Below are 144179 nucleotides of genomic sequence, written 5' to 3'. Positions count from 1 at the left end.
TTTCTTGGGCTTTCAAATCATGTAAAAAGAATTATTTTTAGTCAAAAATGAATTTAGTCTCCTCCACACCAAGTTGGCCTCAAGACAAGTAATTTGACCTCCCTGGAAGGCTATAAATACAAGCTAGTTCGAATTCATTTGGAGCATCTCATTTTCTCTCACATAGTTCAATTTGGGAAGCTAGAAGCTGGAAAAAGTGTGAAGTTGAGAAAGGGATAGAAGAAGGACTAGAAAGGAATGTGAGCTTTTGTAAGGAGATAGTAGACCTCAAGATCAAAATTTTGGGACAACTCTCACTCAGTTCTCAGGTGTATCAAGAGATATCGAAGTCTTCCAAGTTTAGTCGAAGTTGTTGCTACTACTGCTACTGGGTCGAAGCTGTTACTAGATTGAAGCTACTGCAGATACTACTAGGTCGAATTTTCTTTGGAAGGGTTATCATATGAAAGAAGGATTGAGGGAAGACTTGGTGTGGAGGAAGTCTTTGTCTAGGTCTAGAGTCTTGGATTATCTTGAGAAACTATTGAAGGAAGAATTGTGGACTAGGTTTCCCCTAGATAGGGATTTTTCCCTGGCTGTCCACCTAAATCTGTTGTCCTTGTGTTATTATTTTGGTAATTGCTTGATGAACTAAAATATAAAATAAGAACATAAAGATAAAATAATCACAAGTAATTATCTATATAAGAAAATATTTTTGCCTTTCTGATTTTCTAACATGGTTTCAGAGCTAAGGTGATGAAGGAAAAAGGAAGTCTACTAGAAGGAATCTAAATGATTGATCTAGGGATCATATAAGGAGCTCTTATAAGAGAATAATCTCACTATCTTCAAGGACAATGTATAACACATTAAAGAGTGAGAACAAATTGGAAGGAGCATCAAACTACAGATCTTGGAAGAAGGGAATTGACCTCATTCTTGAAAAGAACAAGGTCTTGGATGTGGTCAGAGGAAAGGTGAAGAAACCTATCGAAGAATCTAGTGATGTAGACAAGGTAAAGTATAGAGAATTGGAGATATTGGCTATGACTCTGATGGTAGAAATCATAAAGGACAATCTTGTCCCATGCATTTCCAATATAGACCATGCTCAAGAAATATATGAAGCATTGACAAATTATTCACCATCAAGAACATTGATCAAGTAGCAAGCTTGAAGAATGAGTTAAGGACTACAAATATGACAAAGGATGATATTATGGCTTCCTTATTTTTAAGGATATCAAGGATTAGAGATGAACTTCAAGTCATAAATGAAATAGTACCAGAGAAGAAGATAGTAATCCTCAAGCTTAGAGGAAGCCCTCATCAACCTCCAAATAGAAATATCCTATTACCATTTTCATTTTTAGTTTTCCTTAATTATCGAGTTTTTCTTGCATTAAATACTAATTACATTTCTACTCTTATTTTCCTACGTTTAGGAAAACTTGTTGAAGACTTAAGGAAGAAGGCATCACAAAACAAAGCATTAGAATTACAAGGTTTGTTAAGAAACAAGAGGCATGTTTTTCAATTACAAGTTTTTGCTTTCTTCATATTCATTCTTGATAAGCCATTACTAACATATTTTTGTCTATCTTTCTTGAATCTTAAAGATTCTTGATTGGTTGATTCATCATTAGATAAACCTACCCTCCTCATATCTTTGATTACTCTTGTGGAACCCTAGAAAGATTCATTGTGAAAAACCTAACTTAAGGGTATGTCGATGATTATGTGTGAAACCCTAACCTACTTAGGGTTATTGTTGAAAGAAAATGTTTGATGTTTTGATGAAGTCATGTTTGGGGTTTTGGTATGGTTATGGAAACCCTAACTTGTTAGGGTTGAATGGTGATGTCTGAAATCCCGAACCTTTGAAGTATTGATAATTTAGGGTTTGCTATGTTTTGTATTTAAACCCTAGATCATTAGGGTTTGGTAGGATGTGTAAGAAATACCATTATAATTTCCTAGAATGAAATCCTTGAGATGTTTGTGTTTGTCTCATCAAACCCTAGTCTGATAAAGTTTGTTATATATCTAAACTCGTATTGATATTTGTGTATTTGGGTTTGACGAACACATGTTATGAAATGCCTGTGCATGATGATGGGATCCTAGATGTATGAGTTGACCTAATGGATGACGGTCATGAGTCCTAGGTTTTGGAACTAAGCCCTAGTCGAAGTTTGATTCCTTAGGATGATAGTATTTGTGAATTCTAGGGTTTTGTAATTAAAACTTAGTTGAAGTCCAAATCTTTGATATATGCGACAATTTGAGATTTGTGTAAGATTATTGAAATATTGATTCGGGTCCAGGTGTGACAAAGGACCCTTCCAAGACCTTTTACTTTCATGATGTGTTAAATTGCATTTTTAAAAGAACATAAATGAATGCATCTGCATGTTGTAAAGAAGAGGAACATGACAATCATCAACACATGAAAACATAAGTCATTGATAATGGAGTTCGTCCAGGAGGGACTACATCTCTGGGCCCTGGTATCAAGATGGTATAGGCCGCTGCATTAAGTGTTGTCAATGTTGATGATGTACATAAGAGGTTACATCGTTATCATAAAAGGAAATTGCCCTCACGTAGGAGTGGCTCCAAGAGATGTTCCACCACAGGAACTCTCAGTCAAAAAAGGACTCCTATCAGTATGACACAAACTCATGCATGATGATAATGAACATCCCACCAACATGGCATAAAAGGTATTTCAATACAAACATGCATGGCGACAACATGAGTATCCCATCAACATGACGACAAAGGGATCTCGAACAAAACATGATGAATCATGACAACAAGTACATCACACAAATGATTCCGCATCACATCAAGCAGGAATCATGAAAACGAGTAAGAAACAGGATCCCAAATCAAACATCAAATAGGGATCTGTGCAGCACAATACATAGCGAAAATAAGTACATGAACATATTGCGTATACCTCACATCCAGGGGCCATCTAAAGAAGAGGATGTCAAACTGCTGAAACTGTTTGTGCCATCAATCTCGTGGCATCGAATCTCATGGAAATGGCTACTCGCACATGAACGCTGACACCTGCACTCCACTTAGAAAAGTGGCCAAAAAATAAAATGAGCAAATGGAAAATCTGAATACACCATCAGATTTATGGCATCGAATAGTGCAAAATCGACTGTCAAAATTCTGAATTCTGAGAAAGTGGAATTCTGGGGCTCAAGGAATCTTTTAGATTTCCCTAGATTCCTTTAAGATTCCCTCCTCCGAGTCCTTTGAAAATATGTTACTCAGATCGGGAAACTGACTGTGCCATCAGGTTCGTGTCACCGAGAGGTGTAAGATTGATATAAAGTTTGTCCAATTTAGACACTACAAAAATTTCACCCTCCTGGAAATTTTGCTCCTTCATGGTTCCACCTGCATTAAAAATTAATTAAAAAGATATCTCGTCTCGATTTCCATGCCCGCTCCTAGTTCCTCCATGTTTCCTGGGCACACTAGTGAAATGAAGGTTTATATAAGTTTGGAGGGCAGATAAACCAAAGAAGCAGTTTGGCACATTGGTTAAGATTTTTGAATTTTGTGGAGGAGGTCAGGGGGTCAAACCCTGCCTCCTCCATGTTTAACCTTTTTTTTTTTAACAAAACTGCAACATTATTTTTGGAGGGGGAGTCAAGTCCGCATTGGGTGGCCCGCCCCATAACTCCCGTACTTTGTTTGAATGCATTTGGGGTTGTATTAACTTTGGAATGGTGCGGTTATTAATGCAGAACCGTATATGGAGTTTGTGTTGGTGGCATTGTATGTGGGGCCGCCACGTGGGTGGGGCTAGCTAACTCGTCGGTCATGGGTTCAACTCCCACTGGCCTCTTTTAATTATGTTGTATGGTTCATATATATAGAGAGGTGTGGGGTGGTGGGGTATAAATATATATATATAATTTTTAATAATCATAAGGCATTTTTGAAAATTTCAAAATTTGACCGAAGGAGTCAAATTAAACAAACCAAAAATTTGCCCAGAATCTGGCCGGAGTTGGCCGGATTTCGTCCATCGGAAAACTTCCAAATTGTGTCTCCATTAAGCCTGCCTAGTCAGCAAAAGTCAACCAAAAATTTGACTGGCTCGTTCTCCCTCATACGAGCTCGGATTGACGAACCGTTCACACCGCTGCGATCAGGACGATGAGATCTACGCTCTGGTCCTAGTTTGAAAGCATTATGATCACTTTGATTTTTGAGCTTCCATAAGCCCTCTTTGTCCTGTGTGTGTCCCTAGAGCCACCTGGATCAATCCTCCCCACTGAGGAGCTTTTGGTCCTCCAAAAGCATAAAAAATAATCTGCAACTTCTTTGTACCTTGCCTGCATCACAAGTGTCTTGAAAGGTCTCGCCTCCATCTCCTTCACCTTTGTTCTTAGAAACCTTAAGCAATGAGCAGACACCTGCAACCTATAGTACATTGTTTTTGCAAATTACATGCTTGACTCTCATGACCAACTAATGACCCAAGCATCCCATACTTGCCACGAGTTTATAACACATACTATGTTTTCAAGTTTACATCAAGATGGACACAATACCCCTGCTACTAAAACAAGGCCAAAATATCATTGTTGCTTCGACAAGTGATGGAAAACACATCATCACTGCAACACATGATTTACGAAGATAATGCCAAACACTATTTGTTTTGACAAGTGATGGAATCACAACATCACTTTCAGAGTGTAAAATGCAACTCAAAATAATATTAGGCATCATTGTTGCTGAAAAAGTGATGGAAAACACATCATCACTTTTACATTTTAAAATGCAACAAATGATTTACAAAAGCACGACCATGAAACACTGTTGGAGAGGTAAATCCCCTCCACGGATAGAGGCGATCCCTACTAGCCCAGAATGGGTCTAGCAACAATCAGTCAATGCTACTATGCAAGTTCCTAATTGCAATCAAAAGGTAGGAAAAGAACACCTACTTGGATTCCAACGCTATTGTTTGACGGAGAGATGCCGCTCTCGCTCCTTCGCTCTGGCCGGCCACAATCCCCCGCGATCTCCGCGAATAGATACCTGCACACACGAAGAGAAAGACAAACACAAGCCTGAAATCTAATAAAAGCAATTATACATCAGTCAGAAAGGATGTAATTCACATTAACCATTACAGAGACAAATGAGAATGGAACCATAATAGTAGTCATCTATTATTAATCAGTAACAGAGAAGAGTACAACCAAATGTTCTGACGTCGATATCCTTCTCAAGAGGGTCTAGTCAGCAAGTCTCTTAAGCATTCACCTTTGGAAATGGATCTCCCAAGACAAGAAACTCTCTCTCTCACACAAGCAATACAACACAACCTTCCCTGAGCTATTAAGCACTTCCACACTTATCACACCAACTACCTATAGTAGCAGCAATCTGAGCACTATAAACTCCACACAATCCAAACTAGCTGCTCATGGCAATGGTAGAGGTTTATAAAGGAGAGGGGGTCTCCTTGAATGGTGGAAGGATGAGCTTATCTTCAAGGGAGTGGTTTCAAAGGGTCGAACAAACATGCCATAGAAGGGAGGCGATATTCACAAGGCCAACAACCAAGCCTGTAGTTATCAGGAAGGCTGGCTGTTGGAACAAATTCGCCCAAACTGGATCAGCGCGAGTGCAAAATTGGTCTGGCGCGCTGACATCGCAAGGCAATAATGGACAGAGCCACGTCAGCGCGACTGGAAAAGTCGTGTGCTTCCGCGCTGGCAGCGCATGCGGTCTGTTATGAATCGCCAGTCAGCGCGGTTATTTTAAAAACAGACGCGCTGATGAGGAAAACTTTGGAAAAAGTGGGTTTTTGGCCAGTTCAGAAGGCATGAACTTGATTATTGTGAACTCCTGACACAGTAGGGTGACTGACAGGGAGACAGTGACAAATTACTGTGTAACAGATGCCCCCTTAAGCATGAAGACCGAGAGAGTGGGAGGGGTGAAATGCTTTACAAAACTCGCCAAACTGGAACACCACCAGGAAGGACCGAATATCTCTGATAATCAAGTACATGCAGTCTAGGCATGGACGCAGCCATCCAAAAGACATGCGAAGGAGGTCTATGGAATGGACGCAGCCACCCAGCTAAAGAGACCATAGTAATGATAAGGTATGGTTGCAGCCATCCGTGAAGACTCAGGTATGGGCGCAGCCATCCATCAATGAGTCATGTAATGATCATCCACAAAATCGCAGCCTGGACCATAACATACAGGGATCCAGGGTCTTGCGCTCCATCCCGACCCGAACAAAGTACAAGTTCAAGCATGTGAATACAAGAGCTGAAGTCGAACATGCATGAACATCGTCTGATTACCAGTCAATGATGAAAACTGTTAACAGACGCGAGAGGTACCACCAATAATGACAATGGTCCTCAAGGTACTATAGGTACAATCCACGGTGTGTGAATCAATGAGCTGGTGTCGAACACCCGCAGAATCGTTCGATCGGAGGCCAATGATGAAAACCTCGCGTCGAACACGAAGAACCTGCCATTGAGGCATGCAGGCTCCAAGGCACCTGAAGGGAGTCTCTAAGTCGCCTTCCTGGATAATGAGTTGAAGTCGACAGGAAGTGACCTTGATCGAAGGTGGGCCATGATGTTTCCCACATCATCGACACGAGACAGAGGTAAAATGATTTGTGTGAGATAGCAGATGAGGTTGCACTGTTGCAGAGGTCAACTTCTCTTGAACATATCGGCGGCACGACAGTGGATTTGGCAGTATTTGACATCAAATGGGCAGAGGGTATGATGACGAGGCAATGAGCAAATGAGAGGTCAAATAGGATTACCTGCACCCATGGAGGCCAGTGTGAACCAAGCTGAGAAATCCCCACCCAACACGAATGCAGACCAGTGCCATGTTCAAGAGCGACATACTGCCGACACGACAATTATTACAGTTCCATTTTCCCCACCATTTCTGGCAGGTACCCCGGTTATTTTTGGATGACAAGCTTGACGGGGATAGCATATGCTTGGAAAGTGTCATTTCGACAACGCCCCATGTCATCAAGTTTTAACAAGCCTAACAAAGGAAAAACTCGGCGTCTTTTCTTGTTTAGAGAGTCTGAAAAGACAGCGGAATAGAAAACTCCAGGGGGGTCCTTTTTCGTAAGGTTGTGTCTCTCGAGCCCGAAAAAGTATAAAATAATGCTCGAAAGAACCGCCCGACCATTACGATCGAGGAGTACTTTTCGTAAATAGTGCCTTCGACCTGAAAAAGTAAAAAAGCGGTCGGAAGCACGTCGTTTTAGAGCCAATAACGAGTGTGAAACGACAAACACCCGGCAATCTTTTTAAGTTAAACGGTCGGAAAAAGAGCTTGAAATGACCACCTCTCATTCCTTTTAACGAGCCGAAAGGAAGCTCAGCCATCTTTTCTTGATTCATGTCGGGAAAGAGCTTAAAGACGACATTTTTTGGGACCAAGTGTACGAAGAATCGTTATGACCACGCCGGTTACTAGAACCTGCACAAGAACACCACCCGCATAAACCTGTTCGATATGTCTAAAAACATAGTAAAACATGCATGAAGGCATACTATAGTGACATAAGTGCTAAATCCATGGTAAAAAGACGACAAAACCCACATTGATAAGAAATTATAGTTAATTATGAATTTTTTACCATAAATAGGGGGGTAAAAGTCATTTTTTACCATTGTTACCATTTTGAGTTGTGAAGAACGTTGAGGAGCTGCAAGGTTGACGGAGCGATTTCCAGCCCGTGCGGACACCATTCATCTGGCAGCTTGTTCCAGGTAGGTTCTCCTCCCCCTACGCTTTAATTTAAGTCTTTTTGAGAGCAATTCCATGGTGGGAAGTGGCCCTTTGGGCAAATTTTTTGAGCGTTGGTGCACTCTCGGTCAGCGCGGATTTCCCGCTCGGGTCCGCGCTGATCGATTTACATTTACACGTACCACCACATGGGTCAGCGCGGAAAACACATGTGCTTCCGCGCTGACCCAAGGAAAAAACAACGGTGCGCCATAATCAGCGCGACTGTTTTAAAAACAGTCGCGCTGGCGCTGTAAAGATTTGTTTTTAAGAAAATGAACGTACAAAACTCAACGGTTAGCATCCTAATGTTTTTTCATGGTCTTGCAGGGAAAAATGTCTTTTGTTTGGCAAGAGAGAGCTCACGATGATGAGGATATAGCCGCTTATGCACTTGTCGAATGCCGAAATGCAATGCGGGCATGCGGGTTCTCGAAATTCTTCCTTACTCCGCGTCCGAGGGCGCAACCTGACTTGCTTGAGCTCTTAATCAGAGCTTGGAACCCAGTGGATGGAAAATTCACGATCCGTGGCCAGGACATTGAGTTTGATTCCACGGATATCTATTTTTTGACTGGATTATCACGCCGGGGCCAGATGCCCATCCTGGAGGGGCAACGACCCAGCGGTGAGACTCTTGACCAGCTGATGGCTCGAGTATGCCCAGGAGCCGTTAAAACACGGAGCGGGAAGGTTGGTATCCCGACAGTGAGAGACATGCCTCTTCGCACTATACTCTTTCTGGTGACACGGGCAGCGGGCTCTTTGGCCAATCATGAGGCCTCAAAGACCCAACTACTACTAGCTCTGGAGTGCTTACAGCCCACCATTTTCAACTGGGCGACAGCTGTGACGACCAGCATGAAGAGGCAACTGAGCAACTGCCGTCGCGGAGAGACGAAGCAGTTTGCGTATGGGTCGCTTCTACTTCCGCTCATGCTGGAGCGGGTGCCGGCCCTACAGCTACAGACCATGGTCGTGGATCCACCTAGAGGTCCTCGGGAGACGAGGGCCAGCCGATGGGCCCGCGTCATGCCACGTGGAGGTGGCGGCCGCCCAGTGGCTTGGGGAGTGTATTTCCGAGAGTGGCTGGATCGGCAAGTTGTTATCGTAGAGGACTGGCCATATGCCGGTATGGACTTCCGCAACGATCCTGACATGCCACTGCCCGCAGGAGAGCATTGGGACGATGGAGGTATGACACTTGATCTCATTTTAATATTTTTTGATGTTTTTGATTTTTCATGTACATGTCTTGATAAATGTCACGGTGTGCAGATGTGGGACCCGTGAGACCCATAGGCCTAGCCCCAACGACACGGAGAGAGGGGCAAGGAGCTGGAGCCCTGGCCCTAGTTCCTCCAGGAGTTGACACGACGGAGACTGTAGCTCGCAACCTTGAGGGTTTGCTGGAGGGGGTGCCAGATTACCAGGGGGTCGAGGAGGTCCCTATAGTTCATCAGATCCACACAGTGGGGGTCGAGCCCAGGATGCACCGCCTTTTGAGGCGAGTGGCATGAGCAGCTGTATGCTACAGAGAGCATAACCCAGCACAGTAGTCGCCTAGGTTTTACTTCCACTGCTGTTTTTGAGAGACATATGTCTCGGATGTACTGAGGACACCGACTTTATTTTTTGGACATATACACTTATTTTTGAGCGCCTTAGTGCGCCACACGATATATATATATATATATACATACCGATTTTTTGGATGGATCTTGTTACATGTGATGATGTTTTTTATATGCTATGCAAATGTTCAGTACAAATGTAATCTCATGTATGAATTGCATAACACATGACCCATGTATTTTAATTTTTTAAATGCAAGCTTAAAAGCACACACGACACGCATGCAAACTATGCTTGGAAAAATATTTTATTTACATATGCTTTACTCTATGGTCTTATTATGCTTTCTACGTCTTCTTGTATGATGTTTATCTATTCCGCAAATGCCTATCTAACACACGATTTGCCAATGCATCAGTCAACGTGTTTAATCGTCTCGGAATATGTTGATATGTGATATAATCAAAATTCCTTTCTAACAATCTGACACGTAGATACAACCTTAGAATGCGTTGGTCTCTGACGGAATATCGCCCGTTGAGTTGATGGACGACGAGCTGAGAGTCCAGGTTTACCATCATTGCACGAATGCCGAGATCAACTGCTTCGGCTAGTAACTCAATTACGGCACTGTATTCGGCAACATTATTAGTGGTATGACCGAGGCAGACTCCTTGAAGGTCTAGCAACTCTCCGTGAGGATCATAGATTGCCCACGCCGCAGAAGACAAATTGCAAGTACTACGGTAGGCGCCATCAGCAAAACCAACATAAGGTGCACTAGACATCTGCACAAGAAGCAGAAGACACAATAAGAGGCAAACACGCCTTCACACCAAAGCAAAACGTGAAATCATGCACACGTAAAACACACTAAAACACACGTATGTAAAAGCTGAGTGCACGAAATCATGCATAATATTTCTTCAAATAAAGCCCGTTGCGGGGCTTGTCAAGAGGGTTTCCTTCGTAATCAATCAACTCATATGCGCCCTTCTGCAAAACTCTCTTCACGATATAGGGACCTAGCCACATGGATTCGAGTTTTCCTACCCCCAGCTTATCTTTAGCTTGATCATAGAGCAGTACTAGATCTCCCTCAACGAAGGAACGAGGTTGAATATTATGGTCGAAGTGAGCCTTGACTCTCTTCTTTTGCGCTTTGATAGCCAGAGAAGCTAAACGACGGGTCTCGTCTAACCGCTCTAGGTAAAGAAGTCGTTCCTCCACCGGAGTGGTGTTGGGAAGCAACTCGACAACTAATTTCAACGAAGGAATCTCACACTCAACAGGAAGGGTGGCCTCCAGTCCATAAACCAACTGAAACGGAGTGAAACCGGTGGCGTCCTTCACAGAAGTCTGGTAGGCCCACAAGGCAGGGAACAACATCAGATGCCAATTAGACTTGTGCGTATTGACGGTGCGTTGAAGCATAGTGATCAAAACTTTGTTCACAGCCTCGACTTGACCGTTGGATTGTGGATAGTACGGTGTCGAACTATCTTGACGCAAGCCTAGTTGGGTCGTTAGTTCCGTCATCATGTGATTACGGAAATGTTTTCCGTGATCCGTGACGATAGCCTGAGGGACTCCGAAATGAGTAATGACATGATTAAACAAAAACTGCGCCGCTGTGTAACCGTCTTCGTTCAATGTAGGCATCGCTTCAGCCCACTTGGTGAAATAATCCACGGCAACGATGATATACCCATGCCCCCCGGCCGAACGAGGGTTACAGGACGTATAATCGATGCCCCATTTGGCAAATGGACCTACGGTAACAACAGGGTGCAGTGGTGCAGGAGGTGCACGCATTTTCCGGTGGTACACCTGGCATTCATGGCATGCACGGACGGCAAGAATACAATCTTTGAAAATAGAAGGCCAGAAGTAACCAGCACAGAGAATTTTCTGGGCGGTAGCATATCCGGACATGTGGCCGCCACAAGCACCGGAGTGGCAGTCATTCAACACCCGCTCAGCCTCCTCGAGAGTCAAACATCGGCGAAGAACAGAATCAACGCCGAGGCGGTACAGGGTATCGCCCAAAATGCGATAGGGTTGAGATTGGTGACGAATTCGCCGTTGAGCATCTTTCGACACATTGGGACGGAAGGAAGACGTCTGCAAATATACTATAATGTCCCTGTACTACGGGTCGAGGGTGTTGATGAGAAACAACGTTTCATCCGGGATATGCTCCTTCGAACGAGATGGTGCAGAATGAGATGGCAAGGAACAGAGCAGTTCAGCAAAGACCAGAGACTTCTTAGACTTGGCCGAGGTAAATTCCAAGTCGAACTCTTGGAGGATTACAATCCACTTCGAGTATTTGCCCCCCAGCAGTTGACGCGACAAGATGTAGGTCATCGGGTTGCAGTCAGAAATCACGGTTGTTGTGCGCAACAGGATATAGTGCTGGAATCGTTGGATGGCGCAGACAGCTGCCAATGCCAACTTCTCGACATATGCGTAGCGAGTTTCCGTATCCAGAAGGTTGCGGCTAAGGTAATAGATAACGTGCTCGGTGCCGGCATCATCATCCTGCACTAGAACCATGCCGATGGTGGTGTCAGCAGCAGCTAGATAGAGAGTGTAATCACGGTGGTAGTTCGGAGGTCTTAAGAGCGGAGCTGAGACAAGAAGGTCTTTAAGTCGCTCGAAAGATTCCTGGGCGATAGCATCCCAACGAAAGGGTGTGTCTCGCTTTAATAACCGTGTGAAACCCTTAGCCACCTCGGCATAATTCGGAATGAATCGTCTAAGAAAATTAGCTTTGCCCTGCAAGCTCTGCAATTGCTGCAAAGAGGCAGGGGGAGGAAGATTCAAGATGGCCTCGACTTTGAGGGGATCCAAGCGGATGCCTTCTCGGGAGACGATGAACCCGAGCAGTCGGCCAGATTCTACGCAGAAGACACACTTATGCGGATTGAGTCGAATACGGTAGTGTCGACAGCGGAGAAAAATTTCGCGTAGATGAGATGGATGGTCCTGACGCTTAGCTGAATGAGCTGGGAGGTCATCCATGTAAGGTTGTACGATGTGTCGAATATCATGAAAAGCATACGACATCGCACGCTGGAAAGTGGCACCGGCATTTTTGAGACCGAAAGGGAGCTTCTTATAGGCGAAGGTGCCCCAAGGACAAATGAAAGTTGTCTTATGCTGGTATGAAGGAGCTATGTTGATCTGGTTATAGCCAGAGAAGCCGTCCATAAACGAATAAATTTCGCTTCCTGCGCAGTCATCAATAAGCTGATCAATGAAAGGCGTAGGGAAGTTATCTTTCGGACAGGCACGATTGATATCGCGGTAGTCAACACAGACCCGGATAGTGCCCTGCTTTTTATTCACAGGGACTATATTAGATACCCATTCCGTAAGGGGAATGGCGTAGATGAAACCAGCTCTAAGAAGCTTTTCGACTTCGGCCTTGATGGCTGCAGCCTTTCGAGGGTGCACTGGGCGTAAGCGCTGATGAACAGGCTTAGCATCTGGATAAGTAGGTATTTCGTGCACCACGATACTAGGGTCGATGCCGGGCATTTCCTCGTAGGACCATGCGAAGACATCACGGAATTCGCGAAATAGGGCAGTATAGAGTTGAACTTCCTCAGGAGTGCACGTGACTCCAATGAAAATATTCTCGACAATCCCTGGTTTGACAGAGATGTCGATAGGCTGGGTTTGCGTGATGTTGCCCATATTGCCCTCTGAAGACACTTGATATAGCTGAACAGGTGTTTGGAGGGGCGGGGATGGGACACATGAAGCAAACCGCTCGAGACATGCGACCATTTCCGAATGCGGAGGGAGAAACGAAGAGCGATGGTGGTGATCTAACCAAGGGAGCTCTTCGAGAGACATAGTCTCTGTGATGGCCTCATCGGAGGGAAATATTTCCTTCAGCGGATCCGAAGTGGCCTCATTACCCAACCAAGGAAAATGATCATATGAATCGGGAACACTGCTTAGAAAAGCAGGTTCAGGAGGGGGAGCCGATGCAGCGACAATCTCGACGTAGTTGAGCTCGGCAGGACTCAACGGCATCATATCACCCCAAGAGTCTTCCTGATTCAGGGGAGGAAGAACCCATGGATCAGAACGTACTGAAATCATGTTGACAGGGGCGAGATTCGGAGGTGGGAGGGGAAAGACTCCCATTAAGGCGGGATCTTTGAACAGTCCGGCACCCACACTCACTAATGACTTGGAGGTATGCTCCACGAATGGCACATTACCTTCAGAAGAAGAAGCAAAAAAGGAGAGCTGGTCCACCGTGACAATCTTCCCCTGATGAGGGAAGCGAACGACACGGAATAAGGAGGAAGCCACGGCTTGCATGGCGTATGTCCAGCTCCGTCCAAGGAGGAGGTTGTAAGTGAGATTAGCGTCAACAACTTCGACCTCCACCTCTACGGTCTTCCCTTCTAAAGAGATAGGCAATCGTTGGAGGATACCATATGGACGAGATTCTCTTCCATCGAAGGCTTCCAGGGTCGTAGGAGACTGGCTCAAAGTAGGAGAACCAATGGCCTTCCAGCAAGCAACAGACATGATGCAGGTTGAGGCACCCTCATCAATAACTGTACGATGAATCGTTTTGCCATTGATGATGACCTGTATAAGGAAAGCCACTTGGTGAGGCAGTCTCTGTGTGAAACCCTCGAGATCAAAAGAAATTAAATCCGAATCTGCCGGGTCGATGCCACCAATAGCTGATAGCAAGGACTTCCTCTGGGAGGGGCAGCTCTGGAGGACTTCTAACGCGGACATAACAGACGGAGCCTGGGCTAAGTCCTCGACAATGCTATAATGTTGGGCAGCACGAGCATTGGGGTTATAAGATGACTTCCTGAGTACACCTTTCGGAGGGGGTCGGGGGATCGTCTCAGTGCTGGGCCGTTCGATGTGAAGGGGGCCAGAACTGGACGGAGGAGCGCTGGAGGGGACCTCCGGCTCTTTCCCGGCTTGAGATGGATAATCTTTCGCTCGAGTTGAAACATGGATGGGAATCGTTCCAGCCATGAACACTTGAGAACCAAACGAGGAAGAGGATTGAGACGGATCTGCCACCATTTGAGTCTGTTGGGAAGGGAAAGGCTCTTTAAGCACAGCAGGAGGCCCAGGAGCACCTTTCAAAAGTCGACTAACTTCGGATCGCCTCAGGCAGTCCTTAGTGTAGTGATCCTCATCGCAGATGAGACAAGGATATTTAGGTTTTCGCTTGGCTCCTTCCTCGGAGGTAAATCCCCTCCACGGATAGAGGCGATCCCTACTAGCCCAGAATGGGTCTAGCAACAATCAGTCAATGCTACTATGCAAGTTCCTAATTGCAATCAAAAGGTAGGCAAAGAACACCTACTTGGATTCCAACGCTATTGTTTGACGGAGAGATGCCGCTCTCGCTCCTTCGCTCTGGCCGGCCACGATCCCCCGCGATCTCCGCGAATAGATACCTGCACACACGAAGAGAAAGACAAACACAAGCGTGAAATCTAATAAAAGCAATTATACATCAGTCAGAAAGGATGTAATTCACATTAACCATTACAGAGACAAATAAGAATGGAACCATAATAGTAGTCATCTATTATTAATCAGTAACAGAGAAGAGTACAACCAAATGTTCTGACGTCGATATCCTTCTCAAGAGGGTCCAGTCAGCAAGTCTCTTAAGCATTCACCTTTGGAAATGGATCTCCCAAGACAAGAAACTCTCTCTCTCACACAAGCAACACAACACAACCTTCCCTAAGCTATTAAGCACTTCCACACTTATCACACCAACTACCTATAGTAGCAGCAATCTGAGCACTATAAACTCCACACAATCCAAACTAGCTGCTCATGGCAATGGTAGAGGTTTATAAAGGAGAGGGGGTCTCCTTGAATGGTGGAAGGATGAGCTTATCTTCAAGGGAGTGGTTTCAAAGGGTCGAACAAACATGCCATAGAAGGGAGGCGATATTCACAAGGCCAACAACCAAGCCTGTAGTTATCTGGAAGGCTGGCTGTTGGAACAAATTCGCCCAAACTGGATCAGCGCGGGTGCAAAACTGGTCTGGCGCGCTGACATCGCAAGGCAATAACGGACAGGGCCACGTCAGCGCGACTCAATATGAACAGAGGCTGCGCTGGTCATGAAATTCGACCAGCGCGGAAAAGTCGTGTGCTTCCGCGCTGGCAGCGCATGCGGTCTGTTATGAAGCGCCAGTCAGCGCGGTTATTTTAAAAACAGACGCGCTGATGAGGAAAACTTTGGAAAAAGTGGGTTTTTGGCCAGTTCAGAAGGCATGAACTTGATTATTGTGAACTCCTGACACAGTAGGGTGACTGACAGGGAGACAGTGACAAATTACTGTGTAACAAACACTAACATATCTAGAAACCATTATTCACTTATCAAAGTGAATGGGTCGCCTCCTTGTGGCGGTTTTGCTTGTCGAACAACTGCTTCACCCGGTTCCTGCACCGACACTTTGTCTTTAAGGCACAGCCCTAGATGGAGCCTCCAACAAGTGGCTTTTTGATGGCCACTTCTGTTGCAATGACTGCAATACATCTTCTTTCTCTAGATTTGTTTAACATGTTTCTTTACCTACTGTTGAGAGGGTCTTTCACGCCTCATCCTTTTGTGTGCTGCCATTCTTTTCCAACACTTAGAAAATGTATGGTTATGTAATCCACAAAAGGTACATGTCTTTCGATTCCATGATTTATGTGCATCTCTAACAACATTATTATAATCGAAATGAACATTCGAATGTCAAGAGTGGTTATACCTTTCCTTTTTGTCTCTGGTGTAAGTATGGCGATGAGAGCTTGCCTCAGCTCTTTCCCTACAATGGATACTGCCATGGGATGATGGGGATGTGTTCCCATCATTCTCTTTCCTCGACGATTTTGACAATGTCTCGGAAGCATATGACACCTTCGAGCATTCTCCTTTGGTGTATCTCAAGCCTACAAATTGAGGTCTCTGCACAACCTCCAATGGTTGAGTTATGCCTTGGTTATTAACACCAAGTTTTTCTTCCTCCTCATGCCTCATCCTGGTAAGGAGCCTCATGTTTGTCCCTGTAATTGGGATCTCCACATCTCCAATAGAAATCATACTATGTGAAGACGAAACTGAAAGGAAATCAACATCTTTTACCTCCTCTGTCGATTTGGAAAGAACTGATGAGGGCTTCTCATCATCTATTGTTGGTGGTTCGCTAGCTGTCTCGACACATTCCCCAACTTCCTTTCTGACATACCCAAGTCCTGCCTGACAGGGTAATTCTTCTACTTTGATGGGGTTGACAATGCCTTGGCCATTAATGCCCAAGCATTTTCCTTCATACCCCATTTTCTTCAACAGTTTGGAGCCAATTCCTGTGGTATGATTTTCAAAAACAGCGAAATCATCATCAGGAAACATACATGAAGATGGAGAACTACTTTTTACCTCACATGGGTCACATGCATTTTTTCCAAGGCCTCGTCCTTTGCTTGCAGTTGTCGTAGCAAACTTTGTTTTTCCTCTTTCTCTTCATGTAGAAGCATCTTCAATTCAGCGTTCTCTGTTTGAAGATTCTGGTTGTTGTGCTTCAGTTCTTCCAGGGCCTCTTCCATGGCTTGCAACTGAAGTTGCAATCGCTCCTTTTCCTCTATCTCTTTCTGTAGAGTTTCATACATTATTTCCACCCTTTTGGAAATTTTGAGCATGGTCTCGTACATCGCTTTTTCATCCTCTGTCGTTGCATGTTCCATTGTTCACGCTTGCAATTCACATCCACGCAAAGACCGCTCTAATACCACTTGATCCGGGTCCGGGTGTGACAAAGGACCCTTCCAAGACCTTTTACTTTCGTGATGTGTTAAATTTCATTTTTAAAAGAACATAAATGAATACATCTGCATGTTGTAAAGAAGAGGAACATGACAATCATCAACACATGAAAACATAAGCCGTTGATAACGGAGTTCGTCCAGGAGGGACTACGTCTCCAGGCCCCGGTGTCAAGATGGTGTAGGCCGCTGCATTAAGTGTTGTCAATAGTGATGATGCACATAAGAGGTGACATCGCTATCATACCAGGAAATTGCCCTCACGCGGGAGTGGCTCCAAGAGATGTTCTGCTACAAGAACTCACAGTCAAAAAAGGACTCCTATTAGTATGACAAAAACTCATGCATGATGATAATGAACATCCCACCAACATGGCATAAAAGGGATTTCAATGCAAACATGCATGGCGACAAATGAGTATCCCGTCAACATGATGACAAAGGGATCTCGAACAAAACATGACGAATCATGACAACAAGTACATCACACAAATGATTCCGCATCACATCAAGCAGGAATCATGAAAACGAGTAAGAAATAGGATCCCACATCAAACATCAAATTGGGATCTGTGCAGCACAATGCATAGCGAAAAGAATTACATGAACATACTGTGTATACCTCACATCCAGGGGCCATCTGAGGAAGAGGATGTCAAACTACTGACGCTGTTCGTGCCATCAATCTCGCGGCGTCGAATCTCATGGAAATGGCTGCTCACACATGAACGTTGACACCAACACTTCACTTAGAAAAGTGGCTGAAAAATAGAATGAGAAAATGGAAAATCTGAATACACCATCAGATTTGTGGCATCGAATAGTGCAAAATCAACTGTCAAATTTCTGAATTCTAAGAAAGTGGAATTATGGGGCTCAAGGAATCTCTTAGATTCCCCCTAGATTCCTTAAAGATTCCCTCCTCCAGGTCCTCTGCAAATATGTTGCTCAGATCAGGAAACTGACTGCACCATCGGGTTCGTGTTGCCGAGAGGTGTAAGATTGACATAAAGTTTGTCCAATTTGGACACTGCAAATATTTCACCCTCCTAGAAATTTTGCTCCTTCATGGTTCCATCTGCATTAAAAATTAATTAAAAAAATATCTCGTCTCTATTTCCGTGCCCGCTCCTGTTTCCTCCATGCTGCTTGGGCGCACTGGTGAAATGAAGGTTTATATAATTTTGGAGGGCAAATAAACCAAAGAAGTTGTTTGGCACATTTGTTAAGATTTCTGAATTTGGTGGAGGAGGTCAGGCGGTCAAACCCCACCTCCTCCATGTTTAACTTTTTTTTTTTCTCCGTTTTAACAAAACCGCAACATTATTTTTGGAGGGGGGGTCGGGTCCTGTTAAGATTAGGTATGTTCTATGCTAGATCAATTTATTTAAATTTTCATAGTTAGCAATCACATCAACATTAAGATAAACTGCAGATAGAACATAAATATAAATCGCAGAAGACAAGCCAAGGCAAGAGGACACAAGATATGGCGCGAGCCAGGGACAAACCCCACAATGTGTGGGGAAACCCTTTGATCAAATCTTCTTTTATCTTCAAAGTTCAGCAGAGAAAGAGAGAGAGAGTACATTTACAACAGAAGTCAACACTCTGACTTATCTAGATCTGAGCATAGATCATCTCCTATAATGATGAGATCAGTTGAAGACATTCTACTTCAACTGATACCTATCATCGTGTTGCATCTCATCCATTTGTTGCACCTTACCGTTAGCACTATCATGCTACTTATGATCTCATAGATCACGCTGCCCATACATCATGTTGTCCATGATCTACATCATACTGCCCATACATCATGTTGTTCCTTACTTAACTTGCCCATCATGCTACATCTTTACTTCATCATTCCTTCCACTAAGATCATCATGATACACATTCACATTAGAGCCATCAAGATCATAGGTGCATGTGACGAAGATCATTCCTTATATACTTATTGAAGATATATATATAGTGATCTTCTATGCTATAATAGTTATGCAGAGAACATAGTCCTTCTAGATCAAACCCTAACCACTACTGCCTATTATGAGGATATTGCTTCAAGAATACCTCCTGGATTTGCTTCATCAATGGTGTGCCAAGACATTAAGACTGGGAGGAGGCAAGAAGACCAAAACTCCATGAGCGTGTAACTGTCTTCATTAACTGTGTATATGAGTCTTTATAACAGCGTTTAGTCATGCCTTGACACGATACCTCTGTGGCTTCATACCTTGGCTGCGGCTAACTACGTCTACATACGTGACTGCGTTTCCATATATATAACTGCAGGTTCTATGACTGCGTTCCAAACTGTGGGGGACATATATGACTGCGTTCCATATCTAGAATGTGGCGTTTAGTTTCCATTGCAGCGTATCAAGTTGTCCTGATGATGGATCCCGGTTGGGATTCGAAACGTTGGCAAAAAATGGTTCTTACTGTGGATTCTCCGGTGACTAATTCAAATATAAGGTCTTCTCTACATATGACCTGCGAATGAGTCTTAATAACAGCGTGTTTACTGCGTTGGATCCATCTTCATGACTGCGTTGGTTCATGATTGCGATTCAGTGTTTCCAAGGCCGCATATTCCATGGCTGCGTATAGACTGTGTCACTAGGAACGTATAGAGTCTTCATGCTGTGTTTAGATGACTTTATTACAGGACTGCGTTCTTCATTACAGGACTGTATCTCCATGCTATGCGTATATCATCACTGACTTCCCTTACAGCGGTACCACAGCATGTATACTACTGTGTATATATATATTTCCATTTGCTGCATATATGTACCTCGGTTATGTGCCATTTGCTGCGTATATATTGCCTGCGTATACAGTCATTGCCAGCGTATATATGAATACATACACAACGTATTGAACAGCGTATTCATGTCCCATTGACCTGCGTATGTTTTATTGAACAATGGAATAGGTATCTGCGTATATGTCTCCAGTCTACATATACCTGCGTATATGTTTCCATTTATAGCGGAATGTCCTCATGATGAACAGCGTGAATTTTTTTTTTCATGAACTGTGCATAGATTAGGGCTTGCGTGCCTCGTATGTTGCTCATCCTCATATGCCTGTGGCTTCCTGCGGTTAGGGTCTGTTGCTCATCCTCATATGTGTGCGGCTTCCTGCGGTTAGGGCACAACCCTTGGGCCAGCGTATCTTTAGTTCTCTCCTTCTCCAAAAACCCAGACGTGGAGAGGAGATCACCTCAAGAATACTTGTTTAAATGACATAAAATCCTCATCTATTTATACTAAAAATGTAGAGGTTGAATAGACACGTCGGTTGGGCTTCTAGAGCCTTCATATGTGCTGGTCGGCTTGATAATAATTACATAAACAAAATAAATTCATATCTCCATAAATACTTATCAGAATCAGATGATCTTTGGATCAATCCTACACCTCTCAACGAGAGGGATCCAATAAAAATATCAGCTGCCATAAATAAGCTAACCCACATGGAGTTTGGCCCTAGTTGCCAACTTAACAGGTCCGCATTGGGCGGCCCGCCCCATAACTCCCATACTCTGTTTGAATGCGTTGGGGGTTGTATTAACTTTGGAGTGGTGCGGTTATTAATGCAAAACCGTATATGGAGTTTGTGTTGGCAACATTGTATGTGGGGTCGCCACGTGGGTGGGGTTGGCTGACCCGCTGGCCATATGTTCAACTCCCACTGGCCTCTTTTAATTATGTTGTATAGTTCATAGATATAGAGAGGTGTGGGGTGGTGGGGGTGGTGGCCCACCACCTCCTTTTTATATATATATTTTAATTTTTAATAATCATAAGGCCTTTTCAAAAATTTCAAAATTTGACCGAAGGAGTAAAATTAAACACGCCATAAATTCGCCCGGAATTGGCCGGATCCCATCCGCCATAAAACTTCCAAATTGTGTATCCATTAAGCTTGCCCAATCAACAAAAGTCAACCAAAACTTTGACTGGCTCGTTCTCCCTCATACAAGCTCAGATTGACGAACCGTTCACATTGCTGCGATCAAGACGACGAGATCTACACTCTGATCCTAGTTTGAAATCATTCTAATCGCTTTGATTTTTGAGCTTCCATAAGCCCTCTTTGTCCTATGTGTGTCCTTGGAGCCACCTAGATCAAATATGAATTTGAGTTATGATTTTTGGGAATAAGTGAAATATAGGGTTTACAACAAATCCTAGTGGAATCTATTCATGTCGTTGATTGAGATGTGATTGGTTTTGATTGTTGAATCTCATGTATAAAATCTAGGGTTTGTATGAAATCCTAATAGGAAGTCTAACAAATGAACTATGAAAGTTGTTAGATACATTGTAGATCTATATTAGTTTGAATTGTTTCTAGGGTTTGCAATATCATGTATTAGGGTGTGTCATACCTCTGGAAGAAACATTGAAACCCTAGATGTAATGAAAGTTGTTATGAAATACTCAAAGTCTTGATGAAGTAGTCTAGAGTTTATGACAAAAACCTTAGCAAGAAGTTGAAGTGTATGTGTCTCTTGTGTGTAACTAATTATTTTGATGTTTAAAGTTGAACGCTTCCATGATTTTGATATGGTTAACTTCATGCTTCTATAATTTTTTGTTTTACTTACTATCTAAGTTGTGCAGGTACATAATCTTCAAGATGGTGAAGATGTTCGTAAAGTAAGTTGATATGATAAGCATGATGTGAATGATGATGGTAATGATAACTTTGATAAAAAGGATGGAAGCCATGAAATATTCTTTGATGTCATAGAAAAGAAGTAGAACTCCCTAAGTTAAGAGGGAGCCTAAATGAAAGAAATCTCCCTAAGTTAAGATGGAACTTGGATGAGATGAATCTCCCTAGTTGAGAGGGAGGTCATATCATAGTCATGATGGACACCTCAATAGAAGAAATTGGAAGATATATTTTGAATGGTTGCTGAGATAAGAAGAAGTTGGATCTATTTGTAGAATATGTTGCCTCAGAAGTAGGAAAGGAATTTGTATGCTTTAAGAATATTTTGTCAAGATTCATTGGGAAAAGCTCTAAGTCCCACTATGAAAAGTTGAGAAGCAACATAGAGTTGTTTGGAAGACCCCAGAGGTTTGTATTCATTTATGTACATTTGAAAGCCTGTTACTAATTGGGGTTGTGTTTGTACAGGTAAATCTCTCGGAAGTTTGACAACATGTTTTACATTCTTAGAGGTGTCAATCAGTTTGATTGGGAGAGATTTGTTGTTACCGATCTATTTGATCAGGGAGGACTTGTCACCAATTGGAATAATCAGAAAGTTGAGGCTTTGTGAGACATTTCCTGGGAGGACATCTAGTCATCACTATGTGTTGATGTCTAGTTCCAAAAGTAGGGAGGGTGGCATTGGTCATGGAGCTCTGACCTCGAATACACACCTAGATTCTTAGGTTCATGGTTAGTAAGTAAGGCTAATGGTACCTAGAGAGGTTGAAAGCTTTAGCTAATCTTAGTCCCACCTTGATAGATTTCCCTGGTCAAGAATCTATTCCATGGCATTGTGGAGCCTAAACTATCGGAGGAACTTGGATAGATTGCCCTGGTCAGGAATCTAGTCCATGGCATTGCGGTGCCTAAAAAATTCTTCATGGTTCATGTGTTCTAAGATCTTATTTGTACTTATGAATACCTCCCTAGTTAAGAGGGAGTGTTGAAATTTGTAACTAGGTTCAGTCTTCATTAATGTATTTGAGATGTACTTATCAAAAGAATGAAGAAAATATTTTTATTATTATTTCTATGACTTATTAAAGCATGGGTTTCATGCTTGGTTCATTGTGTTTTAGGTCAAAGTCCCCATTGAGGAATTCTAGGATTTATTTTGAGTCATTAGAGTCATTGTACATTAAAAGAGACCTTTCTTGGGCTTTCGAATCATGTAAAAAGAATTATTTTTTAGTCAAAAATGAATTTAGTCTCCTCCACACCAAGTCGGCCTCAAGAAAATCAAGTTGACCTCAAGAAGATCAAGTCAGCCTCAAGACAAGTATTTCAACCTCACTACAAGACTATAAATACAAGGCAATTTGAATTCATTTGGAGCATCTCATTCTCCCTCACATAGTTCGATTTCCGAAGCTCGAAGCTAGAAAAAGTGCAGAGTTGAGAAAGGGCTAGAAGAAGGACTAGAAAGGAGTGTGAGTTTTAGGAAGGGGATAGTAAACCTCAAGATCTAACTTTTGGGACAACTCTCACTCAATTCTGAGGTGTATCGAAGTCTTCCAAGTTTGGTCGAAGTTGTTGCTGCTACTACTACTAGGTCGAAGCTGATATTGGATTGAAGTTCTTGTTGATGTTGTTAGGTCGAATTTTCTCTGGAAGGATTATCATATGCAAGAAGTATTGAGGGCTGACTTTGTGTGGAGGAAGTCTTTGTCTGGGTCTAGAGTCTTGAATTATCTCGAGAAACTATTCAAGGAAGAATTGTTGACTGGGTTTTCCCCTAGATAGGGGTTTTGCACAGACTGTCTGCCTACATATGTTGTCCTTGTGTTATTATTTTAGTAATTGCTTGATGAACTAAAGGATAAAAGAAGAACATAAAGATAAAATAATTACAAGTAATTATATATATAAGAAAATATTTCTGCCTTTTTTATTTTCTAACAAAAACAAGTTGATAAAAATGGCAATCACAAGAGGTAAAGTGGGAATAGTTTCATTTTTACACAAGATTGAAACATGGGAAACTATTCTTGAAATTTCTTGAATATGGTTTCATCTTTATACAAGCTTGAAACATGAGAACAAAATATGCTTGTGAGTGGTTTCATTTTTACACAATCTTGAAATAGAGAAAACTATGCTTGGAATAAGTTTTCATGCCCCCTAAATAATGACTCAATTTGAGGTACATGCCCCCCCAAGATTCATTTCAATCACCCAAGTAGACTACCGGTTACTAACAGGTGGATGAAATGAAGGTTCATTTACAATATCAAGTGAAATACTTGACTAGGAATTTACGAGATATAATCAAAGACTTGAATTGGAAGGGGAATATATTTCATTTTTTAATGAGCTTGACACATGAAAATAACTATGCTCATGGCACCTTGTTTAATTTTTTAATGAGCTTGAGACAAGAAAAGGAACTCTACTCCAGACCTTGTTTCATTTTTTAAAGAGCTTGACACAAGACAAGGAACTCTGCTCCAAGACCTTGTTTCATTTTTTAACGAGCTTGACACAAGAAAAGGAACTGTGCTCTGACACCTTGTTTCATTTTTTAACAAGCTTGACACAAGAAAAGGAACTTTGCTCCAGAATGAGATCATGACCTCCAAGAGACTATGGCTTCCAAGAGGTTCTCATCAGATGGAAGAACAATGCTTTGGAAGGTATCAAAGGATCTAATGGAAAGATCAGACTCCAATGTCCCCAGTAAATGATGCACTACATCACCTACTAGATCTGTACCTCGAATTGAGTCATTATTTTTGGTGCACGAAAACTTATTCCAAGCATAGTTTTTCTCTATTTCAAGCTTGTGTAAAAATGAAACCACTCTCAAACATATTTTTTTCTCATGTTTCAAGCTTGTATAAAAATGAAACCATCTTCAAGAAATTTCAACATAGTTTCCCATGTTTCAAGCTTGTGTAAAAATGAAACCATTCCCACTTTACCTCTTGTGATTGCCATTTTTATCAGCCTCTATCATCACCATCTACTTGGCCAATCATACACTTTCACTTGGTTGTTTTACCCTTTCCCAAGGAACCACTGCAATGAGTGGTCTTATTAGCCAACCTCTTGGTCTCTATGTGTTTTGAAAAGTTCCATCATGATCGTAACTAGTTTCTACCTTGTATACCACTCGTTTCTCCAAGTGGATTTCTCTTTCAGCTCTTTTTAGACTCCCAAAATATGAAAATATTGTTGAGCACTTGTCTTTTCGAACTCATTAAAGTAAATTAAAAGGTGTTTACTTAGTATAAGTTTAACCCTTTTCCGGACTGAGATAGACTATTTACGAAAAAGGAATACCTTAGTCGAACATGGCTAAGAGGTTCTCTTTGGTATTATTTTCTACCTTTTCGGACATAAGGGACTATTTACGAAAAGTAACATCTAGAGTTTTCTTTTCCGCCTCTTTTTCAAACTCTCTAAACATGAAAAAGATGTCGAATTTTACCTTCGTTGGACTTGTTAAAACATCAAACAGTTAAGGACTTGTCGTTCATGACAAGATCAAACCACTCATTCTCTCAGTTCGTTAAATATTCTCAGAGGGATTCATCCAAAGGATGAACTTATAGATCAAGCATATATTATCCTCCTTAAGCTTGTTAAAAAATAAAGAGGTACTCACCAGTATGGTTGGGAAAATTGGGAAAGCATGGTACTCCATTTTTCTAATGGCAGTGAGTCTCTCTTGAACATGACACTCTTCCACTTCATCTCCATGGATATTGGGTTGGGGAGTCTACTTGTATTTTGGTTTATCAAACCATTTCAAAGCCTCCGCTTTTGGTTTTGGGTCAATGTTGCCAACTCCATTCAGTATCGTTGTTGTGTTCAAGAGAAGTCATTCAATGAATATCTGCTACAATGCTCTTAAGCCTTCATTCCATGTCTTCCTTTCCTGATCCAATTCCATATCAGCATCATTCTAATCATTCTGTCTCAAATCATCATACTCGTTTTGTGTCGTTGATGGGGGATGCATCAAGGCCCTCCTCCGACGGGTTGCTTCCTGTTAACATCAACTCATTATCTAGAAAGTTGACTTGAAAACACCCCCTTGGTAACTTGGTGCTTGCATACATTAATGGAAAACTTCCTTGCTCTCGATGACAGGTTTACATAATTGGCCTTCGACTGAAAGATTCTATGTGGTGTTCGACATCAACTCATTTATTCACACCATACAAATTGTACTAGATTACATTGAGAGAAATTAACATCCTCGGTGGTTTCTCTCACATCTGTTAACGACTTACATCATTGGTCGATAATCATATGGTGTCTACCATGTTCGACTCCAGCTCATTGATTCACATGGTTAGACTCATACATTGGTTGGTCATGTGAACGAGATAGAAGACCCTAGATCTAGTTTCATCCATCTGAGTTGTGATTTCAAGAGTAATACAAGATCACAATGTATGATGGGTATGATCATACAGGCATTCATCTAGTCATGGGTCCACCATAGGTCATCTATGAACATGTCTTTTGATCATTGTACATGTAATGCTAGCTTATCTGTTGAGTATGGGTATGCCTCGCTCAGCAAAGGTATCATGATGTAAATTTAAAGACATCATGATGATCTCGCTAGTTGTTCTTGATCCCTACTTGTCACAAGTTAAATCACTTCAATCATCATCTATCATTCCTGACTTTTCACTTTAGGGGGGAACCTGTTATAGGCCATTTTGCCACATCTGTTTAATAGGCCTTCAACTGGATCAATCAACATCCTTTGAACTCCTTATCATCATTCTCGCTCAAATCCCTAAGCATGACTCATTCTAATCCTAAAGTTTTTTTCCAAGAACACCTTGTTTCATTCATTTTAAGGACCAACACTCCTTGGCCTCCCAGTGGACAACGTTGACCACCAGGTTCCTCCAATATGTCTTACATTGATCATTTATAGTTTTCTCCACTATTGACCTGCGTTGGTTCTAGAAATTCGGGAAAAAAGAAGAAGAGAGAGATAATCCCGAAGACTATGGACTTGCATGGGTTCTAGAAATTTCAGAAAAAGAGAGAGAATCCTGAAGCCTCTTCTTCCAAAAGCTTCTAAGATTTGTTGCAACCATTTACCTCAGATAAAAGTCTTGAATCCTATCCTATCCTACCTTAGATTTTTCGTCCCTTATCCCTTGATCTCATCCTCCCATTAAGAGTGGATCTCAAGCCCCAATTAGTAAAAGGATAAGAATTCATGAACTACATCCTTCACCTATATATTTACTGCCATCTAAAGGCAAGGGGTTGGATTTTGGATAGTGATTCTACCTTATGTTGTTGTTATGAGAGATATATTTTCATGCATTAGGGTGATTAGAGATTCACTTTGTGACAAGGAAAGGACAAGTCAACTTGGAGAAGCTCTTTTACAAGATCAACACCTATTTTTGGTTGTAACTCACTCCATTTATATTAACGCGAAGAGATATTTGTTTTCCCATATATGATGTTATGGTTTCATATATTTCAATACCATGTTATCTATTGAATAAAGTAACTAGATGATGTTTCATAGATTTCATAGTTCCTTGGCTTGTGTTATCTGACTGTACGGGTTCTAATAATAACGATCAAAGATAGGATTGGAGCATTCAATCCAAAGAAGGAGTGAAGTATATGTTAGATTCCATATAGGCTTCATCCCGTTATCTATTTGCTTTAAGGAAAACATTAGTGCCTTTGTCTTTCTATTGTTCTAGGTCAGACCACCAAGCCTAGGGAAGATACTTCTGTCCGCAGTCATAGATTCTACATAACAAGGTGAATTACATCAATATTCTATTCCAAAGTCTTTCATGGCTTGCCATGAGAATATATGTCCTTGCCCTGGGCCATTCACCCCTTACCAAATCAACATGGCTACTCAAGTAAATGTATCCAACTCCTCTGGTCAAATCAGCATGACCCAACCAAATTAGCATGGCTTCTTAGGAGATGGTTTTCCTAATCCTGCAAAAACATCGACACTCTCTTTCGACAAGGGAGACATTCTGCATCACTCCAAGCTTGACTTTGAAGTAGAAAAACTTTACTCTAGATAGAGGCTTGGTGAGAATGTCCTCAATTTGTTCATTTATATTGGAGCTTCATTACTCCCCTCTACGCCATGTCTCATATGGAGTGATATTTGATCTCAATGTGCTTCAACCTACCTAAATAATCATGCAAGAAGATTTTGGAGCCACACTGCTTCATAACACAACACTGGTTGCAATATACTTCGCTATGTGATAAAAGTTTGCTTCTTGCTAAACCAATATATCATAGTTGATCCCATGTTGAAGTAACACCCTTGAGGTTCTCTTTCTGTCCTCTGCACTCCCTGCATAATCTGAATCCATATAACCTTGTAGCTTCACTTCATCACCTAAGACATATCTTAGACCATATCCAATTATACCACACAAGTACCTCAACACATGATTTCTTGCAGCCCAATGTACCTACCTTAGCTCAATCATATATTGGTCTAGGGTGTTTACTGCAAAGAAAACATCAAGGATCTAATCAATTTCCTATACATCATGGGATCCACCAAATCTGAATCTAAAGTGGAATCACTTAACTTCTTCAGATTAGAAATCATAGGTGTATCCATGGACTTGCAATCCACCATACCAAATTTCCTCAAAATTTGGACTATATATTTTCCTGTCAGATGAAGATCTCACCAGGTCTCTAAGCCTCTAATTCAAAGAAATAATGCATTAGGCCAAGATCCTTCATCTCCAACTTTCGAGGCCAACTCCCTTTGAAACTAAAGAAAATCCATCTATGGTAATTTAGGATACTCCCTTTGTCATGTAGGCAATTATTTCTACCACTACTACTCTCTCTATCACAAAAGCATACTCTTATGTCTAACGTGGTCCCCTCATAGAAGGCATGCAAATCCTAGAGATCTCCCATCTCTGAGCATTCAAGAATCTCAACTCATGTCATCCTCTTGGAAGGCTCCTCTTTTCATTCTTCCTTACTATTTTCTCCCTTGGAGCTAGAAGCTCTTCCAATCATCTAGCATGGTTTTGGATGTTATAACAATATGTATAATTTCCTTCTCAAACATTAACCATCTGGCGACTGGAGCAAAAAATCTCCTTGTAGTCCATTCCCACTTCTAGGAGAACCATTTTGTCACAACCTTACCTTGTACTTCTCGATACTTCCATCTAATACATGAATCATAGCATTGGTAGTGTCCACCATGTACTTATTCATCCTTTCTGCAAATTCCATTCAAGAGGCCATCGAAGAAAAATCATATCCAAGGCAACATACAAAGACAAGAGGTTGACCAAAAAAATAAAAATAATAATATTAATCAATGGAAAAAAAAATATGAAGTACTTATGTCTTGATTAAGGAAGAAACTATTGAGGATTTTTCAACTCCCTTTCTAACAAATATGTGACTTCTTCTAAGGTGGATGCTTATCGTCATCATCATCAACATTTATTTCTAATGCATGTTTCTTTCTCTTCCCTTTTTTCTCAGGAAATTGGGAGCCGTAATTTCCAAAATCATGATAAATGAAGCAATTGACCTTTGACATATCCTTCTTCTTATTCTCCTTGGGCACCAATACTTGGTCTGGTTGTCCTAATAATTTGTATAGTCCTTCCTCTCAAATACTAATCACTCATGTTGCGTCTACGCTCAAGCCCTTTGGCCACAAAAGACCCTGACCATATACAAATGCAACTTTGTAGCCTTTATTATCCAACCTCAAAATAAATAATAGGTTCTTATTCAGACATGGTGCAAACAATGCATCACTTATATGTATAAAATATTTAGAATCCAATTGAACTAAAGTTGTTTTGACTCCTTTCCCAACATACTTGGCGTTGTCGCCAAGTTCCAATTCCTATGTTGAATTCCTCTCAACAAGATAGGTGAGAGAATCTTGAAAACATTTCATGTGCCTAGAAGCACCATTGTCCACTAAATAAATATCATTGTTATTGGTATTAGTGTTAGAAAGAGCAGAATTAAAGACTTTCTCCTAAGATCCCTTCGGCTCTGGAACAACTCTATCTAAATATTGGTAACATTCTTTAAATTGTCTTCTACTCTAAGACTTGACATCATTTGGTAAGAGGTCAAAAACTCCTGTCAAGATGTTGAACACTTGTCTCTTAGGTTGACTTCAATGGTTTCTCTTTCAACAATGCTTTGTTACCATGTTGAATTTTCTACAAGATGTGCGGTAGAAAGAAATTTTATGATCTGATAATTACTATCTAATGATATTCAAATAATTTATCTCATGCCTCTAATATCATTGAGCAATTATACACATAAAATATCAACAATAAATTAAGCAAAAATAGTAAAGATCATAGAAAGACAACCATGCATAATAGAGACAACAAAGTTTACCTTGGGAAACCCAACAACTTTTCTTTAAGAGAAATTATTCTTCAACAAGATTTACAAAATCAACAATTTTGTCTAGAAATATGTGCCAATAATCCAAGTCAAAATACCAATTAAACCTGGTCAATTTTCAACAATTCAACATTGGTCGAACCAAGCAAAATATTGAAAATTCAACACTGGTTAGCTTAGTCACCCTTTCTGCGGTCAAATTTGGGCCCTGCAATCAACTGCAGTATCGATTTTGGTCAAACTGCAGTGAAATAAACTCAGTCAAACAATTAAACTCGGTCAACTAATGCGGTCAAATTCATCCTTTTGTTCACACACATGACTATCTAGGAATGCTAGTCAAACTCGTCCAAGAACTCAGTCAAAGACTCCTTCACACGTGTGGCGAAGAGAGAGATAGAAATATTATCTCCAAAACATGTTTTTTATGCTCATACTTGCTCTTCATTGGTGGAAAAAATTAAAGGTCACATCATTTATTTATACTAGTCAAATGGGGTGAAATAACCCAAGGAACACATCCCTTCACCCTCTTGGGCCATCTTTACTTTTTAGGTTGACTTGTCATTCAAAAAATGAAATTTTATTCTAATTCTTCATAATTTTTTTAGGCTGACTTAAGCATGCAGGAATACATCCCGGTGCTACACAAAACAATCAACACTTCACTTGTGGTATTACACCAAAGGGTCAATTTTTGGTATAAAGAATGAAGGTCGGTCTCCTTTATTAGCTGGGAAAAAAGGATGTCACTTATGAAGCAATAAGTCTAGGCTAAATGCACAACAAAGTACGATCATTAAGGGCTTGGTGTAACAACCCTAGTAAAAAATCCATTAAGGAAAAATAATAACCATGGTCATGGGACACGTATTCTAAGTTGAATGTTGGGCAAAAACATAGTGATGGGAATCACTTGTGATTAATTAATGGCTATAGAAATTGGCAAAGGCTTTGGAAATACAAAGTGGCATTAATTGGCATTTTATTTATGAAAATAATGGAAAATATGAGAAAAGGAAGGTGAAAGGTCATAGGTTGCATGTGAGGAGGAATGAAAGAAAATAATGGAAAATGAAGAAAATAGAGGCCTTATTAATAAAAAGGCTTCTGAGAATCAGTTGAAAGACTTTTGTCAGTTTTAGCTTGGAGCTCTCTATTCTACTCTCTCTCTCATACTCTTGAACACTTAGAATTTTCTTGGAGCACTCTTGGAGGACTGTGGCATACTTGGGATTTGGAGAAAGAAGGCAAAAGAAAGTGCAAGAGGACATCGGGATTAATAGCTACAATGGGTTTTTCCTACATGTACCAAGTTGTATGTATGTTTTTGTTATTTTTGGCATGCATGGCATATGCATGTGGATTCTTGGTCATGATATGTCATCAACATGGAGGATTTCCTGGGTTTACGGTGGATTTGCCTGGCCTTCCCATTTCCTCGATAACCATGGTGTTGTGGGTTTTCCATTTTGTTTTCTGATTGGTTCTCATGTTCCTTATGGTTGTGGGTTGAGTTATTAGTTCCTGGAAGCCTTGGTTGGACAAATGCTCTAGAAGCCCTGTAACAGCCAGGGTTGAGTTACTAGTCCTGGAAGCCTTGGTTGGACAAACAATCTGGAAGCCCTCGGTGGGTTGAGTTTGAAAATAATGGAAGCCCTAGTCGGAAAATATGCTTTGGAAGCCCGAAAATAGTTGTAGGTTGAGTTACTAGTCCTGGAATTCCTGGTTGGAACATATGCTCTGGAGCCCTAGACAGCTTGGGTAGAGAGCAATCTGGTGATGGTTAGTGATGTCCGATCGTGAGGTGGAATCACTGGTTGAGGGTTGAGGTGGCTTGGCCCCTAAAAGCCCTGGTTTGGTTTAGTTAGATTTGTTTCATGAGATCCCACATTCATGCTTGGAATATCGCACAGGGGTGATTGGTTGAAAGAGAGATTTGGTTCAACCCAATATCTGATTGGGTGGTATGTGGAAGTCCTTGACTTGGTTGGATTTTCATATGTTAATAAGAGCTCCTTTTCCTCCATACTTTCACGAGTAAATGTGCTTGATATTATGTGGCTTTAATGGTTGTTTCCCCATTGATATATCTCTGGTTATTTGTTGGTTATAAGTATGTTTTATGGCAGTTATGATGAATGACTCTTATCATGTTTGGTTAGTATATGAAATGTTAGTGAATGAATGACCCAATAGATAACAATGAAACTATTATGAGGAGACATCAGTCCTCTTTGACAATTCTCAAATAAGTATAAGTCCTCTATGCTCATATATGTTCTTGTGACCTGTAGATTACATGTTTATGATCTATTCAATGAAATGTCTGTCCTAGCTAGTAGAGGTCAGATCAAGTCCTTGTTCAAGTGTTTGCATTAGTACCCTTATTTCTATGTTATTTATCATTTCTGGACGTTTCATGAAGTTTTAGGTAGTGGCCTGAGTCCTGAACCTGAAAAAGTGGCACAAAATCTAGGGTTGTTGGCATAGAACTGCTTGAAAAAGGCCACAATCACATGGATGCCTTGATGTGAGAGCAACTAGAGGATCCCAGTTGCATGCATGCCTTGTCATGGGAGTGAATAAGGCTCTACAGCAGTGAAAAAGCAATTTGCCTCAGGGGTTGGTCACCTGGGAGGGTTGGTTGGCTCCTGAAGGTTCTGTAGCATGTGTGGAAGGTCAGATTGGTATTGTCATGTCAGTTCCAGTTCCTTAATTGTACTTTGGGATTTGAATCATATCATAGTAACTCTTCATTACATTTTCACTTGAGTGGACCGCTTAGCTTGGATAAATGTGGGAGGAGGGGGTTATAGAGTGGTATCAAGGTATGGTTCAACCCTTGGACTCGATAGGCGGTGTGCGTTTTTTTTTTCCAAGGAAAAAGGCGTAATTTTATTAATGAAAATAAAATTACATGTTGCATTTGCAGATAACCAAGCATCACCAGGCCATTGGCCGATGATAAGCATAAACAATCAAAAGAAAAAAAACAAACTAATATACAATGGGCGAAAAACTAAGTTTTCCTCCCTTTTTTCTTCTCAACCTTGCGCCAACCCCCTTGAGACGACGAAGTAGTGACAAGTGCAAGCTGAGTGTCATCAGGTCTAGTATTGTCTTTGTCTGAATTTGAATTGTCTGATGAATGAGTACGCTTGTACCCACTAGGTTCCATTGTTTCTGGCATCTCTGTTGTTTGTACCTGGTTATTCTGAGGTTCCATGGGTTCTTTTGTATGTTCCCCCTGGGTTTTTGTTGCCTGTGTTGTCTGGGTGTTCCCAAAAGCAATGGGTTCCTCGTTTGCCTCATCCTCCTCTTCTTCCTGCTTTGGTGGAGGGAAATTCCAGCCTTTAGGCTGTTTACCAGTTCTCTTCTTTCTATTGAAGTCTTTCTTAGTAGCTGGACACATGTTCCTAAGGTGTCCTATTTTCCTGCAAATTGTGCACCTAAAAGTTGTGTTCTCATAGTCTAGACTCTGCATCCGGTGTGGAATTTCTCACTGTAGATCAACAGATTATGCAATATACTAAAGCAAAATACGAGATCTACTTCTACAACAAACTTTGCGAAAGCTTAATCAAATATGAGCAAGATCAATAGAACACATATAACTAAGAATGAGAAAGCATGCACATGAAACACAAAAGAATAATCCTGGGGAAAGCTTCAGCCTAAAACCCCAATCTCTGTTTTATCATACAAGTGGAAAATAGTCTAGATTACACAAAGCCTTAGCTCGGAAGCTATCCATATCTCAGTACAATCCCTCTGCTGCTCATAGACAGTCAAAGGCTTCTCACAAACCTTCTCCTTTACCCTCCAAGCCTCCTATTTCCTTGCGTAGTCTCTCCTGGGGTCTAATGTTGCCACCTGTGTGAATTAACCTCTCACACAACACATCAAACTCGAAAGTAATTACGCAATCCTGAAGGAGATAATTCCTTCTGCATGGATGAGTTTCCTATATACGAAAATCCCTCCAACTAATAGTACATTGTCCCTTCCTCTGATCTCAACTGGGTCTTTGACTGAACTGACATGCATGAGTTATTTATGAGAGAATATTCAGTTATCTGGAGAGCAGCAGTTACATGCATGCAAGCATTAACTAACTGAATTCACAATTAATTCTACAAACTATTAGAATTAATCTAACTGGACTTAAATCAGATAAATGAGCTAACTAATTACAACTCAAAGTACAAGTCATCCTCATCTCCTTAACTAAGGGATAAATTCCTCAATCAATGGAGAAATTGTTGCATGTCTTCACATAGAATTCATGTTTGATTTTCTCCAACTAATTAACTCAAGATGAATTAATTAATTATTAATCAAACAGAGGCTAAGAACACATTCGAATTTTACTTCTCAATTTTAGTTAAGGGACTAACTAAAATTTGAATCCATCCTGAAATGCTATTTATAGCAATGCTATTTTTAGCACTTCCATTTTTCATTCCTTGTTGCTATGTCCAACACTGGTACCTGAACTGCTATTTATAACAATGTTATTTTTAGCATTTCTTGTTGCCATTTTCAACACTCCCTCTCAACAAGAAAGGCATTCAACTCGAACCCGATTCTAAACCTTTGGAATGTTCTGCATGCAACACTTCTCCCAAGTGTTATTGCTCCAACAACTCTAGAAACAAAAAAAAACTCCCAACTGACCTCTCTGTTGGGCTAGAAACATTCTCTGATGTTGAAGCTCCATCTGTTGTTGACAAGTGCTCCCTCTTTGACCTTTGAGTTGTTGCAACACTCCATGCATCTCACACTGTTGCACACCTCTCTGTGCCATGCTGCACTGGTGCAACACTCCTGTGCCTCTCGCATTGCTGCAGCTTGCTAGCTCTATACAGTCTTGGGATTCCTACACTGTAACTCTCTCTGCTGCTCCATCCACATCTATCTTTACCCACTCAACCAGTCCTGCTACTCGTCGAGGCTCCCGTAGCAAGGTCTAATCAAAGAGGTTGGGTACCTCAATGATCCTGCCCCTATTCCAGCCTTCTTGGGACTGTCACTCCACATCGCCCCACCTCCTACTTGGAGGTATGGATCCATGTGATCCCTCTGCCCACTTCGCTCGAAATTTCCCCTACTGCAGGTCTCTGCATGAGTAGATGACTCCACTCGATCTCCTCTCGGCTTCTCTAGTTGTGGCTACTCCACAACCTCTTGAAGCTGCTTCACCAATCGTGGCTCCTCCACAATTGTCTGAGACTTCGTCTGGCGCTACATGTTGAGAGGTAGTGTACTCTCCCTCTCAACCACCAAGTCTCCAACAATTTCCTTGCTCCTCAAGGCTTTGCATGCATATTGAACCTCAAGAGCATACAGGTTCTTGACTCGTGAACTGATCTGCTTCACCTATCTCGTGGTGACGTGTCTAAGGAAAACCTTTCCCTTACTGAAGACTACATCATAACCTTTGTCTTCCAGCATTGCGATCGATACCAAGTTTTTCCTCAGTCTTGGCACATACTTGACATCCATTAAGGTAATGCGAGCTCCATGCTCCCTCTGAAAAACAACCATGCCTACACATGAGACACTATACTTTTCATCATTACCGATCGCTATGAGTATCTGGAGATCTTTCTCCTCCAAGGTACTGAACAAACTCTTGTCGTCGGTCATGTGGAATGAAGCTCCACTGTTAAGAAACCAACTGCATCCGACCATGGATGAAACCATCCATGCGAAGAGGGTGAAATCCAACTCGAATTGTGAGGCCAATGCCTCACCTTCAGATCCTTCCTTGGATCCCATCTTGGATTTCTTCAGTGGACAATTTGTAGCAAAATGACCCACCTCATGACAATGAAAGCATCACACTTTCGATTTGTCAAACTTCTTCCCACCATAGGAAGAGCTTGATTTGGGATGAGAATCCTTCTCCTTCCCTTTCTTTGCCTTACTCGCTAAGGCGCAATTTTCTTCATCCTCCTTGGATGAAGAACCATCTTTGGTGCTTCTTCTTATCTCCTCCTGCATCAGATCCGACCAAAGTCATTCCTAATCTGGCAGTTTCTCTCTTCCATTTACCAAGTCTTGGTAGCTATGCCAGCTCTTAGGAAGACCGAGGAGAGCTAGACTCACCATGTCATCATCGACTGTCATGATCCCTACACTTCCAAGCTCATCCCTGCAGGTGGTGAGCTTGTTCAGATATGTAGAGATCGTGTCGCCCTTTTCACACTTGATTTTCCAAAGCTTGTCTTTCAGTGCCAACTTCCTTTGATCGTTGTTGTTCTGATATAGATATTTCAATGTTTTCCACATCGAAAATGGTGTCTCCTTCCCATGGAGACTCGAGACTATGTGGTCTTGAACTCCCTCCAGAAGGATTCTCCTTGCTCTAGCCACACATTTCTTCCATTCCGCCAATTCTGTAGCATTAGCCACTGTCGGCTTGGGGACTTCTTGATCAATGAAGTCCTTTAGACCGTTATCCTCTAATACTGCTTCCATGCGATCCTTCTAGGCTATATAATTCGAGTTGCCATCAAGGGCATACTCGAGTCTTAAACCGTTGAACACCATTGGTGAAATTGAGATGTGATAAGAACTCGATTTCTATATTCAGGAACCTCAAACTTCGAACTTCTCCCTTCTTGTATATTGTTCTTCACTTTGATCACCTTTGCTCCGATACCATGTAGAATTTCTCACTGTAGATCAGCAGATTATGCAATATACTAAAGCAAAATACAAGATCCGCTTCTACAACAAACTTTGCGGAAGCTTAATCAAATATGAGCAAGATCAATAAAACACATATAACTGAGAAGAATGATCCTGGGGAAAGCCTCAGCTTAAAACCCCAATCTCTGTATTATCATACAAGTGGAAAATAGTCTGGATTACACAAAGCCTTATCTCAGAAGCTATCGAGCTCTCAGTACAATCCCTCTGTTGCTCATAGACAGTCAAAGGCTTCTCACAAACCTTCTCCTTTGCCCTCCAAGCCTCCTATTTCCTTGCACAGTTTCTCCTAGGGTCCAATGTTGCCACCTGTGTGAATTAACCTCTCACACAACACATCAAACTCAAAAGTAACTGCGCAGTCCTGAAGGAGATCATTCCTTCTGCATGGATGAGTTTCCTATATAGGAAAATTCCTCCAACTGATAATACATTGTCCTGTCCTCTAATCTCAACTGGGTCTCTGACTGAACTGATATGCATGAGTTATTTATGAGAGAATATTCAGTTATCTGGAGAGCAGCAATTACATGCATGCAAGCATTAACTAACTGAACTCACAATTAATTCTACAAACTATTAGAACTAATCTAACTGGACTTAACTCAGATAACTGAGCTAACTAATTACAACTCAAAGTACAACTCATCCTCATCTCCTTAACTAAGGGATAAATTCCTCAATCAATGGAGAAACTGTTGCATGTCTTCACATAGACTTCATGTTTGATTTTCTCCAACTAATTAACTCAAGATGAATTAATTAATTATTAATCAAACAGTTGCTAAGAACAAATTCGAATTTTACTTCTCAATTTTAGTTCAGGGACTAACTAAAATTGGAATCCATCCCGAAATGTTATTTATAGCAATGCTATTTTTAGCACTTCCATTTTTTATTCCTTGTTGCTATGTCCAACACTGGTACCCGAACTGCTATTTATAACAATGCTATTTTTAGCATTTCTTGTTGCCATTTTCAACATTCAGTTCCTTTGATTATGGATAAGTTGGATAGGGTCTGGTAGTCCTTTACTGAGATCTACTTCCACACATATCCACGCATATGTGTAGATCCTCTCCTCCATTCTCTGTGTGTCTGTCTTAATATATGACCCAATAATGTTCCCAATGCCAGTAAGAACACGTTCATCCCAGAAATGAAGAGGAAGATTGTGCAGGCGGACCCAAACAGGCATTCTTGAGACAACCATGGTGTTTGCATCAAAATCTGGGAACCAAGGAGTGATGAACATGCCTGTCGATCCCCAGAACCATGGACCCTCCTGTATAATGTTGTCCCTAATCTCTGATGAAGGGAATTTTACTATGAAGAACCCTTTTGAGCATAGATGGATTTCACAGTCCATAGATCAGTTGGTCAAGATCCAGTGAAAAAGCTCAACTGGTTTTGGCCAAAAGCAGTTGAAACGACAAATGATGGCTTGTGATTCAAACGCTAAACAGTTTACATCTGTTCCAGTATTATCAATTTCAAGTTCAGGAATGGTACTCAACTGCTCCACTATGTATGGGTTGGGGGTAGAACCTCCCAATTTTGTTTGTTCTGTTTCTGCTCTTTCCCCTGTAGAATGTTTTTGAAAGATTCTGCCCCCTGCTTTTGTTTCTGTTTGTCCTCTGTGTTTTTCGATTTTCTGCTCCCATATCCACCGCCCTGGAAATTTGATTTACTGGCTGATGCATCCCCACCATGCAGTCTTAGATTGAGAATGATGGTAGAAGCTACAAGGATGTGGTACTCCTTTAAGGACTCGTCCTACAATGCTCTGCCTTCAAATATCAAATTTTGCATTTGGGCCGGGTACCCAAATAGGTCCTTGATGTTTTGTTTCAGATGATTGACTCGATCTATGCTTTTTACCCAGATTATCATTAATGACCCAGCAGGGGTTTTAAGAAAAACTTGGAAGCGTAGAGGACTAACCTTGTGCTAGGAGCTGAAGACCCCTTCATTTTTGCTAGTCCACAACACAAAGGGGAGTCCAAATAGACCGGAGGGCCGCGCTGATCATCGCAGGACCAAAGAAAAGAATAGGGCCTCCGCAGACAAACCCAGGTGCAGATGCCAAAAACATCAGGGCAATGACAGTCCAAAGCGCAGAAAACGACATTCAAGAGGGGGGAAAGGCACAAGGGATAAACATACAACTGTCAAGAGCATTACACTGAGAGCAGTTATTTACCCACCCCTCGACGCACCAAAGCACAGAGTTTGGCTATCCCACTTCGTTGTCCCTGCCACAACAATGGGAAAACCATGACCCAGCTAAAGGAAAGGGCACACCAATATGTCCAACACCATTGAACAGCGAACAACGGGAAAAAGGCAGCTGCAAGAAACCCAGTCTTGAAACCAGAAGAGGACAAAGGCTACGCCCACAGCGCGAAATCCCGACAGATCCCTTTGAAAGACCTTCCCCATGCCCCATGGAAGCCAGACCATTCGGGATGCACAGACAGCAGAAAGCCATGTTTGAAACAAAGCACCAAGCAGGCCAAGTAATGACGGTCTTACTGCCTTGTATGCAGAGACCTCCTTTGACCTGTTTCCTCCAGCGTTCACCAAAACCAGGGAGCCTGCAAACCAGTGAACAATATGCTCCCACCAAAAGGGATCTTCAGAACGCCTAATACTCCAAACCAGGGTTTGACATCCCCCCGATGCCTCAAATTCCTTAATGCACTGCTCGCAAGCCATGACGGTCGCCTCCAATCCTCCATTCTTGGACCTGGATGACCTAGCGCTTTTTTTTTTCCATCTCTCTCCTCCTCGATCCTCTTTCTCCATAGGTGGTGTGTGTTGGTCGTGTATACATGTCAATTACATAGGTGTTCCTTATGCTTGTGGTCTATGTGCTTGTTGCATATGCATGGTGTGGTCATAGTTGCAGTGGTGTTGCCATGTGAAAAGTTGATGGTGTTATTATTGGATGCGGTCGTCATGAATGCATCTAGGTTGTGCATTGGTCATGCATGTCAATGCTTATATGTTGTTATGAATACATTGACATGGCGATAGTTGTCGTGCATGAGGTCATGGTATGTGGTCTGTATGGTCATGCATTGATGACTAATAATGGTTGAAATGATGATTAAAAGTTGATATGGTTATGTTTATATATATGTATTACGTCAATCTGGTTGGCCTTGCAGATGAGATATCATCCCCTGAGCTAAACTGAGGTATGTTGGCTTGTTTATGATTTGGTTTAGTTGACATGTTATACCTTGCAAGAAGATAAGATCAAAGATTACTAGCAAGATGGTAGATTACATCTCACGAGATTCTCCCTATAGATCATATGAGAAACATGGTGAGGGATATTCTCCTGACATAGAAGACACTCTGAGAAGTTTGAAGGCATAAATAAGGAGTTGCAAAGAAGATAATGACTGAATCATTCAATCACAAGAGAGACTTGATAGGGCACATGAGAAACAAGCAGAGGTCAATGCGGTGATTATTTAGAGCTTGTCAAACTTGTAGAGACATGGACCACTTAGAATTAGTCATGGACAAGAGGATAATACTAATGGAGCATATGGTAGTAGGTCACATGGTCGACACAGGTTGGATAGAGATGACATGATCAGAGATAGTGGGTTCTTGGATACACCTAATAGATGAGGCGGTGGACATGTGATTTACTCTAGTTCTAGTTCAGATAGGTATCATGATCATAATTGTTATCATCCTTACAGGACGAGTGACAACGGATATTTATTGGATGATTTCAAGAAAGAAAAGCCACCTACATTTGATGGAGAAATGAAGAAGTCACAAGATGCAGAAGCATGGTTTCTTGGGATGAATAAGTTCTTCAAGTTGCATGATTACTCAATGAACATGAAGGCTAGGATAGCGACATTCAGCCTTAAAGGTACATCAAATATCTAATGGGAAGATGTAAATAATGTTAGAAGTATTCATGAAGAGGAGTTGACTTGGAGTGAGTTCAAGAGACTATTAAGGAAGAAGTATCTGTCGGAGAGGTACTATGATGACAAGGAAAATGAATTCTATGAGCTAAAGATGGGACATATGACTAATGAGGAGTACACTAGCAGATTCTTGGAGTTATTAAGGCATGTTCCTTACCTCAAGTGGGAGAAGGCCAACATCCAACGATTTGTCTGTGGGTTTCCAGTATCATTCAAGGTTGGGATTGATTTTGATGAGCCTAGAGGATTGGGGGAGGCCATCCGGAAGCTAAAGCATTGTTTTGAGCAATGAAAATGAATATCTGAGACTAAGATGGACTGGAAAGGTAATGAAAAAATAAAGGAAAATGGGACAAGAAGCGAACAAGATCTCAAAATACAAGTAACAAAGAGAATGCAACACCGCATAAGAAGTTCAATGCATCTAATAAAGGACATGGATTTTAGTCTGAGGAGTAGAACAAATGTGCAGGTTGGAAGCCTTTGTAATGTTGGACTTGTGGAGGAGAGCATCACATTAGAGATTGTCCACAACATCAGGTTGGTAGACCACATATCTATAGTGCTCAGGAGGCACATGCAGTGGGGGATGTTGGACAAATTATTCAACGAATCTATGCAGTGTTTGAAAACAAGCAAGCAGATCACCAGGCGTCTATTATTGATATGGACGGTAAGATTTGTGATCAAGTTTTTTCTATTTTTATTGATCTTGAATCTAATTATAGTTATGTTAATCCTGACCTAGTGGATAAGTTTGGTTTGAATAAAGAAGTGCATGCAGAAACTTGGTTAATACAATTGGCTACAAGAACAAAGAAGAGAGTTCACCATTGGATAAGAGCTTGTGCATTTGAGTTGAATGGTATGTCTATCTCAGCACATTTGAATGTGCCTCCATTAGGATCATACAGTGTGTTGTTGGGTATGGACTGGTTGTACCTTCATAGAACCAAGGTGGATTGTTATGACAAGGCTATTGAGTGCTTGGATGACAATGAGGAACAATGAATCTTGCAGGGTAAGAAGAAGGAAACATCAATTAGAATGGTGACCTCTATGCAGGTGAAGCATACTCGCGGGAAAGGGTGTGTGTTATTTGCAGTGACAAAGGTAAGGAAGTTGAGGATGAAGATGCCTTGAGCAGTACTCGGTTTTACAACAATTTTAGGATGTGTTTCTGGCGGAGATTTCAGAGTTACCGCCTCACAGGGAAGTGGACTTTTCTATTGAGTTGGTACTAGGGGCATCACCAACACCAAAGGCACCTTACAGGATGAGCACAATAGAGTTATTGGAATTAAAGTTTCAGTTGAAAGAGATGCTTGACAAGGGATACATTAGGCCAATTGTGTCACCTTGGGGTGCACCAGTGTTGTTTGTGAAGAAGAAGTTTAGATCACGTGCCAAGTTGGCACCTCAGTTTTGTGGACCTTTCAAGATTCTCTAGAGGATTAGACCCGTAGACTATTGAATTACGTTGCCCCCGACGATGAAAGTCCATGATGTATTCCATGTGTCATTGCTTAAGAATTATGTTAAAGATGTTGATCATCTGAGTGACTGGTCCGTATTGCAGGTGGAACCAGAAGGAGAATTCCAGTCGGAACCTCAGTGCATTTTGCACAGAAAGATGCTCACGCTCCAGAACTGAACAATCGAGCAGGTTAAAGTGTAGTGGAAGCACTTGGGCCCCGATGAAGCTACATGGGAGATGGTTGATCAGATGTGGGTTATGTATCCTTCTCTATTCACTAGTTGAGTGAATGTTTTTGGCATATGTTTTGGTGTGTTGTTTCAGTAATGTATATATGTATATGGATGTAAATACCACCATGGGTTGTGTTATAAAGCTCCAGTAAGTGATATGGGTGTCACGTTGTTATGGTTGTCATGTTGTTATGTTTCTCATGTTGGTTTACTTCTCAGTAGGATGATCATTGTAAATACTGCAACGAGCTAAGCTATAAAGCTCCATGGGCAGTATGTTTTCTTTTCAGCAGTATTGTTGGTTGTAGGTGTCATTGAACACTGAGGATGGTGTTCCCCCAAAGGGAGGGTTTTTTAAAAGCCCTAGTCAAAAATCCATGTAATAAAGTTAACAAAGACAAAATAATAACCATGGTCATGGGACACGTATTCCAAGCTTAATGTTGGGCAAAAACATAGTGATGGGGATCGCTTGTGATTAATTAATGGCTATGGAAATTGACAAAGGCAATGGCAAAGACTTTGGAAAGGCAAAGTGGCATTAATTGACGTTTTATTTATGAAAATAAAGGAAAATAGGAGAAAGGAAGGTGAAAGGTCACAAGTTGCATGTGAGGAGGAAAATGAAGGAAAATAATGGAAAATGAAGCAAATAGAGGCCTCATTAATAAAAAGGCTTATGAGGGTCAGTTGACAGGCTTTTTCCAGTTTTAGCTTAGAGCTCTCTATTCTACTCTCTCTCTCTCGTACTCTTGAATGATTAGATTTTTCTTGGAGCACTCTTGGAGGAGTGTGGCATACTTGGTATTTGGAGAAAGAAGGCAAAAGAAGAGCAAGAAAGCGCAAGAGGACATCGGGATCATCAGCTATAACGGGTTTTTCTTGCAGGTACTGAGTTGTATGTGTGATTTCCTTGCTAGTTTTGGCATGCATGTGACTTCTTGGTCATGATCTATTATTGACATGGAGGATTGCTTGGATCGACGGTGGATTTTCCTAACCTTACCATTTCATGGATAGCCATGGTGTTGTTGGTTTCCCCTTTTGTTTTATAATTGGTTCTCATGTTCCTTATGGTTGTGGGTTGAGTTCTTAGTTCCTTGAAGCCTTGGTTGGACAAGCACTCTAGAATCCCTGTAATAACTTGGGTTGAGTTACCAGTCCTAGAAGCCTTGGTTTGACAAGTACTATGTATGCCTTTGGTGGGTTGAGTTACTAGTCTTGGAAGCCCTGGTTGGAAAAACACTCTAGAAGTCTAACAACAACTGTGGGTTGAGTTACTAGTCCTAGAAGCCTTGGTTGGAAAAAACACTCTAGATCCCTAGACAACTTGGGTAGAGACCAATATGGTGATGGTTAGTGATGTATGATTATGAGGTGGAATCATTGGTTGAGGGTTGAGGTGGTTTGGCCCCTGGAAGCCTTGGTTTGGTTTTGTTAGATTTGTTTCATGAGATCCCGCATTCATGCTTGGAATATGGTGCGTGGGTGATTAGCTGAAAGAGAGATTTGGTTCAACCCAATCTATGGTCGGGTGGTACGTGGAAGTCCCAAACTTGGTTGGATTTGCATATGTTAATAAGAGCTCCTTTTCCTTGGTACTTTCATGAGTAAATGTGCTTGATATTATGTGGCTTTAATGGTTGTTTCCTCATTGATATATCTCTGGTTATTTGTTGGTTATAAGTATGTTTTATGGCAGTTGTGATGTATGGCTCTTATCATATTTTGGTTAGTATATGAAATGTTAGTGAATGAATGACCTAATAGATAACAATGCAACTATTGTGAGGAGATATTAGTCCTCTTTGACGATTCTCAGATAAGTATGAGACCCCTATGCTTAGATTTGTTGTTGTGACATGTAGATTACATGTTTGTGATATGTTTGACGAAATGCCTGTCATGGCTAGTAGGGGTAAGGTCAAGTCCTTGTTTAAGTGTTTGCATTAGTACCGTTGTTTATATGCTATTTATCATTTATGGAAGTTTCATGAAGTTTTGGGCAATGGCTTGAGTCTTGGCCCTGAAAAAGTGGCACAGAATCCAGGGTCGCTGGCACAGAACTACCTGAAAAAGGCCACAGTCGCATGGATGCCTTGCTATGGGAGCGATTGGAGGGTCCCAGTTGTATGCATGCCTTGTCATGGGAGCGATTGAGGTTATAGGGCAGTGAAAAAGCAAGTTGCCTTAGGGGTTGGTCACCTGGGAGGGTTGGTTGGCTCCTGAAGCTTTTGTAGCATGTGTGGAAGGTCAGATTGGTCTTGTCATGTTGGTTCTACTTCCTTGACTGTACTTGGGGAGTTGGATCATATCATAGTAACTCTTCGTCACATGTTTACCCAAGTGGACTGGTTAGCTTGGGTAAATGTGGGAGGAGGGGGTTACATTTTCACAACACAAAGGGAGACTCTTTCACCACTTCCCATGGTTCCCTTGGTGATCCTCCCTCTTTCCAGTGCTTCATGTGTACAAATATAATTAAATAGTCAAAATCTTCTCAATTTATGCAACTTAATCAAAGGGATCACTCACTAGTTTCCTTAGCTATCACAATTCAAGCCTGGACTCTGTGGTTCAGTTCTAGACACATGTTTACAAGGTTACAGGCTCATAATGATTATGGGTTTACACACAATTCAAGTCTCTTTTTCTATCTTGGTCTCAATTCACTGATGTCCTCCAACTCTCTTCAAAATGAATAACTTAAAAAATAATTGACATATTTTCTCTCCAAGAACATTGGTTCACGCAAGAGAGGTTTGGGGTTCCTTTCTTGGGTTGCAATGTCAACCGAGACTCTATCAACAGGTACAAATCCCATACTTAGCTGGCTCCAGTACTTCCTCCCCCATCCTCTCATAACTGCTTGGGCAATTGGTAGCTCAACAAGTAACATAAAGGGCCAGAACATTAAATTCAAGGAAGATAGGGAATCTCCCAATCTCCATTATAGGTTTCCCAAGCAAGCTATCCTTCTAGACATCGAGATCAGTATAGGCATGTCCTTCTTCTTCAAGTTTTATAGTTTATAATTAAATAAAAATATTTACATAAGATAGTTTTGGTATTATATCCATGCTAGCTCTCCAACATTATCATCCTTTAATTACATTACAAAACTTGGGAATTAAAAAAAGGGATGTTATAGTCTTCCCAAATGCTTAAGGTGGTTTCTTAGTTGTCTACACAACAAGCACTCAGAGGGAAACTTTCTCTCTATCTCCTTGTCTATCTATTTGGATCTTTGTTTTGCTCCCGCACCCCCACGAGTGCCTCCTTGTTTTCTTCGCTTGTCTCTTCTTCTCACATCCCCATGAGAATGTGTCGGTCTCCCTTCTCTTTGCCTATTTTTACCTTCCTTCACAAGTTTCTTCCTTAATGGGTTTTCATGTCAAATCTGTCCATTGTGGTTAAAGTAAAATATTTTGGTTAGACTCTAGAATTCTTTGAGTAGTACTTTTCCCATACCTTGGATAAAACATACTACCACATCCTTCCCATAAAATATTTTGTCGGGACAAAGTCGACAATCTTAGATCTTATGAATATTTGGCTTAACCAAACATTTTTTTGGAAATAATTAATGCCCTAAATCCCTTTTGCTGACTTCCCTCCTTCTCACAGCTTCTCAAAGCCAAAACCACAACCCTTAGCAAATGCATAGATGCATGCAAATAGATTTATATCACATATATTGTACGTTGAAAAACACACATAGAGTTGTCATAATGGTAGGGGTAAATTCCTTTTAGTGTAAAATGCCCTCATCACTCCCATGCTTATTATCATTCCTTCATTCTACTTTGTTTTTGCCACTTAATGGAGAACTCCTTCTCCAATTTCTTGCAAACACAATGCAGGCAAATAAATGATCGAACACAAGCAATCACTACAAATAAGAATACATAAGAAAACAAAGTGAATTACTTTTGTCTAACAATGTTATTGGTTGTGAAAGAGCATATAAGGCAACACATTCACTGCATGGCCCCATAATTTGCATGGCTTCCTCATGGCAATGACTCCAAATGAAGAACCATCTTCCACTAAACTAGATGATAACCCAATACATTGAATGGTGGAGATGGATGGGTTGTCCCTACCATCTATGACTAGGCAAAAGGAAAGCATAACAAATTCTGAGTAAATGCAATAATTATACATGGATTGCCATGGATGGAGGAGAAAGAGAAGGGGAAACTCAATGAGAAATGGACAAATGAACATAGACAAATTTACAAGGATAACTAGGTTGGTGTGCAAAATTAAGATCATAATCCAAGAGATGGATATACAATGGAAATTTATTACAACAACTATAACTACCCATGGCAAAGAGGGTATCAAAATCCATAAAAAATCAGTGAAAATGAAGAGACATGAGAAAATGAGTTGTAATGCCACAAAACTTATGTCATTAAATGCAAATTAAATATCCCAACTATTTTCATTCATGTAAACTTCTAAGCCTACATTTTTTAAAGCATTTTAGACAAAAAGAAATTACACTCTACAACAAAGTAATAAACACTCTTCTAAATTAAAAATATAATTATTTTATATTTGATAATGTATATCACATCATATACACATTTATTACTCTATTGCAAAGTTCATACAAGAGTTTCATTCAACAATTGCAAACATGGAAACGAGAGAAAACAAACTAAAGAAACAAATAGAAGAAGCTAAATCTTGGGCTCAAGTGATAAAGGAACCGTTGGTTGAGAAAAAAGAAACCATTGAGGGACAAATCAAGAGGCAAATAAGAGAAGAAAAAGATAGGCGAGACAAGGCCACAAATGTCATCATCAAATGCGTGAAAGATTATGGAGAAAGAAAGAACATATATTTTAGCAAGAGATTTTCTCGAGGACAAGTTGAATTAGATGGGTTGTATTCAACAAGCAAATAGGATTGGTAGGAAAGTAGAAAAGACATGTCAGAGTTTCATTAAGGAGTATAGAAGGCAAGATGGATATCCTAACAAATAGGGGGCTACTTGGAGGTACTCATATTTACCTAGATGATGACTTGACACTTGAACAACAAGACGAGCAAGGGAATGGGAGAAAGTGAAATTAGCGAGAGAAACAAGAAAATGAGCTTCGTTAAAAAATGGGAAAGCCCAAGTCAGCGAGCGCTTAACAAATCAAAAATAGGGATGCAGGGCTCCCGAGGAGTATCTAAACATGGTAAGTTGGAATTGTAGAGGTTACCCATGGAGGAGAGGACTGGGATTGGGGCCCATAGTAGAAGGGAAAGACATCATTATCCTTATGGAAATCCATGAGAATGAGGGTTGTAGGGTTCCAGAATTCGAAGGATACACTAAATTTTCAGTGTGGAACGAAGAGACTAGCACAGGGAAAGGACATGGAGGTATTGTTAGGATATTCCGACACATAGGAAATAATTAAGTATAACTTGGTCTAGTGTATAGTTAAGTAAAGTGTGTTTCTTTAGTATGTACCTTTTGTAACTTACAATCTGACAATCACGATATGTTCTAGACATGAAGTGATCCGACGGTTCATTCTCTCCTCGGTATTACCGACACTTGATCTGTGGCTTAACACCCGATTGGTCCATGATATCTATTTAAAGAGCATGGAGGGTCATTTGTTAAGTAACTGTTCATGAGAGAAACTTAGGTAATTTTTCTTTCTTACAATAATAAATTGCTTGAAGTGGTCGCGTTGGCTCAGGTCGTGGACTGTTTCCCTCTTTGAGGGTTTTAACCACATCAAGAATACTGGTGTATTGATCTGTGATCTGTTTGTGAACGATGTCCTTTGGTGTTCTATCTAAGGAACTTACCTTGTAAATTCCTATAGGGATCACTGTTCTAATAAGAGAAATGTGGAATGGAATAATGAAAGTGGAAAAAGAAGATCCAAATAAGCAATTTATATGACTAAATATAACATACAACAAAGTAACATTCAAGCTGGCATCGTGTTACTTTGCCAAAAGAAACTCAAAGTTCTATAAGAAGACAAATTTAGATAAAGAAGACCCTTATGCTGCTTTAAAAAAAACATTTATGCTTTGAGGAGTTTAGGAGATATAGTTCTAATTGGCGACTTTAATGCCAGGACAACAAACAATTAGTGTATTCAGTTGGAAAGTGATGGGAATTTGGACAACAATCCTATTTGGTTAGAGGAGAACAGAGAGCACATGTGGAAAAAGACTTCTAAAGATGGGAATGGGAGTGTGTCACACTTTGGCACTGAGTTGTTAGGCTTAAGTAGCCTCTATGAAATGGTAATTTGCAACGACACAAAAGCTTGACCGACATCTAGGGACATCACGTGTAAAACCTACAACGGTTAAAGTGTGGTGGACTATGTAATATGCTCTTAGAGCTATGTTTTCAATTTGTTAAAGTTCAATATTGAGGTATGTCTTATTTAGATGAATTCTGACCATATGCCTCTATATATTAAGTTGGGCATACGCACAAGTGGGATACAGGAAGGGCAGGCCCAACAAGGTCATAAGAAAGTGCATGCAAATGGAAAAATACTCATAAATCAAGAAAACCAAGAGCTATTTTTTGCTGCTCTAAAACAACACTTTCAGTGGGAAAAAAACAACATAGAAAACAAGGAAGACAATGCATAAATAGAATGCATTAGCAGCAATATGTTGATCCCTCTTATCCACAAATCCTTAAAGGTGTGCAAAATATCTTGGCCTAAGAAGAGGGTCTCAAACACTTGTCCAACTAATCCTTGGTATGATGAAGAGTGCAAGGCTATTAACAGGTCTTTTAAGGAGAAGGAGACAAATAATGAAAGTAGGAAAATGTATAAAAATCTGATAAATACATTTTTTTTTTATGTAACTTCAAGAAGGAATGAATTAATATCGTTGGGAAAGCACAACCCTAAAGGATTCTGGTGTGAACTAAACAAAAGAGAAAGCAACTAGACAATAATATCTCAAATACACATTGGTTGGAAAAGCAAAGCTCCTATATGAGAGAAAAGTAGCCCCCCCCATAATCAACACTGCAGCGAAGTCATTTTCAGTGGAGAATGTCAAGCGTCGTATACAAAATTTAGCAAATGGTAAAGCCCAAGACATTGATGGGCTACATGCATAATTTTTAAAATGGGGTGTTGAGATATTGGCTCCAATCATTCATCAACAACATCACACAAGGCAATTTTCCAGTTGAATGAACAATAAGTGTTGCTATCCCTCTTTACAAAAGTGGAGACATCAATAATCCCTCTAATTATCACACTATTATGGTTAACCCTCTTCTTGGAAAATTGTTTGGGAGCATGATGGAGGCTAGAATTAGCAGGTGGGCAGGAAAAGAGGGTAAAAGAGAAAAATGTCAGGCTGTTTTTAGGCCAAGCCACTCTACAATTGATCATTGCATCACTCTAAGGCACTTCATCGAAAAAGTAAGGGAAATTTAGGTGGGGAAGCCTTTTGTTGCTTTGTTGATTTCAAAAAAGATTTTGACACTATCCCTAGGGATAAAATTTGGAGAAGAATGGAAGAGCTTGGAATGTCAAGTGAATAGTCCATAAACTGTATGAGAAGGTTAGTGCTAAAATTAGAACTAAAGAGGGATTTTCAGAATGCTTTGGTAGTGACACTGGGGCCAAGTAGGGGTGCCCCCTTTCCTCCACTCTATTTCGTTTATATATTGATAAGCCAGAAGAATGGCTAAACAACACCAGTGGAGAGGGTATTCAACTAGCGGGTTATGTGGTGAAACTACTTATGCTGACGATCTTATCCTAATTGCAAAATCTGCTCATGGTTCGAGAGATCACTTGAAGGCCTTAGATATTTTTTGTCAAGAGGTTGGGATGTAAGTAAACACTAGCAAAACCAAAGTCACGATCTTCTCTTTGAAGCGAAAAAAACAACAGGTTCACTTTATATTTGAGGAAAAATCCTTGGAGATAGTGGAAGAATACAAGTACCTAGGAATTGTTTTTCACAACGGGGTCAGTTGGGAGACATGCATAACTAAAAGGATCCAAGGGGGATGGAGAGTTTCTTACCTTCTTCAGAATAGATGCATGAAAACATAACTATGGGACTAGAAAACCAAGAAAACTCTTTTTGAAGTGTTGGTTACCCTGATTATCCTCTATGGATATGAAGTTTGGGGGAGCAACATGTCAAATCACAAGTGGAGACAACTAGAAAGAATTCAAAAGCACTTAATCATTAGTAACCACAAAGTCAAGTCAATGGTCCCATATGAGATCTTGCTCGTTGAGGCTGGAATGTTCCCGATGGAGGCTTCAACAATCATTCATTTGTTAAGTTATTTAAAAAAAGTGGAAAGCACAGATGAACACTGTTGGTCCAAGATGATTGTTGTAGAGGAGCTAAAGCGTAGGAAGAAAACTTGGAGGAAACAAAATGACAAGTGGATGAGCAAATGGGGAATAAATTGGTAAGATTGCCCTAACTCTAAAGAGGAGATAAAAAATTGGGTACTTGAAAAATTTAGGATTGCCATGTGGGAAAACAGATGGGCAGAAAAAGAGCGTTATATGCCAAAAATTTCAACCCATCAAAGTCATATGATGAAAAGGCTTATTTGAGTGCTGCAATCAAGGGAAAGGCTAAAACTTTAATAACACAACTGAGGATTGGATCTCATTATCTTATGTGTGAAACGAGTAGATAGATAACACCCAAGGAAGAGTGAGAAGTAAGAACTTGTATCTTTTGTAAGAAAGGAATAGTTGAAACTAAATGACACTTCATCATGGAATGTCGAGCTTATAAAGACATTTGCAACTAGTTTAAAAATAATATAAATATAGATAATTTGAAGAAACTAAATGACACTTCATCATGGAATGTCCAGCTTATGAAGACATCTGTAAATAGTTTAAAAATAATATAAGTGTAGACAACTTGAGGAAACTGCAAATTTCAGGGCGAAAAGGCTCTTTTAGAAAAAAGCTTGAGATTATAATGTAAATAGTTTAAAAATAATATAAGTGTAGAGAACTTGAGGAAACTGCAAATTTCAGGGCGAAAAGGCTCTTTTAGAAAAAAGCTTGAGATTATAATGTTTGTTTTGGTTTGAAGTATAGATCCCTTAAACCGCTGGTTCTCGTGGACTTCATAAAAATTCATTCAATTAATACAATTTATTTCATATTTTCAAATATGTCGGTGTAATCATAAGTATTTATTTCCAAGTGTTGACCACTAGTGGGTTGCATGATGCATCCCTCATTTAGATCTGTATTTATTTGGATTTAATCTTATTTCGGTTCCGATGGCGTGGCGGGGGGCACCGGCCAATTTTTTTGGGGTACTTAGAAGCCATTTCTGACGATGTCAAGAAATGCAATGCTCTCAACAATGGCAGAACAACAGCCCACCCATAAGCAGGATCCCATAATGCCACAATCCAGTACTACGGAGGGAGTGAGAGAATGGCTAGAAAAGATGGCCAACAATTTGCCCCCTTCAATTGATGAGCTGCCTTCAGGTTTCTACGATGCTCTACTTCTGCAGGGTACCCAAGTCGATCACGCAGAGCCTGGACGAATCGTTTGTAGTCTCAGAGTCCCTGCACGCCTTGTGGTAAGACAGACACCTTAATCTCCATTGACCCATAATAATAAGATTAACTGATATCACTTGCATCAATTGTTTTCGAATCCTCAAATATAAACCCATTTTGTTTTTAATAGGATTTGTCTGGGTTAAAAACTTGTTTTTATTTGTTGTGGATGAAATTTTCTGTTGTAATTCAATGAATTGAATGACTTTTTAGGTCTATTTCAAACTATTTTTTTCTTATAAATTAGATTTTCCTAGAATTGGAATTAAACTACAATATTGTGCAATTGGGTGTTAAAAATTGCAGCAGCCACATACGCCCCCAAAATAAAGACAAACTCCAGAAAAAATGAATGGATTAAGAATACCCACAATGGCTGGATGAATAATATCCACCATGGCTATTTCACGTAATGTTTCGAGAAAATATAATCTATATAACATTCGTTACCTGTTGGACTTCTACGTTACACAACTGAGCTCTGTGCTGAATCATGACGTTCAGATGTAGATGGGTTTTATTGTTCATTCTCCCCTTGTTCAAGCAGCATTGTTGGATCCTTTTTGCAAGGATGATTCGGAGAGGCCTTAGGTATTTGGGACCGCTGCTATGGGCATAAATGGAGTGACGGTGATGATGGAAAATTTGTAAATAGAGAACGCGGACCTCCCAAGTCACGGTGAGCTTCTTTTGACATTGACTTGGTCGAAATCTCTGCAATCATCTTTTCAGTTGGCATGTACTATCAATTTGTCTTTCATGAACTCTGATGAAATATACTGTGTGTTTGGTCTTCGTATAAAAGGCTGCATTTCTCCACAGAAGATACAACTTTAATTTTCACATTTTAAAGTTATTGGGTCATTATGAATTTCATCATTTTCCTCCAACATTCTCTGTAGCCAAATAAGACCACGGTCTGCTAATGATGCTCCATACTCTGCGTCAATTGAAGGCCTGGCAGCAAGTGGCAACAGGTGTTTGCTTCTGATTAGCCTGAGACACTTATGCCTCCACCCAACAAGTAACACCATCCGCCCGATAAATGACTTGTGTCCCTGCATCCTCTGCAATATGCATTTGTGAATATCGGCAGGTTTGCCGTTGGTGACTTTGGTATGTGTTGTGTCATGGTGGAAAGAGCTCTCAGAAATTGGAATGTCATCCACCACATTCTGGAAGTCGAGACAATATATGGAAGAAGGATGGTCAGTGGGCATGGATCCAAAATTTGGAGTGCAAATAATAATAACGTCAGCTTATTAGGGTCCACTAGAGTTAGCTCCCCTAACATCTGAGGCTGAATGGAGAAAACTTAGGATATAAGATGTCTAGAAGAGGACATGGAAGAGGCTCTGGACTGCATATTGCATTGTTGCTTGCAAGAGGTTGGCCACTGCTAGTGCATTGGTCCTCTCGTCTGACTGTTGGTATGGGATTTGGATTGACAGTGCTGCTTGGGATTTTCCCCATTCTTCTTATTCAACGCTCAGAGTCCCTTTTTTAAAGTGTTACTTGTTTGTTTGGGAATCAAGCCTATAGATGCATCTTGTCATCTCAATAAACTATAGGATTGGCTTCACTGGAAGGATAAAATGATGATCCATCATGGTGGGTTTGATATATCTCTAGTATGAATGAGTGGCTTTGGGCTCATGCAAAAATAAATTCTCGTTTTTATGTTTGGTCGGGTAGTCAAAGTTATTTTTTCCCCTTTTCCCTTTGTTGCCGTTAAATTTTAGTTTGTTATTTTGTCTTTTATTTTCCCTTATTTCTAGTGTCAGCTAGGCTCCAATTAGTTTCCTTTGGTTTTTGAGCTAAAGAAGTTGTTTTACATATGCATGAGTAGTCACAAGGCATAGATTGTCCTTGTTTTATTCCCTTTTTAGCAATTTTTAGTGTTTGGTCAAAATTCCAAATCTAATATTACTATGCACCCAATGAATCTTTGAGATTGTGGTTGTAATGTCCTCTACGAATTGAGGATGAATGAAGGACGAAATAGCCTATCGATCCCTATAGGCTATAGTCCTCAATAAAGGGGAAAACCCCAAAATATCCAATTTTGGGTGAGTTTTGGGGCAGTTGGGCAAAGAAACCCAAAATTGGGGTTTGGAGTAAAATTTACTCAATCAATTAAGAAGAGGGGACCCCTCTAGGAAATCTATAAATATAGGAGGGTTGAATTCATTTTGGATCATCATGGTGGATTATCTCATTTGCCTCTTGAGCATTAACTTTGAGGGTTTTAAGACCCCTTTCTCCCTGTCAATTTCAGTGTTGAAAGATTCCACCCTAGTTGACACATTTTCTATTTTTCCTCATTCTGTTTTGGCATAGGAAAGACATCTGAAGGGCAACAAAATTTTTGGTTGTTTCTTGTTCTAAGGCATCATAATTCTTGATTGGTTCTTGTCCTGAAAGTGAGGTAAAGCAGTGGAATTGTGGCACAACACTAGTTTGAAGGTTCCAAAGTTCATGTAGAGTCTGAACCCTAATTTCTTGAAGCATAACCTATTCTGGATAATCAGCGAGGAGGGTTTCAAGGCAACAATAGCTTGATATTTGCCTTTGACTGGGAATGCTGTTAAAATTGGCAACTAGGGCCAAACTCCATGTGGGTCACCTTATTTATGGCAGTTGATATTTTTGCTAGAGTCCTCTCGTCGAGAGGTGTAGGATTGATCTAAAGATCATCCGATTCTGACAAGTAATTATGGAGAAATGGATTTATTTGTATTTACTTGACAAATTGTCAAGGTCATCCAACAACTAAATGTGTGGCACACATGCCCAACAAATCATATAAATACAAGTGATGTTGAGTCATTATGAACTCATCTCATCACTCATCTTCTCTCTCTCCTATGCATTAGATGAGCCTCTCTCTCTCACACGTGTGGCTGAAGAAGGAAGACGCTGATTTCTGGTTAGGGCAACGTTGACTTGGGTTGACCTAGCTGCAGGTGGACTGATTGGATAACGTTGACCAGCGTGGAGGCCTTCTTGACTGCGGATTGGGTTGGGCAACCTCTCCTAGGCTAGCTGTAGTTCTGTTCAACACTTTTGACCAGGTTTGACCACTCCTTTGACTAGCGTTGACTGTCAAGGCGCTGCCGCAGGTTTGACCAGACTTTGACTAGATGTTGACTACTGTTTGACTGAGGTTTGTGGACTATTTTGGGCTGCTGAAGATAGCTGTTGAAGACCAAGTTCTTCAAGTTGACTAGAAGTCAATCCGGGGCTGTTTTGACCAAGTTTGACTTTGCTGATTTAGGGTTTGCTGTTGCTGTTATAAAATTACAGAATTCTGAATTGTACTATTTCTCTCTGCTGAACTATTGAAGATTAAAGAAGAATTGATCAAAGGGTTTCCTCGCATTGGGGTTTGTCCCTAGCTAGCCGCCACATCTTGTGTCTCTTGTCTTGGCTTGTTTTCTGTCGATCGTTTAATGTTCTATCTGCACTTTACTTTATGTTTATGTGATTGCTAAACAGTGGCTAATAATTTTTTTTGAAGTAAACTGCTCTAAGCATAGAACATACCATAGTCTAACATGGTATCAGCGCTGAGGTGAAGACAAAGCCCAAGCAAGAGTAAGAGCTAGAGCAATCACCGAAGGCTGTTGAAGCAATCTTAAAAGAAGTCATGGGGTCTTCAGCACACTTCCCCACTGAAGACAAACTCCGCGAGAAGTCTGACTATCACGGATAGAAGATGTCTCTCTATTTGACATTAGAAGAGTAGGAAGTGTTGGACCATGTGAGAGGCAGAATTGTTGAGCCTCCATCAAATGCATCTGCAGCTACAGGGAACAATTGGACCAGGGGAGAAGTCAAAGCAAAGAAGATCATCTCAGACTCTATCGACAAGCGCCTGGTGGCCTATGTTTTCGAGCTGACCACCTCCAAGGAAATATACGATAAACTGGTGAGTTTATTTAAAGTTAATGATGCAAATAAAGTTTTGTTCCTTAGAAATAAGCTGAAGGAAATTAAGAAGGGCAAAGATGAGAGTATGCAAGCATATTTCTTAAGGATCACCGAGATCAAGAATGATCTCCTATCTATTGGGGAAGTAGTTCCTGACAGGGAAATGACTATCACAACTCTCGGAGGGCTGCCACCTGAATGGTATATATTCAGGACTACTCTTCTCAACAATAATGTAATTCTTGGATTTGAGGAATTGATGGCAAGATGCATTCAAGAAGAAACAAGGATGGAAGAGCAAGAAATGCTGCACTTAAAGGCAATCCCTTTGCCTTTTATTCTCATGCTAAAAGAAGAAACTATTCCGGGGCTAAATCCAAAGGAAAGGCCGGATTGAAAGGTGGAAGAAAAGGACGATGTTACAATTGCAACAAAATGGGCCACTATGCGAGGGAGTGCCCTGATAAAAGGGACACACCATGACGATGATCAAAATCACTTTCAAGGAAATCAAAGGAATGGCAGGTCCAATGGCAGAGGTAAAAGGAATGCTGGAAATCAAGGAAGAGGTCAACCCTTCAAGAAGGCAAGAAACTCCAGGTATGAATCTAACGCTGTTAACAATAAGCAAGATGAATATTATCTAGCAGTGACCCTCTCTACTACTGCTCCCCCGGACTCGCTGGAAAATTGGCTTATTGATAGTGGTGCCTCAAGGCACTTCACTGGTTACAAAGAAGCTCTCTCTAATTTGATAGAGAAGGAGACCAACCTGGAAATTGTTCTCGGGGACAACTCAAAATATCCTGTGAAAGGCGTAGGGGATGCTACTCTTCAATTGGATCAGGGAATACAATTCATTTACAAGAAGTCTTATATGTACCTGATCTAAAAAAGAACCTAGTGTCCATTTCAGCAATGGAAGACAAAGGCTACAAGGTGGCCTTCATCGATTGCAGGTACGTGTATGGAAAAAGAACTTTAAAGATGCTTTCACTCTTGGTTTTCGAGTTGATTCATTATATCAGGTTGGAGGAAGTCCGCTGGGTGTCATGTCTTGTGACACATCTCTTCAGTTCGAACTATGGCATTAGAGGTTTGCTCACCTTCATTATAAAGCTCTACTCGATGTGAGAAAAATGGTGATCGGGATGCCGAGTTCAAATTAGAGCAAGAAGGTGTATGTCTGGGATGTGTCGAAGGAAAGCTCAAAAGGGGACCATTCCCCTGAAGCCAAAGCAAGACCTCCGATATATTACAGTTGGTTCACTTAGACATATCTGGTATGATGCTTGTGAATTCCTTGGGAGGATATTTATATTACCTCACTTTTACAGATTATTGTTCTTGCAAGACTTGGATATACTTTTTGAAAAAGAAGGATGAAGTGTTCTCTTGGTTTCGTCACTTCAAAGCCTTGATCGAGAATCAAGCCGAAAGGAAGATCAAGACCTTAAGGACTGATAATGGGACTGAGTATGAATCCAATGAGTTCCATGACTTTTGCAAAGAGGCTGGCATTAAGAGGGAGACTACAACACCATATACTCCTGAGAAAAATGGTGTGGTGGAAAGGAAGAATCGTACGATTGTGGAAGCTGTCCGTGCTATGCTCCATGATCAAAGACTTTCGAAGTTTCTATGGGCCAAAGCTGCGAATACCGCCATATATGTGCAAAACTGATGCCCTCATCAAGCATTGGGTTCCAAGACTCCCGAAGAGATGTTCATTGGTAAGAAACCTGACGTATCTCATTTTAGAATTTTTGGAAGTCCTGTATATTTTCATGTGCCGAAAGAGAAAATGAATAAATTGGGTGCATCTGGAAAAAAAGGAATCTTCGTGGGCTATAGTGAAAATACTAAGGGCTATAGAATCTATGTGTCTGGTCAAAGGGAAGTCGAAGTTAGCCATGATGTCACCTTTGACGAAGATATGGCTCTTAGCAAAGTTGACAATCTTCCTACTCTAAGGGAATCTAAGGAAGCTGACTCTAGGAAACCGGAGGAAAAGGAAGATGAGACGATGCCTGATGTGGAAGAACCTATGGATCCTATTGATCTCCCTTTGCAAGAGCCTTCATCTTCTACGAAGAGACCTTCATGGCTTAGGAGGACACTTGATGATGCTGAAGGACACATTGCACCCAGAGGGACTTTCTGGGAAAGTAAGAAGCCGACTAGGTATCAGGGATACTTGACCATCATGAGCACGATCATCCAAAATGAGCCTTCATCATTTGTAGAAGCTGTCAAGCATCAAGTCTGGAAGGATGCTATGACTGAGGAATATGAGTCCATCATGAAAAACGATGTCTGGGATGTGGTCCCTAGACCCCAGGACAAAGCTGTTGTCACTTCGAAATGGCTTTACAAGATAAAGCATGGAGTTGATGGAAGTGTTGAAAAGTATAAGGCTCGTTTTGTCGCTCGTGGCTTCTCTCAGAAGGAAGGTATAGACTATGACGAGATATTTGCACCTGTTGCCCGATATACCACCATTCGCTCGATCATAGCCCTTGCTGCTTCGCAAGGATGGAACCTACATCAGATGGATGTCAAGATCGCATTCTTGCATGGTTCAATCAAAGAGGAAGTCTATGTGGAGCAACCTGAAGGATTTGAGATTCATGATCGGGAATCTCATGTGTGCAGGTTGAAGAAAGCCCTCTATGGGCTGAAGAAAGCACCCCAAGTGTGGTATGAGAGGATCGATAACTACTTGATGAATCTGGGATTCACTAGGAGTGAAGCTGACCCTAACCTTTACTTTAAGGTTGAAGATGACAAACCTCTCATACTGGTGCTGTACGTTGACAACCTCTTTTTGAGAGGTGCAAACCCTCTCATTCTCAAATGTAAGAGGGAGTTGGGTTCCGAGTTCGAGATGAAGGACCTAGGATTGATGCACTATTTCCTAGGACTGGAAGTCTAGCAGAAACCATGGGAGATTTTCCTGTCTCAAGGAAAATATCTGGTGAAGATATTGGAGAGATTCGGTATGGTAGACTACAAGCCCGTGACTACCTCGATGGAGCTTGACTTCAAGAAGTTAAGCGGTAGTGCTGCCGGACGTGTTTTAAAAAATGCTACCGAGTATCGTCAACTCATCGGAGCATTGATGTTCTTGGTGAACTCCTGTCTGGATATATGCTTTGCAGTCAACACATTGAGCCAACATATGGTTGAGCCTCACCACACACATTGGATTGGTGCCAAGAATCTGTTGAGATATCTTCGTGGCACAATCACTCATGGGTTGAGATACATTGCTGGAAATGTGATACTTCATGGATATATTGACGCTGATTGGGCAGGCAGTGTGGTGGATCGAAAGAGCACTTCTGGGTGCTATTTCTCTTTGGGATCTGCCTCGATATCCTGGATGAGTAGGAAGCAGAAGTCGGTGGCCTTGAGCACTGCCAAGGCAGAGTACATTGCTGCTAGTATGGCCTCTTGTGAGGTGGTCTGGTTACGGAAGCTCTTCAGTGAGCTGTTTGGATTTACATTGGATACTAGCGTGATCCTGTGTGACGACCAGAGCGAGATTCGTTTGTCAGAGAATCCCATGTTTCATGATCGCTCCAACCATATCGTTATCAGTTACCACTAGATCCGAGATATGGTGCAGTGGGGAGCAATAAGGCTCCAACATATCGGTACAGATGAGCAGGTCGCCGACATTTTGACGAAGCCCTTGGGAAAGGTCAAATTCTTGAGTTTCCGAGAACGACTTGGTGTTATTGAGAGAACCTCTTATGAGGGTCGTGTATGATGCATACATTGAGCTTTGGGAGCTCCAGGGGGGTGCGGGGTACTTCTTGGAGCGACATGCGACCACAGGGCGACTCACCCTCCCCTGGTGGTGCGCTATGTACAGGGTGAAAGGTTCAACCTTCCCCTATGACACCCCGTGGCGACTATGGGATAGGATGATTAGTTCTCCTGTGGGCCAGGATGATTAGTTCTCCCGTGGCGACTGTTGGACAGGATGATTCGTTCTCTTGTGGACAGGATGATTAGTTCTCCTGTCGAGGCATCCTACCCATGCAGTCTGGGACTCATGGGAAGTACCTCTCATCTAATCAATGAGTAGGGAAATGGGGTTAGGGACCATTAGTAGTACTATCGATGGACGCATCGTTGTATCTATCGTACTCCCTATGCTAGGATGACCTCCATTGATCTGGGATCAGTGACAGTGGTATGACGCACTCTCAGATTGACTCCGGGTTAGTGAAGGATGGTATGATACATCCTCGATCATTTCTTCTTCTTCATAGTTCAACAGAGCAGAGCCAAGTAGTGGAAGGCAGTGCATTTGATGGCAGGGATAGGACTGACGGTCAGACGGATTAGCAGATGGAGTTCTCCCTAGTTGAGAGGGAGTGTTAAAATTGGCAACCAGGGCCAAACTCCATGTGAGTCACCTTATTTATGGCAGCCGATATTTTTCCTAGAGTCCTCTTGTCGAGAGGTGTAGGATTGATCTAAAGATCATCTGATTCCAACAAGTAATTATGGAGAAATGAATTTTTTCCCCTTGGAAAAATCGTAATTTTATTCATAAGACAAAATTACATATTGTAGATGCTAAATAGCATATGCAAAATGAGCTGATTCTGTTCACACATAATACATAAGAGAAACTAGAAATTAAAACAACCTATTCTTTTCTTCTTTTCCACTTTTCTCCAACCTCCAATGTTGGGAGTGGAAGTTACAATGGACATTTGATTTTCATCTGTGTGTATAGGATATTCTTTGTCAGAATTAGATCCCTCTGATCCATGAGTTCATTTGCTGCTATGTACTTCCATTCCTGTATTTTGGGACTCCTGATGCGATAAGGTGTTGTTGGGCCTCAAAATGCAGGCAGTTGTAGGGTCTGTCTCCTCCTTTCGAGTGTTGGTCTGGTCCTTCTATAAATCATAGGGATTGGGTGAACAACTGTAATTAATGTAAATAAATAATAGAAAAGATGAAGAGTCACCGTGAGATGAAATGAACAGTCTCTCCCTCCTGTATATAATAATGAACAACCTGAATGAATTTCATGATTTGTTTTGAGGAGTTACCTCCTGGTCTGACATGGTATCAGAGCCAGCGCCATTTTTGGCTTCCCTCTTTAACTTGTAACTCCTTTATGCCAGTTCTACAGTCTGCCAAATTCCTGTCATCCTCAGTCTTTGAGTGATTCTCGCTCCTTGGCGCGTATGAACGCCCGTTCTACGTTTTTGTGTTGGCGTGTTTGAAAACCGGTGTGGAGATTGGGTTGAGGCGTTACAAACTGTTGCGGTATGAGAATTGAGCCATTAAGCCATTCAATTGATACGCTGCTCCAATGTTATTGCTATTCAGAGCCATTTTTAGCTTTCTTGTAGTAACTCCCCATTTTTGCAGCCTGCCATATTCTCTATCCTTTTGTATCTGCGTTAGTCTGGCTGTTTAAAAAAAAAAAAAAAAAAGTTTCTTGTGTAATACACATGGCTGGGAGGTGTACACTGTAATACCTCGTGCCTCCATTGCATATTTGTGTTGGGTATCTTCTACTTTCTTCATCGAATAAGAACTGCACTCCACCTTTCTGTTTAGAAATTCCTGGTTAGTGGTATGTTTTCGTTGGATCAGATAATACAATACTTTTTCTCTGAGCTCTCTCCACCGGTCGCCATACCGCGTTCCCACACTGCCTCACTGGTTGTGGCATCACACTCCCCACTGCACTTTCGTGCCTCCATACTCCCATCCCTTGAATGATGCGTTGAATGCGCAATGGAATCACACTCCGCCTTCCTGGCATGTTGTGTTAAAATATTCGAAGAGCTACATTGAACATGTTGAATTTGAACTGCGGTAGCCATTGAAGCAGTTCTTGAGCAGATCGTGCGTTGGTCTGGATTGCATAAGTTTTGTGCGCTGGTCAAAGTTGGCAGTGCATTGTATGGAGAGTGCGAATGGTGTGTTGAACAATTTAGTTAGTGCAGTGTGTGTGTTTTTAATGGTGAATGCCGAATGCTGCTGCAATAACCATATGCGTTGAGCTCTTGTAAAAATCGATTAATGTGTTGGTTGGGATATAAAAGATTATTTATATTTTGATGATCGTGTGCACAAGAACCTGACCTATGATTTTTTTTTGGCCCCCTGCAATTTCTTTCACGATTTTGTGCCCCTGTTTTGTAAGATATTGCAGCTTGTTTCTTGGTTGTCATAAGAATTCAGAATATTGCTACTACAGTGCAATTTTTTTTACATCAAAAGCACATTTTTTTGCTAGCAGAAGTATTTTTACAGCACTTAGATTTTACAATGCATTCAATCATATCTATTGTGGGAGTAGTTCTCACTGGCAAGGAGAACTATCCTGAGTGGTCCCGGAAGATAAAACACACCCTCATTTTCAATGAGTTGTGGAAAGGAGTGTGTGTTGGAGACAGAGACAAAGAGCCAGAACAGCCTACCTTAGACAAGGAGTTCGCCATTTGGGAAAATAAGAACAACAAAGCCTATGCATTGTTTGCAACATCAGTAAGTGAAGAGGTGAGTCGCCATATTTCGCCATTTTCAAATGCTTTCGAAGCCTTACAAAAACTGAAGGAACTCTATGACTCACACTCTGTACTTGAAGTTGTTCAACTCATGATTAAACTCTTCACTCTTGAATTACAAAATAATGATCCTCTTGCTCTTGCATTCGAAGTAAAATCTATAATGCATGATATCAAAGCCACTAAGGTTGAATTGGATATTCCTTTGATCGCTTTTCTCAAGGCACTTTATCCTACTTACTCCAATTATCTTGAGTCATTGCAAGCAAATGGAAATCTCAAAGATATTACCTTTGACTCTCTTGTGAAAAAATTTGCTGAAAGAGAGAAAGCTTTTGGAAAGAAGACAACCCCTGAATCTTTTGAAGAGGCTGTGTGCCTTGCTCATAAAGAAAAGAATCTTGCCCAAGATTCTTCCAGAGGAAGAGGTGGTCGAAGAGGAAGAGGAAGATATTTCAGAGGCAGGGGGGCAGACACTCTCAAGGAGAAAAGTCAAATTTGCATTGCATACGCTGCAAAAGAAATGGATCACATGATGCCTCCACATGCAAGTTACCTTGGGACAAAATTGAGTAGCAAAGAAACCAACCCAAAGGTAAAACTAATGACACAGACAAAGGTAAAGCACCTGAATCCGCTCATTATGTTGTGGCACAATGTAATATTGGAGTAAATGAAGACTTATTTAATGCTTCACTTGCTTCTTGGAAAAATGATTGGTTGCTTGATTCAGGAGCAACTTGCCACATGACTCATAGAAAAGATTTTTTTGAAGAATTTACTGACAATGTTGATGGAGCAGTATACTTTGCAAACCAATCAAAACTCAAGCCATCAGTGCTTGGCACAATCAGGCTTAAATTGCCTGGTCTTCTAGAATTTCTTTTGCATCATGTTCTATATCTCCCACAACTGAGGAGAAACTTGCTGTCCTTGGTCCACATCCGCCAGCAAGGTCACTCCATTCATATGTTGATGGCAAGCTTGAGGTGAGAAAAGCATCTTACCACTCACTTGTCATGACAGGGCTTCTCAAGCTGCAGGGTACCTCTGCTCGTGCACAACATTTCTCATACAATTCTCATTATGAAGAAGGTACACTTCCATCAAGTTTATTATGGCATGCTAGATTTGGACACTTGAACTATGACAGCCTTCTCTTGTTGAAGAAAAATGGTATTATTGGTTTGTCTAAAATTCCTAGGAAACTTAAGCAATGTGATGCTTGTATTCTAGGAAAGCATAGCAAACAGTGTTTTCATGATTCACATTCAAGAGCACATAAAAAACTTGAACTCATTCATTCAGATATATGTGGTCCAATGCCTGTTCCTTTTGCAAATGGAAATAAATATATGATAACATTTATTGATGACTACACCAGAATGTGTTGGGTTTATTTATTGAAGAACAAATCTGATGTTTTTCAAACATTCAAGAACTTTCATACATGGATTGAAAATGATGCATAATCTCATATTGGCTCTATTCGCACTGATAATGGAAAAGAATACACTTCAAATGAATTTGAAAACTATCTTTGCCAACATGGGATCAAACATCAAACAACTGTGCCTTATAATGCCCAACAGAACGGTGTAGTTGAAAGAAGGAATAGGACAATCTTAAATATGGTGCGCTCCATGATGTTTTTCAAAAATGTAAAATTGATGTTTTGGGCTGATGCAGTTCTATGTGTTGTATATATAAAGAATAGATGTCCATCTAATGCTATCGGAAACAAGACTCCTTATGAAATGTGGTATGGGCACATTCCTTCGGTAAAGCATCTCAGGGTCTTTGGTTCCACCTGTTATGCCTTGATACCAAAGGCACATAGAAACAAACTTGGTGCAAGAAGTCGTAAGTGTATCTTCCTGGGGTATTCAAACACCTCCAAAGCATTCCGTCTCTATGATGAAGTCAATAAAAAGTTTGTTGTATTTAGAGATGTAATCTTTCTTGAATCATCCAAAACTGACAATGTTGTTGAGTGGCAACTTGATCGCTTGGATAGATTCGCAAATGCAAAATCATTTCAAGAATTTGATAATCAGATTCCACATCTTGAAGGGGGGATTCCTATACTAGATCAATCTGTGGAATCTTTTTCTGAAGCACTCTCTCCCCCGTATGAAACTCCAACAACGGATGATACTTTGAGTGATGTGATTGACAGAATTGGGAGACTCAATCTTGATTCAGTCCCAACTCAATCAATGGAGCAGCCTGGTCCATCTGAGAAAGGTCCCCCAAAGTGGCTGACAAAGACGCTTGAAAGTCTTCATCCTGATGAGGTTGGAAAGACAGGAACTAGAAATTCAAACCAACAAAATGGAGGTGATGTAGATGATTGTGATTCCCCTGTTGATATGGATGTTTCTTATGATTGTGAATTGAATTTGTCTACAGATTTTGAACCAACTTCCTTCAAAGAAGCCGCTTCTCATGATGAATGGAAAGAAGCGATGCAAAAGGAGTATGATGCCTTGATAAAGAATGGCACTTGGAAGCTGGTTGATCCTCCATTAGGAACCAAACCAATTGGTTGCAAGTGGGTCTACAAGAACAAGTATAAAGCTGATGGCTCACTTGACAAGCACAAAGCCAGGCTTGTGGCAAAAGGTTTTGCACAGAAGGAAGGGGTCGATTATGAGGAGACTTTTGCCCCCACAGCAAAATGGGCTACCATCTGGACACTCTTTGCCCTAGTAGCTCAGAATGGTTGGAAAGTCCATCAAATGGATGTAAAAACTGTTTTCTTGAATGGAGATCTAAAAGAGAATGTTTTTATGTCCCAGCCTGAAGGATTTGCTGTGAAAGGACATGAACATAAAGTATGCAAACTTGTGAAATCATTGTATGGCCTCAAACAAGCACTGCGAGCCTGGTATGAAAAACTAACTGAGCATCTTCTGAAACTCAATTTCAAACATTATGATCTTGATGATGCAACTTTCTTTGTCAAGAAAGTTTGCAAAACAGTGGTATATCTTGTTGTATATGTAGATGATCTTTTGATGACAGGGAATAATGAAAGCTACATTGCATCCATAAAGAAGGAATTGAAGAAAGGTTTTGAAATGACTGATTTGGGCTATGTTCATTACTATCTTGGTATTGTAGTAACTCAACATCCGAAGTCCATATTCCTTTCTCAAAAGAAGTACATTGGAGATCTATTGAACAGGTTTGGCATGACTGAATGCAATCCTCTGACTACTCCAATGGAACAAAACTTAAAGCTCACATCCATTGAAGGAAAAGAATTTGAGGATGCAACAAAGTATAGACAGCTTGTAGGAAGTTTCAACTACCTAACTACTACCAGACCAGACATTTCGTTTGCTGTTGGAATCCTCTCCAGGTTTAAAGCCTTGTGAGGAACATTGGTCTGCTGCAAAAAAAGTTCCAAGGTACTTGAAGGGAATTCAAGACTTTGGAATCAAGTATACACAAGTGGGCAACTTTAGCTTGATTGGATACTCTGATTCAGACTTCGATGGAGACAAAGAAACTGGGGTATCTACTTCAGGTTATGCTATGAGTCTTGGATCAGGAGCTGTCTCTTGGAGATCACGCAAACAATTAGTTCCAACAGATTCCACAACAGAGGTAGAATATGTGGCAGCAGCTTAGGCAACAAAAGAAATTGTGTGGCTAAGGAAAATTCTTGAAGATTTGTAGCTAAAACAAGTATAATCGACTCCACTCATGATTGACAATACCTCAGCAATAAAGTTGGCCAAGAACCCAAAGTTCCATGATCGAACGAAGCACATCAATACTAAATATCATCTGATTCGACATCATGTTGAGGCCAAAACAATCCATCTCCGCCATTGTTCCACTAATGAGCAAATTGCAGACATCTTCACCAAAGCGCTTGGAAGAGAAAAGCTTGAAAGATTCAGAACGATGCTTGGACTCACCAACATCCCTTCAGATTAAGGGGGGGGGAATGTTGACACCTAATCATAGGGATTGGGTGAACAACTGTAATTAATGTAAATAAATAATAGAAAAGATGAAGAGTCACCGGGAGATGAAATGAACCGTCTCTCCCTCCTATATATAATAATGAACTGCCTGAATGAATTTCGTGATTTGTTTTGAGGAGTTACCTCCTGGTTTGACACGTTTTTGCATTATTTTCTCCTTTTTGTCCTGCTTCTTCTCCCAAAATGTCTGTGCATTGCTAGCCTTTTCGCTTTTTGGGTTGCTTTTTGTTCTTTTTGGGATCTTTTTTAGCTTGTGGGCAAGCGCTTTGAAGGTGTCATGTCTGCAAACATCCACGACACCAAAAAGCTGTATTTTCGTAATCCAGAGGTTGTGTCCAGTGTGTATCATTGAAGATCAATGTGATACTGTCGGGTAGTCCTTGACTAAGGTCTACTTCGATGCATATCTTGGCAAAAGTGAATATGCCCCTTGTGAATCTGTCCACATCAATCTTTAGGAACTTCCCCAGGGAGTTCCCTATACCTTCTAACACTTGATGATGCCAGAAGTGTAATGGGAGATTGTGTAATCTGACCCAGACTGGCATTTTTGATACCACCATTGTGTTGGCGTCAAATTCTGGGAACCAAGGGGTCATGAAGAGCCCTGCGTTGCCCTAGAACCATGGTCCTTTATTAAGTATATGTTCCTTTTCTTGTACTGTGGTGAATCTGACAATAAAAAACCCTTTGGAACATAAAAGGATTTCATAGGTTGGTGACCAAGCATAAAAAATCCATTGGTGCAAAAGATCAGATTTGGGCCAAAACCCATCAAATCTGCATATGACTACTTTGGTAACGAAATCAAAATACAAACCATTTACCTCAGGTCTTGCGACTGTGAATGTGGGATTCTGAGATTTTTGCTCCACTATGTAGGGCCCTGGTAGTTCAGGGGATAATGTTGGTTTGGTTTGGGTTTTTTCCTTTCCTTTGACTGCGTCCTTAAACGTGCATGTGCCCTTTGAATTGGTACCAACGCATCCACCTCGTAGCCGCAAATTGACTATGATATTCGAGTCTGTGTCAATACCATAATCCTGTAGTGTGTGGTTGTCTTGTAGACTGTGTCCTGAGTAGATCAGGTTTTGCATGCTTGCTGGTATGCCTAAGTGTGTCTGGATTTCGCGTCTTAAGTCTTGGATCCATCTCCCTCTCGTGATTCTCCTGCAGATACTCTTTCCTTGATCTCAAAATGGGGCACTAAAGGCTTCTTATGAGATTACAAGAACCTCTCCCACTTCCAAAGCTTAATTATTCCGAAGACAACTATGATTAACCAATGCAGAATTAATGATGTGCTTGACAATAAGGTGTATGCTTATGTTTATTTTAACTGATTATATGCTTTAAAATCTGTTGTTTGCGCTGATATGTAAATACATGTAACAGTGCAACAAATCACAAACACATGGACAACAATATTAATTTGGAGTTCACCCAAAACTCTTGGGCTACGTCTCCTTGAGCTCTAGTCAACTTGACTAGGCTCTCTGGGATTATGGCAACAGTCATTTTACAAGCTCCTCACTCAACTCCATTGGTTTACACAGAACACAATGGGTTTAGATACCATCTTATCCCTGGCTCTGAAGCTCTCGGCTTTCTAGCTCTGCGCTCTGGCTCTGGCTCTGTGAGCTTTCAGCAGTCTGCTTAACCTCCAAGCGACTGTCACAACAACTTTCAGTTCTCTGATTTTTCCACTTGACCTCCAAGCGACTCTAGGACTCCCTCAGCTGCCTGCTTCTGCTCTCAATCGTGCTCTCTGGCTCCTTTGAGGCATTCTTCCGGCTTTCCGGCTTCCCCAGCCATTTCTCTGCATATAATCATTCCTCTGCGGCTCTGTGGCTTCTCTGCGTTGTCTGTTCGACTGGCCATCTGGCTCTGCGGCTCTGTGGCTTCAAATGCATCATTGTCTGCCAAAAACGCCCGCTTGCAGTGTGGCACAGTGATCAGGGGCCATTATAGAGGGATCGGGGCCTTCTTCCAGGCAAAAACCCGGAAATGGTGAAAATTTCAATACACAGATTTTATGAAAATACACTATCGGGCGCGAAGTCCCGGACTTCAAATTCCCTGAAATCGCCCCAATAATCCTTTTGGATCCGCCTTTGGTCGTTATCGCAAGTCCATCGTTGATCTGCGTGGTCATCGATCTAACGGCTGATGGTCTGTTTCAGGTGGCTTATGTGCACGGAGGTTACCCGCCCGAATAGGCGGTTTTCTCTCTCCTCAGCCATGCCACGTGTCGGCCAGTGTATGGGTTTGGGCCGCGCCCATTCAAAACCACTTACCCCCTAAGGCCCGCCCGAAATGCCGCTTACAGAACTCAAATAATATAAGGCCGCTTCTAAAATTCCTTTCGGGTCCGGCTTTATTTCTTCGAGGCATTTTCCTTTATATTTTGGCTTTTCTATCAAAATCCGCTAATACATAGAAAACTCGACAAATACCCTTTTATCAGAACTCAAAATTTATAAACTGCGCTTATAAAATCCGTCGGGTCCAGCGATTGCAAGTCGCATGTTATCGCCCCTTTATATCGCTGCGATGCGATGATGTCGCACAGCCTCGGGGGTCCTTCCCTTACCTCGTGGCATCGCCGATGCTGATCCGCCAATCATCGCAGTCGCATTGGCCCGGGGTCCCGTCATCGGGCGAAGGCTTACCTCCGATGCGATGAGTCGGAGGTCGCAGTCGGACGTTCCTTTCGCCTCCGCGTTAAGACCTCCTCTCCACCCATCTCCGATGCGATTTCCCTTTATAAGGGTTTTTTTTTTGACATTTTTGAACATTTTGCCTCTTTTTCCAAAGAACAAAGAGCAACTTCTTTTTGTGATAACTTTTGCCTCTGAAGTCCATTTTAGCCCATTCAAGTCGCAGTAGATTCAGAAGGAAAAGATCTCTGCAATGGGGCTATTTCCAGGAACATCCTTGGACTTTCATTTTCATCTGGGAGGAACACCTTAGACATAGAAGTCTATCCAAAATCCATTTTGGATCATTCCTTTTGGCGATTTTATGAAGATTTGGATAAGATCTGGGTTAGGTTTGATTGGATTTGCTTGATGTAAGGCTCGATCTGGCACTTTCTCTGGAAGCCTGTGAGCTCCACAGTGCTTCGGGAACTGCCTGCATCGTGATACTACAGGAACAAGCTTGCAGAGATCATCATCCGTCGGAAACTCAGCCGCAATGCCGAAAGTAGCTACTAGCTGCAAGAAAGCCTGTGCCTCAAAGGGCTTGGCGGCATTGACGGGATCTGCATCTATATTAATCCACGACTTCCCCTCATTGGTGATAACCCTCGCCTGCTCCTTTGTACTTGAAGACACGACGGGCCGCTCGGCGCTCATTGTAGGGTCTGCCAGGAAAGGATGAAACGGTCCCAGAAACGAGGTACATACCTGTCTTTGGTCTTCGTGTAGAAATTTCTCATTTCCCACTCCGGTTTTCAGTTTCTCCTTATTTCTCCCATATAGTTAAATGCCCTTTCCCATAACCATACATTCAACAAGCTGAAAAAAATAAATTTGCTGAAAACACAAATTCTGGAAATTTTACAGAATGCTGGAAATTGCAGAAATAAAAATCAGCAATAATAAATAGCCATTAAAACACATTTAAACACTGAGAGTTTTGGTCAATGTGACCCTGGAAAAAACCCCCTACAACTCTTGGGGAAAACCAGTTTGAGAGCTCTTCTTTATTTATGGAAAATGCCTTTTTACAGTAGGAGAAATGTTCAACAAAAATCAGCAAACAGACTTTTACAACTTATCTCAGCCTTGCTGAAACTCAGCCTGCTGTTACTCCGCAACTGTTACACCGCTGCTGTTGCTGATACACAGCTGCTGATACACCGAAGTTGTTGCTGATACATCGCTGCTGTTGCTGATACACCGCTGCTGTTGCTGATACACAACTGCTGATACATCGCAGCTGTTGCTGATACACAACTGCTGATACATCGCAGCTGTTGCTGATACACCGCAGCTGTTGCTGATACACCGCTGCTGATACATCGCAGCTGTTGCTGATACACAGCTGCTGATACACCGCTGCTGTTGCTGATACACCGCTGCTGTTGCTGATACACAGCTGCTGATACATCGCAGCTGTTGCTGATACACCGCCGCTGATACACCGCTGCTGATACTCCGCAGCTGTTACACTGCCCAGAAATCTCCCTTGCTCTCTTGCTCTCCTTCTCTCAATCTGCTCATGAAAGAATTGAATCGAATGTGATCTTTTCCTCCTTTTCCTCCCTTAATATAACTCCAAGTGACTCTTGGGTGATCCAAGTGACTTTTGGGTGATCTCTAAATCCAATGGCTGAAATAGATTTAGATCAATGGCTGAGATTAAATGCTCATTTAAATCTCACTTTTTATTTTTTTAATTCACCCCACTTTAATAAAGACCCACTTAGTCATTTATTTCCAAAGTCACTTTTCCTTTCTAATTTTTCATTGACTTTATAAAAGTCACTTTAAAATTAGACTTAGTAACTTTATCACTTAAAGTCACTTTTAATTAGATTTAACTTTATAAAATTATAAAGTCACTTTAGGAGAAAAATTAAATTCTTTTGGACACTTTTCCCTAGGCCAAAGATCAAAGCCTAAGGGAACCACCTGTCCTCCGGTACCAAATTTCAACACTTCGAGACCCGAGTCCTTATTCTTCGCTTTCCTGGTACCCAGGTCATAAAAATCCTCAAGAGCTTGTAGAAGCAGCCGATCGGGATCAAGGCCCGTCCAAAGCGCTGACAGTAGCTCGGCCTTGAGTGCTGGATCGTCTTTGCTGCGTTCCACGATGGATCTCCAGGGACCCTCGACGTCCATTTTCTCGCAGGGGAACTTGTGGGCTAGGGTTTCCTGCAGAAGATCAAAGGCCATTTCCATTAATCCTGTCTATTGAGAAATGAATTTATTTGTATTTACTTGACAAATTGTCAAGGTCGGCCAACAACTAAATGTGTGGCACACATGCCCAACAAATCATATAAGTACAAGTGAGGTTGAGTCATTATGAACTCATCTCATCACTCATCTTCTCTCTCTCCTATGCATTAGATGAGCCTCTCTCTCACACATGTCGCTGAAGAAGGAAGATGCTGATTTCTGGATAGGGTAGCGTTGACTTGGGTTGACCTAGCTGCAGGTGGGCTGATTGGATAGCGTTGACCAGCGTGGAGGCCTTCTTGACTGCGGATTGGGTTGGGCAGCCTCTCCTAGGCTAGCCGCAGTTCTGTTCAACACTTTTGACCAGGTTTGACCACTCCTTTGACCAACGTTGACTGTCAAGGAGCTATCGTAGGTTTGACCAGACTTTGACCAGATGTTGACTACTGTTTGACTGAGGTTTGTGGACTGTTTTGGGTTGTTGAAGATAGCTGTTGAAGACCAAGTTCCTCAAGTTGATAGAAGTCAATCCAGGCCTATTTTGACCAAGTTTGACTTTGCTGATTTAGGGTTTGCTGCTGCTGTTATAAAATTACAGAATTTTGAATTGTACTATTTCTCTCTGTTGAACTATTGAAGATCAAAGAACAATTGATCAAAGGGTTTCCCCGCATTGGGGTTTGTCCCTAGCTAGCCGCAACATCTTGTGTCTCTTGTCTTGGCTTGTTTTCTGTCGATCGTTTAATGTTCTATCTGCACTTTATTTTATGTTTATGTGATTGCTAAACAATGGCTAATAAAAAGATTTGAAGTAAACTGCTCTAAGCATAGAACATACCATAATCTAACAAATGCGGATCTAAGGCGGAGCATCGAAGCTTGTCCATACTTGACCTGTGGAGAAGTAGCACTTGAATAAGCCAGTGAGGATACCTTCCGTAATTCAGATCCTCCAATTGAAGAAACAAAGTCTGGCAAAAGGAGAAGATAAGTGGTGGCTCCGCTCTGGCACGGAAAGAAGCTTGAGACTATAGCAGGTTCATAATTGATTCCATAAATAGTACAAGGTCCAGAAATTATAGGGAGCATAACTCATTTTAAGTTTGTGATCCTTGGTTAGGGTAATTGATATTGTGGAACTTAGATCTGTCGTCAATATGTGTGGTTCATAGATCTAATCTGTGTGAAGTCATTTAAATTGGATTTTGTGTTGCCGCTACTGGATTTATATGTTATTGAGTAGTATATTGTCATTTTTTCGAACTGTTTCATTATACCTTGTTTACTGTATTACTGAAAAGAGGAAAATACAAATTAACAATTGTGATTAAATTTGAGTTGCTATAACAAAGAAGGAAAAATCCATTGTTATAGGAAAACCCTAGGGCAAAATTACGATAGTTTATTATAGTGGTACCAGAGCACAAGCATCCTACCAGCTGCGAGTATATGAGCCTTGTATGCTTCCTGGAGATACAAGTAACGTCACAGTAAGACGAAGGAGGAATACCCATAGTTCAACCATGAGAGATAAAGCAGGACAAGGAGAATATGACCATAGCATTCTGTTACACGAATTAATCTAGGGACAACAACAAATGCATCAACAAGGGCAACAAATGATTCGAGGGCAGCTGGAACTGACACAAGTGTTGGATCAAGGACAACAATAACTCACTCAACTGATTGCTCATCTCACAGGACAACCAAATGCTGTTGGCAACAACAGAACCACCATTGAAGGTAGTGGTTAACCATAACCTTGGTCCGTCCAATACTCGAGCAAACAACAAAAGAAGTCACTGACCATTACTTCCACGATTCACAAATAATCAAGCAATGGCAACCCAAGAAGCAATTGAGCCAAATCAACTTTGTAATGGATATGTTTGGGATTACACAAGATTGGAGGCAAACACTTGAGCAACCATGTCCTTCAATGAATACAATAATTTCAAATATAGGAATAGACCCAGGGGATAGTTGAATGCTGAATTGGCATGCAAGGTGAGGAAACATCCTCTACCCTTGTTTGATGGATCATCTAAATGTACAAGAAGAGATTGGGTGCAAAAATTAGACACCTACTTCAGGCTCAATCCTATGGCGGAAGCAAATGCGCTTAAATTTGCCACATTACGTCTAGAAGGGGAAGTCATGAATGGGGTTATCATGGTCTAGTAACATTGGGGCATGCCAACATCACTTCTTATGAATATTTTATGTAAAGGCTGATAAAAAGATTTGATCGGAAGAACCCAGACACCCACTTCAAAGAATTGGCACTATTCAAATAGATGGGGTCACATGAAGGGTTTATTGCAGAATTTGAACAAATCACTATCATGGTGACAAATATATTTGAAGAAAGATTAGTCATGCTTTTTACTAAAGCCTTATCTAAGCCTCTATAGGGTTGTGTTAAAGCATTCAGTCCCACAACCCTTCAAGAGGCTATCAAGAAGACTTGTGATATGGGAAATGCAACAACCAAATCTAAAGCCCCTCCAAAACCTTTCATTCCTCCAAAAGATAAGGAGAAGGATTTCTGTCAATGTAATTGGCCCAGAAAGGACAGGTTAGATGAGGAAACATGAAGTGAACTCAGGCGAAAGAAGCTATGTTTCAATTGCAAGGAGCCATGGGAACCAGGACACCGCTGTTTGGGTAAGGGGAAAATTCACTACATCGAAGTAGTCTCTGATGATGAGGAAGAAGGAGAGGAGCCCACTTCAAATGTTGAAGGAGAATCGCCACAAAAGGAAGCAAAAGAAGAAGAAAATCCTAGCAGCCCCAAGGAGGAACCACCACAAGAGGAAGCGAAAGGAGAGGAAAGGCCCATCGGAGAAAAGAAGACACGACCACAGGTTAAGATTGCAACCCTTTCAGGCACACCCAAGTATTACACTTTCAAGATCAGGGGAGTCATCAAAGGACAACACATCACAACATTAATTGATGGAGGAGCTACACACAACTTCATTTATGCAACATTAGTAGCAAGGAGAGGACTTGCCACTAAAGAATTCGAGGGCCTTGACATGATAGTAGTGGATGGGTACAACTTGGATTACATGCGGATGATTCCAGGTTTGAGTGTAACACTTGGTAATTATACTTTCACTAGTGACTTTTACGTAATAGATCTTGCAAATATTAATATGGTATTGGGAGTTCAATGGTTATATTAATTGGGGAAGTACACTGTGGACTATGAAGCATTGGAAATGGAATTTAAATGCCCTAATGGCAGTAAGGTAGTTTTAAGGGGCTTGCTTGATGGGGGCCCACAAGTCGTATCTGCTAGAAGAATGGAGGCCATATTTAGGCACGAACATGTTGCATATGCAGCAGAATGCAGGATTACGAGCAAAAGACCCCCAACAATAACAAAACACAGTATAGAGCAGACATTCAACGAGTGCTGGACAAGCATGGTCGGGTAGTTGGTGATATTCCTCTAGGATTGCTTCCTAAAAGAGGAAGCAAGCATACTATAGAACTGGAAGAAGAGGTTAAGCCCATAATTCCCCAACATATCGATATCCAAAGGAATTCAAAGACGAGATAGAGAAGACCATCCAACAAATATTAGCAATGGGCCATATCAGACCTAGCTCAAGTTTGTTCGCCTCATCTGTGGTTTTGGTGAAGAAGAAGGATGGAACGTGGATGTTGTGTATTGATTTTTGAGCTCTCAACGAGAAAACCATCAAAAACTGGTATCCTATTCCCAGGATCGATGAGTTACTGGATGAGCTTCATGGAAAGTATATTTTTCAAAAATTGACTTACGATCAGGGTATCATCAAATCTGAGTTCGAGAACAAGACGTGTTGAAAACAACATTCCGGTGCTAGTACAGACACTTTGTGTTTTTGGTCATGCCATTTGGACTAACCAACTCTCTTGCCACTTTCCAATCTTGCATGAACAACACCGTCAACAAGCAACTAAGGAAGTTTTTATTTATTATTCTTTGACAACCTTCTCATTTACAACAAGACATGGGATGATCATTTGGAACATTTGGATAAAATCTTGAGCATCATGCAAGAACAACCACTCTATGCTAAGGCATCAATGTGTGAGTTTGGATTAACATAGATTCTTTACTTGGGACACATAATAAGTGCAAAGGGAGTACAGGTTCATCAAGAGAAGATTCAGTCAATATTGGAATGGTCTACACCCAAGAGCCTAATCAAGTTACAGGGTTTTTTTGGGATTTGCAGCTATTACCGATGATTTTTCAAAGGGTTCTCTCAATTAAGCGCGCCATTCACAAATTTTACGAAGAAAGGAGCATTTAGGTGGATGGAGGAATCAGACAAGATGTTCAACAAACTTAAAGAAGTGATGAGCTCATGTCTAGTTTTGGCCCTCCCTGACATTAGTCAACCCTTTGTATTAGAATGCAATGCATCAAGAGAAGAAATAGAGGCAGTCTTAATGCAAAAGGGCCACCCCATTGCATTCGAAACTCGGAAGCTCCTAAATACAGAGAAACTTTACTCTATATATGATAAAGAGATGCTTGCTATCATGCATGGTTTGGTAAAGTTCAGAAAATATTTGGTGGGAAATAGGTTCGTAGTTAGGATAGATTACAACATCTTATTTCATTTCTTGGAGCAAAAGGACCTGAACAGACGACAACAAAAGTGGGTAAGTAAAGTCCAAGCTTATGATTTTGATATTATGTAAAGGGGAAGAGGAATGTTATGGCCGAATGTTGTGGCTGATGCACTTTCTAGGAAACCGACAACATGTTCCCTCATAGAACTTGTAGAAGATTGGAAGGCTCATCTCTCAGCAGAATATGCCAAGAACTAGTTTGCATGTGCACTGATTGACAAACTCATTCAAGATGACAAGTACAAAATAGTCAATGATATTATTTACTACAAAGACAAGATATACCTGGTTCCTGAATCTGCCCTCAAGGAGAAGATTTTGAAGGTTATGCATGACATTCCATCAGCTAGACATCAAGGGTTCTTCAAAACCTACCGACAAATTAGGGAATGATTTTCATGGAAAGGTCTCAAGGAAGATGTGATGAAATACGTCAAGGAATGCGTGACATGTCAACAAAATAAGGTCGAGCACACACACCCTACAAGGCTTCTCCAACCTCTACCAATTCCAGAACAAAAATGGGAGAGCATCTCAATGGACTTCATCACTGGGCTACCCAAAACGCAAGGCGAAGATTATATCTATATTGTGGTGGACAAATTAACGAAATTCACACTTCTTTGCAATCTTCGCTTGTTACTCGACCAAAAAAGTAGCATAACTCTTCTTTAAAGAGGTCTTTAGACTCCACAGACTGCCTAAAAATATAGTCAACGATCGAGACAACAGGTTTATGGGTGCATTTTGGCAGGAGCTCTTCAGGCTAGTGGGAACAAAATTAACCCCTAGCACTAGTTATCACCCACAAACAAATGGGCAAACAAAAATCGTGAATAAGTGGATTGAAGGGTACTTGCGTAACTATGTGACGGGTCAGAAAAAAGCATGGGTCAAATGGTTGTACCTTGGGGAACATTGCTACAATACCACCTACCATTTATCCATTGGGATGGCGCCCTTCAGAGCACTATATGGACATGATGCACCCTGCTTTATCGACAAGGTTTTTGGAGACGACAGAGCATCCATTGCTAAAGATTGGATAAAAGAGAGTTAGGACATCCTCAGAGTACTCAAGGAAAACATGTAGGCTACTCAAATCCGACAGACAATGTATGCAGATCAACATCGAATAGAATGTAGATTTGAGGTAGGAGACCTCGTTTTCTTGAGATTGCAGCCCTGTAGACAATCCACACTAAAGAAAAGTAGCATAGATAAGTTGAAGGCCATGTTTTATGGGTCTTATAAAGCTCTCCGAAGGATGGGCGAAGTGGCATATGAGTTAGAACTACCAGGTGACATCAAAATCCATGATGTATTCCTTATGTCATGCCTCAAGAAGGTTGTGGCGTAGCAGGTCATTTGAATTGCCATCATTAGATGAAGGACAACTAGAACAGATTTTGGAGATGATCATGGCCGTGCGAGAAAAGAGGTTAGGAGGGAGAGTAATTCCAGAATGCCTTATTAGATGGAAGAATCTGCTAGAGGAGGACGTGACATGGGAAGGAGAACAAATTTCGCAGCACCCGTAACCGCAATTGCTTGAGGGCAAGCAATTTCAGGCAAGGGGGCTGTAATGTCCTCTACAAATTGAGGATGAATGAAGGCTGAAATAACTTATTGATCCCCATATGCTACAATCCTCAATAAAGGGGAAAACCCTAAAATATTCAATTCTGGGCGAGTTTTGGGGTAGATGGGCAAAGAAAAGCCAAAATTGGGGTTTGGAGTAAAATTTACTCATTCAATTAAGAAGAGGAGACTCCTCTACGAAATCTATAACTATAGGAGGGTTGAATTCATTTTGGATTGAGGCAAATGGAGAGAACACTAGATGTGGATGCTATTTCCTTAGACAATATTGGTTTATTGTCTAAGTGGAGGGTGGAGTCTGAGGTGCCTATCATGGAGGCACATGTTGTTGAAGAATCTAGGGCAATTAGATATAGTAGGATTCTTCTAGACCTGATAACAATTTGTGAAGCACTTTTTCAATTTAACTTGTTAGCTTGATTTTCTTCTCTTATTATTATTGTATGTGTGTTTACTTCATCAAACTGCTATCAAAACACAAGAAACAAGAACACAAGATATTGGCTCTCTGCCAGGGAAAAACCTCTCTCTCTTAGAGAGGAAAACCCTTTCGTAAATTTCTCTTATTGAAGCTTCTATTGATCAATGCCAAACCCTAGACCCTTGACAAGAATATCCTCCAAGCACAAGTCAAGTCCTTCCTTCTTCTGACACTTCGTTCCCCAGCACTTCGTCCTCCTTCATCTTCTGGCAACTAGTGATAGACCTTGTTATGTGAGCTCTAGAAGAGATACTTTATCTTTGATCCTTAGTGAGGTCCTTCACTTATGGGGATGCCTTTCTTCTCTTGACCAACTGAGTACCCTTTTGAAGTGTAGTTGCAGAATTGATATGACAACACTGCAACCCTAGTTTCTGGCACGTGTGGGAGGTTTCCTTGTGTATTTGACTCGTTTTACCTTTGCTTGGGAGATCCTCTTCTTCGCTTGAGTAGGAGGCCTTATAGGCCTAAGTTTCTAGCCCAAACAAAGAGAAATATATGACTGTGATATTGCTGCTGTAGTGACTGCAAACTGCCCTCCTTTTCTCACACGTGTGACTGTAATTCACCCTTAAATCAACCCTCTAAACTTCGGTTTAGTCTCCTTCTTCTTCGCTACATTAGAGGCTCCTTATGTTCAACTTCTCTCAACCTTTTCTCGACTATCTTCTTTGCTGATTTCAGAGATAGTTGTTGCTTGTCGTTGGAGGAGTGGACAACCTCTATATATAGAGGACTGTCCCTCCTTTAGGTCGACTTGAGGCTAACTTGACTTTTCCACTTCGTTTTTGCTTCTTTGGTGATGTCGTTGCATGGAGAGGACTTGTGACTTTGCTTGGAGGGATATCTTTGACTTTAATACATAAATATACATGGTGTAACATGCCCTTAAGGGTCTTCAACATTTTCTTTTGACTCTTTGACTTACCTATAGCACTTTGACATGTGCTAGACCTATTTCAATGAGCAAGAAACTCATTGATAAATATAACAAAAATAATATTTCTTTTCTTGTATAAATACAAATATCAAAATTACATTTATGAAGATCGAACCTAGTTACACTTTCTTCAACACCTGCATGGTTAGACGAGGAAGAACAATAAAGAGCAAGAGGAGGAGGAGGAGAAGGTGTTGGGAGGAGGTGAGAGGAGGACGAGGAGGAGCGAAAGGAGAATGTGCTAGCATCAACACCACCTTCTACACATATTGATGAACATAGTTCGACACCCTCCAGTGATTGTAAAACATTTGGTGCGAGGCTAGGGCCTTCTACCATTGAGGGCAAGCAGGGAAAACAACCCATGACCTTTTCCCCTAAAAGAGGGAGAGCACATTGATATCTGATAACTTGTTGCTAGTTTTGTTTCTTTTATCATTGTACATCTACCTCATGATGATGAGATACATTTATATATGTGATGTCATTTTGTATTGGTTCCCCACTTTTGAGTCCTTGATCGGACAATTATCAGGGTCGAAATTCAATACCGACTTCGATATATCATTTTTTATTTGGCATCCACTACATCATAAATCCCAATGCTTTCTACATATTTATGTGCCAATGTGTTTCTCTGATGTTGCTGTTGCTTTATATGTTTAAAATTTCCAAAAGATTAATATATTTTGTAATTTTTAGTGTTTGCCGTGGTTTGTTGATTTTTCTGCTGATATTTCCAAGATGATGTTTTTTGGACCCTCATTGATTTTTTGTTGATGTTGATGTTGTCAACAATGATTGTAATTACCAGAAGCAGGTGTAATGACCATTCTTGGGGTAGGTGTAGATGAATAGAAGCAAGTTTAAAGAAGTTCAAAATACAATTTCTTGATAGTTTAAAGGAAAATACCTAGAAAAGGACCAACCAAACAAACTCACCTATTGATAGTTGTTGAGAATACTTCTCATTGATAGTTGAAAAGAAATACTTATCAACAATCAAACTATATATAGCTCTTCTTGGGTGCGTCAATGATGGACTTGAGAGGGGAACATATATCAACGTTGCTTAGTAATGCAAATCTAGGGATTTATAATGCAATGGACAAACTAAGATTATGTTCCACCTTGCATTCTTGGATTGGGGTTGTGGGTTATGGAGCAACATTGATTATGGCAAATGCAACCTGTTACCCACCAAAACGGGTAATCCCATAGGAGAAAACCTTTGTCCTACATTGGACAACTAGCCAACCCACAACCCCTGAGATTCACTTATTGATGGTGATATGCCATCTTCGTCCACCATCTGCGTCAACTACATATCTCTTGCCATTCGACATTTCCTCTTGGATGAAGGTGGGATTCTATACAAAAGGTACTTTGATCATTTTGCAATCAGGTGCTTATACTTGTTTGTTTTGGGCATTTAGCATGGATAAAAGGTGTGATATGCAAGATTGATCGATTGACTGTAAATCTGTTCTCTCACCTTACTTGGGGTTTAATTCTTAGTCGTAGTTAAGTGGGACCTCCCTTGAGGCCTTAGGTTATAGGAGGGGTACTACTTAGAAAACCTGGATTGAAATAGCGTAATAATTTTCTCCTCCACCATACTTGACACTTTTGATCTCACATTACAAGCCCCTTATACCACCTCCATTCTTCAGGTCTAACTTGTCATTGGTTCACTAGGATTTGGCACCCACTTATCCACATCTTCGAGTGGGACCACAAAACATTGCCCTGGAGATTGATGCAACTAAAAGAATGGAAAAGCATATTATGGCCACAATGAAAGAAAGAAAAGAAAATCAAAATGCAAAAGATGATTACGGCATAAGTTAGCACATGGGCAAAAACCTAACATGAGCTCTACCCTCCTCATTAGCCATCACTCGGTTCCTGAGTACTTAATGCTCCATTACATCAAAAGGAACCATTGCATGTCCCAACCCCAATGTGTAATAAACTACCTTACCTTAAGCTATGCATCGTAATACAAACTTACAAAGCATTATCAAGAAGACGTAAAAGCGCACTAGAGGAGTGGAAAAAAGAGGCTGAGCAAGGTAACTCACACCTCCATGATTTCTTGCTCCATTTACATCTATACACTTAGGATGTGGACTCCCTATTTGCTGGTCCCCTTAACCATGGCACTTGGCCATGAAACCTTGTCCCTTTCATTACTACTCAATAATACTAACACCTATTGATTGAGGGGTTGACCTTGGAAATGCCACCTCCCCTTGAGGGTTGGAAGCACCTAATAGGGTTGACCATTAGCCACCTCTATCAAGGTAGGGAACACCTTTACGGGACTTGGTCTAGTTAGATATTGAAAGGTGATCCAAGTTTGAAGTATTAATATGCCCTTAACATGCAAGTTTGGTCCACTTAGATGCTTATATGATCTTAGTCTCTAATGAATGGTTGCTTTCACTAGAGTTTAAGTTGGTTTTGTTAGGTGGTCCACAACAACCTAGGCCCACTGACTCCATAGGTACTCAACCTTTTCAGAGAGGTTGATGACTTAGCAGATGCGACATTTCCCACTTACATCAAAGCTTTGGGCCTGATGATGACTTAAGCAGATGATACATGTCCTAGAGCACCCCCAAGACCTAGGATGTTGATCTTATTTGACCCAACATAGAGGATTCTTGATGATTGCACTACTAGACCCAGCATGCCCCTAGGCTAGCCTTGACACTACCTGATGGGAAGGCCATGATTCAAAGCCCAGATGAGGATGGTCTTCCATGAGATGACTAGGGAGGGCTTGTTGCACTTGATGGAGCCCTAACATTGGAGAGATGAGGTCATGAATTGACCATTGGAGACACATGGAGATGATGTGGTGGCACCCCAGTTGGATTTGGGACCCCTGAGGATGATTTGAGATGGATTTGAGGGACACTCCTCAAATGATGGATGATCTTGGCACACAAACACATTTTCAACCTTCATCTCACCATGACATGACATTTGGAGCCCAAAAAGGGCATGATGTCAGCTTTTTGAGGCTTACGACTCACACATGTGGGTCATTTATGGCATAATTTGGATTAAGCTAGTGGGTTGGCTTGTAACCCAAGGTTTACTTGTTGTCAAACTTGTTTTAGGGGCTTCTTAGGCTAATATTAATTGAGGTAGACCTCATATAAATAGAGGTCACCTCATATTTCATTCTCATCATCACTTGTGGACTATTTCGGCCTCCTTAGAGGATTTCAGCCTAGCTATTGTAGCCTTGTATTCTTGTGGAGATGTGATCTTTGTGGATAATTTTGCTATTGGAGAGTAGCTCTTGTTGTGGAGACATGGGATAATGCAGGATTATCTTGTGAGTATCTTTATTGTTGATTATCTTTTGATGGTTATTGCATGGAATAATTTTTGCTAGGGTTTCTATGTTCTTGTTAAATTGCATATCTTTCTATGGAATCTTGGTAAAATATTGTATGTTTTAACTAGAGAATGTATGACATCCCTTGAGGACCTCCAAGTGAGCTTTCCTCTTGATTTTATCCCCTCATAAAGTGGTAACTAGGGTTTTGAAAACTAGGTTTTTTCTTCCCCTTACTCCCTTCTAGGGTTTGATATCTCCATAGTAGGTTTCCCTTAGACTCCATCACCCAAGGAACAAGCACTGGCTTCCACATAGGTGATCAAACCTCATTATATATCTTTTTTTAAAATTTTGCTCCTCTCTTTTCTCTCATTTTCAGCCCTTCAAGGCAAGCTGCTAGGCTAGGGCATAGGGCTGAATTCAACTAGGGGCAGGACGTTGGTTTGTTGTGAGGTGTTTCATGTGGGTTGAGTCTCATTGCATCAAAATCTAGTTTTCCAGTTAAATTTGCCTCCTTAGGGCTGATGTCACAAGCCCTAGGTAATTTTTCCCTAGGAAACCCTAAATCAACACCAAGGCTTCAACTTAGGGCTTTTTGAAGGCTTGTGGCTCCTTTTGTTGATCATATCAATTTTTCACAAGCCTTTTCTTGGTCTTATGCACCTTGGTAAGCCATTATCATTGATTATTCCTTAAACCCTAGGTCATAAGTGCCTTTGATAGGCCTCTTGAAGAGCACACTATTCCTTGTTCTATTGGATTGAGCCTTGTCCTTAGTTTGAGTGCCCTTCTTGAGCTTATCCAATTGTCACCTTTGAACCATAGCCTTAGAATACCTATTAGGTGACTTATACCGAGAAGCCTCCCTTGTGGTGAAAATCCACTAAAGAGCAGGAGGTGGAGTGTTGTGGTGACAATGGGCCTCCACCTCATTGTTGTCCCTTGGTCTAGTTCTTGTCTTGTGAGGCCTCTCACAAGACCTGCTAGATTTTGAGGCAACACAACCCAACACATTGGTTGTGATCTATTTTGAAACTAGGGTGGGTCCAAAAGTGTGAAGTTCCACCCATACATGTGGTTGGCTTGAATCCATGATCTATTGACTTGAAACCATGATCTTTCCACTAGAGCTTGTGTAGATTCAATTGGGGTGATTTTGGATTCTAATTTGATCCTCTAATTACATGATGGGTGGATTTACTTTGAAGCCAAATAGGAGGTGCATGGCCTCAATAGTAGAGATCTTTTAGAGTAAAAGGAAGTTCCTTGTGGAAAGGATAGGCCTTAGCATTGTTACTACGAGTACCAGACATATGAAACACACCCTTATGGACGTGGAATCCAAAAGGTCATGCAAACTAACATTTGTATTACTAATTGATTGACACTCTCTAAGAATTTCAATTATTCTCCATGATGATTCTACTTAAGAATGTGTAATAAGTGATGAATGCTTTTTAGATTGATTTTTAGTTTCTTATTTTGTTGGATTCTTAATATAGGAAGAAATCTAAGCCATAATATTCATTAAACATAGTGGATTTTTATTTAATGAAATCTAAGCCAATAAGTGGATTTTTATTTAATGAGATCTAGGCTATAATATTCATTAGGCATAGCCATTTTGACTTGTCCACTAGAAATTGGATCACAAATGGGCAATACACATCGATGTTGAAACAACAATGCACTTCACTAGTCCTTAATCAAATTCTATAATGGAATTGGAGAGTTTATCGACACGATCAATTCCTTCTTGTCACATATTAACAATATGTCATACACATTCAATATCAACACGACAAAATGATTAGACACTAATTCAAAATATTCACAATGATCTTCATTACTATGCATAAATCCTTGCCCTAACATATACATATTTTTGATTGTTGTAATCCATATAATGTCTTCTTTAATCAACACACTATATTCTCTCTTCCCTTCACTTGGAATCCCTCAAAGTTGCACCATGTAGATCTTTTTGTCATGATATCTATGAAGAAAAGCGGTCTTCACATCTATTTAGTCTAATTCAAAGTCATATGCAACTGCTATTGCTAAAATCAACTTGATCAATGTCATTTTGACCACAAGAGAGAATGTCTCATTATAATCTATTCCTTTAACTCGGGGATATGCCTTTTGCTACCAATCAAGCCTTGTATCTTTCCATAAATCCATCTGACCTATGTGTTTAAATGCTTTGCAATTAAATACATGAACATGAACTATTGATAGTTTCTTTCCATTCCAAGTTTCTTTTGGAGTTTAATAAGTTTTATTGTTGTTGTTGATCTATTTTTTAGATTTCAAGCAATTGAAATCATCTATCCTTGAAAGAATTCCTTCTGCATTTATCCTCATGCTTCTTGCATGCTCCATTAATGTTTTGTGCATTCTTTTTGCAACATCATTTTGTAGAATCTTCCAAACTCCTTTGAACAATACTTGCTTCCTTTATTGCTTCTCCATGCCTTCATCTTTTTCCTAGTTGGTCTTTTGATAGAAGTTGTGAAAATATCAAAGATGCTAAGTACTGCATACTTTTTCTTCATGAAGTATACCCATGTCTTCTTGGAGAAGTCATGGATGAAGGTGACATATTACAAGAATCCCCAATAGAAGTGTTATCTTTTAGAGAACTTCTCAAAAGTTCATCTTGATTAATTCAACATCAATGGTTTGTGGATATAGTTGTGGATGAATTTCTCATCAAAAGTATCATTTGATATCGATGGTTCATGGTTACATGATAATGAACTTTTCAAGAGTTCATTGATTCAACACCGATAGTTCATGGGTACATTACAAGATGTTTCAACATTGATGGTTCATGAATGCTTTAGCTAGATAGCACATGGTTGCAAACTTTCATTCATAGAGTTAAAACATTTCTTCCATGAGGTCTTCAAAATAATTTTCTTTAGTGATCAACTCATGTTCATACTAGAACAAAGCTAGTAGGTTCTTTATGCTTGCATGTGACATGCAATATTTGATGCATACATGGGAGGTTGAGATTTTTTTTGTTCAAAGAAACAGGTATGAGAGTTTTACTAAAAAATAAAGCTGGGATCCGGCCCATAACTGTTACATTTCTTCAAAATTACCTATATTCCTTGTTGGATTGAGATTGAGCACCGAGGCTCAATCCAATCTCTCAAGCAATTACCCCATGCTACAAAATTCAAGTCCTGTTCTTGTAGAAAATTCACCAAATTCTGATCTGCTAATATGAGCAATCTGAAATATAATATCTTCTCATATAAAAAAATAATTTCTCTACTAAACTTTGCAGTGGAATATGAACAAAAATAACAACAACCACACAATGCGAACACAATATTTCTAGTGAACCCAACTGAGAAAATCCTCTACTTGATTATTTATAGAAACTGAGCATTAGATCTCTTACAAATACAACTTATTTCAATCTGAAAACAAACTTGTTTTCCTGCCTTGAACCAGGCTTGAAACCCTTGCAAGATCATTGATAACTCTCCACTCTCTATCAAACTCACACAAGCCTTAACACACAAGCACCAAATGTGCTTTCCACTGCCTTGTCTCACCAACTCGTGCTCACAAGACAATGATCAAATTGTGCCTTCATTCCTCCTTATAAGCACTTCGATTAGGCTATTACTAGCAAGTTCTATTTGAGGAAAGTCAAACTGTTGATTGACTAGTTAACAAAAGCTCACTGATTGTGTTAACTCGTCCTTCCTATAATTTAGGAGCCTGACTTAATCAACTTGTCCTTTACCCAAAATAACTCGCACTAGAAGACTACAAACACGACCTTCCAATTATTAGCACTAGTCAACTGCTTCTTGCACTCCTAACTTTTAGGAATTTGCCCTATATTTTAGGAACTCGTCCTACTTTTTGGGAGTTAGCTCCCAACTCATAGGCACTCGTGCATGCTCAAGGAGAAACTTTTTGTGGTTCCTTTGATGAAGGCACAAATCAAGGAATCCTTTCTTGCTAACATTTTCAACACTCCCTCTTGGCGAGGATGGTGTTCCTGGAAGAACCTCGTCCACCTGGACCTGTCTCCAACACTACCAAGTTCTACGCTGTTGCAACTGCTCCCTTTGCACTAGAAGACTTCCCTACTTTCTTTTGCGAAACTTGCTTTGAAGACTTGTTCTTTCCCACCATGCTGTGCGAGTCCATCGCTTCTCTATTTTGAGAACTTCCTGCCTTGCTACTCCCTCGGAAAGCATGCATCACCAACTCCACAATCTTCCACTATCATTGAATGGAACTCCTTTAGGTCACTAATCTTTGGCCCAAACAGTCTGCCCTCTAGTTGCTCCTTTGTCCATCAAGGATGCCAACTCATAGGGTCTTTAACCTGCCCACTACTTGCCTCACTACTACACAAAAGACAAGTCTTAGGGCAAAGGAGGCTTCCCACTTTCTACTAAAGATGTCCTTCTCAACACAGTGAACTAGGGTTGGTTGACTAGCCCTCTTGGCTGCCCTTTCCTCCTTCAAGGTTCAACTCCTTAGGCTCCAATACTTCTGCCCTTCTAACAACCTGATAGTCCTTCACCAGAACTGTACTTAGGGCTCTTCTGGTAGCCCTCTAACAGTCCTCCCACCTGTACACACGCTGCCAATAACTCTGTCCCAAACCTGGACTAGATCCTGCACTGCAACCGACACTGTTCCTGCACTGTTCACAACTTCGTTTGTGAATAGTTCTCACGCTTTTCGATCTGCCCACTTACATTCATCTCTATGACTGATCTAGGGCTACAAACTTACTTCCCTCTGTTCTACAATTTGTTCCTCAAATTGCACAGGTCTAGGGCTTATCAAATCTACTATCCTAAGTCCTTTAGAATAGTCCTTTCCAACTACTTCAACGCAACTCTCTTTCCACTAAGACTGCTCCACGTTGACCCATATTTCCCTTCACTGTATCAACCATATACTCTAAATTGACACTTTTGTACAATTACTAGAGGTTGGAAACGACCTACTTCAGGACTGGCATATACATAGAATCTCTGCGCAATACAACCACTATTCCCTGTCTATATGTCTCCTTCTTAGGGTCCCTCTCCTCTCTCTCACGTACAAAAAATCTGAGCAAATTTATCAACCTTTTGAATAGTCTTTTAGTGGCAGCATACCTTAGAGGGAAGCCCTAACTAGGGTATACAAATCTTTGTTGTTCACACCTTGAACAACTCCTTTAAAAACTCTTGAATTTGCCCTCTTCTCAACACTTCATGACAACCCTACTACCATTCATGATGCACCCCACTTTTGTACCCTAGCATGCACTGTTGGAACAAACTTAAGGGCTGATCCATGGTGACTGTACATGCATTGAGAAGACCTTAACTAGGGCTTCAAGATATGCTGTTCTAAATACTTTAGAACCAACTCTCCATCTCCTTGCAATGACCAACATGAAGTAGTAAATCCACGTACCTTAACCTGATGTTACCTTCATCTTATAAGGTCATAGTTTTGTGCATATGACCTAAGATTTTTTTTGGCCCTCTTTAGGGCTCTTGCGGCTGCCTTAGAGGTGCCCTAAACTCGGCCTCCAATACTCCTTCAACTCTGCATTAGACACTTCTTTCAGGACTCTTTTTGTACCCCAATCCACAACTCTATGCAATCTTCTTTCTTGTAGTAGACTAGGCATGCGACCCTCCAAAACGCTGCTCCAGAGTCACAACCCTTATCTTAGGGATCAAATATTTCCTGAGGTCAGATCACAGAAGTATCCGACATGCACAGAACTTCATAAAATACTCGGCCAACAACTCTCCCTATCTCGACCTTATCAGATCACAAGAGATTGGAACATAACTCGTCCTCTCTTCATGTTAGATCAACTCCTTAGGGTTTGCGGCCAAATCTAGTTGCTCCTTAGCCTATGATCAAAGCCCTTGAGATGGATGTGTCAACTTGTGCTGGCTTAATTATGTACTCGCTCTGATACCATGTAGAAAATCCATGAAATTTTGATTTGCTAATATGAGCAATCTGAAATATAATTTCTTCTCATATAAACACAAAATTTCTCTACTAAACTTTGTAGCAGAATATGAACATAAATAACAACAATTACAAAATATTTCTAGGGAACCCAACTAGGAAAACCCTCTTCTTGATTATTGATAGAAACTAAGCATTAGATCTCTTACAAATACAACTTATTTCAATTTGAAAACAACCTTGTTTTCCTGCCTTGAACCAGGCTTGAAACCCTTGCAAGATTGTTGATCCCTATCTGCTCTCTATCAAACTCACACAAGCCTCAACACACAAGCACCAACTTGTGCTCTCTACTGCCTTGTCTCACCAACTCGTGCTCACAAGACAATGATCAAATTGTGCCTTCGTTCCTCCTTATAAGCACTTCGATTAGGCTATTACTGACAAGTTCTATTTGATGAGAGTCAAACTATTGATTGACTAGTTAACAAAAGCTCACTGATGGTGTTAACTCATCCTTCCTATAATTTAGGAGTTTGACTCAACCAACTCATCTTTTACCCAAAATAATTCACACTAAAAGACAACAAACACAACCTTCCACTTATTATCACTAGTCAACTACTTCTTGCACTCCTAACTTTCAGGAATTTTCCCTAAATTTTAGGAACCCGTCTTACTTTTTAGGAATTAGCTTTTAACTCATAGGAACTCGTGCATGCTCAAGGAGAAACTTTTTGTGGTTCCTTTGATCAAGGCACAAATCAAGGAACCCTTTCTCACTAATACTTTCAACAGTTCTAGCTAAATTTTTCCTAGAATACTCTTAAAATCCAAATGCATTTACATTCCATTTTCACTAATTTGATTTCTTACCAGAGGGGTTTACAGTGCGCTAATTGAAAGACCTCATTGATTTGAGGTTGACTTCCAAGTTTTTTGTTTAATTATGTGTTTTCCTCTCTGACTTCCTTCTTACTTCTTAGAGCATCTCCCTGTCCTCTTTTGGAACTTCTTGTCTCTTGGCTGCTTTTTTCAGCTCCCCAAATCATCTTTTTTCCTGTCTAGTCAATACTTTCCTGATGCCTGCCTCTAATTCCTTTGGTATTGTAGGTGTGCTTCTCATTTTCTGCCCCTTATTCCCTAAAAAGTTGTCAACTTGTTCTAAAAATGGAGAGTTTTGATTGTTGATTTGAGCCCTGGATAGGGGTTGCTCCTTGGCCATTGAGATTGTTTCTTTTGTAGGTTCTTTTTCATGGATTTACTCCTTTGCTTCTAGAGTTACTTCTTCCTCCTTTAGAACCTCTTTTCGCTTATTGTTCTGTGATGCTTCTGATCTGATTTTTTCTTGCAATTGTAGGGTCTCTATTTCTGCTCTATTCTCTAGATTTTTGATTTCTACTTCTTCTATATCAGGGTTTGTGACTTCTTCTTTTGGAGCCCCTTTCCTTTTTGCTTGATTACTTTCCTCCTTCTCATTTTCTTCTTGAGACTGCAAGACCTCAATAAGGTTTTTTGAGGTCGAGGTTACATTTATGTCTGTGTGGAGTGGGATTTGGTTGTTGCTGATCTTCTTTTGTTCTCACCTTTTTTTTGTATTTTCCATTGTTCTTCTTGTCCTGTTGTCAAGTCTTCCCCTTTATCTGTTTGTGTCTTCTTACAATATCTTGCAAAATGGCCATATTCATGGCAAAATATGCATTTGAAAGGTAATTGCTTGTCGTCAGGAGTTTGAAAATGAGTCCATTCTCCTTGCGTGAGATTTATTTATGAGGGAAACCATTTCTCCAAATCTACTTTAACACAAATTTTTGCACATGCAAACGGAAAACCTTTGGGTTCAACCCTATCTAGATATTTCACCAATCCATTTTCGGTTGCACGCAGACAATCATCACTCCAACATGAAAGTGGAAGCTGGGAAAGCTTGACCCAAACAAGAACTGCATTTGGTATGTCTTCATCTAGATCAAAGTCCAGTGACCATTTGTTTAGATAAATACCTTTGGCCCCAAAAAAATGTGGTCCATTTCAAAAAATTACATCTTCATCTTCCTTAAATTCAAACGGGAAGGCAAAAAACCCATTCCCGCATGCATACATTATTTCCTTTCATCAATGGCTTCCAAGTTTCCTCCAACCATAACTCCATGGATCTTGGGGACGAACTCATTCATGTGAACTTCCCCACTATAGTCCATTCCGAATATGCCAAGGAAGTTCTTTGAAACCCCGTAGGAAGGGCCACCTATGGAATAGTCTCTACCTTCATCACAAATTTTGCTTGCGCTTCCTTAGATCTGTGTTTTTTGGAGAGTGAAGCTATGAGGGCCTGGAAGGCCACAACGTCATCCGACAGAGGGTGGACAACCTCCTCCAAAGCAACCATCTCAAGTTCAAATCTAGCCCATAAATATCACACTTGCTTAAAAACTAGCCTAAGTGATAAATCTCGTCATACCTTTGAACCAACGACAACGACATCCATAGAATCATGTTCGCTTGAGGCAAGGCAGTGACGACCACACATAGTGACCTTCAGTAGGTTGGCCGAGGTTTCACGAGTTGAGGAATAAAGGTTCAAAAGTTCATATAGATGGCGGTCTTATTCACAAATTCTGTAACGAAAACCCATAGGTAGACATTGAGCAGTCACAAATCATCTACAAAGACCAATACGAACGACGATGACACCTGCAAACCAAGGATCGACAGTGGCTAGGGAAACCCTAGCTGCCAAAAGACGGGTGCCGCAAAGCCCTCCATGTGCTAGGTCTTTACGAAAAGTATGGGAGGGTGAGATTTTCAAAAGGGTACTTTTAGGCCTTTTGTGACTTACTTTTTTGGGTAACTTCCTATTTTTAGAAAGTCTATTTTTGGAAACCCTTTATGGTGATGATCATAAGCATTAGTTTTGGTGATGATCGGAGAACATGAAAATTTAGGGCAAGTTAAGGTTTTTGCTTTTTTGAGAACTCGATTATATTTTTGGATACTCTTTATGGAGGATGTGGGAAAATTTTGATGGCGATGGACAACATGGAAAATTAGGGTTTTTTCTTGTCTAGCAATGCAAATGGGTTTAAGTTTTTAGAGGATTTCTAGCACTTTTGATATTTTGTGATGCAACCTATTTTACTAGTTGAGATGTGCGCCCTAGTCAAGTTCTTGTGTGCGCTTTTTCATGGTTCGACCTTTTGTGTTGATTTAGATGGGGTGCACCCTACTTATCGACTTGTGTTTTCTTTCTAGTGTCCAGGGAGGAGTGCATCTTCACTTGAGAGGATTCAAGGAGGATTAGTAGCTTGTGACATGTGGCATCTATCCTTGATTAGTCCACCCCACTTGAGATGGTTCTTTGAATTGATTTGCATAACAAGGAAAACTCTCTTCATGTTCACTTACACTCGTAAAAAGCTTCCATGTTAATAAAGTTACCATTGTCAGGTTGTTCTCAAAGTAAAATCTTTTTATCTTAGGAAAATAACACTTTATTAGAATCCATTTGGATAGTTTCCTTGAGATCTCCCTTTTCTAACCCTGACTTGTTTTTTCTTTTGTCTTATCTTCACCAAGTTGGGATATATGGCTTTAGGAGGCTTCCTTATTAACTATTGTAGTGTTCCTCTTCAATAGGAGGCTTCCTTATTAACTATTGTAGTGTTCCTCTTCAATTATGAGCTAGAGAAGTGGCGTGCCCTCCTTAAGACCATCACTTTTTGACTCTTCCACCATGCATGTAGTCTATTTCTGGTAAAAGAGGGCATTTTACTTGAGGTCGTTTCTAGCCAAATTCTAGTACTTTTGTAGATAGTGACATGGCATGATTTTCTAATTTTATATCTTTTTTAAAGATGGGGCGTGCATTCAAGCTATTTGTAGCAAGTAGAGGGCATCTGCAATTGTGATATTTTAGGTAATCTCAGTGCTTTTAAATTGCTTTTGCAATGCCTTTAAATGCTTTCATAGGGCATGTAGAGAGCACCTTCCACTTCATGCTTTTGAGATTTTCTTTCCTTTTTGATGCACCCTAATTGAGTGCGCATGAAGCCATAAAAAGGGTGCTTTCTTCATTTTTGGATAGTTTCTAGATCAAGGTTCAATTCTATTCTTGATCTTCCCCTTTTTTCATACCTTTTCTATGCTCTAAAAAAGGAGTGCAAGCAAAGGGGATAATTGTCAATGTCCTCATTTTTCCATCTTGCTTCCATTCTATTCACTTGAGATTTATATGTTTGAGCAGGCACTTGTGCCATTGTATTGGTTTTCTCGTATGTACTACCATAGTTGCACTTTTTAGTGGTGTGATTGATCGACCTTCACTGTATTCTTGTTCCCTCACCTTTTAATTTTGGCAACTAGCTCCAAAATTCACCTTGGACAACTCATATGAGGCAACTGATATTTTTATTGGATTCCTCTCTCCGAGAGGTATAGGGTTGATCTAAAGATCATCCCATTCTGATAGGTACAAATGGAATTATGAATTTATTTTGATTATGGACAAATTGTCAAGGTCGACCAACCAACTCATGTAGGCTCATAAGCCCAACAATCACGTCTATTTATCCTCAACGTTTGCATATAATTCAAGGTGCCTCCTCATTCAGACACTTCACTCACTCACACATCTCTCTCTTCTTGATTGGGTACGAATTTCTGAGGCTTCTCTCTCTCCACACGTGTGAAGAAGGGACTGTTCTTTTGTTGTCCCTGTGTTGACTAGAGTTGACCAAAAATTGCAAAAGGTTGTTTTGACCAACGTTGACCATCTTTGACTGTGGTTTTGTGTGGGGTATTTTTGTTTGGGCAGGCCGCAGTTCTGGGCACAAAATCCAAGGTTGTTTGACCTTTGTTTGACCAGCGTTGATTGTGCTAGGGTTTGTTGCAATGTTGACTTTTGTTGACCAGATTTGACTAGACTTTTTCGGACTGTTTTTGGGCTAATTTGACTTCTTGTTGGAGGCCAAGTTGACCAAGTTTGACCGAGCTGTTTTGGAGGTCAAAATCCACCTTGTTGACCAACGTTGACTTTTTGTTAAGGCTTTCTATTTCTGTTGTTTGACTGATTAAATTTCACTATGATTGGGCAAGTGAATATTGTATATTGTACTCTCTCTCTCTCCGTTGAACTTTTGAAGAATTATAAGAAGAATTGATAAGGGTTTCCCCACATTGGGGTTTATCCCTGGCTGTTGCCATATCTTGTGTCCTCTTGTCTTGGCTTGTCTTCTACTGTTATTGTTTATGTTCTATTTTGATTTTACTATCATGTTGATGTGATTGCTAAACTAGATATTGATATTGCACTAATAAAGAAATTGAATTAAAATTGCTCTAAGCATAGAACATACCATTGTTATCCAAAAATTAACATGGTTTCAGAGCTGAGGTGTAGACAAAGCCCAAGCAAGAGTGAGAAGAACAATCACTGATCAAGGACAAGATTCAATGTCCTTCTCATCCTACTTCAAGTTTGATGACAAGCTTCATGATAAGTTTGATTATCATGCATGGAAGATGTCTCTTGATTTGACTTTAGAAGAGCAAGATGTTATGGATTATGTGCAGGGAAAGATTTCAGAACCTCCTTCAAATGCACCGGCTGTTGCTAAGACAAAGTACAAGAAGGGTGAAATCAAAGCCAAGAAGATCATCAGGGATTCTATTCATAAGCATTTAGTTGTTTACATCTCCGATTTGAACACATCAAAGGAGATATATGACAGGTTGGTTGGCATGTTTAAATTTAGCAATGCAAACCAAATTCTTTTCCTCAAGAACAAGTTACAGGATATAAAGAAGGGAATAAATGAAGATATTCAATCCTACTTCATGAGGATTACTGAGATAAAAAATGATCTTCTTTCGATTGGAGAAGCTATTGCTAATAAGGAGCTTACTCTTATTGCCCTTGGAGGACTCCCTCGTGAATGGCACGTGTGATAGTGGTGCCTCAAGGCACTTCACTGGGTATAAGGAAGATCTTTCAAATCTGATTGAAAATGATACAAATTTGGAAACTATCCTTGGAGGCAATGCCACCTATCCCGTGAAGGGAGTTGGGAATGTTACTCTTCAATTGAATCAAGGTAACACCATTCATCTACAAGAAGTACTATATGTACCTGATTTAAAGAAGAACCTGGTATGATCCCATGCTGCTTGGGAGTGGGAGCAGGAGCGACCATTTTCAAAAGCTCCCGGTTTGGGAGCGAATTCGGGAGCGATTTTTTAAAAATATATATATTTTTTATATTTTTTAATTTTCGATACATTTATGTCAACAAAAACATGTAGAATGATGAATTAGACATAAAAAACATAAAAAAACATAAAAAAACATAGATTGATCATTGAACCATATCACATCAATCATCTAGAAATTATAATCGTCATCAACCATGTCCACAAGTTAGTAAAATACATATTACAACAGCAACATATTGAGTCTCATGAATCATGATTCATCAAATTCAATCTTAAAGTTTGAACTTCAAGCTTTCAAAATTGAAAATTCAATAACATTTATCATCATTGATCACCAAAGTTGTACTTGTAAGCTAAGTTTAACCATTACAAGAAGTAATATCTAAGATATTTCTAAGTCCTAACTTCTAACTGTTAACATGATATGAAATGTTATAAATTTATAAAATGAAACATGAATAATGAAATGAAATGAAACAACTTTAGTCTTTCACGAAGCATCATATTCATAATTCACAATCATTACCAATGAGTTATAATTGCCAAGGCCCAACTTCAAACTTCAAATTTTCATTGTCACAGTGATATATTGTTTACAAAAAATATCATTATGATATGAAAGAGTCAAGAGTCAAGAGTCAAGGACTCAAAACTCAATAGTTATGAAAACTAAAGTCTAATAGAAACTAAAAAAGACAAGTAAACTGTAAATCTACATGTGGCCCTTGCCACGAGAGTCTCCAGGAGTATAAGCAGGTCGTGGTGGTCTTCTAGGAGTCTCCTGCACAGACCGACGACCAGAACTAGAACCTCCACGTGAGGGTGTAGATGGAGGTGGCGACAGCAAAGGAACAAGACTTGGACCTCGAGCACTGCTACTGGATGGTGGAGGTGGAGGTGGAGGTGGCATGGCTGCTGCAGCTGCTTCATCTTCATCCCTTACAAGTTCCTCTTCCAGTTCTTCAATATGTACAATGCCATCCTCCAAATTGTCATCCTCTGGGTGATTGTCCCAAATTTTATATGTGGGATCCGCATAAGCCCGATCACAGTAATGACTCAACAACCTCAAGTTGTAGTGCACATAAACCAAGCTTTCTGCTTGGTTTTCATTGAGTCTGTTTCTTTTCACATTATGTATGTAGCTGTAGGTGCTCCAACACCTCTCTGCAGAAGAAGTATTTACAACCTGTGAAAGAACTTTTTTTGCCAATTTTGGCAAAAGTCCATGCCTGCCATATGTTTTCCACCATGTGAGAGTATCAAATCTATCTCTGTCGTCCATTGCATCGAAGTTACCATACAAACCAGTGCCACTGAAGTGTCTTCCTATTTCAAAGCACACAGCGGCACATTCCTCCCTGTCAGGTACCAACTTTTCTAATGCTTCCAAATATCCTCTAGTTACCTCTGGATCTAAATGGGGTTTGGTCCTAACCCCACCCCCTGCTGCAGGTTGGCCCAACCAAGATGTAGAGTAGTATTTTGGCGTAAGGATATACGCCAAGCAATGTAGTGGAAGATTAAGTCTATTCCACTGTTCACACACACAATCGTGAATCAGTTTGTACAAGTTGGGATCTCTGTTATGAACAATATCTTTTATTTCCCCCAACATGGTATGCATCTGCTCATACACCTCGCCAATCACTGGTTTGTCTGTGTCTGCAAACCGAATCATGTGATAAATAGGCTTGGTGAAATCCAATACTTGCCTCACACTTGTCCAAAACTGACCATCAAGAGCGGCTTCCTCCACCATTTCAAAACCTCCCCTGTCAGCTGCATTTGTAGCCCTTTCCTTTAATACCTGCCAATGTGGACTTGATACCATACTAGCCAATGCCTCTCTTACCTTCAAAAGGCCCCTGAAGGTGAGGTAATAGCTACCAAATTTGGTCTTCGCAATCTTCAACAACTCCAATCTCGAGTGACTGCGGAAAAGGCCATGGGTATTGCTATGATTTGTAATAAATTTTATCATTTGTTTGCCTTTCTTGTACAAATCACCAATCCATTGGTATTGTTCATTTTTGTTCTTGACAATACCATGCAACAGAAGGTTCAATGTGTGAACCAAACATCCAGACCAAAAGATGTTGGGGTATTTATCCTCAATAATTGCTCCCGCTGCCTTACAATTAGGAGCATTATCAGTGATGACTTGGATGACATTGTATGGCCCAATACGCTCAATCGTTTCAAGTAATGCTTCTGCAATGTTGATGGCGGTCTTGAACTTGTCTGAGTAATCATGTGCAGTTAGAAAGATGGGACCACTAACAGACACAGCAAGAACACTTATCAATGGCTTGCCTTTTACATTTGTCCATCCATCAGATACAATGGACACCCCATGGTCAGTCCAAGAACTTGTCATTCTATTCAAAGAATGTGATATTTTTGCTTTTTCATGATCAAGGCCAACAGTTCTTGCCTTGTCATACCCAGGGCTCTTGTATCCTTTAGGGGCATCATTTATGGCAGAAACCATTTCGTGCCAATAAGGTGAGCGAAGAACATTGAATGGTATCCCACATGCATAGAGAAACCTGTAAACCTTTGAATCCACATCATTCCTACACCCCTCATCAAGGAAATCTGATATGGTTCTACGCCTTAAAGATGATGACCCTGTACCTCCATATCCACTGCCTTGGGAGGATGCTGAAGGAGTTCTTTGTGATTGTGAGCTTGGTTCAAAGAAACCCCTTGATTTTTTTGATTTGTATTGGGCTTCCTCCTCTTCCCTTATGTATTTGGCTCTATCCGCTGCTGACACCGCTGTACTAGTTTAGATTCCTATTTGTTTGTCTCCATCCCATGGCCTTTTCCCGCAGAGGTGTCTTCTAGCACGGGTGTATGAACCTGTGTAATCAGTGTTGCAATGGGGGCAATGAAATTTAGTGGTTCCACCCCCTCTCCCTGTTTCAGCGCTGTTAACATATTTCCACAATGGGGTTTGGTCTTGTTTAGTTTTTTGAGGGTCATGTTCACCCTCCTCCAGCTCCTCCTCACCGGGGTTTTCACCAATTTGACTTTCTCCAACTTCTTCATCCCCCTCTTCAATTTGGCCCCTCCGTTTCCTACTCTCCAACACCATAATAACCATAAAAAGGACTAGGAAGAGGAAAATGCCAAGAAATATAGCTAGGTCCATGGTGTTTGATGTTTGTAGGGTTTTGATTCTTGAATCTGGAAATTAATTTAATTTATTGGGATTAATTAATTTAATTTAAATTCATGATTTTTAAACTCAATAAACTAAATTAAATTAACTAAATTACTATTTAACTAAATTAAACTAACTAAACTAACTAAATTACTAAGTTACTTACCTCTGCAGGCTTGCTCCTCGCTCCTCGGCACTTGCTCCTCGCTCCTCAGCACTTGCTCCTCGCTTCTCCTTGCTCCTTTTCCCTTGCTCTCCAACAAACTCAACTCAATGAAGTGATAATGAAATTTTTTTAGGCCCATTGGGCTTTTAAAACAATTTTTTTTTTTAAATTTAATTAATTAATTTATTTTTTTTAAGTCCGCTGATTTATTTATTTATTTATTTTCCCCACTGGATCGCTCCCGGCGCGGCTCGAAACGCTCCCGAAGCGATTTTTTAAAGCCCGGGAGCGATCAGGAGCGATCGCTCCCGGGCTTAAAAAATCGCTCCGGGAGCGACGGAGTGACCGCTCCCTACAGCGCTCCCGAAAATGGCAGGGAGCACAAATTTTTTTTCGGGAGAGCGCTCTTGAGCCGCTCTCGCCCGGAGCGCGATTCGGGAGCGGGTTCGAGGGGGGGGGGGCGCTCCCCCGCAACTATGCTGGTATCTATCCTGGGGATGGAGGACAAAGGATTCAAGGTGACATTCATCAATGGAAAGGTACGTGTGTGGAATAAAAATTTCAAAGATGCATTTACACTTGGCTTTAGGGTTGATAGCCTATATCAAGTTGGAGGAAGCCCATTGGGAGCTATGTCTTGCGACACATCACTTCAATCCGAATTATGGCACCAAAGGTTTGCTCATCTACATTATAAGGCTCTACCTGATGTGAGGAAGATGGTGACAGGTATGCCCGAATTTAAAGTAGAACATGAAGGTGTTTGTCAGGGGTGTGCCGAAGGAAAGCATACAAGGGGACCATTCCCCTCAAGTGATAGCAAGACTACTGACATATTGCAATTGGTTCATTCTGATCTATCTGGTGCGATGCCCGTGAACTCATTAGGAGGATATTTATATTATGCTATCTTTATGGATGATTTCTCTCGCAAGACTTGGATATATTTCTTGAAGAAGAAGGACGAAGTATTCTCATGGTTCCGTTCTTTCAAAGCTTTGGTCGAAAATCAAACCAGGAAGAAGATCAAAATATTGAGGACCGATAATGGAACCGAATATGAATCAAATGAGTTCAAAAATTATTGTAGAGAAGCTGGCATTAAGAGGGAGACTACTACTGCATATACTCCTAAGCAAAATGGTGTTGCTGAAAGGAAGAACCGTTCTATCGTAGAAGCCACTCGTGCCATGCTTCATGATCAAAGCCTTTCGAAGTTCTTATGGGCCGAAGCTGCAAACACCGCCGTGTATGTTCAAAATAGATGCCCTCATCAAGCGTTGGACTCCAAAACTCCCAAAGAAGTTTTCACCGGTAAGAAACCTGATGTTTCTCACTTTAGAATTTTTGGTAGTCCCGTATATTTTCATGTGCCGAAAGAAAAGAGAAGCAAATTGGATGCTTCTGGGAAGAAAGGAACATTTGTGGGCTATAGTGAAACTTCTAAGGCTTATAAAATCTATGTGCCCGGTCAAAGAGAAGTCGAGACAAGTCATGATGTCACCTTCGATGAGGATGCTTCCCTTGGGAAGATTAGAAACCTTCCTCTTCCAAGGAAGGACAAAGAAGTAGATTCAGGAAAGCAGGGAGAACCGTAGGATGAGCTAATGCCCAATGCTGAAGGACCAGTGGATCCCATTGATCCACCCCCTCATGAGCCCTCCTCAAAAAGGAGACCCTCATGGCTTAGGGAAACTCTCGAAGATGCCGAGAGACATATTGCACCTAGGGGGACATTTCGTGAAAGCAAGAAGCCGAATAGGTACCAAGGGTACTTAATTGTAATGAGCACCATTGTTCAATCTGAGCCTGGCACATTCGAAGAAGTTGTGAAGCACCAAGTTTGGAAGGATGCTATGAATGAAGAGTATGAGTTGATTATGAAGAATGATGTTTGGGATGTGGTCCCTAGACCCAAGGACAAATCCGTTGTCACCTCGAAATGGCTCTACAAGATCAAACATGGAGCTGATGGAAGTGCTGAAAAGTACAAGGCTAGATTTGTTGCTCGAGGCTTCTCTCAAAAGGAAGGTGGGGACTACGATGAAATATTTGCACCTGTTGCTCGATACACCACCATCCATTTGATTATAGCCCTTGCTGCCTCGCAAGGATGGAATCTACACTAGATGGATGTCAAGATTGCCTTCTTGCATGGTTCACTTAAGGAGGAAGTCTATGTAGAACAACCTAAGGGGTTCGAAGTTCAAGATCGTCAGACACATGTATGCAGGTTGAAGAAAGCCCTCTATGGGTTGAAGCAAGCTCCTTGAGCTTGGTATGAGAGGATTGATAACTATCTAGTGAAGTTGGGATTTACAAGAAGTGAAGTTGATCTGAACCTTTAATTTAAGGTTGAGAATGATAGACCTCTCATCTTGGTACTCTATGTGGACGATCTCTTTCTGACAGGTACAGACCCTCTTATTCATCAATGTAAGAGGGAGTTAGCTTCCAAATTTGAAATAAAGGACCTAGGACTGATGCATTATTTCCTAGGGTTGGAGGTCTGGCAAAAGCCAAGTGAGATTTTCTTTCTCAAGGAAAATATATTGTGAAGCTACTTGAAGGATTTGGGATGGTGGACTGCAAGTCCGTGACTACTCCGATGGAACTTAACTTCAAGAAGTTATTCGAAAACGCTGTTGGGCCCGATTTGGGAAATCCTTCTAAGTATCGTCAACTCGTGGGGGCCCGATGTTCTTGGTGAACTCTCGTTCGGACATATGTTTTGCAGTGAATACATTGAGTCGGTTTATGGTTGAGCCTCATCACATACATTGGATTGCTGCCAAGAATCTCTTGAGATATTTCTGGGGCACAATCACTTATAGACTGAGATACACTGTCAGGAATGTGAGGCTCCATGGTTACTTTGATGCAGACTGGGTTGGCAGTGTGGTGGATCATAAAAGCACATCTGGATGTTGTTTCTCTCTAGGTTCTGCTTCGATGTCATGGATGAGCAGGAAGCAGAAGTCGGTTGCCTTGAGCACTGCTGAGGCTGAATACATTGCTGCTAGTTTGGTGTCTTATGAAGCTGTTTGGTTGAGGAAGCTCTTTAGTGAGCTGTTTGGACATGTGCTGGATACCATCGTGATCTTTTGCGACAACCAGAGTGGGATTTGTCTTTCTGAGAATCCCGTGTTTCATGACCGCTCCAAGCATATTGATATCAGGTACCACTTTATCCGGGATATGGTACAACGGGGAGCAATAAGGCTCCAACACATTGGGACTGATGATCAGGTCGCCGATATTCTTACGAAGCCCCTGGGGAAGGTCAAATTCTTAACCTTCCGTGAACGACTTGGAGTCGTGGAGAGACCCTCTTATGAGGGTCCCGTATGAGATGGATGTTGAGCTCTAGGAGCTCCGGGGGGCTTGGGGTACTTCTTGGAGCGATGAGCGACCATAGGGTGAGTGGTTCACCTTCCCCTAATGGTGCGCGATGTACAAGGTGAGTGGTTCACCTTCCCCTATGATAACCCATGGTGACAAATGCAAAGGTTGAGTGGTTCACCTTCTCCTATGGCATATGAGCAGGATGAGTGGTTCAACTTCTCCTGCCAGCCCATCCTACCCATGCAGTCCGGGACTCATGGGAAGTACCTCTCATCTGGCCAATGAGTAGGGAAATGAGGATAGGGACCATAGTACTGACGCATTGTGTGCTACCATACTCCCTATGCTACGTTGTTGATATTGATTTGGGATCAATGGAAACTGACTTTGGGTCGGTTAAGAGGTACGATGCACTCTATTATTGGAGACTGACTTCGGGTCAGCGGAGAATGGCATGATACATTCTCGATCATTTCTTCTTTCTTCATGGTTCAACAGAGCAAAGCGGAGCAGAGTAGAGAGTGATGGTACAGATTGTCAGACAATTTGGTAGGTGAAGTTCTCCCTAGTTGAGAGGGAGTGTTAATTTTGGCAACTAGGGCCAAACTTCACCTTGGACAACTCATATGAGGCAACTAATATTTTTATTGGATTCCTCTCTTCGAGAGGTATAGGATTGATCTAAAGATCATCCCATTATGACATGTACAAATGGAATTATGAATTTATTTTGACTATGGACAAATTGTCAAGGTTGACCAACAAACTTATGTAGGCTCACAAGCACAACAATCACGTCTATTTATCCTCAACATTTGAATATAAATACAAGGTGCCTCCTCCTCATTTAGACACTTCACTCACTCACACATCTCTCTCTTCTTGATTGGGTACGGATTTCTGAGGCTTCTCTCTCTCCACACGTGCGAAGAAGAGACTGTTCTTTTGTTGTCCCTGTGTTGACTGAAAATTTTAGAACGCTGTTTTGACTAGCGTTGACCATATTTGACTGCAGTTTTGTGTAGGGTATTTCTGTTTGGGTAGGACGGAGTTCTGGGCACAAAACCCGAGGCTATTTGACCTCTGTTTGACTAGCGTTGACTGTGCTAGGGTTTGTTGCAACGTTGACTTTTGTTGACCAGATTTGATTGGCTTTTTCGGATTTTTTTGGGCTGATTTGACTAGCTGTTGGAGGCCGAGTTGACCAAGTTTGACCGAGCTATTTTGGAGGTCAAAATCCGCCTTGTTGACCAACGTTGACTCTCTAGTTAGGGCTTTATGTTTCTACTGTTTGACTAATCAGATTTCACTATGATTGGGCAAGTGAATATTGTATATTGTACTCTCCCTCTCTCTGCTAACTTTTGAAGAATTATAAGAAGAATTGATCAAGGGTTTCCCCACATTGGGGTTTCTCCTTCGCTGGTGCCATATCTTGTGTCCTCTTGTCTTGGCTTGTCTTCTACTGTTATTGTTTATGTTTTCTCTGCATCTTACTATCATGTTGATGTGATTGCTAAACTGGATATTGATATTGGACTAATAAAGAAATTGAAGTAAAATTGTTTTAAGCATAGAACATACAATTGTTATCCAAAAATTAACATCACCTCACCTAGGAGGTTAGTCTTTGACTCGAGTTTAGTGGGAGCTCCTCTGAGGCCTTAGGGTTTTAGGAAGGTGATCCATAAATTATCGCGGATATTCAGCTGGACAACTCACCACAACAGATCTATTAAAAAATACTAGAAAATTCGAAATCTATTCTATGAGGGTCTATTTCTCCTTAGATTTATGGATCTATTAATTACTGCTTATTTCGTATGCATGCAAATTATAATGATGTAGAAAATAGAGAACTAAATAGAACAATTACTCACAAACCGCAATAACACAAGATATGACCCGGAAAACCCTCTTGGGAGAAAACCTAGCTAGAAGGTGAGGTTGCTTCACTTTCTCTTTCTCTAAATAGAAATGGATGTAAGTACAAAGAAGTGAGATTTGTGGCCCATGGGTTGCTACAATGCACAAAGCTGTTTTCTCTCTCCTTATCCACTCTTGGCTACTTTGCTCATCTATGGAACAAAATGCAATCAAATAGAATGGAACTCCTTTTCCTCCTAGTAGACAGTTATAACACAACCCGATAGCCTACTAGACGCTAAGTTTGACTCCAACTCTTAATTGGAGTTATAATATTAGCTTTTCTAGATCCTTCTTCATCATGATCATATGGATAGCCCCTTTTCCATGAATAGTGGGGGTTGACTTGGCATCCTCTTGAATCATGGTGAGAAAAATAGGAAGGTCAACTTATGGGTGGCATAACTTTTTCATAATGACTTCGATTGAGGTGATTCTTGTGTCATAGGAAAGGTATTTTTTTGTATAGAATAGCACTAGGGGGTGTTGCACTCATGCGACAAAGTTTTAACCCTTCCCCCCCACCCAAAAAAAACATTGTTTGATGCCTCAAACCAGTGTTGACAATATTGGCGATATATCACCTATATTTGGAAATATCGCGATATTTTTGGGGAGCCGAAATGTCGCCGATAAAATATCGTGATATTTCCTAGATATCGCTGATATCTCACGAAAATATCGCGCAACGATAGTAAATATTGCAGGGCCATCTAACTCGCGCCTAGAAAAGAAAAGGGAAAAAACGATTTTTTTTTTGCTCATTTTGGTTTTCTGAGTGTTGGAGAAGGAAGGGGAGAGCGTTGTGGTAGTTGTCAAGGAGGAATTGAGGATCGAAGAGCCATTATCACCACCAACTACGAATTTTTTGTTGATCAAAGATTGAAGAACAGTGAGACAAACTTCATTTCTTCCATTAATAGGTATGTTCTTAAAAACCACTATGTTAATGATTTTTTCCATAGATTTAGGGTTATTCTTGCTTGCTTCTTTGCCTACCAACATTTTGCTTCTTCTTCTTTTTTCCATTTGCTATGATTTTCATGCCCATGAGCCAATGCAAGGGTTTTCTCCATATTTGGACAGCAAACTCCATTTCTTTTTTTAACTTTCAAATGCACCCTCTTATTGTCATTTTTCATTGAATTCACATTGCAAATAATGTAGCAAAAAAATTATTTTGTAAAATGAGGTGGTTATTACTTATTATTTTTTGTGTATGGGTGGAGTAACTTTAATCATTAATTCCAATTTTTTGTTTTTTTGGTGCCCTAGGTTTGAATTAGCTCACTACAAATATGCCAAAAGCCTTGGACCCATTTTGGGAGTATGGGGAGCTTGATGGTGGGACAAATCAAGCATATCTATCATGCAAATTGTGTGGGACCAGGATGACAGGAGGGGTTACGCGATTGAAATACCATCTGGCTAGACTCCCTGGACATGATGTTGGGCTTTGTACAATTTCTAGTCCAGAGCTTATACAAAAAGCTCTTGAAGCAATTGATGAAAAAGATAGAAAGAAGGAAGAGGCAGAAAGAAACAAGGCTGAACGAGCAGGTAGATATTTTGGGATACCTTCTTCTGATTTTGAGGCTGAGGGTAGTGGGAGGGGCTCGACAACATCACCTGCTAGTGCTAGTGTGATGTCATCATTTTTTGTTCCATGAATAGGACATGGAGCACAACCTTCCATAAAATCAATTGTTAAAAAGAAGAAGCAAGAAGCAGTTAGAGTTATGGGGAGGTGTCTTTTCTGGAGCGACTTACCTCTCAGCATCACCAAAACCAATCCATTTTGGCAGCGAATGTGTGATGCTATTGCTGTTGTGGGCCCAAGGTACAAAAGTGCTATAATGAGGAGTTGTGAGAGCCTGATGGTGGGACAAATCAAGCATATCTATCATGCAAATTGTGTGGGACCAGGATGACAGGAAGGGTTACGCGATTGAAATACCATCTAGCTAGACTCCCTGGACATGATGTTGGGCTTTGTACAATTTCTAGTCCGTAGCTTATACAAAAAGCTCTTGAAGCAATTGATGAAAAAGATAGAAAGAAGGAAGAGGCAGAAAGAAACAAGGCTGAACGTGCAGGTAGATATTTCGGGATACCTTCTTCTGATTTTGAGGCTAAGGGTAGTGGGAGGGGCTCGACAACATCACCTGCTAGTGCTAGTGTGAGGTCATATTTTTTTGTTCCACGAATAGGACATGGAGCACAATCTTCCATAAAATCAATTGTTAAAAAAAAGAAGCAAGAAGCAGTTAGAGTTATGGGGAGGTGTCTTTTCTGGAGCGACTTACCTCTCAGCATCACCAAAACCAATCCATTTTGGCAGTGAATGTGTGATTCTATTGCTGTTGTGGGCCCAAGGTAAAAAAGTGCTATAATGAGGAGTTGCGGGGGCCAATTCTTCAAGCAAAAAAGCAAGACATCAACTCTAGATTGGCGGAGTTGAAACAAACATGGGAAGTTTCTGGATGCACAATGATGTCTGATGGTTGGACAGATAGGAAGGGTAGGACCCTTCTAAATTTCTTGGTACATTGTCCTAAAGGTACCATGTTTATTAAATCAGTGGATGCATCAACACATATCAAAGATGCAACAATGATATGTGAGTTGTTAGATGGGTTCATTCGGGAGATTGGTGTGCAGAATGTGGTGCAAGTCATAATAGACAATGCAACTAATTATGTGTCTGCCAGTAGGATGCTTATGGAGAGGCACCACACATTGTTCTGGACTCCGTGTGCAGCACATTGTATCGATTTGCTGCTTGAGGATATGGGGAAACTCTCCTTCATAAAGGAGGTGATTGATATGGCTAGGAGCGTCCCCAAGTTTATTTATAACCATGCTTTTGTTCTTAGCCTCATGATGAGAGTACACTAGAAACAAGGAGTTGCGACGTCCCGCAATCACACATTTTTCCACCAATTTTATTACTCTTTAGTCTTTGCTTCAATGCCAGTTCGAGTTGAAGCAAATGTTTGTTTTTGATGAGTGCCGTGATTGTAGATACAGTAGGAGACAGGATGGGAGAACCATTGCAAAAATGGTGTACTTTGGCACGTTTTGGCAGGAAGTAGAAGAAGCATGCTCAGTTAGTGAACCTATAGTAAAGGTTCTGAGATTGGTAGATGGGGACAAGCCTGCAATGGCTTATTTGTATGAGGCCATGGATAGGGCCAAGGAGGCCATTCGTTCTTATTATGCAGACAAGGGTTCTGCTGGGCTTGATAGGCATATGATGTTATGGGATGTGATTGATAGTTAATGGAAAGGGATGCTTCATCGACCCATTCATGCAGCAACACTCTTCCTCAACCCCGCATTTTCATACAAATGTGCCTTTGATTTTGATGGCGAGGTGATGGAAGGGCTCCATTCCTATATTCAGAGGATGGTACCTGATCCTGAGCTTCGTAGCAAAATCAATCGCGAGATACAATTTTATCGGGATTGTGTTGGCCTATTTGGCTTTGATGATGCTATTAGGGAAAGGACCCTCTTCATGCCACGTAAGTGACAAGTCATCACTCATTAGAATTTTCAATTTAGAATTTCCTTATTTATAATTCTAGATTTTTAAAATTCAATTATGTAACTTTTATTTGAAAGTTTAATTATGTTTTAAGTTTTTGACTTTTTTATTTCTTTATTTTGTTGTAGATATTTGGTGGCGAAGCTATGGTGCAAGGGCACCAAATTTGCAGAAATTGGCCATAAGAATCCTGAGTCAAACATGTAGCTCTTCAGGGTGTGAGCGCAATTGGAGTGTATTTGAGAAAATACACTCAAAAAAGCGCAACAGGTATAACTTTGAGCTTCAGCCTTCAGTTGAGCAATTACATTTATTGTATTTAAATTTTTTAAATTTATGACCCTCAAGTGTCAAGAGTCAAGACTCATTAGTTTTTTTGACACTATTACAAGTTAGAGTTCGCACACCTCAATGATTTAGTGTATGTGCATTCCCATATCCGACTTCGAGTGAAGCAAATAGAAGCACCAATGGATCCAGATGCCATTTCCTTCGACAATATTGATGTATTGTCTCAATGGAGGGTGGAGTCTGAGGTGCCCATCTTGGAGGAGTCACCTTCATGGTTAGAGCCAGATGATCCATTAGAATAGGGGCAACAAGAGGAGGAGGACTCAGAGGAGGAGCAACACAAGGAAGAGGAGTAGGAGGCAGCGGAGGAGTAGGGGACTGTGGGAGCATCAACATCAACACCATCTGCTATAGATATAGGAGAGCACAACTCCATACCTAGCACTCATTATTTGACATTAGGTGCAAGGGCAGGGCCAGGGCCTTCTACTACTAGGGGCAGGCTTGGCAAACAACCCATAATGTTTTCCCGTAAAAGGGGGAGAGGGCAATGATTTCAGATAGATAACTGCTAGTTTTATTTGTTTTGCTACATATAACTCACGATGATGAGATACTTTTATATATGTGATGCTATTTTGTATTGGTTCTCCATATTTGAGTTCTTGATTGGACAATTATCAGGGATCAACAGGATTTGGTATCGCCTTTGATGTATCATTCCTATTTGACATCATATATATCAGTGCTTTCTTTATATTTATGTGCCAATGTGTTTATTTCATGTTGTTATTGCTTTATATGTTTAAAAATCTGAAAAAAATGATATATATATATATATATATATATATATATATATATATATATATATATAATGCATTTTTTATGCTTGTCGATATTTTCGCCTTTATTTCTGATAAGATGTTTTCTTGACCCTCGCCGATATTTTTCTGATACTGATATTATCAACGCTGGTATTAGTAGCAGTGAGTCGAGTTACAAGAGCAGTAAGTCGAGTTACATGAACTAGGGAAGTAACAACAAGGAGGCCGAGTTACAACCACAGGGAAAGGAGCAGCAGGAGGGTCGAGTTACAACAACAGGAGGGCTGAGTTACAACACCAGGAGGATAGCAGCAAGGAGGCTACGTTCTAGCAGCAAGGAGAGTAGCAGTAGCGCAAAGCAAGGAGAGTAACAACAACGCAGAGCAGGGGGAGTAACAACAACATAGGGACTGCGTAGTCATTGGAGTGAGATTTGTTGGGGCAACATTATCCGGGAATTTTGGAGCTGGGGAGCTGGGAGATCATTTGGAGGGCCATTTGAGGAGGATTGTTGGAGTTGGGAGTGCAGAGATTGACAAGATCAATCACAACAACAAAATTCGTATTTGGAGGAGGGCCAAGCTGTGAAGGGTCAATTTTTGAAGGTTAGAACCAAGTGAAACCTTTTCTAGGTTTTTATGGGCTTTGGGCAAGGATCACAATCCCAAATTCCTAGAATTTTATGGGCACTCTAGAGTGGGAAAATCAGGGGGCGAAGTCAGGCAGTAGTGCAGTTTTGGAGCAACAACGCAATTTTCTGGAGGAGCTGGTTATTGCAGCCGTTGGGCTTTCTTGTACTCATCACCTGATGCTTGTAGCTTGCCTTGTGCAAGCCCAGGTGCACTTCCCCAACTCATTGTACCACAACAGATATTATTAATAAAAAAATTGACCATTTGGGGATTTGTAGAAATTTCTGGCTCATGTGTATTTGTTTCTAAAAATTTATGTGTTGCTATCTTTGCATGTCTTTGTTATCATTGTAAAATTTCCTTTAGGAACATTACACAAAAGAAGGCCTATATCTAAGTTGCAGGAAACGTAGGGCAAGGGGGTGTTTTTGTACAGAAACGAGTACGAAACGCTGAAACCCGTGTGGTACGGCCCTGAAACGCGTTTCAGGCCGTACTGCCACGTTTCACGACACTGAAATGTGGCCAGTAAGGCTTGAAACGCGTTTCAGGGCCGTACGAATCATGTTTCAGCGTTTTACTTGTGTGTTTTTTTTATTAAATTTGTTTTGTAATTTATTTTTAGGTTATCCTAGTGACTTCTAGTTGCTTCTAGATGCCTGTCTAAAGTTATAAAAGTGAACTTTTGCCCTAGTTTTGATATGCAGTTCATCAGGAAGTTTGAGGCATATGTAGTTCATGGTAATGTTAAATTCTTAAAGTAAAAGTGATATTCTCCTTTATTTTTCATTTTCATCCTTTTACTTAAATTTTTAACATTACCATGAAATGACTCAGGATGTTTGAGAGTGGTTTCGCCCTCATTGGATTTCATATGGAGAAAGTAGAATTTTAGATCTCACTCAAAATCTAGCAGACTTATCTGTTTTTCAGGATTTCAAAATTGGGGGGATTGCAATGTTTCCATTGGATTTTATCATGTACTAGGGTATGGAACTTGTATTTAATCAAGAGAACCAAGCCCTCTATGCAGGGGAGACTCCCAATAATCAAGAGCATGTAGGATACTAGGGTATGAAACTTGTATTTAATCAAGAGCACTAAGGTCGTTCGACTATGTAGGAGGAGACTCCCAATCAAGCACGAGACAAGAAATTAGAAATTTCTCGTGGCTGATTTTGGATATTTCTATTTTCATTATGTGATCATTCATGAGTAAATGTGATGTAAATTTAGAGACTTATAGTTTATGCATTGACAATTGACAATTTTATCATAATGTAATAAATTAGAATGTATCATATATGCTTTATGATTGCGCATATTTCTTAAATGTCCTAATATATATATATATATATATTCGCGTTTCCCCGTTTCCAAAATTTGGGGAGGTCGCGTTTCGGAAACTCGTACCTGTTTCCCCATTTCGTGCAACCTTGGCCTATATTAGTAGTGTTTTGTGAAATATTTCACTATGAAGGTTGAACAACAATTATCAAGTAGCCTACATACAATGCTTTTGTGGAGGACTAGCACATCTATTGAAGTAATCAAGATTATGGAGAAGACCTTCTGTGTTTGGCAGTTAGATTTTGTGGAAGAAAAAGGCCTGGAACAGGCCTAAAGATAACCCCTATCTTTAGTTAAGAGCATTATCATTACAGGAATTTTGGGGTCTAAAATGGGCGTCCTAAGAAATATGTACAACCAAAATAAACTTTATAAGAACCAATAAGATTCATGATGATGATGTCAACCATGGGGGATGATTCACCATTTTTGGAGTAAAAAAGTAAAAAGACAGAAAAATAAAAAATAATAAAACTATTTTTTCAACTCGTATTTTCAACTTATCTCCTTAATGTTTTACTCAAATTTCAAGTGGGGGTACTTCTTGGATGCAAAATTTATTTCCTTATCCAAAGAGTACCCATGTTGCATACTTTCGATGGACCCTACTACACAAAAAATGAGAAATACATGAAAAAACATGATTGCAATAACATTTTTCATATATTTCTCATTTTTCGTGTAGCAGGGTCCATCGAAAGTTTGTAGCATGGGTACTCTTTGGATGATGAATCAAATTCTGCATCCAATGAGTGTTCCCACTCGAAATGTGAGTAAACCCATAGGGATATAAGTTGAAAATACTAGTTGAAAAAGTAGTTTTTATTTTTTCCTTCTAAAATTTGATGATGTAATCTAATCTTATTTTATTATTTCCATTATTATTTTATAATTTCTTTAGGAGGCCCATTTTAGACCTCAAAATTCCCCTAATGAGGAGGTCTACTCCGTGCATAAGAGAAAATTGTTCGAGAAAATATTCTCCTGTACTTAAGTTTGAAACAGTGGAAACTTGTATATCCCTCTGTGGGGGCTCATATACCTCTAAGCTCATATATCAATCAGAACCTATTGTCTTTGATCAAGTCCACTATGACTAAAGGTCCAAATCTAAAATATGAAGTTATTCAAGATTGTGATCTATGGTCAATTATGGCAGTTCAAGTTCATATCCTTGAGGTATAGGTCGAAGTTTGGAAGAAAAGTCTGAATTGTTAATAGCCCATGACTCCTTTGAAGTATCTCGTATAGGAATTGAAAAGTCCCAATGCCTGAAGATCTCCAGATTTGTGAACGCAGAAGCTGTTAAATAACGTGGAAGCTAGTATACTGCTTCAAAGGAAATCCTGAGAATAAAGTTCGAGCTTATCAAAGGAAGAACCAAAATTCTTTGAAGTCTCCACTGCATTATGATTTGTAGAAACTTGAAAACAATATCTGACAAGATAAGCATCTCTTAAAGCTCGATGACATATATACAATTGACTATGAAAGTATGTTACAGAAGCAGAGGGTAAGGCATATAGCCTGATTTATCATCCAATGCAAGATCAACACTGAACAGTGAAGGATAAGTCTTAAATAGCATACATCCTAGAAAATATTGCAGCAGGGTATTGAGGCCAATGATTCAGTCAAACTCACGTAGTTTGATTACATACAAGAGTGCTTGACATTCTCAAGCCAAGTCTTGCATGAACATAAGCAAAAGGTGTATTGTTGGTACGAGACCAAAAGACTAAGGAAGAAATTGAAATCCTCACTAAAAATTAGAAGCCAAGACTTTGTGGTAACAGAAGGACGATTTACATCAATGAAGGAGCCAAGACAAAGCAAGCAACCTAAAGAAATTTCTGTGGCTGAAGGTTTGAAGCATCTTTACTGGAGAAAGTTGTTATATGACAAATGTTAAAGGATTGGATCTTTGCAAGAAGGGTTAAGGTAGGTCAAAACATGTATTTATAATTCTTGTTCTTTTCATAGTTATCTTGCTAACTGTGTTACATATAATGCTGAGCTTTCTAGTACGTGCTAATGATTGTGTGCTCCCTTTGAAAGATTGTGTTGTATTATGAAAAATATCTAAGTAGATATGTTAGAAATATTTGAGATAGCACTAGGGTTTTGTAGTTGATCCTTTTGCATGCTTGTAGAATTTTCAATTCCTAACATATCAGAGTTTGAAGATCTTAAGAATCTAGGGTTTGTAGAACTCATAGTTTGTGAAGAATTTCCGAATTTAGGGTTTGTAGACCCTAACATAGTTTGGATCAAGAAGAACCCTGAGAACAAAATCCTATCTAATCATGTCCACTATTAAAAATAGATCTAACACTTGTTGTTTAATACGAGAACAAGGTTGGTGAAGAGGTCCAAGCTTAAGAGGGAGCTAATCATTCTCAAAAGATGAAAGGAAGAAGTAGAAGAACGCGACAAAGCATGAAGATGAAAGAAGAAGGGAACAATTTGAAGCTTGCAACAAAGAAGTTGATTAGAGAGTAAGGAGTTGAAGAGTTTTGATGTTGTTGTACTAGTAGTTGATTGGTTCGTTTTAGGAACACATTGATTTATGATTGAAAGCTAAAGAGCATGAAGCAGAACTTTGTTGTAATATGAAGATAGACCATACAAAGGAATGTTGACCTCAGAGGGAGCAAGCAACAAGAATTTGACATGAAGAATCCCACACCTTGACTAGAGGCTATTGTGATTTGGCAACTCTGATAATGATGGGATATGGTTTGGCTCCTTGAAAGGACATATTGCAGAAATATGTGAAGAGGCTGGAAAGATAGCAGTTGAGATAACCTGTTTGATGTTATTGTACTAGCAGTTGTTTGATTCAATGGGGGATCACATGGATTGAGTGGATAGCATTGATGATGGCTTGGAAGAGCACGAGGGTAGAATTCTGTTATGTAAGAAAGAAGGTATGTGCTAGCAGCTATGAGGAATTTTGGCTCCTTGAGGATGATAGATGAACCATTTGATGACAAAGTTGCGTAAATATTGTCCAGATCCAGGGAGGTTGAAATTCGATATGATGTGACGCTGTTAGGAGCCGAGAAACCCTGCAAGCTACTACTAAGATATCCACGGAAGAACAAGTTGCTGATGAATGAGACAAGTTGAAGCTTGTGGTTATGTCTCTCTGGTTGAGAGGGAGTAAGTAACTCCTCCCTGGTTGAGAGGGAGCAATGGTGGACACTTTATTCTCCATGTGTTATGCACTAGGTCAGGACTAACAGTCGTAAGTCTAGTGAAGGCACTGGTAGGGAGAATGGAGGATTGGATAATCATCTGGGACCAATACTTCTTGAGGATTGGGAATCCAAGATAGGAGTAGTCCCGAGGACCAATACTCTTTGAGGATAGGGCAGGGTATCCAAGATAAGAGCAATCTTGAGGAGGACCAATATTCTTTGAGGAGTAGGAATCCAAGTTAAGAATAGTCCTGTAAGGACATACTTGGTGAACATCCAGATGGGGTATGTTCCTTGAGAGGTAGTCGTGGTGGTGTCCAAATATATGCCTCCTAGTGTTGTGCTTTGATCTAGTGGAGAGATAGAGCTTGTCAGTCAAGGCCTTGCCATTTTGTAATTAAAAATGCTAGTTATGATGCTGCTTGATGATGCTTATCAATATGGATCCTTTCTTATAGAAGTTCTCAACTTGAGAGTATCCTGATAAGTCATTATGAATACCTCCGTAGTTAGGAGGGACTGTTGAAATTGTAACTAGGTTCAGTCTTCATAATTAATGTATTTTTATCAATATGTATTTCTTGTGAGAACAAAAAAAAATTCAGAAGGGCATGTTCTTCGTGACCCTATAAAAAGAAAGAAAAAATTGAATTTTGTAAATGTTATTTATTCCTCCATGTTGCCAAGTCGGCCCTCCTAGAGTTCATGTTGGCCTACCCAATGGACATGACCCTTCACATATGGAAACAACTATAAATTGGCATGTATCCTCAATCATTTGGCAAGCAATTCATTGGTCTTCTGTGGTGAGTTATGAGCTATATATGTGAGTCATCTGAGGCAGTTTCCTGTGGCAGTGATACGAATTTCCTGTGGTGCATATTCTGAGATCAGGTTCGTTGAACTTCAACCTTGAGGTTCGAATTTTGGTGAACCTTAAAAGAATTTTTGAGGTTTGGCGAATTTCATCGAACCTCATAGCCATTGTCCAAGTCCATAGATCAAAACTCGTGAGTGTCACAACTCAAGCTTGTAATCTATCCTTGCAGTTTCCCTGTCCATGATAGTACTTTTTATGTTTATTGATGTCTATTTCTTACTATTATATCCTATATTTAATTAAAGTCAATAAATGTATATAAATAGAAAATGCATATAGGCGAACCTAATGGCGAACCTCATCAAAAAATTTGAGCTCCAACCGAACCTAATCATTGCCGAATCTGATCTCGAACCTGAACCATGTGACTTAGTCTGAGATTAATGTGAAGTTCCTGTAGTCTATACTCTGAGACAGATGCGAGTTTTTCTGTGGCATATGATCTGAGACAAATGCGAGTTACCTTCTGTGTATAATGCGAGATACCTGTGACACTTTTTTTGTGAATTTCCTGTGAATGATGTGAAGTTACCTATGCAACATTTCTGTGGCTGATGCGAGTTCCCTATGCTATATATTTTGTGATTGATGCAAGTCTTTTGTGGTACATCTTCAGTGGTTTCCTGAGATACATTTTCAATGGTTAATGCAAACTTCAAAGGCATATATTGATGTCATGCTCCCACATCTTATTTTTTTGTAGATCATGTCGATATTTAGTGCTGTCAGGGTAAATTTGCGGGTATATTTTTCTTATCAGAGCTTTAAAATGATGTCTTTTTGTGGATAGAGGCTAAGTGGTAATATTATACAAAATAGCTAGTATTCATGTACTGTTTATTTCATAGGTAGATCCACATCATAAGTAATTAGAGAAATATGAAAATAAAAGAAAATGTCATGTATGCAGTAAGTTATGACGAAGAATGAAATATTCGTGACTGCATCTGTTTCTCTCTTCTCCTTCCTATAATCTGATGTCTGTATTCTGCATGAAATTTGAATTCCAACACTGCCATAGGTAGGCATGCATGACATTGATTTACTCCTTAAAGGTCATCTGTTGGTGAGAGTATCTTTTGTGTTCTGTGCCAGCATTTGGTCACCAGTCCAATTCCCATACATGCACATAACTTCCACTGACATTGGTACATAGACTCTAATATGATAGGTGGGTACACTTAAATGGCTAAATTAGGGCATCAACCTTCCAGAGAGTTTAGTTAACAACATTTCCCTTTGATTTTACAGAACTCTGGAAATTTTCTGCATGGAGGAGCTATTGCTGCATTTGTTGATATTATAGGGTCTGCAGCAATTTTCACCACAGGAGCGAAAACGTCAGGTGTTTCTGTTGAAATCAATGTCTCTTACCTTGATGCTGCAAAGTTGGGGGTATATCTTGAACATCCCTTTATGTTATGGATATCTGAGTCTCTTAAGTTTAGCAGCTTGTACCTTATGCTAGTGTTAAATTTTCTTTTCTCCAATCCAGGAAGAGATTGAAATAGAAGCCAAGGTTCTTCGAGTTGGGAAGGCAATTGCCTTTGTTACTGTTGACTTAAGGAAAAAGACTGGACAACTGGTTGCTCAGGGTCGTCACACGAAGTACCTTGCCGTGACAAGTAAACTGTGATTTTTTAATATTTACAAATTTGAGTTTTTCACAGGAGAATTCCATTATCTTGAAAACCATGACAGAAAAATTACATCATGTTTCTGACAACATTGGAGTCATTTCAAAGCTTGCTAAGGTGCAATGACTGTCTCCAAGGGCTTAAAATTTGTTTTGGTCTTGTTAACTATTTTGTTTTGTAAAATTTGTTCAACATTTGCATTAATTGTATCACACTATAACCCTTTGGGCTACTTCGACAATTATGCTTTAGGTTTCAAAAAATTAAGTGGGGAGAAATTATGATGTTATTGGTACAAACTATAAGAACTTTGATGCCACTTTCAATAAAAACAAATTTGTAGATTGCCACCCATTTTTGACAAGAAATATCTGGGATCTGCCAAGAATTTGTCTATAGATTAATGTATGTTTGTTGCAACTTGTGTTGCAAAATTCTTCGATTTTTTTTATTTTTCCTTAGTTTTTCAGGTTGCTGAATTTTCTGAGTTTTCAGAGCTGAGTTTATTCCTGCTAAGTTTCACTGATTCTTATACCTCTCCTTTTTCCGATTTTTCTGATTCCTGAGTTGTATTAGAAGTTTCAAATATACTCCAACAATGATATTAAAAATTAAGATATTTCTTGCTTTAATTTTGATTTGCTAACTCAGGTTTGTGTTGAGATTATTAATATATGAAGGTTGTTTGTAAGTCATTGTGATAATTTTTGTGAAAGGTAGATGAATAAAATTTATAGTCAAAGAATTCTTATAATAAAGGTAGCTTGATCTATGAGTCAACCCCTAAGAAACTTCAGAGGGATTAAGAGGTACAGAAGAAGAGGATGGAGATGGGGTAAAGATAATGCATTTGGTGAAAATTTTGAGGATTACACAAACCCTTTCTTTATAGATGTTCCTGTTCAGAAGAAATTGGTCACAAATCCGTAATAACACTTTCATTGGTGACACGGAGTTTCGTGATGGGGAAGTCTCCAATCATGTTAGTATTTTGTTTTATCAAGATTTGCTCAGAGTTTTGGTCTTTGATGCACAAAAGAAAGGCTCATGCAACTATGTATTTTGACACGTTGTGTGAAAGGTGATAGATAAGAGTTCCTACTGTCCAACATATTGTGGGGGTAAATAGTTATTCCTCAGCAAGCCCCAAGAATGTTAGAACTTAAAAAATCTGGAGCACCAAGTTGAAAAATGAGGCAGCTTCACAATTGTAGGCTCGAAATTGAAGTCACCTGAGATGCAAAAGGACATTTTGGTGAAAAATAGCTCTATCAACATTGCAGCTGGATTCAAGGGGAAGAGAACAGGCTACCAGTTTGGAAAGAATGGAAAAGATTTTAAGCAATAGTTATAAAATTTCAGGGATAGTTTATAAGGGATGTGCTGAGAAGTTAGAACCCATAAAAGTTTATAAGGGATGTGCTGAGAAGTTAGAACCCATAAAATTGTAAAGATGGCTCCCATAATGTCTGAAGAAGACAAACAAACAGGTGAAGTAGGCATTCAGCAGACAGCTTTGAGCTGCTTTCTAGTTCACCTTTAAAGAGAAGCAAACGATTGAATGGGTATTTCCTTGATAGCTTAAGGAACAGGAAAATTATCTCGCTATTATGAGTCATTGCAGGCATGATGAGTTATATGTTTTTAGGAAATTCGCCCCTTTCCATTTGAAGCTATAGTGTGTCAAATGAACATCCACATTATGACTACCATTATTGAAATGTGGTAAACATGCGTTCCAAGCCTCTTATTTTGCTGGAATTTTGACTCTTATCCGAGTGGTAGAGAAATTTGAATTGTTAAAAAAAGTTTACAAGGCCCAGCTATTCCTTATTTGTTACATACATAAAGTCCACTTTCAGTCAGATCTATTTATGTTAGGGATATGAAAATGTGCGTGCCAAATTGTGTATAATTTATTGAATTGAAGACTCTAAAACATTAATTTGTCTGTCATTTTAATGTATCTTCCAAGTGTTTATTTTGATTTTCCTATGTCCGTTTGGTACTAGAGTCGGATATATTTCTTTTCCATTTTAAATAATCTGTAGAAATTACAAGGATCTCTGGTTGCTGAATTCTGATACAAGGATCTTTCTACATTTGGCTGGATAAATAACCGGGGTGTCTTTTCCCTTTCTTTTTCTATATAACCAAGTACCTCACCTTCTAGCTTGTAGGCAAGAATATGATATTCTTCGGGGTTCAATGTCATCTAATAACAGGACTTGAAGCCATTACAACAATACATTCGATATGAGCTCAACATGTCATTTGTGGGAATTGAATCTGAGTGGGGAGGAGAACAATTCTTCCCAACCACTTGAGATGAATCCAATTGGCACATATGCCTTCTATCTATGATAATAAACTTGTATTTTGGATTGTTCTTGTGAGTTGCTTTCTGAGCACAATGTGATTTGCAGTAAGTGCTCAGATTCCAGATGTCATTTACAGACTTGGTTTTTCAGGCCATATCTTTTCCCAGGAAGAGCTATCTCAGTGGCAATATGATATTTTTTCTTAAATGTTTTAGTCAAGTTAGATTTTGAGACATTTAAATTATAACATCCTCGAAGCTAGTACCAATGGAGGCTGCCCAACAACTCTTTTTTAAAGTAAAAATGCTCATGCACATACTTTTTATTATTAGTAGTAACATGGAAGCATTTCTTCAAAAGTAAGAAAGAAAAAGAGCTGTTTCATTTTCATTCTTCTGCAAGTAGATGTGACAGGTTCTTGTGAACTTTCATTCTAAATCCCCACGTCCCCAATCTCGTCCCTGCCAAAATTTGAACGTTTCCAGAGCATTCCAAATCCCTGAAACTCTGAAACTTGTGGGATGGGTCATTTTTTTGGGGAATGGATCCCTGTGTAACATAGGTTCAAAATTTAGGGATATTTTGAGTATCTCAAAAGTTAGTCTAAATTCAGCATTATGTCCTAGAAAGTTTCAAGCTCACAAGAACGTGTCACATATACTTAATAGAAGAATGAAAGCTTCCAAGAACCTGCCACATATGCTTCATAGTTTCAACCCATTGGCTACAATAAAATGAGGACAACCGTGTTAGACAGAGGTGTATCAAGGATGCAAGGGTTGACGGAAAGCTTTAGAAAATCATGGGTTCTTAAAGGGTGTTCAATCATCATGTATGGTTGGACAAATATTCAACAAAGCCCTGTTGAGAATTCAATAGGGCAATGAATAGGTTAATTCTCTTAACTTGATAACTGTTTGTGTTACCTTTTACTTATTAGCTTTGTTCGTTATTATTCTAATGTGCAATACATCAAACAACTACCAAAACAATAAGTACGGTGACACAGTATATAGGCTGCAAGCTAGGGCCAAAACCCCTCCTCTTGAGGGGAAAACCTGTAAATATCTTCTTATCTTTCAGATCTTTCAATTGACGAATACCATGACCTAGACTCAGACAAATACCCTCCAAGATCAAGTTTACCACGACCTTCTGCTGCAATATCTTCGACCTCTTAGTAGATCCGAAATTCTACTCCCTAGTAATTGATGCAACTGCTGCTGCTTCTCTAGGAGACTTCGATCTCCCTCTAATAACCTTCCTCTTGATTTCGCTTGCCTTGACTTGAGTCCTAGGGCTAGTAAGATGCCCTAAGAGACCTTCACTTGCCTTCCCTTCTCTTTTGCTTCCAAAATCGAACCCAAGAAGATACCAATGCAGAAAACCTAACTTCGATCTTCCCAGAAAGATAGATAAGACCCGAACACTTCGAATTCTTCGACTTCCTCCTCTTCACACTTCCTTCTTCGACTTCTCTTTCTTCTACTTCTTCGCATAAGAGAGATGAGTGAGTGAGTGATCCAAATGGAGGACGAGTTCCTCTTATATATAGGCTTCCTCAAGGGTGGACGTGGCTCTTCATGTAGGCCGACTTGATCTTGGAGGTATTTTGACACTTTTAAGACAAAATAATTTTTCTTTTACAATTTACAATGTGCCCATAGGGTCTTCCATATATGATAATGACTCTTATACCTAGGACAAACCCTAGAAGCACTCAATGGGTGCTTGACCTATAAAATAAAAGAACTTGAGCATGAAACCCATGCTCCAATAATAATAATAATAATTTCTTTTTCATTTTATATTTACAAGAATACATTTCATACTTATGAAGACCGAACCTAGTTACACATTTTTCAACACTCCCTCTTAACTAGGGAGGTATTCATAAGAGGTACATGGTTATTCTCAATCTGAAGAGATCTCATAAGATGAGTTGGATTGATAACCCATCTGTCTAACATCACGTTAACCAACATTGTCATATAGCAAGGCCTTAACTAACAACTCTATCTCTCCACAAGATCATAGCACAATGCTGGCGAGACCAATGATGTATAGACACCATCATCATTGTCTCCCAAGGTACATACTGCACCTGGGTGTTCACAGAGTATGACCTTCCATTATACTATTCTTATCTTGGGTAGCTAATACTCAAAGAATATCGGTCCACGCCTACCCTTGTCTTGAATGCCCTACCACATTTTCAAAGAGTGTCAAATGCTAGATGGTTACCCAATCCTCCATTCTTTCTTCCCAAGTGAAGACAAGAATGTAGTGTCTATCTCTCCCTCTCAATTAGGGAGGACAAATCCACCAAACCAAGTTTGTCCCTTAAGTATACAAGCTTCTTGTTCAAAAGTGATTTTGTCAATATGTAAGTTCCCTGTTCATCAGTGGAGATATACTGTAGCTGTAACACACCATTTTGTACTAGCTCTTGAATATAGTGATACTTCTTGTTGATATGCTTTGTCTTGCCATGAAACACTGGATCCTCAGACAAACGAATGCAACTAGTGTTATCACAAAGTATCACTGTAGGGTCCATCGGTCCTTCAAACAGGTCGAATAGCAACTTCCTTAACCATACTGCTTCTTTGCTTACCTCACATGTTGCAACATATTTAGCCTCAACACTACTCAAAGAAACATTGTTTTACTTTCTGCTCATCCATGAGACCATGGAGGATCCTAAACTGAAGCATCCTCCTGTAGTGCTTCTACCATCTTGTTCACTGCCTCCCCTAGTCGAAATCTGTATATCCAATCAATTGGACATCATTCCTTCTATCATATTTCAGACAATAGTTGATGGCTCCTTGCATATATCTTAGAATATGCATTGCTGCTATCCAATGATCATGCTTCAACTCCACTTGGAATTGACTAAGTACATTTACTGCAAAACATATGTTAGGTCGAGTATTCACCAAGTACATAAATGAGCCAATGAGTTGTCCATATCTAAAAGGATCCACATGGATTGATTCAGAACTCCTTAGTCTCTTCAAGTTTGTGATCATCAGAGTGGTCATAGGTTTACAGTGCATCACATCGAACTTTAGTATTTTGATCACATACTTTCCTTGACCCAAATAGACTTCATTCGGTCTTTGCCAGACTTCGAGTCCCAAATAGTAATGCATCAACCCAAGATCCTTCATGTCAAATTCTGCTGCCAGTTGCTTCTTACATTCTTCAATTCGACCTTCTACACCTGTCAAGAGAAGATCATCTACATACAAAAGAATAATTACAGGTTCATTGTTTACAACCTTAATATAAAGGTTCAAGTTAGCAGAACTTTTTGTGAAGCCTATTCTCTGAAGGTATGCATCCATTCTAACATACCATGCTCTTGGTGCGTGCTTGAGGCTGTATAATTCTTTCTTCAATCTGCAAACATATGCCTTCCTATCTTTGACTTCAAATCCCAAGGGTTGTTCTATATAGACTTCTTCATCTATAGTGCCATTCGGAAATGCAGTCTTGACATCCATTTGGTGGATGTTCCATCCCATTGACGCTGCCACAGAGACTAATATCGAATCGTTGTATATCTTATTGTTGGAGCAAATGTCTCTTCATAGTCGATGCCTTCAAGTTGAGAGAACCCTCTAGCCACAAATCTTGCTTTATACTTATCTATACTTCCATCAACTGCATGCTTGATCTTATAGATCCACTTGGAAGTAACCATAGATTTGTCTTCGGGTCTAGGTACGATTTCCCAGACTCCATTCTTCGTTATAGATTGATACTCTTCATTCATGACATCCTTCCATTCTTGATGTTCTACAACCTCTTCAAAGGTGGATGGTTCTGCTTCTATTAATTTTGTCATGTATGCAGCATACCCAGAATATTTCTTGGGTCTCTTACTTTCTCTAAATGATCCTTGCGCTGCCCCATGACCTTCTGCATCAAGTAGTGTGGACTTCAACCAATTAGGTCTTTTCCTTGTTTCTGGAATGACCACGGGTTGAACAGGTTCACTAGGCCCTTCTTCTTCATGGTGTGATTCTTCTCCTTCCTTGTCAACTTCTTCCTCAAATATCGGAAGTTCTTCGTCATCAGAATCTATAGAAAGTTCTTTTGACTTCTTGAATGCTATACTCTCATCAAATATGACATCACGACTAACTTCAATGTGATGTCCATCTTTCATATAGATTCTATAGGCTTTTGATGAGTTACTATACCCAAAAAATATACCCTTCATATCGGAAGGATCCAACTTCTTTCTTTTGTCCTTTGGTATATGAATATACACAGGACACCCAAAGATTCAGAGATGATCTACAAATGGTTTCTTCCTAGTGAGCACTTATTTCAGAGTCTTATTATCTAGAGATATGTGAGGAAATCGATTTTGAATGTAGACTGCTGTCTTTGTTGCCTCTTGCCACAGAAACTTAGGTAGATCTTGATCATGTAACATTGCTTTTATAATTTCTTCAATGGATCTATTCTTTCTTTCTACGATTCCATTTTGTTCGGGATTATATGAGACTATCAACTCCCTCTTAATCCTAGACTCCTACAAAATGCTATAATCTCTTTGGATGTATATTCTCCTCCATTATTAGATCTTAGTATCTTGATTCTTCTTTCTGTAAGGTTCTCCACTTCAGCCGTGAATACTTGAAATTTTATAAATACTTCATCCTTGGTTTTCATTAAGTAAACCTAGGTCTTTCTTAAATGATCATCTATGAATGTGACATAGTATAGATGGCCTCCAAGTGATTTTGGAGTCAGAGGGCCACACACATCAAAGTGAATGAGATCCAAGATTTCTTTTGACTGCGAAACACTGCTTCCAAATGGTCTCTTGGTATTCTTGCCCAATGCACACCCCTTGCAAACACCTTTATGATCCTCCTTCAAATTCGGTATTCCATATACTATGGAATTTAAAGTTGGAAATATTTTGAAATGTAGATGACCAAACCTTCGATGCCAAAGTTCACATGGGCTAATCTCAGTGTGAACTAGGGATTGGTTTACGAGAGATATTAATCTGTAAAGCCTTCCTTCTTGGATACCAAAAACTTTTGCTTGATCTATGCTTGAGTCTTTTCCCTAAACAACTACTTGCCCATCAATGAAGGCTACTCTATCTCTTTTATCTTCTAAACATGAAATAGAAAGAAAATTTTTGTGTAAACCTGGAACAAATAGAATGTTGTTGAGGTGGATGTTACTTCCATCTTCAAGTTTTATGGAAGTTGATCCAATGCCTTTCACCAGATAGCTTTTGTTGTCTCCAAGTTCCATAGAGTAAGCGGATTTTCCTTTTGATAAGGTCTTCAATTGGCGGGAGTGGACAATCATGTGCCTTGATGCACCACTATCAATTACCTAGATGTCTTCGTCTTGGAATGTACCAGAGAGAGCCGAGAAGAGACCTTCATCCCTTTCTTTGAATGATACCTTCTTTGAAGAGAATAAGAAACTCCATGCTTCCTTGATACCTTTCTTGAGATGGCTTGCAATTTTCTTGATGAACTTCTTCATTGTAGAGGAGATCTTCATGATGCCCTTAGAGAACCGGAGCTCTGATACCATGTTGAGAATTCAATAGGGCAATGAATAGGCTAATTCTCTTAACTTGGTAACTGTTTGTGTTACCTTTTACTTATTAGCTTTGTTCGTTATTATTCCAATGTGCAATACATCAAACAACTACCAAAACAATAAGAACAATGACACAATATATAGGCTACAAGCCAGGGCCAAAACCCCTCCTCTTGAGGGGAAAACCCGTAAATCTCTTCTTATCTTTCAGATCTTTCAATTGAAATATACCATGACCTAGACTTAGACAAATACCCTCCAAGATCAAGTTTACCACGACCTTTTGCTGCAATATCTTCGACCTCCCAGTAGATCCAAAATTTTGCTCCCCAATCACTGTTGCAACTACTGCTGATTCTATAGGAGACTTCGATCTCCCTCTAATAGCCTTCCTCTTGACTTCACTTGCCTTTACTTGAGTTATAGGGCTAGTAAGATGCCCTAAGAGGCCTTCACTTGCCTTCCCTTCTCTTCTGCTTCCAAAATCAAACCCCAAAAGATACCAACGCAGAAAACCTAACTTCAATCTTCCTAGAAAGATAGATAAGACCAAACACTTTGACTTCTTCGACTTCCTCCTCTTCGCACTTCCTTCTTCGACTTCTCTTTCTTCTACTTCTTCGCATAAGAGAGATGAGCGAGTGATCCAAATGGAGGACGAGTTCCTCTTATATATAGGCTTCCTAAAGGGTGGACATGGCTCTTCATGTAGGCCGACTTGATCTTGGAGGTATTTTGACACTTTCAAGAATTTTTTTTTTTCTTTCACAATTTACAATGTGGCCATAGGGTCTTCCATATATGATAATGAATCTTATACCTAGGACAAACCCTAGAAGCACTCAATGGGTGCTTGATCTATAAAATAGAAGAACTTGAGCATGAAACCCATGCTCCAATAATAATAATAATAATAATTTCTTTTTCATTTTATATTTACAAGAATACATTTCATACTTATGAAGACCGAACCTAGTTACACATTTTTCAACAAGGCCTATGTTTGAAAATCATTATTACCTCTCTATGTGGACCCTATTTCTTAAGGGAAATTGATTATAGTGGAAAGATGAAGGATGCTACTTTCTAGTTTGGGGTATTGATGGATGCAATTGAGGAGATTGGTCCTACAAATATTGTTCAAGTTATCATTGATGTTGCACCAATTTGTAGGTCTGTAGAGCTAATGATTCAAAGCGGAGATCAACATAGATTTTGGACTCCTTGTGTGCATGCTTTATGTTGAAAATGTAACTAGGTTCAATCTTCATGATTATGATTGTATTTGTATCAATTTGTATTTCATGAAAAAGCAAAAAGAAGAAAAGGAAATTATTTTTTATTATTAATTTTTTAGTCAAGGCATGTTCTTCATGCTTCTAGGGTTTATTGAGTCAAGAAGAAAGTTTATCATGTGTCAAAGTCCCATTTGGACTATTTTGTATCAAAACAAAAATATTGGTTTTGAGTCAAAAGAGTCATTTTGACCCCACAAGACCAGGTCGGCCCTGTTAGGGAAGTTGGCCTAGAAGAGGCACCATTCAACCTATTAGGAAATTATATATAGAGGACTCTTCGACCTCATTTGTTCACTCACTCACCACACATTGATTTCTGTGCCAAAGATAGAAGAAAAGTAGCAAAAGTTAGAGTAAGAAGTTAAAGGAGAGAGAGAAGGACAACATTTCTTGTTTTCTGCCCACACATGCGAAAGTTTCAGAGTAATTTTGTGAGCTACAAGTCCAAAGTTGCAGGTCTGAACTACAAATCTGTGTTGCAGAGCTGAAATTATGAGTTTGACCATATTTGTTGAAGTTTGACCAGTGTTGACTTTGACCTATTTAAGGAAGGTTCTGAATGAGGGATGGCTTGGGGCTTGTGGAGGTCTTGGTATTGGTCTATGGGTCTTGAATGTCTCACTTTGATCTGATTCTATAAGAAGAGAAGTTGTTTGGGTTTCCCCCCTTGTGGGGTTTTGCCCTGGCTTGGAGCCTATATTTTGTGTTCTTTGTTTCTTATGATCTTCATGTATTTTATGTTTTTGGTATTTTCTTGATAAAGAAGACATAGTTAAGTAAGAAAAGCCAACGAACATTCATAAGTAATTATCAAGTAAGAGGAATCAACCCTAATCTACTAGAATATTAATTTCTCAAAATGGTATCAGAGCTAAGGTGAAGGAAGGAAGTTTGAAGATCACATCCTTGTTGGCACTCTTGTTGGAAGACAATCTTGAAGCAACTATCTATCTTCTCTCCCCCTCTTCAATGGCAAACTATTTGAAGAAAGGCGTCGAGGCTCTTAAGGGTCTCCTTAAAACTATCAAAGGTTGTATTGTCAAGTTCATCTCCAAGTTATCTAAAGATGTCATGGATGGAAGTCTCTTTTTTGCTCTTACAAGATTATAGTATATGGGTAATTCATAATGGATCCTCATGACATATGTCAGGGGAATGTGGGAAACTCTGTTGGAGAGTTGGCATTGTGTGGATGGCCAGTAGCCTAATGAAGGCATCTGCAAGTGTGTTGGCATTGATGTCAACAATCATGCTGGGGAGATGTATTGGGTAGTTGGCAGGAGTGTTGGGATTGATGTCAACCAGACAAGCTTGGATGCTTGTTGTAGCAGATGTTGGTAGTGATGGCTCAGGAGGAAGCTCATAGTAGCTGCAGGCATCATGTAAAGAACCATCACAGTAGCAGGCTTATTGGAGATGCCATCAAATGACGATTACAGTGATGGACCAGGAAGGAAGTCCTTGGTTGCTGCAGGCCTCATGCAAATGATCACTATTGTGGGTGTGATTCCTAGATGTTTGGGGAGTCAAGGTGCAGAAAAATGGCAGTGAGTTTGGAGCCATCTTTTGAGGTAGCTGATGGACTCAATGGCTAATTAGACCATTTCCATTGGAAAGTGCTCTAGAAGAGCTTTCCAACGATATGCAGATGTCCAGAAATGGACTTGTGGTTCAAAAGTTATGACCTGCTGAAATTCAGGGGTTTGAAGCCTCAAGAAAGGAGGAATATCGTATATTGGAGCAACAACAGTCTACCATATCAGCGATTGGAGCTTTGGAGGCCCAATGATATCAGACATTGGAGATCGGAGGCTCCAGGATATCGGCGATCGCAATTGGAGGTCGGCACATTGTGTGTATCGACGCATCAACAATTGGAGGCCAAACCATATCGGAGATCGGAGTGTCAGGGGGCTAGCAAATTGGAGAATCAGAGATCTGCCATATTGGAGGTCCAGCAAAATTGGAGGCCTAGAGCGATATTGACGATTGCATAATTGACGATCAACAGTTGAAGGGTCCATGCCACATCACATATCGACGATTGACGTTTTGAAGTGACAACATTGGGAGTGTTGCAATTGGTGAACACCGAGAGTGATAAAACACCGAGATTGTGGTTACAGTGTTAAAAGCGTCGGGGAGAGACTAATGTGATTAACAAAGAAAATCATCGCAAAGCAAAGGTTGGTGAGGCAATTTCTCTCTCCTCTAAGCAGGACACGTGGCATCGTTCGGTAGGCTCCGATAAGGACACATGACAACAGGTGAGGAGCTCCGATAAGTACAAATCATTGCTGTCGATTGGCTCCGATAAGGATAGATCGCAGTGTCTTATTGGATCTGATAAGGACAAGTTGTAGCATCAAATGAGCTTCGATGAGGACACATGGCAGGATATGATTGGTTCTGATAAGGCCAAGTGGATGCTGACGTCAACATGACGTGGCAGTACGGAAGGACACGTGGTAGTCATATTCGACCGTTTTGGGTGGCCTAATGGGCCATATCCCGGTGACATGTGTCACCACTTCGGGAGTGCCACGTGGCAGGTGATGACGTCACATCAACGATTGACGATCGAAAGTTCGTGATGGTTGGCACATTGGCCACATTTGGAAATCACCGATTAGAGGGCTCCGATGTAAAGGCAAACACGCATTCATGAAAAGGTAAAAGAACCAAGGGCTAGGGTTGAACAGAGGGGCCAATTGACAATCAACAATTAGAGGTTTGTGATGGACAACACATGGTCACAATGTGGAAATCCTTGATAAAAGGGCTTCGATGTGGTTAGCGCATGGTCTAGAGGAAACACAAGAAACCAAGGGCGCGGTGCGTTAACAAAGGAAGAACAACCCCCCGCGGGAGTCTAAAGACTTAAGCACTAAAAGGCTAAGCGATATGTCACGACTTTCGGTTCGATGGTGAGAAATGCCCGCGGTAAGGGCTAATCAAAAGGAGTTAGGAAATCGAAGATCAACGATCAGAGGATTGTGATTATTGGCACAATGGTTGCAAATGAAAAATGCTGATAAAGAGGGTTTCAATGGTGTTAGCGCTTGGTTGTGAAGCGAACAAGAAACCAAGGGTGCTGAGCTTTAACAAAGGAAAGAAAGGCCCCTGGTAGGAGTATGAAAGACTTAGCGCCTTAACGCTAAGCCCCCAGTTACAACACCCGATCCTATGGTTGAGATACATCAAGGAGCTAATCAAAAGGGGATTAAATATCAAAGATCGACAATTGGCAATGTGTAACATTGTGCCACTGTGGTGCTGCGATGAAAAGCTCCGATATCTTGGTACAATGGAATATTGAAAGGTGTATGGGTCGGCAGTTGCAAGAGTAAATGTGTGTAGAGGAGTTGGTATCTGGAATGAATAGGCGACTGTCAAAAGATCTGAGACACGACAACAAGGAAAATAGCCCACAGGAAGGCCATGCCTGAGTACATAGAAGCCATGTCGAAGCACTGTGAAACCATGAATAGGCTTGGAGAGTCTCAGTGATGGGAGAGTTACAGAAAGAGAGGACTGTGCATGGCTTGAGTAAGTAGTTGGACTGAGAATTAATTCTCAGTATGGAGAAAACAGTCAGGTGCCCATTCTCTAGTGAATGCAGTGGTAGAGACCAAGATCGACGCAGTCAACAGAAGTGTAGGGCCATGCCAAGGTAGTGCACACAGTGTTGATCGAGGATAGAGTGACAATATTGATCGGGGAGACATTAGAGAAACAAAATCCAGGAGCTCGATTGAGCATGTGGTGGGAAAGAAACATAGTTGCCAGAGAACCAAGAAGAAAGAGCTTTGTGTTAGTGCACTGCCGTGTTAGGCTGAGTAAAAGCCTGTTCTACAGAGAGAGGCCGAGAGTGCCTATGCAAAGGTAAAAAGACACTGAGTGCTGCACAACTGTGTGTAAGGCTGAAGTTCCTGTGCGCTTTGTGTTAAAGGCGGAAGTTGCCCATGCTATGTGAGCAAGGCCAAGCGCTGAGCCTGTGTTGTGTGAAGCAAGGCCGAGAGAAGACTGTGCACTAGGGAGTGCAGAAGGCCGAGAGCTGCTGTATGCTGATGAAGAGCAGAGGATAGATCTGCGTGGGTGGAGATGAGTGACTGCTGTTGAGTAGATCAGTGGGCTACTGAAGAGTGATGCAAAATGAGTAGTGTGAGCAAGAGATCAAAGCTGTTATTAGGCATAGTGGCTGCCAAATTATAGAGGACATTCAATTCCTATTTGAATGTGGGTTGGTGCCTGCATACAAGAAGTTGGTGCTTCCATTCTCTAGTGGGTGCTTGAGAAGGCTTGGGGGTTGGTGCCTCTTGTAAGTTGGTGCTTGCAAAAATCCAAGGAGCTGCAAGTTGGTGCTTGCAACAAATCTGTGAGGTCGGTGCCTTACATGGTGCTTTCGGTAAGTTGGACAGGTGCCTACAACAAGAGGGAGTTGGTGCTTCTTATGAGTGGGTGCTCACAAAATAGATTGATGTAATAGAGCAGGTGCTCTAATTTTACATCAGTAACAACAACAAGCTTTGTGATTTTTTCCCGAAAGGGTTTCCATGTGAAAACCTTGTGTATGATGTTGATGGTGTATGCTTGATTGTTGATTTCATATTGCTGCTCATTATATGCTGGTTGCCAAGTTTGAATCAGAAAAGTAAATAGGCATAAAAAGTTAAAACTAGCGTTAATACCGATTCACCCCCCTCTTAGTATTATCATTGTTTCCAAAAAACTCAAAACTTTATCAAAAGGAATCTCCTCATTGAGTTGAACTTTGAGACAAGAAGAGCTACTCAGTCAAAGGAATTAGATCTACCTCCTCGGAGCTGAAAACTAGTGGAAATATTCATCTCAACAATATACATGTTCCAGGTTTGAAAAAGAACTTGCTTTCTATTTCTTGCTTAGAAGATAAAGGTGATAGGGTTGGATTTGTTGATGGCAAGGTTATTGTATGGGCTAAAGGATCTAGTATTGAAAATGCTAAGAGTATTGAGATTTGTGAGGGGAGGTTGTATAAAATTGTAACACCTCTTCCTCAAGCTCTAGTGCATTTAGATATTACCCCTTGTGAACTATGGCATAAAAGATATGGTCATCTACATTATAAATTTTGCCATCATTGTATCATATGGTCACTGTTATTCCTAAACTGAAGGAAGAACATGGAGTTTGTAAGGGATTTGCTATTGGCAAGAATGTGAAGAAAACTTTTGCAATTAGTGACATAAGATCCAAAGCAATTTTGGATCTCATATATTCTGATGTTTGTGGACCCATGGCAGAGAAATCACTTGGTGGTCATCAATACTATGTAACATTCATTGATAGTCACTCTAGAAAGACTTGGATATACCTCCTAAAATCCAAGGATGAAGTATTTGAGAAATTTCAAGAGTTCAAGGTAGAAGTGGAAAAGTTGACAAAATGGAAAATCAAGACCTTAAGATCAGATAATGGTGGAGAATATACTTCCAGAGAACTTGTAAGTTTTTCAAGGAAGCATGAATTAAGAGGGAGCTAATAGTTCCCTACAATCCTCAACAAAATGGTGTGGCTGAAAGAAAGAACTGATCCATTGAAGAATGTGTTAGAGCTATGTTACATGACCAAGACCTTTGCAAGTTCTTATGGGGAGAAGCATCTGTAACAATAATATATATACAAAATCGAAGCCCTCATAGAATTCTTAATGACATGACCCCATAAGAAGCTTTCACAGGAAAGAAGCCAAGTGTTGATCATCTCTGAATACTTGGATGTCTTGTATACATTCACATTCCCAAGGATAATGGAAGAAGTTGGACCCTATAGGTATAAAAGGAATCTTTGTTGGATATAACACTTCATCAGAATCATATAGAATCTACATCAAGGAGGATCATCGTATTGAAGTTAACAAATATGTCATCTTTGATGAAAATATTGCATACAAGAAGTCCAAAGACATTCATATTGATTCTGATGAGGAAGAAGAACCTATCTTTGCAAACAAAAGAGACTTCAAGGCATGAAAATACTCCAAAATCTACGAACAACCATGCAGAAATTGAAGGACCAAGTGAGCCTGTGCAACAAGCCATCATTCCAAAAACTAAAAAACGACTAGTTTGGTTAAGGATAACTCTACATAAAGCGGAAGGACATGCAACAACAAAGTGAACATTCAAAGAAAGCAAGAAGGCTAAGAGATATTCAAGGTATGTAGCTTACATGACTAAACTTATTGAAACATAACCTACCATTTATGAGAAGGCAGTCAAACATTAGGAATGGAAGAAAGCAATACATGAGGAATACCAATCTATAATGAAGAACGCTGTAACTTTGGGAAATTGATCCTAGACCTAAAGACAAATCAATTGTAACTTCCAAATGGGTATACAAAATCAAGCATGCAGTTGATGGAAGCATTGATAAGTATAAGGCAAGGTTTGTGGCAAGAGTTTTTTCTCAAAAGGAAGAAATCTATTATGAAGAAGCTTTTGCTCCAATAGATAGATATACAACCATTAGATCACTCATCTTTTTTGCAGCTACTATGGGATGGAACATTCATCAAATGGACATAAAAATGACCTTTATGAATGGGACAATTAATGAAGAGGTTTACATTGAGCAACCTAATGGATTTGAAGTCCATAATAAGAAAACACATGTCTGCAGGTTGAAGAAGTCTCTATATGGCTTGAAGCAAGCACTTAGAGCATGGCATGCCAGGATGGATGCATATCTACTAAGACTTGGCTCTGTTAAGAGTTATGTAGATCCTAATATGTACATCAAGGTGGTTAAGAATGAACCTATAATCATATTACTATATGTGGATGACCTACTAATAATAGGTGTGGAGTGTCGTATTCAAGAATGAAAGAAGCAGTTAGAAACCAAATTTGATATGGACCTTGGGCTAATGCACTACTACTTGGGACTAGAAGTATGGCAAAAACCAGGTGAGATATATCTTGGTCAAGGGAAATATGTGATTAAAATATTGCAGAAGTTCAGTATGATGGACGATAAACCGATGACAACTCCAATGATCACTAAATTGAAGAAGTTAAGAAGTTTAGATTCAAGCCCTATTGATCCTACATCATATCGTCAGTTGGTTGGTTCTTTGATGTACCTTGTGAACACCCAACCGGATAGATGCTTTGTAGTAAACACTCTTAGCCAATTTCAGATAGAGCCAAAGCATGATCATTGGATAGCAACTAAACATATTTTGAGATATCTTCGTAGGATTATACATCATTGCCTAAGATATGTTGCAGGTAATGAGATTCAGTTGGTGGGCTACTAAGATTCAAATTAGGGTGGCAGTGATACAAATGGAAAGAGCACTATAGGAGGATGTTTTAGTTTGGGATTTTCTATGATATCGTGGACAAGCACAAAACAAGATTCAGTTGGTCAAGAAGTTGGTTGAGAAGCTATTTGGCTCCAGAAATTGCTTTCATAGTTGTTTGAAGGGCCGTTGGACCCTACCATTATACATTGTGACAACCAGAGTTGCATAAGGTTGAAAGAGGACCCAATGTTTCATGCTAGAACAAATCATATTAATAATAAGTACCACTATATTAAAATCTTGGTACAAGTTGGGGTCGTGAAGCTATAATACATCTCCACATACGAACAAGTAATTGACATATTGACGAAGTCTCTTCCAAATAAGAAGCTTGAGTATTTGAGAGACAAGCTTGGACTAGTTGATATCACCTCCTTGGTTGAGAGGGAGTGATGAAGGACACTGTATTCTCCATGTGTCATGCATTAGGCCAAGACTAACAACCATAAGTCTAGTGAAGGAATTGGTAGGGAGAATCAAGGATTGTATAAGCATTTGGGATCAATACTACTTGAGGATTGGGATTCCAAGATAGGAGTAGTCCCATGGACATATACTTTTTGAGGATGAGGTAGGGCATCCAAGATAAGAGTAGACGAAGAGGACCAATATTATTTGAGGATTGGGAATCCAAGATAATAATAGTCCTGTAAGGGCATACCTAGTGAACATCCAGATGGGGTATGTGCCTTGAGAGGCTATGATGGTGGTATCCAAATATATGCCTCCCAACATTGTGATCTAATCTAGTCGAGAGTTAGAGGTTGTCAAGTCAAGGCCTTGCTATATTGCATATTGACAATGCTGGTTATGATCATGATCATGATGCTTGATGATGGCTTATCAAACCAAACTCTTCTTATAAGAATATTTCAATTCGAGTATCCTTGTATCCCGTCTTATAACTATGAATACCTCCCTAGTTAAGAGGGAATGTTGAAAATGTAATTAGGTTAAGTCTTCATAATTATCATTGTACTTGTAGCTATTTGTATTTCATGAAAAAGAAAAAGAAATTATTATTATTATCATTTTTCTAGTCAAAGCATGTTCTTCATGCTTCTAGGGTTTATTAAGTCAAGAAGAAAATTTATCATGTGTCAAAGTCCCATTTGGACTATTTTATATCAAAAGAAAAATATTGTTTTTGAGTCAAAAGAGTCATTTTGACCCCACAAGACCAAGTCGGCCCTGCGAGGAGAAGTTGGCCTAGTAGAGGCACCATTCGAATTACTAGACAACTATATATAGTGGACACTTCGACCTCATTTGTTCACTTACTAATCACACATTGATTTCTGCACCAAAGATAGAAGAAAAACAACAAAATTCAAAGGAGGAAGAGCAAGAAGTCAGAGGAGAGAGAGAACGCTGAAATTTCTTGTTTTTTTCCGACATGCACGAGAGTTCTGGGGTAATTTTGCGAGCTACAGGCCTGAAGTTGTAGGTCTGAATTGCAGATCCGAGTTGTAGAGCCATAATTCTGAGTTTGATTAGATTTGTTGAAGTTTGACCAGTGTTTACAGTTGAATTTGACCCGTTTGAGGAAGGTTCTGAAGGAGCGCTGACTTGGGGCTTGTGGAGGTCTTGGTCTTTGGGTTTTGGAAGTCTCACTTTGATTTGATTCTATAAGAAGAGAAGTTTTTTGGGTTTTACCCTTGTGGGGTTTTGCCCTAGCTTGGAGCCTACATCTTGTGGTATTTGTTTCTTGCGATCTTCATGTATTTTATGTTTTTGGTAATTGCTTGACGAAGAAGACATAATTAATTAATAAAAGCCTACAAACATTCACAAGTAATTATCAAGTAAGAGGAATCAACCCTAATCTATTAGAATATTGATTTCTCAACACTTTAAATAATGCAATCAAATTCATTGGAAAAATTCCTTGGATTACCTGCGTTATTTTGGATGGAGGAGAGGCACAAATGTTCATTCACAACCACCATGCCTCTCCAGTTATTTGCATGATTTATGCAAAAAAACAATTCTCGAAATCAACAGATACAAGGTATGCACCTATTTTTTTTTCTCGATCGTATGGTATGTTGAAGCTAGTGGTAGCTTCAAAAGATATTCTACATAAGCTTGGTGTATTAGCACATGGAAGATGATTTATTGCCTCTTTAGGTGCTTGCTTGGTGGAGTAAGTGATTTATGTCTTCTTTCCTAAGTCTAACTTAGGAAAAGTACAATAATTAAAGTCAATTAATTATTGTGGACTATTAAGTCATTTTCTAAGGATAAATAATTTAATTATTTAAGTGACTTATAAATAATCTTAACCGTTGATCTCCAAGATCTTCTAGAAGGGAGATTATGATTAGGAATTTGGGCTTAATGAAGATTATAAAGGAAGCCTAACAAAGAGGAGAATACACACAAGAACTCAATAGATCGAGTGATCACAGAGAGAGTGATTTTCTCTAGTGTGAGTGGCTTAGTGGATTGGAGTGTGAGAAGTACGAGTGAATTGAGGGAGAATCTAGGAGGTCAAGTTGCTGGAGGAAGGTCGAGTCACTGGAGGAAGGTCGATTTGAGTTGGAGAAAGCCAAATTGTTGGGAGCCAAATTTCCCTGAGGTGCAATTGTAGCTTGCAAGGAGTGCATAGGTCGATTTACTAGCTGAATGATTGGGCCAAATTTTTCCAAGCCAATTTCTTTTACAGTCTGATTTCTAGGTGGCCGAATACCTTGGGTTGAATTCATCTTGTGGGGGCCAAGTTACAGATTACAATTATTGTATTTTTCCTTATATATTTATGGGTCGAAAACCCAACATTTCCAGATTAATAGATGATGGAGAATTGTTGTGGGTGAATTATTTTTGCAATGTTTGATGAATCTCCGATTTAAATTGCGATGCATATATTATTCTAGAGGTTAAAAACACCAATGATTTTATTTCTCGATAATTCAATATTTATTTGGCTAAATAAATAAATTGTTGGGAATAGTTAGCTAGGAAAAGTGTTTTCCATGCAGTCCTAGAGCTAGCATATGAGAAAGTTTCCTAAAGTGACTTGGGGTTTAATTTAACTTTACGAGATATAAATTTAATGAGAAAAATGCACTTTTTAATGTCAATGAGAGATTAAAACACAACCATTGGATCAAGAGGGCCCAAGATTAAATCTCAACCCTTGATCTTGGAGGCTAGGTGGAAGGCCAAAGGACACCCTCTCTTGGCTTTATAGTGGCACAAATCCCAAGGAGAAGCTCCAATTTCAATTATTGAGAGGCCCATGAGAAGGGAGAAAGGTCGAGTTGAAGGAAGGAGGATGAATTGTTGAGTATAATATTCAAGTGACATGATTTTCAAGACAATAGTATTGACACAATCCCAAGGCACCATTAGAATTAGTTGCAGATCGTACAACTGAGAATAAGTAGTCTGTACAGTTGTTAAGGGGCATGAAAATCAAGCTAGAGAAGGGACAAGGATTTATGAGGGAGTGATGTACCATACAACAACTGTTCGCACACAATTCAAGACTGTTTTGCTACCGATTTGGTGGTTGTATGGTTCGTATAGGCTATAAAATTTGGATAGTAGAGGGCACACACTTCGAGGTAGGGATTACAACTGATTTGGGGTTGTTTTGTGGATTAGAAATCGAGATACGTATGTAATTTCATTATTGGATTAATCATGCTATGTAAAATTTGATTACTAAAGCATAATAATAAAGTCCTCCCTCTCCCAAACTAGTTTTCCCTTCACAGATTTTCTAGGGACATTTGGCCAAAAACTTATGAGTACAATTTCATGATTTGCTAAGTTATTTTCTAATTTAAAAGTTTGGAATTTGTCATCTATGTTGTTGTTCATAAAAATAAGAATTCAATTCACTGAGTGAATGTAATTTCCCAAGCGTAATTTTATTGGAATCGCAACCCGAGTATTGAAAAAGTGTTTGGAAAAAGTTCTATAAGAGAAATTTGAATTCTAGTGAATTTTCCTAGTGACTTTCTTACAATAAAGATAATAACATCCTCTACTGGAATTGTTCTTTTGATTTTAAATAGTGCAAAAACGTCTTTGCTAATAGTTTTAGGGTATTTTCCATTCTAGTCTCCTTTTTGCTTTCGTCGAAAAATTTCATAATTTTACTTAAACTTGTTACCTTATAATCTATGTATTATTTTTATAATACTCATTTCTTATAGTCACTTATTTTTCTGCAAAATTTCCTTTATGCACCTTAATCCTTCAATTAAACTGTACACTTTATTTAAAACATATCTCTCAAGAAGAATATTTTATATTCTTCTTTCCTCATTTAACTTTTAATATTCAAGGTTTGATAATTATATATATATATATATATATATATTTTGTTAGTTGTCATGAAATTTATGGTGATAGTTGTTAACAATTGAATCATTTAAATTATTATTCATGGTCAACAGTTCTGGTTTCCCTTGAGGAAGCATGTGACCAGACAGAGCATAAATAGTGATATACATTGTTGTATGAAGGCAGTTTGAGGCAATACAATTTCTATTTCACAAACAAGAATAGTAGTATATATATAAACTACTATTCTTGTTTGTGAATTAGATATTGTATTGCCTCACACTGCCTTCATACAACAATGTATATCACTATTTATGCTCTGTCCGGTCTCATGCTTCCTCAAGGGAAACCAGAACTGTTGACCATGAATAATAATTTAGATGATCAAACTGTTAACAACTATCACTATAAATTTCATGACAACCAACATAAATTGAACTACAAGAAGTAAAAGGCAAATGCCAAATGGCTAAACATAACATCAAGAATCAAATGAAGTAACCGGGGCCAAATCCCGAGCACTGGTTCTTGTTGGAGCTGGAGGTTTCTGACAACATTGGAGATGACCTTCTATGTGATCAATCCAAGCATCCAAACTAGTAAAATAGGAGCACTGCTAACATTGAATTCGTTGGATTTCATTTAGGAAAAATATTATATCATTTTGGTCTTCATGTTTCTCCTTCAGCACCCTACTTAAGAGTGTCTTCATTTGATAGTGGAGGGTAATGGAGTTCAATTATTGGCTTTGTCTTCCCCTAGTATGTCCAACTTTAGCTTGAATTTTTGAGTCCGAGTAGGCTTGTTAGTGAGTAGTGGGAAATGATTTAAGTTGACAAATTTCCTCTAAAATTTTTGGAGGAGTGAAAAATAACAGTTGCATATTGATCTTGAGCTTGGGTTCGTGGTTGACCTTGGGGACCTCTACCACCAGACCCTCAATGGAAGCATACCCTTTGTCAGGGCATATTGCACTGTTTTGTTAGGCACCAAAAAAATAATATCGCCTAAAAAACCTAGAAACCAGGGGGACCGTAAATTAGAAAACCAAATATAAGTAAGCACAGGGAGACACAAATTTCTACGAAAGTTTGTGACGAATCTGGATGGAATTGATCAATTGAGGGGAGGTAGATAAAGGACTTCGAGAGGGTCAAACAACCACTTAGAGGCATAAATACCAAAGCCAATTCCCACCCCCACTGTGCTTTGAACACTAAATATGGTAGCAACCACCAAACCCAAGCTAAACTAGTAATGAAATTGTCAAACCAGAAGGAGTTGAACATAGAAAGAGTTACCTAGTTCTAACCGGACCATTGAGCATGAACCTGCATCGCCGTGAGGGAAAGTTGATGGATATCGCCTGCCTCTCCTGCAATGGCTTTCACCGTGGTTGCTGTCGATGTCTTGGAGAGTGCCTCCTCTACGTTTATCTATCTTCTCCCCTTGTTATTCAATGTCTAGCGCTTGCATTCAATATGCACATACCTAGAAGCTAGCCTCCAGAAATTCTCGTGCATGTCAAGCCATGGCCATGGAGATATGCCGTCCACCACACTAAAGTGGAAACCCACAATTTACCACAAAACCCTGAATCTTCATAGTTGGATACGAGCCTCTCACTACCTTTAGCAATAAGGAATTGTCCCACCTACTGTAGGGGGATGTGACAAACGTAGCAGAAAAACATGGGACCAAGGTCTCTTAACCCATAGCACTTGGATGGAGAGAAGTCTGCCATGAAATTGAAAGTTGGTAATAATTATTTGCATGTGTGAATGCATGGGGTGGGTTGGCCATGCCAACCCACTTCTTAAATGCGATTGGAGACAGTGGGGTGGCGAGCATGATCCCCTCTTAAATGCGATGGGAAGTGATAGGGTGGCGAGCACCCCCGCCCCCCAACCTTGATCGAGGGGTATTTATTAAACTACTTTTAAAACCAAACAAATTATTCTTTTTTTAATATAATCCCTTAAAAGTTTAAACCAAGCTTTTATGATAAATGTGATCGTATGGAGGCCCATGGGGGGAAACTTAATTGGCAATTGCCGTGTTATGAAGTATTATGTAAAGCATGAGATTCAAGGTTCAAATCCCCATGGGTCAAACCAACAAAAAACAATTTGTTATTGTGTGGAGAGGGGCATAACTGATGGATTGTATGGTGGTACGATTGTACATATAAAACATTTTAATTTTGAATTTGCAGTGGCAAGGAAGGGCACAATGGAGGACCACTATTGTTGCTGTAGAAAAGACAATATATATTAATTCAGTGGCTAAGTTAAATTAATGTGTTGTTAGTAAGGTTAGTGGCAACTAGTGTACAAACAAGTTGGATCATATGACTGTCTGTGTCTGACTTTTACGGACAAAAAATAATGTAAGTTGCATAGGATTTAATACATATAGAGTAGATGGAACAAGTGTGTTGCAGAAAATAATACAATCAACACAAATTTGCAAGATTTCAAATGAGACAGATGTTTAATGAGACTGCCTTGAGAACCCACATAGAACAATATAAGGATTTTCTTGCAACAAATAGACATGTGTTTGATGGTGAAATATTCTTAGCTAAAGGAGAGAGTGGTAAGTTATTTTGGAAAATAGGAGTAGCTAGGATTATTGTTAACACAAGTTACATTTAAAAGGAAAGTAAGATTTTTGGTCAAACTATGTTTGATATTGAGAGATTTCTTAATCGCCTTAGGCTGGACTCTTGCAATCGTAAGTAGTAGAAACGAAGATTCATATGTGGTTGAACAATGTGCTATTCCCCCTTATCATTTCTCAACCCTTTGTTTTTTATACAAGGTTCATTGTGTTAATAAGTTACGATGTCTTGGGTCACGGGAGTTGGTTTGATTATATCTATAGTTGGTGCATAGTTTATTCAACTTTTTGGCCATAAATCACATATTCCATTTCTTTAGAATCATTGGCATATGATAAACATATTAGCAAATAATCAAATCTCTCTTTTATACTTCGTAACAAATAAATTCTAAGTCACTGCAAGCATAATTCAAAATGATTTCAGCATATGTTAAATCATTCACGAGTAAAAATTATATCAATCACACTAAAGGGTTATGTTATCAAAGTCCAAACTTGTACAATTTCAAGTCAATCAAATATAAATAAATTCCCCAACAAACAATAAAAGGAATAAGCATTTACAAGTTAGCTAAGAGAAGAAGTACATAATGTTCACAATCATTACATTACATGAATTTAATTGAAGGCTAGTCTAAGTAATTGTTACATGATTGTTTTAAGGGGAATGCATGATTAGATAGAATGACATGATTGTTTTAAGGGGAATGCATGATTAGATAGAATGTTTGAATTTTGTTGTTGGAAAATAAAGTTTCAAGCTACAAGTGCAAGTCGAGTAAGTTTGCAACAATGTTTTAGATATCAAAGTGAAAAATGAAATACAATTGAAAAGGAGTCATATCAAAGACGAAATTAACTCTAATTGCCACCTAGTAGGAAATCCATGTAAAGTATAACTAGTTTGTATGCTTTAATGAGATTATGTTCTAATTAAGTCATATTTTTATGCTTTGGTGTCTCTAAAGAAACATGTTTATCAAATTAAAAATGGATCCATTGACAGTGTAATAATGCATGTTATTAAGTAATGAGAATGGGGCCTCCTTCATTGATAGACATGGATAGAGAGGGACAATAACACATGAAGGAATTAAAATGATAGGACATGAATGCAACAAATGTAGTGGATTTCCCTACATGTCTCTCTAATATGTTGGAATTGATTGATGTAGGTGTGAATACTCGACATATATTATTGTAGTTGTAGTTGAGCTCATGTTATATAACTATTACTACCTATAGCGCTGACAATATATGTTTAATTAATCAATGGTGTTTGAAGAGATCATAGAGAAAAAGATCCTTAGTATCATTTCTGAAGTGCTTCTCCGTTCCAATTTAAAAAATGCCATCCTCTACGATGTCATTGAAAATTGTATCTTTAATGATGGAGCCTTATGAATGAATGAATAAATTTGTAGTATCGTGGTATTTGATGATTTTTAATAGCAACTAACCAGGGAGAGCTTTCTACATGCAAAGTTACTTTGCAAGAAAGTACAAATATTTTAACTCTATTAATCTAGCACACAACCAAACATGCTACATTCTAGAATGTGTCTACTCATCTTATTTTATAAATATTTATGAGGCCAACCAAGTAATATGTTGAATTCAAACTTAGGAAGCAAATGTATGTTTTGATGTTGTGTGTTAGCTAGCTATGGAAAAATTTCCATAGAAGCAAAGTGTACTTGACACTTCCGATTTCTATAGTTGTTTTATGATATTCCTAGATTTTGTGTAGTTGTGACAAACTTGAGGTGTTATTTTGCATTTTAAGGGTTGTGATACACATGGAAAATACATGGAAGTCAAATCTTTATTTCATGATATGTAAATTGCCGTGTATATTTCATAGGATAATTTGTCACAACAAATATACTAAAATATATTAGAAAATTTGAAATGTACACTGTGAGGGTTTACTTCTCCTTAGATTTTTGGATTTTTAAGTTATTGTTTATGTCACATGCATGCGAATTATAATTATGCATAAAATATAGAACAATGAATTAAAACTCAAAAACCACAAACTAACACAAAATATAACTTGGGAAACCCTTTCAAGAGAAAATCTAGTTGGAAGGTGAGATTGCTATGCTCTCTTTCTCTGAATGGGAAATGGATTCGAGTACAAAGAAGTGAGGCCTGTGCCTTGTGAGCTACTATAGTGTGTAAATTCTCTTCATTTTCTCTCTCCCTATACACTCTCGACTACTCTTCCCATATATGGAACAAAATGTCGTCGAATAGAATGGAACCCTTTTTTCTCTTAGTGGCCCAATTATAACACAACCCGATAACCCACTGGTGGTTAAGCTTGATTCCTTCAACCCTTAAATAGAGTTAGAATATTGACTCTTCTAGAGCCTTCCTCATCATGATCACATTTCTAGCCCATTATCCATGAATAATGGGGGTTGACATGGCATCCTCTTAAATCATGGTGGTCAAAATAAGAAGGTCAACCTCTGAGTGACATAAATTCTGCATGCAGAGACTACGCTTGAGGTGATTCTTGCATCGTTGGAGTATTTGTGTGTAGAATAGGGCTACAAAGTATAATGCCAACAAAGCCCTGTCGAAAAAAATGTCATTTGTTGCCTTAAGATGCTTTTGAAAGTTTTCAAACCCCGATTCACTAAACTGAGGCTAGTAAAAATGGTCTTGTGAGCCGATTACTCCACTTTTTCCACTTTGAAACCATCAAAATGGATAAAAATAGTATAATAATCCTATCTCGATGAATTCGAGCTAAGATACTAATTTTTTGTTATTGATTTCATTACTTAGGAGGGATTTTTCACATTAAAGATATGAATTGATTCTTTTGCGTTGTTAAATTCTGATATAATGTGTAATGGTGTAAGATTGCTTTGAGTTATCACTACTACATATAGGACTAAGTTGGGATGACATAGTTTGATGTGTGGCCCATACTGTCGTAAAGGTCAAGAAAAATGTCATTTTTTTTTAGTTTTGGTGCCTGTGTTCGTCACAGTCACAATTACGATTATGATGAAGAATTTGTCGTGAGTCGTAATTGCGCTTTATGATTTCTAAGGCTTAGTTATTGTGAATACAAATGTTGTTTGTCACAAGTGAGACAAGAATAATGGGTTTGGTCTTATCGATCAAATTAGATAGGGATCTCAATAAATCAACAATAACGCTGCAATAATGCTCACGGTCAGGTGGCAACCTTCTATCGATTTGGATTGTGTTTGTTTATACATCCGGATAGAGAACGTCATGCTTCTAAGGGTCGAAGACATATTGGAAAATGTCAGCTCCATTCTTAAAGGCGTTCGAATGTGGGAAAAATTCAATCTTGGAGTAGAAGAACAAGTTGCATGCACAACGCAAGCGAGAGTAAGAATTTTCCTAGGGATATCATCCTTTCCAATATGGACCTCAATTTATTTGAGTACAATTTCATCCTTGCAACTCTAGTTTGCATTAATGGTGATTACAATGGTAGCAATTCTCGTCTGCATCCGGCGTCATTATATAGTGAACACCAATGATTATGTAAATGTATAGAGTTTGGGTGTAGAATCCTCCTCTGTCAAATTAACAGTATGGTTTGTTTCAATTTAGTGAAGATGGAGAACGAAAATGGTCGTGCAGAGGATGCGTTTGGACATATGATGTCACAAATGATTGGTGCCTTGGAATTCTTTAGTGATTCCATCTCCAGGAATGCAGAGATGATTTTTATGGAATCCCTAGCTCAAAGCAAGCTTCTGTCACAGAGAATTGGCCTCCTGGAGGTCAAACTAGACCATTTACAGTTAGCCCATGAAATCTTGAACTTCCGGATAGAGAAATGAGTGTTGGCCAATGACGTTAAAGAAGGTGGGGTTCGTGTCACAGAAAATGAGGATAGCATGGAGATGTAGGGAAATTATGTGCAAAATGAAGAAGACAATTCCGTTGCTGAAGAAGAACAAGAAGCCGCTCCTCTGCAACTCGAGCATGAATAACTGAATAACTAGGTCAACCAGAATATGGAATAAATTTAGAGTCTTGATTAGTATTAGATTAGTTATCATGTTATGTAAATATGCAGTGCTCTTAGGTGTTTTTTGGCGAATCTATGGTGAAAATCAATTTAGGATAGAATCTAATAGCTCAAGGGGTAAGAATGTTAATCCATTAGAGCATTTTTGGAATGTTTCAAAAGAAGTTTTGGCATATGATGTACAAGGTTTTGACCTTCACACCAGAATTTTTTATGAAATACATAACCGTTTCCCTTAAATTTTTTTGTTATTATTTGTTGTCTTTTACCAATATTTTCTCAAATATTAATGTGAAACTAAGATCTTTGCTACAATTTCTTCGTAACAAAATTCTTCCATCATAAACATCAATGACCAATGTAACTGATAACCCTTAGATTGCTCATTCAATTTGAGAAGAGCTTCCACCATAACTTCACAAGGGAAAAGATAGATTATAGATGCAATATAAAAAATATTATAATATTATGCATTATTTCTCTATATCTAATTATGTACAAGTATTTCTTACATATCAGTGAATGAAGATGTAAAGGTTCGCATTCAAGGAATGTAACAAGATGGACACCAAAACTCGTGATGGACACCAAAACTCGTAATGGAAGCAAGTTTCTTTTTCTTACCTTGGAATTAGACATGAAGCTCCACTAAATTAGTGTATGTAAAAAATTGAAATAAATATATTATATGGCATAGAACACATAACCACAACCAAATCCATTCTCATAATACTCGAACCGAGCAACAATGGATCAGGAAACGATGACAA

At 39.9% G+C, this 144179-nt stretch overlaps 1 protein-coding gene across 1 annotated transcript; it reads left to right on the top strand.

Annotated features, from left to right (window-relative positions):
- Positions 1-52003: 52003 nt before the first annotated feature.
- Positions 52004-116244, top strand: LOC149216133 (Thioesterase superfamily protein). Its single transcript, XM_089392708.1, has 3 exons — positions 52004-52340; positions 115505-115648; positions 115749-116244. Exons 1-3 carry the CDS (start codon positions 52089-52091, stop codon positions 115887-115889), a joined length of 537 nt encoding a protein of 178 aa, XP_089248834.1. The 5' UTR covers positions 52004-52088; the 3' UTR covers positions 115890-116244.
- Positions 116245-144179: the final 27935 nt, after the last annotated feature.

The sequence above is a fragment of the Pinus tabuliformis genome, chromosome 1_1 (genome assembly GCF_031772625.1).
Source record: "Pinus tabuliformis cultivar Carrire ecotype Pingquan chromosome 1_1, CPIR1, whole genome shotgun sequence".
In the NCBI taxonomy this organism is placed as follows: Eukaryota; Viridiplantae; Streptophyta; class Pinopsida; order Pinales; family Pinaceae; genus Pinus; species Pinus tabuliformis.
Note: the sequence above shows the minus strand (reverse complement) of the source record. Positions and strands in the feature narration are given on the sequence as shown.

Coding starts and splice junctions, on each gene's coding strand:
- LOC149216133 (XM_089392708.1), top strand. CDS start 52,089: ATGTCAAGAAATGCAATGCTCTCAACAATGGCAGAACAACAGCCCACC. Junction 52,341..115,504: donor GAGTCCCTGCACGCCTTGTG/GTAAGACAGACA, acceptor TTGATTTTACAG/AACTCTGGAAATTTTCTGCA. Junction 115,649..115,748: donor TTGATGCTGCAAAGTTGGGG/GTATATCTTGAA, acceptor TCTCCAATCCAG/GAAGAGATTGAAATAGAAGC.